This window comes from Leucopleurus acutus, assembly GCF_964270905.1.
Source record: "Leucopleurus acutus genome assembly, chromosome: 3".
Taxonomy (NCBI): domain Eukaryota; kingdom Metazoa; phylum Chordata; class Mammalia; order Artiodactyla; family Delphinidae; genus Leucopleurus; species Leucopleurus acutus.
Genome location: NC_139145.1, coordinates 13,023,331 through 13,129,898, shown reverse-complemented (window position 1 = coordinate 13,129,898; position 106,568 = coordinate 13,023,331). Strand labels below are relative to the sequence as shown.

At 48.5% G+C, this 106,568-nt stretch overlaps 4 protein-coding genes across 5 annotated transcripts; 1 reads left to right on the top strand and 3 right to left on the bottom strand.

Annotated features, from left to right (window-relative positions):
- Window positions 1–237: 237 nt before the first annotated feature.
- On the bottom strand, window positions 238–14,250 carry SLC35E1 (solute carrier family 35 member E1; the record flags this gene model as incomplete). Its single annotated transcript, XM_082834863.1, has 6 exons — window positions 238–622; window positions 1,102–1,347; window positions 9,897–10,022; window positions 11,050–11,187; window positions 13,354–13,424; window positions 13,827–14,250. 6 exons carry the CDS (start codon window positions 14,248–14,250, stop codon window positions 392–394), a joined length of 1,236 nt encoding a protein of 411 aa, XP_082690989.1. The 3' UTR covers window positions 238–391.
- A 3,348-nt stretch (window positions 14,251–17,598) lies between these two features.
- MED26 (mediator complex subunit 26) lies at window positions 17,599–55,822 on the bottom strand. The gene is made up of 3 exons (XM_082836547.1): window positions 55,511–55,822; window positions 19,962–20,036; window positions 17,599–19,301 (listed from the first exon to the last, which is right to left on the bottom strand). The coding sequence occupies exons 1-3, from the start codon at window positions 55,580–55,582 to the stop codon at window positions 17,649–17,651; spliced, it is 1,800 nt and encodes a 599-aa protein (XP_082692673.1). The 5' UTR covers window positions 55,583–55,822; the 3' UTR covers window positions 17,599–17,648.
- Window positions 55,823–71,164: 15,342 nt separating this feature from the next.
- SMIM7 (small integral membrane protein 7) lies at window positions 71,165–81,303 on the bottom strand (the record flags this gene model as incomplete). 2 transcript variants are annotated; one of them, XM_082836548.1, is made up of 5 exons in its annotated part: window positions 81,250–81,303; window positions 81,127–81,168; window positions 80,576–80,628; window positions 76,416–76,506; window positions 71,165–71,751 (listed from the first exon to the last, which is right to left on the bottom strand). In XM_082836548.1, the coding sequence occupies exons 1-5, from the start codon at window positions 81,273–81,275 to the stop codon at window positions 71,736–71,738; spliced, it is 228 nt and encodes a 75-aa protein (XP_082692674.1). In that variant the 5' UTR covers window positions 81,276–81,303. The 2 variants fall into 2 exon arrangements, with proteins under 2 accessions (XP_082692674.1, XP_082692675.1); XM_082836549.1 differs by lacking the exon at window positions 71,165–71,751 and having other exon boundaries at window positions 76,412–76,506.
- Window positions 81,304–82,375: 1,072 nt separating this feature from the next.
- Window positions 82,376–104,237, top strand: TMEM38A (transmembrane protein 38A). The gene is made up of 6 exons (XM_082835580.1): window positions 82,376–82,517; window positions 97,832–97,988; window positions 98,247–98,431; window positions 100,715–100,802; window positions 102,517–102,634; window positions 103,409–104,237. Exons 1-6 carry the CDS (start codon window positions 82,394–82,396, stop codon window positions 103,634–103,636), a joined length of 900 nt encoding a protein of 299 aa, XP_082691706.1. The 5' UTR covers window positions 82,376–82,393; the 3' UTR covers window positions 103,637–104,237.
- The last annotated feature ends 2,331 nt before the right edge of the window (window positions 104,238–106,568 follow it).

The window sequence follows — 106,568 nt, the reverse complement described above, 5'->3', positions numbered from 1 at the left end:
ACCTCTTGCCCACTCCGAGGTCTGTGTCCTTTCCAGAGAGGGTCCTGGCTGTTATCTGGAAAACAGAACAAGAACTCTGAAAAACATGACTTGGGAAGTAAGTCCACACAGAAAGGTAAAAGCCGGACGCGATTTCCATACGGCGACGCAGCCCTCAGAAGACAGACTCCAGGAAGAAAGGGCATGAAACACTGGAGCTCGGGAGCAGCGGTCCCCACTGCAGGGACGGCATCCTGCTGCCCCCAGGGGGCCGGGAACCCCAGGGTCTTCTGATGGTTCTGCACCATCCCCCCTTGGCCGGGTTGTACATTCACTGGTTGTCAGAAGTTTCTGGTACTGCTGGGGGGTAAGAGGGAGGATTGGCAGAACGTCCTGCCCCGGTCGCTAGACTCTACACGTCGTAACGGTTCAAAGTGTACGAGTTTGGGTAGCTCTGCCGGCTGTACTGGAAGTGATCTGTCAAGATGTTGTTGCGGCCGTACTGATAGTCCCCGTGCTGGGGGAAGAGAATGCCGTTGTGGGGCTTCTCCAGGGCGCTCCGATGATGCTCCTTACTGCTCAGGTCCCCCGTCGTGACGGGGAGGAGGTGCTTCCGGGCTTGCTGATTCGCGTCATACTTGGTCTGCGAGGTCAAGAGAGCAGTGAGACCACTGGCTCCTTGTCCAGGACACGCACAGAGGACAGAGGGGAGCTCGAGATTCACAGCCAAGCAGCCTTCAAGGCCAACACAAGTGTCATCCCTAGCGGGGCTGGGCATGGCCAGTGAACTGTTACTGGACCGGCCCTACCTGTCAGCCATCCCACAGCCTTACTTCGGAACAAACAATCTTCGCAAGGAGGGAGGGAAATTCCTGATAAAGCTTCAGTAGACCCGAGAGCCACACTGGACTGAGGCATGAGCCTGGGGTCATCTACGCAGGAAAAGGAAGCCCCGGGCAGAGGGGGCTGAGCCTAGACCATAAACCAGTCAGTGGCAAAGCTGGCAGCTGGAACCCGGGCCTCTTAGTTCCTGGTGAGGCCCCTTCCATTCCCCGCCCCGGCCAACCCTTGGTAGACTCCCTGGGCGTCCCGGGGAACAGCCTTCCCCCACCCCAGACTCACCTTGTTGTACAGAAAGACTCCCAGGATGGCCGTCATCATGCCCAGGACGTTGGTGCTGGTGACTGGGTTTCGCAGCATGATCAGGGACACTGTGATGACCATGATTCTCTTGGTGGCGTTGGCGACCGAGTAGCTCAGAGGGCTGATGAGGTTGAGGATGCTGAAGGCAATGACGTTCTGGGCAAAGTTACAGAAGCCGCTGACAGCCAGGAGCAGAAGCATCCAAGGCCACTGGGACACATAGGTCTACAGAGACGGGGGAGCGAGAACAGCACTGCGGTCACACGCTTGCCCTGGCAGGGGGGGTGACACACAGCGGCTTATCAGGGTCACACATTCGCTGGGGGACAGACCCAGGTGGGTCATCATGTGATACCAGGTGCTTTATCTATACAACCTCTGACCTTCACGACACTCTGCATGGAGCAACAATAATAATGATCACCACCCTTTCCTGCTGAGGAAGCGGAGGTTCGGGGGGCCATCAGCTACCCAAGGGGTGCAGAGTATGACACAAACCAAAGCCTTCCCTCATCCCTGTCCAGTGAGGGCCGGGGCTCTGGGTTAGCAGAGCGAGGTCTGCATTCTGGACATCACCTCAGTCTGTTTGGGCTGCTAAGACAAAATACCACAGGCTGAGGGTGCTTACAAACAACAGATGTTTATTTCTCACAGTTCTGGAGGCTGGAAGTTCAAGATCAAGGTGCCAGCAGATTCCGCATCTGGTGAGAGCCCTTTTCCTGGTTCAGGGTGGCACCTTCTCACTGGGCCCTCACATGGTGGAAGTGGTGAGGGAGCTCTCTGGGGTCTCTCATAAGGGCATGAATCCCATTCATGATGGCTCCACCCTCATGACCTAATCAGCTCCCAAAGGCCCCACCTCCTGACACCATCATGTTTGGGGCTTAGGTTTCAACATATGAATTTGGTGGGGGGGTGACAGACATTTAAACCATAGCAGACATGATGCATTGTATAAAATGGGGAGGTCCTGGGAAGGCAGCCTCTGGGTGTGTGAAGACCCCCCCCTCCCCGCCCAAGGCTGGGAGCCAGAGGCTCTGGGTCTGCCCCATTGCTGGGAACCCCCCGGGCAAGCTGCTCGACTTCTCTGTTTCCTTCATCTATGAAATGGGAAAGATTGACCCCTGATAAGTCCACACAACGCTGCTGCTATGAGGATCAAATGCAATCATGGCTTTGAAAGTGCTTTAAAACAATCCCAAGCCAAACAAACAGGAGGTGATGCTATCGTCAAAATTTTAGTTACCATTTGACCCTCACCAGAAGTAAGCTACCCTAATGAAGGGGGCCCAGAAGAAACCACAACTAGCAGACGTCGGGGCCACAGAACTCCTCAAAGAGCCTGGGCTGATCCCAGGCCAGTTCCCAGGCTGCTCTGGCCTTTGACAGAGGAGGATGCAGCTGGGTCCGCCCAGGACAGTGGTGTCTAGTGGCCCTGCCAGGATGGGAGCTGCAGCAATCTTAGGGCAGCGGCCTGATTCTATCTCTGCCACCCTCTGATAGGGAACGATCACGTAGTCCTCTTAAAGGTGAGGGAGATCTGAGTAGGCGACCTGCTCAGAATTGCCCAGAACGTTGCCCTAGTTGGGATAATAGCCTCTGTAAGGCATGTGAGCCCACCAGCATGCCTTCAGGGTGAGCTGGCCTGTTCTCCCAGCAATTCTTCCCCGAGGTGACCCATATGGACTTCCAAGCTATTTTTACAAGGCAGCCAGCTTGCAAAGATATCTATCTTGCAGGAAAGGAACCCAGGCAATCCAGCTTTTTAAAAGAACTGACATAACAATAAAGTCAAGTGTTTCTTCCTCCCGGTGGATAGTTCCATGTGTTTTCACACATATATTGACTCATGTAGCCAACACTGCAATCAGGATTCAGAACAGCTCCATCACCCCATAACACTCCCCAGGGCTTCTTTGTGCAAACCCCCTCCCCCAACCCAGGCAACCACTGCTATGTTCCTCATGATAGGTTCATCTTTTGGAGACTGTCCTATAAATGGAATGATACAGCATGGAACCTTCTCAGACAGGTTTCTTTCATTCAACATAATGCCTCTAACCGCCCCCCCAAGTTGTTGTAAGGGATGACAGTTGTTATTGCTGAGAAATGTTCTGCTGTACAAACATACCGAAGTTACCTTAACCATTCACCCGTTGAGTGACATTTGGGTTGTTTCCAATACTTTGTGATCATGAATAGAGTTGCTATAAACGTTCATGTACAGGCTTCTGTGTGAATGTGAGTTTCATTTCTAGAGTAAATACCCAGGAGTGAGACTGCTGGGACATATGGTCAGTGTATGTTTAACTTCAGAAGAAACTCCCAGATGTTTTCCAGAGTGGCTGCATGACTTTGCACTTGCTCCAACGATATATGAGAATTCCAGTTGTGGCCCAGCCTCGACAAACATGGTACTGCCAGTACTTTTCATTGTAGCCATCCTACTGGATACGAAGTAACATCTCATCTTGGTTTTAATTTGCTTTTCCCTAATGACTAATGATGTTGAACATATTTCACATGCCATCTGTACAGTCACGATGGTGAAGTTCAAGTCTTTTGCCCATTTTTAAACAAGTTGTTTTCCTACTATTGAATTTTGAGAGTTCTTCATATATCCTGAACATAAGTCCTCTGTCAGTATCTCATTGGCAAATATTTTTTCCCAGTCTGTAGCTTGTCTTTCTTTCACTTAATAGTGTATTGGAAAGCAAAAGTTTTTAATTTTGATGAAGCCCCCATTTACCAATTATTTTCTTTATGGACTTTGCTTTTGGTGTAATGTCTAAGAACTAATCCCAAGTCGTGAAGATTTTTCTTCTGTTTTCTTCTAAAGGTTATCATTTTTGCTCTTAAATTTAGGTCTAGAATACATTATGAATTAAATTTTGTATAATGTGTGAGGTTGAAGTCAAGCCTCAGTTTTTGCTTATGGATGTCCAATTGTTCCAACACCATTTGTTAAAGAAACTATCCTCTCTCCATTGAATTGCCTTTGAACCTGCATCAAAGATCAGTTACCCATATTTGTGAGTATAAGTTCAAACTGCCTATTCTGCTTCACTGATCGATGTCTCTCTCCACCAATATCCATACCTTTATACTAAGTCTTAAAATTATGTAATGTGATTCCTCCAACTTTATTCTTCTCTCTCAAACTTATTTGGCTATTCCAGTTCTCTTGCCAGTCAATGTATGTAAATTTTCCAATCAGCTTTTCTATATTAAAAATTTTTTAATATATATAGGTATATATCTATCTCCATGTATACACACACACACGCACAGATTAGTATCTCAACTTTTTTTTCATTTACACCTTTGACAAGGAGAAAAATTAAAATTTAAGTAGTGATTTATAGTTGAATTAATACTAAAAAATAAAATTTTGTTGGGTATAGAGAATTTTATTTTGTCCTTTCAAATCTGTATTTCTTTTTCTTGTCTTGTTGCCCTGGCTACGATGTCAAGTATGATGTGGAATATGCATGTTGAAAGTAAACATCTTTACCTTATTCCTGAACTTAGGGGGAAAAGCCTTCAATCTTTCATCATTATGATGTTAACTATATATGCCCTTGATCAAGTTGAGGTAGTTTCCTTCTATTTCTAGTTTGTTGACTTTTTAAAACTCATGACTGGATGTTGGACTTTGTCAAATGCCTTTTCTGCATCAGTTGGTATGAATACATGATTTTTGTTAGACTATTATAGTAGATTACACTGACTGATTTTCAAGTATTGAATTAGCTTTGCATTCTTGATTGAAATCCCACTTTTTCATAGTGTAGCATGGTTTTTATATATCACTGCATTTGATTTGTTCTAATACTTTGTTAAGAACTTTTGCCTCCGTGTTCATGAGGGATTTTGGTCTTTTTCTTGGTTTTGTTATGAGCCAAAAGTGTTCCTTTCCTTTTCTGTTTTCTGGAGGAGATTGCGTAGAACTGGTGTTTATTTTTCCTTAAGTGTTTGGTAGAAATTACCAGTAAAACCATCTGGGCCTGATGACTTCTTTTTAGAAGGTTTTAAACTATGAATTCAATTTCTTTAATAGCTCTGAGACTCAGGTTATCTTTTTCATCTTGAGTGGGTGCGTTTTGATAGTTTGTGGTTTATGAGGAACTGGTCTATTTCACCTATTGTTGAATTTATATGTATAGAGCTGTCAGTAGTATTCTTACGGTTTTAAGGTCTGTGAGTTCTGCAGTGCTATTCCCTCTTTCATTCCTCATATTTGTAGTGTCTTCTCTCTCTCTCTCTCGTTTTTGGTCAGTTTTGCTTAAGTTGAAAAAAATTTTTTTCTCCCTTGAGACTTCCTCTTTGGCCCAGGGATTATTTAGAAATGCACTGTTTAATTTCCAAGTGTTTGGAGATTTTTTCATTACCTTTCTGTCATTTACTTCCGATTTCATCATGATCAGAGAATATACTTTGCATGTTTCCAATCCTTTTGTTAAGGTTTGTTTTGTAACAAAGAATATGATCTTGGTGAATGTTCCACATGTACACTTGAAAGAATGACTATTCTGCTGCTGTTGGGTAGCGTATTCTAGAAATGTCAATGAGACATCCAGCTGGTTGACTGTGGCATTCAGTTCTTTATTCTTGCTGATTTTCTACAGTTCTGTTGATTTTGAAGATTCTATATTTGCTGGATATAATCTGTTGATAGTTCCTTAGTGTCAGTACTTTAAAAAAAATGTTATTCTACTTTTGGTTTTCATTGTTTCTGATGAGAAACCCGCAGTCATCCAAACTGCTGTTCTATAAATACTGCATCATTTTTCTCTGGCTGTTTTCAAAGATTTTTTCTTTGTCTTTTCATCTTTTTCTCTCTGTGGTTTCAACTGGATAATTTCTATTGATTTATCTTCAAGTTATGGACTTTCCTCTGTCACCTCCATTCTGCTTAGCCCATCCAGTGAGTGTTTAAGCTGTTCCTTCCATTCTGGAACTTCCATTCGGTTCTATCTATCTTCTGTTCTCCCCATTTGTTTCAAGAGCATTCTTGGAGCATGATTATATATCATTGCTTTAAAGTCTTTGTCCAATAATTCCAACATCTGGGTCATCCCAGTGTTGGCATCTGTCGATTATCTTTTCCTACAAGACTTGAAATTTTCCTGGTTCTTCATATGCCAAGTAATTTTGGATTATATCCTGGACAGTTAGAATATTATAAGACTGTAGGTCTTATTTAAGTCCCATGGGCAATGTCAATATTTGGTTTTAGCAGACTCAGTTGGGTTCAGGCTACAAGCTTGAGCAGCCTCCTGTGGGTTGTGGTTCCAATGTCAGTTCTGTTTTCAAAGCCTTTTCAGTGGTACACAGCTCTGTCCTGAGTGTGCTCTACCCAGTTGTCACTCTTGGTCCTGGGTAGTAGTCTATCCTGTCTTTGTATGCTGCTAGGATCAGATTCCCACGTGCGCAGCTCAGGAGTGGGCCCAGGATTTCATGTTTTATGAGGTCACTTTCTCTGGGTTCCTCCTCTCCATGTCTCCTTGGTACTTTATGGTTTCTGAGGGCTCCCTCTTTCAGTCCTCCAGTCAGAAAGTTGGAATTAATCACCCCATTCTGCTGTGTCTTTCCCACAACTGCACCTCCTTTCGGAGGCCAAGCAGTGGGAGGATGAAGGGAGAAAAAAAATGCAATGGGGCTAATCCCATCCTGTGACTGCAGAGGGAGGCTGCCCCCCTCAGCATCTCAGGTGCCCGTGGGACCTGCTGCCACCACTACCATGGGATTGCTGGGGGCCTGGGATGCGAGAGAACAAAGGAAACAGAGAAAGTGGGGGATTTCCTCTACTCTCTCTGAACATCAGGAATCTCCTTTCCCCGCCTGCAAGCCAGCACAGAGGGCTTTTGGCTCTCTTCTCCCCCAGTGCCCACTTCTGCATTTCTGGCTGCCTTGAGTCCAGGCTGGAGACACAGGAGGCAAAAGATAGGCAAACTCACAGATGGCTCAGTGGTACTTTGCAATCTGGCTTTTTCTACCAGCCTGCCTGCTCCCATTTACTTTCCAGTTTTCAAATACCTGTTCCACACATCCTGTCCAAACTTTAAAACTAGGCTTCCTGCTCCCAAGTCTGGTGATCCGTGCCTGGCTTCAGCTGAACTGTTGGCATCAGGGCTGGGCGTGTCTGGGAACTGCCCTCTGTAGCCTTTGCTTCTTGGTAACATGGCGAGTAGCAGGCCCCAGCTGATATTCTCCGACCTGAACCTCCTTCCTCCTACTATGGAGCGCCGCACTGGAACAGAGCTAACTCATCTGGCTGAGAGACACAGGGCAGAGAGGAGGAGCCCCGACAGGAACCCCGCCTTCAGGCGGCAGCACTGTGGACTACTGCATGCTCCTAGGGCTGCTGTTAAAACGCACAAGGTCCCCATCAAGGTAAAAAATAGATGGCCTCAATGAGAAAAACTAGAAGAAAACCGAAAAATATCCAAAATACAAGAGAAAAGCAAAGCAAAGAGAGCAGGCAAAAAAATAAGAGAGAGCAGAGCAAAGCCTAAGTATACCTGTGTGTGCACACACCCCAATGAGTTGCAACAGGACAGTGTAACAGAACTGAAGCCAAACCTATAGACAATACCATGCAGTCAGTAAAGGAACAAAAAAGACCTAGCAGGTCAGTATGGAGTGATCTTCAGGACACGTCATTGAGTGAAAAGAGCAAGGCACTCTTTTCTAAGTATCTAAAAAGCCACTTTTTGTGTAAGGAGGAGGTAGGTATGAACACACTTGGCCCTCAGTATCTGTGGGGCGTTGGTTCCAGGAGCCCCCAGTCTGAGGATGCTCAAAGTCTCTCATATAAAATGGCGTAGTACAATTTATAGTCGGCCCTCCGTATCTGTGGGTTTCATATCTGCAGATTCAACCAACCTCGGATGAAAATTTTGATCCTCGGTTGAATATGGGGACTCGAAACCCATGGATATGGAGGGCCGACCGTATATAGAAATTTGCTTATGTCTGCGAAAAGAAACACTGAGAGGGTAAACCAAGATCATAAAAATGGCTACTTCTGGGGGTCGGCAGTGGGGAGGCAACAGGGACTGAAGTTAGACTTCTTTGAATAAACCCTGTCATATCATTTGGGTTTGGAAATATAAAGGTTTGATATATTCGGTGAGGAAAAAAAATTGCCTAGAAATTGAAAACAAATGGAAGTAAAGGAACCCAAATGCACAAGAAGTTGGTGACAGAGGCACGCTGTGAAAACAATTATTTCAAGTGCCCTTAGAACACAGTATTCCAGTGGTACGTCTGTAACGAAACCTGTTTTAAGGACAGACAGAGCTGCCAAGCAATCTTTACTGTTTCTCTGTACGCTACCTGCAGTTGTCTGGTAGGGAGTCTCACTCTGAAGCAGTTATATGTGTGTACAGTAGAATCACGTATGAACAGTTTCCGCAGTATATTGCAAATGAGAAACGTTGTGAGAAACCAAGTGTACCAGGAAAGACACACACACGCAAAATCAAAGCAGTAATAAATGCTGCAATGTTAAACTGGACTTAGAATGAATCAGGATAAGCTCTCCCCTCCGCCACCAGATACGTCTTTCCTGGTTTTTTACTGCCAAGTCTTAAAAACAATGACAACCCAACGGCAGTGAGCACACGTGGCACTGAGATGGTATCTCTAAACACGAATCTCTCTCTGCTAAAAGCAACCCGGGTCCCTGAAGGAGTGGCTGATTGCAGGTCTGGGATGGGAGGCGCACAAGATGAGGGAGGACGTCCTGTGGGGCCAAAAGTTACCCAAGGCTGATATGTGCTATCAGAAGGGCAGGGAGCCAATAAGAAGGACTCCGTCAGCCCAGACAAGATACTCTGAATATTTAACAAAATAACACAAAATAATACAACTGACAAACACAAGTTCACAATGATACTGAAAAGTAAATAAATCAAAGAACCCTCCTTCACCCAAAAGAAACCCTCAACTCCCTGGTTAACACTCCCTGGTTTTCTTTACTTTGAAAACTGGTAACTAGAAGGAAAGAGAAGTAGTAAACTGCTTTTCGTGCACTGTACTTTCAGGTAACAGACTAGTTCCAGCCGATGATGGAAAGTTCTTCCCAGAAACATTACAGCTAATCAACATGGAAGGGAAGTTAGAACACAGAGCCACAGTTGCCTCACCTGGAAACCAGAGATAACCTCCACTACGTCCATAGGTGGTGGTAGGGATTAAAGATCAATGTCAAGAATCCAGTCAGACCTCATTAAGCCCTAATAAACACTGACTCCACCTAACTCGGGCCTGGAAGAACCTCCTTCTTATCACTGTCACCTGCATTAGTTTCTAGCACATTCTCTGGAGGCTGGTCCTGTAGGTGGTGGGAAGATGCTCTTTCCTGTGCCTAGAGAGCTATGGATACATCTGGTGCCAATGGAAGTACAGAGATGACACCAAGAAAGGACTCGAGCAGTGCAAGCACAGTTTCCAAAAGGCAAAGTGAGATCTGAACCAGACTGTCAAGATGGGAAGCTTGCTTGTGCTTGTTTTCTTCCTTGAATGCACTGGCACAAATGCAGCAGCTATCAGCAGCTAGGATCTAGCACGACAGAGAAGGAAATGCACAGGCAGCCTTCTTGCTCAACTGCAAGCGGTGTGAGTCATCAAAGGGCTGAGGGCTAAAAGGGCTGCCTGTCAGAGGCCTCAGATGCCCCAAAGTCAACACAGAGGCGTAACCCCCTGACAAAGGGCCTACTTTGGAACCAGTTAAGAAAAGGCCATGTTCTTGACACAGGCCAACTCACCAGGTCGCTGCTGACCAGGAAAGCCGAGAGGTCCACCAGGACCCACGTGGGGATCATAAAAAAGACGGCATGGCAGCCCAAGATGTTCAGCAGTCGGAGATGGTGGATCCTTGAATCTCTTAATACCTGAAGGGAGAAAACCTCTTTAAAGGCTGATCGAAACTATTAAGTGGCAAGAGGGGCTCCGCTTACCCAGGCCCCAAACATGGTGACTGTACATTAACTCTGACATCTGACCTTGACTGCCAAACCTGAAAGTGCACCTATGACGAGACACACAGCCCATGTCCAAAACAGGCACGATGTTTCGTACATGAAGGATGGAGAAAAGAAACAAAACAAAACAGAACAAAAACAAAAAACACCAACACTCAATGCTGGTGAAGCTACAGTAAAACAGGCACTCTGAAGTGGCACTGGTTAATGTCTAAATTGGCATAAAGTATATCAAGAGCCATAAACATCTCATACCCTCTGACCCAAGAACTGTGAACCAATCAAAAGGAAATAACTGAGAGACAGAAAAATGTTATGCACCAAGACGTTCATTACAATATTATTTATAGTGAATAGCTGGAAATAATCTGCGTCTGCAACAGGGAAACTGACTGCGTTACTTGTGACACCTGAAAAGATGTGATTATTACTGGAGTTAGGAGCAATAACTTTCAATGATATGGGAGCATGCAGTGTTGCAATAATAAATGAACGAAGCAGAATTTGTAAAGTATGTATAATATTACAACTCTAAAAACTGTGCAGGAAAAAACTCTAGCATTAATAGTAGTTCTCCTTAGGGGACAGCACTGCGACTTTCCTCAGTAAAGAGGAAACCCTGCAGCAGAGGGCAGGTCTCTCTTGATTCTTTGTCTCCAGCACCTACTGTGGTGCCTGGCACACAGTGGGTGCTCAATAAGTTTTCTGATTTCTTTTCATTGGGCTTTTCTCCATTTTTTCACATTGAATGTAGGCGAACTTTATAATAAAAAAAACAAAAAAGCTATTTAAAAACCAAACAAATAGAAAACCAGCAGAAGGGCAACAGGATTTGTTTTGTTCCAACACCAAAGAAATCCCTACTCGGCCACTTTTTTTTAGATGCCACCCGCACACCCCTGCAACACCAGGTGCACCCTGGATGGCACCCAAATACCTTTTTGGAGAAAATATTCTGAAGCGAGAAGCACAGTGTGGCAGCAAGGGCACTGACAAGCCCCCACATGTCGAAGGACAACTCCGTGACAGTGGCCAGCAGGACGCCGCTGATGATGGGGATGAGTGACAGGTACACCTGTGAGAGGAGGGCAGGAGGGGCTGATGGGCCAGGGTTGAGCTGGGCCACCCAACACAGATGACCAGAGGAAAGCCTCAGCTGCTGTCTTCCCTCCCCAAAAGGACACTGCCTACCCCTTTGAACAACGGTGTTAGCCACGACAGTGATGCTCTAGGGGGCGCTGGGGGGGGGGTGGTGGGACGCAGATGGTTCTCGGAGTACCTGAGGGCAGGGCTGTATCACTGTGGGTGGCCCCACCCCCTATACCATCACCCCGATTAAGAGCCACAAACCAGGGCTGGTCTCAATAGGATCTATCCAGCTGCTGCCACCAACACACCAAGGTCTGAAACTTCAATCGTCTGAAAGGCTGGCCGAGTCCCTCTTATTTTGGGCTCTTCCAACATGCAGTTATCCCTGGTAGGGACACTCCCCCGACACCTTCTCCAGCTGGAGACCTCCTTTCCCTTCAGGTGTCAGTTCACAAACACAAGAACTTTCCCTGACTCACCTCCCCCTAGACGCTGTCAGTTTCCTCTGCTGTGTGTTCCAGGGAATAGCGCTCTCCATTCACTATAAGCGCCCTTTACATTGTCTGCGTCCCTGCACTCGCTTAGGGCAGCTCCTTGTTCACTGCTCCTGGTGCCCAGCACACGGCAGGCAACCCCGTAACTGCTGGCCGAAAGAACGAGTAGCGAGTGCCATGATAGGGGGCCTTCCAGAAGGCTCAAGCTTTCCAGGGCCTAGGGCAAGGAATGGCTCTGGAACTCTGGTGGCTAAAATGGGATCCATTCCCCACACTTAGCTCTTCTTACTCCTGGCTCATCCTTCTACAAAGGATACTCTTAAAGCACTTGGGAGACTTTAGGAGGGGGTGGTGAGGCTTCCCACCCCACCAACGCCCACACACAGGGCTGAGGGAAGCCTCTGAATTCCAGAATTCCTGCTCCCCCCACTACTGGCTGTCGCCCTCGGGCTCTCCCTTTTGAAGTCCCATTTCTTCCCCTGAGATCAGGAATGATTACCCAGCTTATCCAAACAGGGTGGGGCCACACTTACTCTATCATTATCCTTAGTCTCCTGCCTAAGCCATTCCCCTGTCTTTCCTCTCTGTGTAAGGTTCTGGCTTCCTGCCCAAGCCAGGTACAATGTCCCTTACAACAGGAAACCTGATAAACACAATGTGATATGGAGAGATGCAGCCGCACACCTCTCAGGCAACTCCGACCTGGGGAGACAAGTCACACCTGACGTCACCCTGCGGGTGGGCTGCAGAGCGCGCCCAGATCTTGCAGGGAAAAAGACTGGCTGAAAGAAAACATCAGCCAGAGGTGGCCCCATTTCTATAAGCTGATCCAGGGCACCGCCGTTCTAAGTTACATAAAATACAGGATGCCAGAAACCGACCACATAGGAAAGAGGAGCTCTGTCCAGCATGAAATGGATTCCAGCTGGGACAACAGGAGTCCCACTTCCACTTAAGGACACAGGGAAAGGCTGTCTCTGGCTGACGCCACAGCTTCTCTCCCTCCAAGCCAGGAAATACCCAGGCCTGGCATCTTGAACAGACCCTGAATTGTGCCCGGAGCATCTTCCCTATGCAGCCCTGGGTTCTGGGTGTTGTTTTCACTTCCATTCCCAGACATTCACAATTCCTGGCTGTTTTTATTGTGAAGACTTTGCTGGGCTTTGCCAAAATCGGACTCCTCTGACTAGCATTTCACTTCTGACCCCAGAAGTCCCAACCTGACCGCTATCTCTTGCAAAGATGTGAAACTCTGTCAGAGTTCTGTTCCAGCAAGGAGTCGGATGTTCCAAGGATGTTCCAACCCTGACCCCACTGGAGGGGCATGGGGTGTCTGGTCAGGATGGGACCAAGTTATCCAAGTTGCCTACCAGCAACCCCAGGTAGGTAATCAAAACAGGAAGGAACTTGAGATGGATGGCAGCATCCTGAGATCACCCAACAGAGACAACTCAGGAACACACACCCCACACACCACTGCCCCCAGGGTGATTCCAGAACATTAGCAGCAAAAGAGCCACCAGAGGTCTCTAAGCTGACTTCCTTCCTTGACAGGAAGCCAGGCAGCCTGCAGGCCAGGAACCTGGACCACGTCACCAGCTGGGCAACAGCCGGAAAGCCCTTGGGGCCCCCACTGGCCCAGAGCCCTCCTGGGTTACCTTGGTGCTCTGTTTCTCCTTCATGATGATCCGGGACAGGAGGACCACCCAGATGGGCATGGTGGCCTTGACTGCAAAGAGAGGCAAGGGGCGTTCAGGGAGCTGTTCTAGTCCCAGAACCCACCCTGGGACTCTGTCCCAACTCCACTGGAGGGGCGGGAAGGCTTGGCAGCCCCTCAACCTGCTTCAGCTCTTCTATTTCTGTGGGCCTTCCCCCTAACCCAACAGTTCTGATCCGCCCTGCTCAGCTCCCAGCATTCTTCTCAGCCCCTTCCCTTCCCGAGACCCCTGTGCGTGTCCCTCTCTTGCTAAAAGCTTTTGGCGGCCTCCAGCGCCTTCCGGACATTAGCTGACTTCTCAGCCCGGCATTCCTGACCGTCGACTGCACCCCGGCCGGCGCGCTCCTACCCAAGAGCCGAAGCCCCAGGCGGCGTGCCCCGGCCGCCTTCCCCTAGGCCAGGTTTGGCACCCACCGGTGTGCGCGTAGGACACGGGCACCTTCCAGATGCTGACGTGCGCGGACACTGACGCGAAGTACTTGCCGAAGGCGAGCGGCAGCACGTAGCGCGGGTAGAAGCGCGGTGGCAGGAGCGGGCCCGGCGACTGATGCGGACCGGGCCCAGGGCCCGAGACTGGCGGCGCCGGGGGCACGCGCCAGGCGCGGAGCAGAGGCGGGAGCCCCGCGCACAACGCCAGGATGTGGCACAGCGACACGGTCACGGGGAACGGGAAGGCGCTCAGGATCACCTTGTTGACTACATTGCCGCCCGCGCTCAGCGCGTACCACAGCAGGCACAGCGCCGCCACCCGCGCGCCCTCGCGCGCCCCGCCGCTGCCGCCCGCGGCTCCTGGGCCCCCGGCGCCAGCGCCCACTCCCACCGCCGCCGCCACCGCCATCCTCCCCGAGAACCCACCCCTTCCCGCCTGTCCGACGGCCCGACGCCGGGCGGGGGTGGGGCCGGACGGCAGCGGGAGCGCCAGCCAACGCCGCTCCCCATTGGCTGCCACCTCTTGCGTCACTGACACGCGCCGGCAGACGCGCCCGCCACCACGTAGCGCGCGCAGGCCCCGCCCCCTCCGGAAGCCCACAGGGGGAGGGAGGGGCCTGTCCCGGAAGCGGAAGGAAGGAACGGGGACCGTAAAGCCACAAGGGCTCGTCAAGCGGTGGGGTGGCCCGGGGGACCGGGGACGGGGGCCCAGAGCACAAGCAGGAGGGGCGGGCGGGAGCGTTAGGCCCCGCCACGTCGGTGTCCGTGAGCGGGCGATCGAGTTCGTGGGTCAAACCTCGATGTCCGGGCTGCATCGGCGCCCCCCAGCCAGATTCCTGATGGCCGGCGGCGGACAACGAAGGTAAAAGACCAGACCTTTCGGGGAGAGAAACCGAATTGTAAAAACCTCTCCTTGGGCCAAATTCTTTTTGCAAACCGGGAGCGAACTCCCGTGGCTGGACTCCAACAGAGGGGCCAACCTCAGAGCGCCCCGGAGCACGTTCTGGGAACTCGATGTGCGCTGTGCGGTGAAACGAAGATGGTATTACCATCTTCGTTTCACCGACTGACGGACCGAAGCCCAGAGAAGGGAAGCGACGTGGCTTAGATTCTCCGGCCAATTTGGGAGCCGTGGTAATGGCAGCCTTCTCGGGCACCTGTCTCTAGGGGATCTGCAGGAGGGAGGGCCGTGATGCTGGCCCCGACTGCTGACGCCCAAGGACCGGCTGGGATAGAGCAGCCCCAAGCCGCAACGGAGGAAAACAAAACGGTGTTTTCAGCAAGATGATCTTATACTGAAGGACTTTGTTCGAAAAATCATGTACTTCCAACTTTTGGGGGGATAGGGAATGTTAAAATTTCCTTCTACTGTGTCCTTACTTGGCAAATTAAATAGTGACAGCCCAACTTGATCCCCAAATGTTGGTGGCAGGTCTTCGCTTAACCTTGTGTTCTCAAAGGCAGGCAATATTTGTACCCTAGGGCTGACCAGATACTCAGACACAGGACAGGTGGTCCCTGGAGGGGGTGGGGGGAGCAGTGACCTCCCTCAAAGCCTAGGCCTGAGAGAAGGACAGGCTCATGGGATGCCAACCTGCACCCTAATAGTTTCCAGCTGTGCCTGTGACCCTTTGTCACAAGAATAATGTCACCCTCAGGATACCCACATGTCAGCTGGCCATACTACAAAGTGAGAAAACAGGCACAGTGGACTTAGGAAACTAGTTACTCCACAGCACAAATGGTCCTGCTGACATGCTTTCCTTTTTTCCACCCTAAAGTCTGATGATTTAATTTAGTCCTCACAACTCTGGGGTAGCACTTGCAGCTCCCAAATGGGGACAGGTGCACAGCAGTAAAGTGATTAGCCCAGATCCATACAGATGGTAGACGGCAGGGGCAGAGTTCAACCTCACACTGCCCTTAAAGTTACTTCACCTACTTTTTCTAGGAGTGGGTGTGTCCTGCACCACGGCTATGTCACAATTCCCCACTGGCTCTGAAACTGTGGTTCTGGGTTGACTGAATGTTCCTGGACCCCATGGTTTGCCCTGTGGGGCTGCCCCTCTAAAGGGGTAGCTGCTTCCTTACCTGTGAAATTAAGTAGATATGGACAAGACCTATTCCAGAGTGAAAAAAACGAGAAAGCCGAAGCATACAGTTTCAGAGACAAGGGGGACGAATTAAAAGATTATCAAGGAAGTCAAGAAAGAAAAGTTATTTTTTAAAAAGTCAGCCCCAGCCAGACAGTAAGACAGCCCCAGGCCTGCATGGGGAGCTGGCAGCCTGGGGCTAGCTAGGGCCAAGGGCTAGGCTGCCAAACACAGCTTGGAGCCATGCCATTTAAGAACTACAAATATTTTAGGGGGTTAAGACAAGGTCAGTGAGACCTGGGTTGTGGAGCCGGCTTGGGAGGGCTTCTTTCTGGGGAAGATGAGGTCTGGATGGAGACAGATGTGGCCCCTTGTTCTGTCACCCAAAGCTAGCAGGTGACTCTAGAGATGGGAGAGGCATCTTGGCCCTGAGTGAATAAAAGGCAAGGTGAGGTCAGTCTCCATGCAGAAGGCTAATAGGCTGACTTTGTGACTTTGCCCTGCCCACCTCCCCATGGTCTGGCTAGCTGTGGGGCCTGAACCGTGGATATGGGGTCCAGGTCTTGGCTAATCCAGAATCCAGAAAGGGCTGATATGGCTGTAAAGGACCAAATTAAAAACAGTTCTCAGACTGGTTTGTGCAAATGTTTTTTTTTTTATTTCCACATTTATATCACAAGGTGTCCATTTACTGGACCAAATAGCAAAGTTGCTCCCTTCTGCGTCCTGAGAACACAGAAGTCTAGGTACTGTACATTCACTAAGGCTCCTTGTTTTTGCAAATTGCGTTTATGACAAATAACCATAAGGCAAACGAATCTAAAGGAATGGTTATGAGTGTTTCCAGCGTACAGACAGGTCTCTTCTCACCCAACAGTACAGCTTACACACCAGTAGCACCCACGGTTACTTTTGTGTTTTCTGGGGAGGAGACTCTAGAAAGGTGAACTTTTCTAGATATGTGCAGGAAGGGGAAAATGAAGAGGGAGGAACAAGGAACGTTATTCGTTTGATGGTCAGATGGAAGAGGGGGGTAAAATAAACTCCAGAAAACTTAAATTTTTGCAGCATTTCTTTAAAAATTGGGTTGTAACTGAAACCAGATACAAATGTGTGGACGCCCAGGGAGCATGGGTCAAACTGGCTGGCAAGCTGGCCTGCCTGATGCCAGCAGCTCGCTACAGCTGAGAAGCTTCTGGCACCATGATGGAAAAGCTGGCCAGGTGGGGTGCAAACAGAGGCCACAGCGTTGCCCACTGCCTCAAACACTCAGGGCCATGTTAAAAAACAGAAAATGCAGAGATGAGATGCGTGCTTCTGTTGCTGTGTTAAAGGTAACCTCTTCCACAGGTTTTCTGTGCCTGCCTGCAACTGAGGTCCCAGCTCACCGGGGGCTGGGAAGCGTCCACACCTCTTCCGGGGTGGGGGGCTAACGCTTTTTATAGCTGGTTTGCTATAGAGTTCTGAACTCACTTTGCTGGCCTTCCTTCCACGCGGTCCTTCCTTTGCAATTTTGTTAGTAAACTGGTAGCAGCATTTCACAAAAGAAGGAGAATTTTGAGGGAAGAGCACAGAGAGACCTAGAGACTCTCGTTCCCTCTCCCTCCCACCCCAGGCCGGACCTCCCCCCACCCTCCGGATTCCCAACCACTGGAGGCGCCGGGCTCTATGGCTGACTGCAAGGTGGGAATGCACTTAGAGCCCGACAGGCCAGTCAGTCCAAGCAGACATAAGGCAGAATGTTCAACCGCCCGTCGTCGCCGTGCGGGTCGAGCGATATGCACTGCGTCCAGTCATACCAGTTACCCTGTGTGTCATGACACCCGTTCACCCCCGGCCACTGATGGGCCTGGATCCTGTCCAGATCGTCCTGCGTGACCTCACGGCTTAGCCCTGGGAGGTCCGTGCGTGGGCTGTGAGGCACCAGCACGTGCGGCTTCCGGGCCCCGCGCCGAGTGCTCTCCTCCTGCTTCAGGTACTCGGACATGAAGTGGTGAGCGCCCGGGGTCTGTGCACCCGACGACGAGAGCAGGCTGCTCTGCTGGCTCAGGTAGGACTGGATGATCTCGTTGCGCGACAGCTCCTTCCAGTTCGTCTGTTCAAAAGGGCTCTGGAGGCTGGCCTTGGCCTCGGGCTTGTCCAGCTCTGTCCTCGGCTGCTCCGTGTGCACAGGGCTGTCGGCCCGCACTGGCTCTTTCTGGGTCAGAGGTTTGATCTGTCTCGTCATGGGGTCAAAGGTGAGCTTCCGCTCTTTTAACCGGACAGGCTTGACACCTGCCTCGGCCACCTGCCCGTCCAAGTTAACCGTGTAGTCACGAGGCCGGTACCTCTTCTTCTTTTTGCTGTCCGAGCCACCGGAGGAGGCAGCATCGCTGTCTGCCTTGGAGGAGTCCGGGGAGAAGCCTGCCCGGGGCAGGAGGGGCTCGGCCGGTGGCAGCCCTGCCTTGCAGCCCGACCCCGCGAGCCGCTGGTGGCCCTCAGGCTGCTCCAGCCAGCGCACCGGGCTCTCTGCGCTGGGCAGCAGCTCGAGCTGCCGCACGGGGGGCGTGGACGGCTGGGCCAGCGGAAGCGGTGACGGCACCTGTGTGGCATCGAGTGACTGGGGCCGAGGCGAGGGACTGGGCATGGAGCCCTTGTATGTGTATGGGCTCCGCTGCCGGGCAAAGGAGCCCTCGTGCCGTGAGTTCCGGGGACTGAAAGAGCAGCGAGGCGGCCCCTTGGGGTGGGGGGGACCTGGAGTCTCGTCCACCCTGTCCAGCTGCTGCAGCACCACAGCCTTCGTCTGCAAGCAGGGCCTGGGGGGCTTGCCCAGACCCGGGGAGCTGGTGTGTGGCCTCACGGCATTGACGGGGATCTTGCCACTGTGCTTGTCATTCTCGCTGTGCTCCAGGCGGCTGCCCTCAGGGCCCACGTGCCCGCTGCTGTCCAGGGGGCCGGGGAAGCTCTCAGGGCTCCCACTGATCCCATTGGTGGGGAGGGGGGACGAGTTGGCTACCAGGGAGTCGTGGCTCACTTTGGAGACCCTGGGAGGTGGCCCAGGGTGACCGAGGTCGCGCTGGTCCCCCCGGCGCTTGCGGCTGCCCAGCCTGTCCAGCCGCTGCCCGGGCAGCCTCTGGATGTCATTGCGGTTCTTCAGGTCATGGATGCTCTTGGGCGGGCCGCCCACCCCTGCCTCTGGCCGGCAGTTATGGGCGCCCCCGTTGGCCGAGCCGGGGGCACCCGCCAGCCCCCGCAGTGCAGCCTCATTCTGGTGCACGGGCTCGATGAGCTTCTGCCAGCTCCGCAGCAGCTTCTTGGCCCGCTTGGCGAGCTCCTCGTTCTTCGTCTTCTTGCGGACGTCGTTGATGAGCTTCCCAAGTCGGGTTTCCTACAGCCAGAGAGAGACGATGACACACTTTTAGGACAGGGGCACCCCATGAAAAGGGAGCTGAGACAGAAATGGGGGGAAGGGCCCCATGTCTCTGAAATGACCCCACTGGCCCCTAAACCACTGGCCTCCCAGACACAAAACCTACGAGGATTTTGGGTCCCTTGTGACATTTAAATTCTCAACTCCCAAGTCCTCAGACCTTATGGTCCCAGAGACGGCAGTCTCAGAAGCATCATCTCACAGGCTCCCAACTCCTGGAGGCTGTGGACGGACCATTTAAGGCTACTGCAAAGCATCCTGGGGGAGCACGTTGTGGCAAAGGCAACAGCAAACAGAGGGCCCTGAGCCAGCGTCACTCACTGGAACCTCTGCTGGGCATGCACCCCAGGGTGTGCAGGGCCTCCTGCAGAGAAAGGGGCCCCAGACTAAAGCCACCCATTTCCTGCAGTGCCTGTGGGAAGACGGTACTCTTGGAGCATGTGCTGTGGGCTGGCACAGTGCAGGCCAGGAGGGCATGCCCCCCTCACTCCTCTTAAGGACCCACTGGGCCAGTGAGCAAAGTCTCTGAGGCTCCAAGAAGCCAGGAAAGACCTGGGTTGGGGCAGCCCAGGCCCGGCCCTCACTGCCCTCCCTAGTGTTCAGGCCAGAAATGCTCACCTCCAGTGCCTCTTTGGTAATGGGGTATTTCTCCAGGCTGGAGATGACTTCCTGCACCGCCACCATGTTCCGGATCTGCAAAACAAGAGCTACTGGTCAGACCCCAGGCACTTCTCCCCATGCCAGCCTGCTCCAGAATGCTCCCTTTCCCGAGAGCCAGTGGAGCCAGCATCACCAAAGCCCCCACCTCGTGCAGCCTCCTACCTGCTCCCAGGGGCCAGCATGGCACCCAGTGCATACCCTCCAGTCTGCCTCCTCTAGTGCATGGTGACCAGTTTACCATGAGCCTGTCTATGGACACGCCCACCTGTCCAAGTGGCTGTCACACAACTGAGATTCACTGTGTTTATGAAACAAGATTCCCCTTCATATGGGAGATGCACTCAAATCTGCCATCTGATGGGAGGTTGAAAGATTTATCAAATAAAGTGCACCAAGTTGAAAAGAGCCATACATAATAATCTAATCAATTTAGTTAAATTAATGAGATCTCCAGAGTTCATCTAAAGACACCACAAGGAGAGCAAAAGTCAAAGTGGGAGAAGACCAATGCCACAGGGCCCCGAGGTTCCATCTGGAGCATACAGAGAACTTGGGCCAGGAGACACGAATAGGAACTGGACAAAACAGGAGATCGTGCAGCAGTGCTCAACTCTCTTAGTCATCAGCAGATGCAGACCGAACCCACCAGTGGCTGCTACACTGCATACACACCTGACTGGTGGAAATGGGGTTTGACAATACCAGGTAGTTCTGGGGTGCAGCCAACTCTGGGGAGCGATGGGGCTGTGTCTAGTCAAATCAAACACGTGCATATCTCATGACCAAGCAATTCTATCCCTCACACGATACTTGCTACGAGCCAGGCCCTGTTCTACCAAGGTCTGTTTCCACATAGCACTACCTTGTTGAATTATCACAACCTCAAGGGGAAGGTACTATTATTACCATCACATTTAATGAATGGGGATGGCACAGAAAGGTGTGGGTCATGTGGTCATATGTTATAACGACACCAATGTCTTCCAGGAGTTGAAGGAACAGACTGAGAAATTCAAGAGCACTAGAAATGAGCTTCAGTGCATTAACAAGGTGAAGTTCAAACCACGAAGGATGAAAAGTCACAGAAAATACATATTGTTGATTCCAATTACACCAAGCATCACAGCACACTCAAAAATTAACTCAAAATGAATCCCAGACCTAAATGTGAAAGCAAAAACTCTAAGGCTTCTAGAATAAACAGGAGAATACCTTTTCAACCTTGGGATAGACAAAGATTTCTTAGGAGCCCCAAAGCACTAATATCCAAGAAAAATACAAACTGGGCAGTGAGGAGGCCAGTCCCACAGGGACGAGGCCACCCTCTCCCTGTCCCCAGCCCTGGGATTCTGGCCCTGACAGGGTCCTGGGCTTGCCACATGGCCTGTCTCCACTCCAGTGACCTCACCCTGGTATATTTAGAGCCCTGGGTCCCCACAAACTTATGAACCAGCAATCCCCGCAGAGCGAGCCCAGTGGCACAGAGTGTCCTTGTCCTTGGGCAGACACTGTCCTGCTGCCAGACAGGAGGGGGGAGGCAGAACACCTGAGCAACCCTAGGGGCTGGCAGCAAGCTGGCACTGTAGACCCCACACAGCTGGAGACCCTCCTGGAAGCTGCACAGGGGCGGGGATGCGGTAAGGCTTGCGGGCCCCACTGTCACAGCTGAGCAGCTCCTGCACTCGGGCGGGTGTGCAAGAGAGGCTTTCGGCTTTGAGGAGGCTCTCAGGCTCTCGGCCCCGTGGAAAGTGCTACGTCCTCTGCCTTCTTCTTTCTGCCCCTGCTGCGTTGAAGTTCAGGACCCCTGAGGGCTCATCCCTGTGGCTCCACTCTGGCCCCCACTCTGGCCATGATGGCAAGGGCACTGAGCACTGTGTGGGGAGCATCACCTGGCATTCTGGAGGCAGTCAGGCCCTTGGGACCAGGAAGTGGACCAAGCCCTGCCCTGACCACACCAAACAGGCAGGAGTCCTGGTGTCTATGCAGTGCCAGGTTGGGCCTCCGGCCTCAGACACAGCAGACAGTGACACCCCGGCAGCCTGTGGCCCTTGCCTCCCACCCTCGATGAGAGGACCCTGTGCATAGCAGGGACGCCAAGGCTCAGATATAGATAGCCAAGGGGAGGCTCCCATCCAGGCTCCAGGCCTATAAAAAGTCCAGCACAGGACCCGTGGGGCAGGGAGATGGGTGTCAGGTACCAGGCAGGCCAGGGGTACCTGTGGTGAGGGCAGCATCTGAGCAGGGCCTCCCAGGGTGGACAGGAGAAGCCCCAACACCTCAGGAGATGGTGAAATGGCACCAAAGCCCTGGAGAGGGGAGAGGGGTCCAGAGCAAAGACAGTGGCATAAGTCAGGAGGCCAGGAGGAAGAACAGACCCAGGGGAAGTAAGCTGGCTACACAACCTGCCTTCCATTAACTTCAGCCACTGTGGGAGCTAAACTGCTCCCACTACCCCAACAGGCCACCCTGTTGCTAGGTCCTTCCTGGCACCCATCTGTCTGAAAATACACTCACTCACGATCACAGCAGAGACCATGCCATTACTGTGTGGGGAGGAAGCCTCTGAGCTACTCCCAGGCACTGCTCTCAAAGAGGGCTTTGGGGCAGCTCTACAGGTCATAGTGCTCAAGGGTCACTCACACCCTCCTGCTGTCAGGAATAGCCTGGCACATGTGTGGCCCTTCTGTCCTTTGGATATCTCCCTTGGGATTCATTCCCAGGGAATGAAGTCAAACCAAAACTAATAAACAAAAAAACCACCTCTCAAAACTATATGCCAAACAGCTTTCCCCAAAAGGGCAGAATTCACACATGAGGGACATCTGAACACCTGCAGCCTCATCTTCTCATTAGGGCTCCTTCAACAGATACAGATTAATGTGAATTTCCTCAATAATTAGTGAAGCCAAATGTCACCTCCTTTCTACTAATGCTGACTTCCCATGTGAACTGCTCACTGTCCCAGCCCACTTACTTTCATTATTTGACTGGCCTCTTTATTGCAAGTAAATACCATCCCAGGGTGGTGATGTCTGCCCCTGTGCACACAAGTGCCTAAATGTGCTCAGGGCTGGCGCTGCAGAGGGAGGTGTCAGGAGCGGGGAGGGCTACTCTGGAAGGGCAGGGCGCAGGTGAGGTGGGCTAGGCAGCAGGGGAGCACTCAGAGCAGAGCAAAGGCAGGGCAGGAAGTCAGTGGGCAGCCCAGGGTGTGGCCCAGGTGAACACAGTCAGCTGGTGACCACTGGTGGAACTGACTCTGTCACTACTGTGCCGAGTGCTTGCGGATCCTAGACTGGAGATTCATGAGGGACAATCAGGTATCCACGGTCAGACAGGAAAGCGAACGAACAACCATCCCAGGCAGAAAGGAGGTGAAGCAGCCAGTGTCTCCACATGGAACACATGGACACCCCCTAAACTGGCCTCCTCCAGGCCGGCTCAGGGAGAGGAGAGAAAGAACCCTCCTCAAACTGTCCTCACTCACACCTCAGGGACGCCCAGGGGCACACGCTGGGAGGCGGGGAGGGAACGCTCCTCACCACTGACCCAGTTCCCAGGGTTCTTATGCAGACCTCCCACCACGTGAGAACCAAGGGCAGGCGGGGAAGCAGCAAGGCCTACCTTCTAGTGAGCCCCTCATCACTTGCTAAGTCACTACTCCAGCCAGCCTAACCCACGACATTTGCTGCTCAACCCACGGGAGGAAGGAAGGGGCGCTGGACATGCACAGGTGACAGGACCAAGGCAGGACAGCAGCCCTCAGAAGCAGCCTGGGTAAAAGTGTGGACTACACAGTGCAGGATGCCACCACTCCCACATCACATGTCTGAAAACTGTTCTGTGAACTGGTTCAGTGGTCTGAACCTGGATCCACGTGCAGAGGTGGGGACGGCTCAGGGGGGACAGACCCACCACTGACCAGCCTCCTCCTCGTGGTAAGTCAGGGGATAGGCCCAGGCCCTGAGTAATTACCACCCTGTGGGGGATTTCCAGCCCTGATGTGAAACAAGGAACTGAGACTTCTTTGGAGTCCGCAAGGCCCCTTGCTCACTGCTCCCTTTTCTCCAGGCATCAAGGGCTCCTGCTCTACCCGAAATCCCCAATCTCTCACTAATTAAGCTGGACCTGTGCAGCCCTGGTGGCAAAGAGGAAACCCTGTACTCCCCAAGTCCAAGCACTGGTGAGACTCAAGGGCAGTAAGCCAGGGCAGGCCCACCCAGCCTGACTCTTCACAGGACCACTACTTGTTGGGTTCCTCCAGGGGCCAAGGTCTCTAGCTTTTCTCCCTTGAAACTCTACTTTACAGATAAGAAAAAACTGAGGGTCCAGGAAGGTAAAAGAGGTCCAGTGCTCACCACGCAGCTAGAAGGCAGTGGAGTGTGGCTTTATGCTAGCCTGGCACAGGGTCTGCCCAACACACACGGCCCAGCTGGTGCTTTACTAGGTAGGGTGAGGGAGGGCACCCAGACACTACCAGGCTGGTGATGCTGGCATCCCACCCACATACTCTCCCCGACTTGCCACAGCAGGGAAATGCACAGGTTACAAGAGTTCCACACAGGGCTGGCTTCATGCCCAGCAGCACCTATGGATGGCCAGGCTGCCTCTGTCTACCCCCAGGGTGCACTGGAGCCAGAGAGGTCCCCACGCCCACCCACAACATCAGGAGCTTGAGCCCACCCTCAACGCTTGCCCTAAGCTGCAGGACACTTGGTAAACGACAATGGCACTGGAGCCTCTCCCTGCCAGGCCCTGGAAGGAAATGGCACACACCGAGGATGGACTCACCCCGCCTGTCTAGCCAGGCCCTGACCACACTGTGGCCCTGCATCTATGCAGCACAGCCCACACCAACTCCTTCAGTGGGCTCAAAGCCCGCCGGGTCAGCAGCAAAAACTAGTTCGCTTTAAAACCAACCATGTGTAAGTCACTTTTTTTTCTTTTTCTTTTTAAAGCAGAATAGTCTAGACTAGAATTTACAAAACCCACTTAGCTCGAAAGGCTTTGGAAGTGTTCATCAGCAAGCAAGCTGTCCTTCCAAACCAAAACACGACACAGATGGCACCCAGAAGCAAGCAAACCTCGAGCCTTTCAGTGTGCTGAGCATTGTAAGGCCATCCTTGGCTGAGTCACTGTGCCCTGCAAGCCACACAGTGGGCGTCAGTCGTGTCCACGCGGATGAAAGAGGCTTTGCCAGGCGAGTGCGTGTCTGTGATTTGGTTCCAGTCTCACTCTTTTCAGCCACAGCAAGTCTTCCCGCTTCTGATGAACTCCACATGTTCCCAAGGTGGGTGCTATTCTGTGACTCTAACTGCTTCTACTGCAAGTCAGTGCAAGAGGCGGTGCCTGCATCTCCCAGAGAGCCTGGCGGTGACCAGCCCGTGTCCCACCCCATCTCCCTGAGCGAGGAAAAGAAGTCAATGTGCCTTGATTCTACCTCTCCGGTCGGAAGGTGCAGCCTCCTGGCCCTGTTCTGCCTTGCCTGGTACCACAGTCAGGCAGGAGCCAGGGGAACCTCCCTCAGGCAGGTGTCATGCCAGCGCCCTGCCTGGCAAAGGCGCCTTCCTCTGCCAGGACCCCATGGGAATCTCGCACTCACAAGGGTGAAGTTTCTCTCATTCACGGCGTCTGAGAGGAAGAACGACACTGGGGCAGGGGCTGTGTCTCAGCCGCAGCCACCAAGCTCACCACTTGCAAAAGCACAAAAGCACTTCCTCATCGGTGGGGCCCATCTGCTCCCCAGGAGCATCCACAGCTGGAGGATGGCCACTGCCTGCGTGGCCCTGACTGTTGTACACTCACAGCCCGCAGAGCGCCCATGGCCAGAGCAGCCGATTGCAGCTGCAACTTGGCCCAGAGGCAGCAGGCAGAGCACTGCTTGCACCTAATGAGCAGCCCAGGAAGAGGAAGCCCAGGGCCCAGGACAGCAGCCATGAGCGGCTACCATCCGTGGGACCTCTCCGAGAGGCTTGCAGAGGTGAGAAAGGGCCCTCTCCACAGTGCTGTTCCTCTCTCTCAACTGTCCCAGCAGCTCTTCCCAACAAAACTACAAACTTAAATGCTCTTGAACTCTGAATCAGGTCAACATACAATTCTTGTTGTAATTCAGCCCTTTCTGAGAGCACAAGAGCTCTCAACATGTCATCTGGGAGCTGGTTCATTCCTACACTGATACAACTGGATAGTCAGAAAGCCAAGCAGAGCGTTTTCTATCTGCATCCATGCTCGCAGAAGGGTCCAGGTGGCAGTGCATCTGATGACAGCACGCTGGGTGAGGTTTCCTCCCTCTCAGCCGTGCTCTCGTGGGAACAGCCAGTAAGAATACTAGCTGCGCAAGACGAAACACCCGACGCCCAGGGGAGGGGCACACACAGTGCTCGGCCCACACACACATAGAATACAGGCGATCCAAAACTAGAACAAACCAGCTTTTTAGGAAGTGATGGGGCCAACCTCCAAGAGAATGCTAAGTGAAACAGCGAGGTGACAGCAGTGCACTCTTGTGCTGCCGGTGAAAAACGCCTGGTGCTGGGGCTGGGCAGAGAAGCAGCCGGGCCAGACCTGGCTTCCAATGCTGGTCCAACTAATAAGACTTAAAGCAAGACCAGCCACCAACCTGAGCCCAGCTCTCCCTCTGGCAGCCGGAAAGCCTGGGCGGAATGTTGGGAAAACCACAGACTGTGTTTGTAGATCCTCAATGGCACACTGACCACCATCCTGGGAGACTGTGCCCACAGTGGTCAGGCCAGGAGAGGGTCCTGTGCACTGTCCGCCAGGCCGCTCTGGGGTTTCTAAGATCCCTTCAGGCAGCACAGTGCCTAGTGTGGCGCCAAAAGTCTGCCAGTCTGCTCCTGGGCTGCTATAGGATCCTGAGAACAGGGGATATCCTAGAATTTCCCTCAACAAGTCACCAAATGCAGGCCTGGAGGATGCAGGAAGGGCTGGTTATGGCCCAGTCCTGAGGCATATGTAGAAATGGCCAGTGGCAAGGACAGAAGTAACAGGTGAGGCACCACAACTGAGGCTCAGCTGAGCGGCCAGGAGCACCAAAGTGGCGATATCAAGCAGGCTCCTTTAGGACATGAGAAGGACTATGGAGAAGAGAACCAAGGACATACCCCTTCTCAGAGGGCCTCAAGCCCAGAACTAGTCCCAGAACCTAAGGCTGCCAAGCCTAGATGGGTAAAAGTGACCACACCCACAACCGACGACCAGGACTCCCGTGGTAAGCAGTAAGAGTGTGCTACAGACACGTGACTGACTCGCAGGGTCTGGTGGCCCTCACTTTCCTGGGCACTCCACACGGGGTCACCAATGTCTGTTCTGAGCTGGGTGGATGTGAAAAGAGTAACAGGAACTGCCAGAGCCTGGGTGGGGGCCACACTGGTTAAGTCATTTGGTGAGTCACAGGGTTAAGTACGGAGGAGCCCATGTCACCTTCCACAGAACAGGAATCTGTGAGATCCGCAAACTCACCAGGCCCTAAAGGTAATTGAGGGAGGGTATGCCTGTCCTACATGACACAGCAACCATCAGGCAGGACATGGTCTAATGGGCTGCGTGAACTCCATATTACATGCTCCAGGGCAAAAAGCACCAGAGAAGACTGTACACAGGAGTTGAGCAGAGAGCTCTGAGCCCACCCACCTATTCCCTCAGCCACTAAGTGGGAAGATGACAGAAGCTTCCTACAGGCTCCTGGGAGGGGGACAAGAGATACACACATGAACACCCAGGACAGGGCCTGGCTGGCACACAGTAAGCGCTCAAGAAAGGGGGTCACCACAGAGCCTGTCATGGGACTTGAGAGGGATCAGGTTCAAGGCCACCTCTTTCCCCCACCTGCTGCCCTGGGCTCTGTGTGGAGCTAGAAGAACAGCAGTGGGCATGGGGACTTTCTCAGTGGGCATTCCTGCAACAGGGGCCACCGTGGAGAAGACCAAGGACATTGTCACATGGAACAGGAAGGTAAGTCTGTGCACTGTATCAAACATCATGTAAGGATGAACACTCATACCCCAGGACCCAGCAATTCCACTCTGGGGTAGGGACCAACAGAAATGTGAGCATGCATGTGCTGAGAATGGTCAGAGCAGCCATATTCAGAACAGCCCCATCTGAAAACCACCCACGTGGCCACCAACAGTATAATGGATGACTAAATCATGGTCTAGCCATTCAACGTCGAATGAACACATTACTGCTACTCACAACATCAAAGATAAATCTCAAAACAGGCTGAGTGAAAAAGCCAGATACAAAAGAATACATTCTGTACTGGACTGGAAGCTCAAAAGCAGGCAAGACTTGTCCATGGTGACGGAAGTCAGGGAAGTTGGGGGTGCAGAGACACTAGGAGAGGGAACAAGAATGGCTTCTGGGGAGAAGCTCTATTCCATGACCTGGGTAGGGGTTTCTGGGGTATGTTCACTTCATAAACGTTCACTGAGATGTAATACTTACAACTTGTGTACTTTTCTGGATATATGCTACACTTTAATGAAAAATTGGTCTTAGAGGCCACCCCATCCTAGAAACAGATGCCAGCACTACTGGGGTTGAAAAGGAGGGAGAGGTGTTGGCGAGCCAGCCCCTCACCCCCCACTTGGCAGCAGAGACCCTCTCAAGGTCTGAGAACTACCGCACCAGGAGCCCAGGCTACCTATGAGATACCCAGTGTGTGCGACGCTTCACAGCTCACAGAGAAAGGTGTCCACACGCTCCTATCCTGGGCAGAGGCCAGTCTGAGGAAAACAAGGGCGCTCTTTAGGTTCCATGGAAGGAGCACCGAGCAGGTCAGAGTCCCCAGGAAGGAGCAAGCTCTAAAGTTACTGGAGAGAGGCAGGCAGGCAGGCAGCAACCACTGCCTGGGCATTACTAGCCAGCATCCTGGGTGGGTGGGCAGGCGGGCCTCTGTCTCCTACCACACAGTGGTTCTCTCCTGAGACCACAGACTTCCAAAGTAGGTGTTATGCCACTTCCACAATGAGGAAGCCAGGGTGCCCATCACACACCTGGCCACAGTTTCATTACTAACCTAACCTGCTAATCCTGTGCAGTTAGCCCATACCTGCCTCCACACAACAGGCCATCAGCAAGTCGTATTGGTGACAAGGGCAGAAACAGCTGGCTCAAGGGAGAACAGTGGAACAATTTGGATGAGGAAAATTCTGCATGCCTACACCAGGAATGAAGATAGCAAAGAAAGACTAGATATTAAAGTGGGGGAGGCAGATAACATTCAAAACTCAACTTAATCTGCCATATTAAGAGGCCAAAAATGAAAAGCCTTATGATCATTTCAATAGATGTAGAAAAAACATTTGACAAAATTAAACATCCATTCCTGATGAAAACTCTCAGTTGGCTAGGAGTGGAAGAGAACTTCCTCAGCTTGATAATACCCACGGCTAACATCATATGTGATGGTGAAGGGCTGAATGTTTTCCCCCAGAAACAGGTACAAAACAAGGACATGTGCTCACCACTTCTATTCAGTCTCATCAGGAGATTCCAGCTAGTGCAATAAGGCAAGGAAAAGAGATAAAGAAAGGGAGGGAGGGAGGGAGGGAGGAACAAAAACCATCCAGTTTGGAAAGGGGGAAGTAAAACTGTCTTTATTCACAAATAACAGAACAGTCTATATGGAAAATCTTATAGAATCTACAAAATAAGAATAAGTGAGTTTAGCAAGGTGGCAGGATATAAGTTCAATATAAAATTCCACTGTATTTCTATATGCAAGCAACAAACATTCAGAAACTGAAAATTTAAAAACCAATTCCATTTACAATAGCAATTAAAACTATGAAGAAAATAGATAGCTAGTGGGAAGTAGCTGCATAGCACAGGGAGACCAGCTCAGTGCTTTGTGTCTACCTAGAGGGGTGGAACAGGGAGGATGGGAGGGAGGCTCAAGAGGGAGGAGATATGGGGATATATGTATATGTATGGCTGATTCACTTTGTTATACAGCAGAAACTAACACACCATTGTAAAGCAATTATACTCCAATAAAGATGTTAAAAAAAAAACAACTATGAAGAACTTACAGATAAATTTGACAAAAGATGTAAGACCTCAACACTGAAAAGTACCAAACATGGCTGAGGGACACTACGAGACGCCTCAATTAATGGAAAGATATACCAAGTTAATAGCATGGAAGAGTCAATATTGTTAAGATGTCAGTTCTCCCCCAAACTGATCTATAGATTCAATGCAATCCCAATCAGAATTCCAGCAGGGTCTTTGGGAGAAATTGACAAGTTGATTCTAAAATGTATATGGAAACGCAAAGGTCCTAGAATAGCTAACAAACTTTGAAAAAAAGAAAATCAGAAGCCCCCATTATCTGATTTTTAAGACATTATATAGTCAAGACAGTGTGGTATTGGAGCAAAAACAAACAAACAGATCAATGGAACAGAGTAGAGTCCATTTAACAGGTCCACACATACACAGGCAGCTGATTCTTAACAATAGTGGTAAGGCAATTCAGAAGTGAACGAATAATCTTTCAACAAATAGTGCTGGAATAACTGGACAGCCATAGGCAAAAAACAACAACACTGAAACAAAACATCAAATCCTTGACCTCTATCTCATAAGACATACAAAAATTAACACAAAATGGATCATAAACCTAAATATAAGAGTTAAAACTACATAATATACAGAAGAAAACACAGGAGGAAAATCTTAGTGACCTTGGGTTTAAAAGGCAAAGACTTTAGTAATATGAAACAAAAAGTACAAACTATAGAGAAAACAAACTGGATTTCATCAAAATTGAAAATCTTTGCCCTTCAAAAGATGACACTGTTATGAAAATGAAAAGGCAAGCCACCACTGGGAGAAAATATACATGAATCATATATCTAAGAAAGGACTTGTCTCTAGAATATATAAAAATCTCTTTCAATTCAATAATTAGGCAAAGAACCCAAGGGGGAAAAAAATGCTCAGCACTATTAGCCATCAGGGAAATTCAAATTTAAAACACCATGAGATACCACTACATACCTATTAAAATAGCTAAAATTAAAAAAGATTGACCACATGGAGTGCTCATCAAAATGTGGGACAACTGAAACTCTCATACACTGCTGGTGGGGTGGGAGTATAACATGGTATAATCACCTTGGAAGACATTTTGACAGATTATTAAGCAACCCAAAAGTCCATCAACACAAGAATGGATAAACAAATTGTAGTATATCCATAAAATTAAATGTTAGCAACAGAAAAGAATGAACTATTCATATATATACAACATGCATGAATCTCAAAATAAATATTAATGAAAGAAGAGCCCAGACACCACCCTGCCAAAAAAGTACATACTGCATGATTTCACAAAATTCTAGAAAAGGCAAATTAATCTACAGTGACAGTAAATCAGCAGTTGCCTGGGGATGGGGGTGGGCTGAAGGGAAGATTACAATGGGACAAGAAAAAACTTTTGGAAATATCTATTACCATGACTGTGATGATGGCTTCTCAGGTGTATTTACAGATCAAAATATATCTAATTGTACACTTTAAGTGTGCACAGTTTATTGTATGTCAATTATACCGCAGAGTTGTAAAGCAACTATGGAGGCAGATGACAGATGCGACAGGTCCTAGAAAAAGGAGGAGGGGTGGGAGGCAAAGAGGAGGAACACTTCTTTGTTGGAGGTTAGGCATCAGATGCCCCTCCTGGGCTCAGCCCTCCCTGGGGAGGAAGGTCAGACAGAAAGTTCCTTCCCCCCTCATGAAGATGAAATGAAGAAGGCTGTCATGCCTGGGCCTCCCAGGGGTATCATAAGGACTGCATGACAAAGGCACGTGTGTATAACGCACTCCTAAAAGCAGCAGGCATCAATCCATAAATATATTTTCTTCCTGGACATTCTGCTTGCCCCTACAACACCTGTGCATCAACAGACTGCACATCCTAACTGTGGGCTTGGAAAAGGTGACTCCTGGCTTTCCTTCAGAAAACGCACTATGGCTGGAGCTGGGTGACAGTGTCTTATAGGTTGTGAAATGAAAGGCTCACTAGCCGCCGAGGACTGAACTTCAGGACATGTGCCCTCCTCAGCCTGCCTGTGGGGTTTTGTCATACTTCAACTGGAAACCCAGGAGAGGGAGCCAACTTCCCATGCTCACATGGGAAAGGCCAGTGGCCACAAATATCTACAGAAAGTCTTAGGCAAACAGCAGTCTGTTCTCCCCTCAAACAGTTGGTGTGAGCGATAACCTGTCTCCATCCTCCTGACATGAAAACAGCCTCAAAGCATCTGACAGCTTCTTTTCCCCCCTCACTCTTCATGGTTTTCTGCAATGTATTAAGCTTCTGTGACTGAAAGTGTCTGAAATCCTGACTTCCCTCAAGACAGCTGAGCTAGACCCTTACTACTCTCAAGTGTGAGTGAATGGATGAATGAATGAATGAAGGACGGATAGATAAATGAAGCCCCATCTTACTGTCCTTGGTTGCTGGGCACCATGTTTACTCCAATATTATAAACATCTCAGGGGTCTCCCTCTGCAGCAAGTCAGGATGTGCAGTCACCAAGTAAGTATCTCGAGAGCAAACAGGCCTTGTCCAGTTTCCAGCTGTCATCTGTACTGGCCACCCCACAAGGCTCATGGGAACAGGGAGGTGACTCTCAGCGCTCCTCACACAACCCCCATGGAAGACAAGGCCAAGGGTACCATGGCTGGGTGGCCGGCAGAGGGAAAGCTGAGGCAAGGGCAGGAGAAGGCTGTGACCAGGGTGGCACAGGCTCTGATACTGCTCCAGGCAAACACGTTTGCTCAGCAGGGCCCAATGGCTTTGGAGAGAGTCTCCCATTTTCAACACAGTTGTCCTAGACGTCACCACAACCACAAATACGTTCTCCAAATTACCTTCTTGGCCACCCTGAAATGATTCCGATGGGTTACATAAAGCAGGAGCAAGGAAAGCCAGGTGAGAATTTTGTGGAGGCAACATTAAAGCAATGGGGGGAACCAAACATCACAATCCACCATGGTAATTCAGTGACAGCATGATCCACAAGCAGCGGCACTGCATGGCATGGCGGATGAGTGGAAGTTTGCTGGTAGAAGGTGATGGAGGACCACCACGGCTCCCGAGGTCACTTGCTACCAAAAGCCAAACCAGCCGCTTCCTCCCAACCTTCCTTGCTGGGGACCCTGGGAAAGCATGACACCCAACAGCAGCCCCCGCTGGGCTGGCGTGGACCCCCATCGGCACTGCTTGCCTCACCCCAAACCACCTGCATCCCACAGGGCAAGGGGTGGCAAAATGGATCCTGAGGACAAGAGCCTGCCCCATGGCTAAATGTCACAGGACAGCCCTGCAGCGAGACACGAGGTCCCGGTCATCAAAAGTCCAAGGCAAGGCGGGACCCCAGCTGGGTTCCAGGAGAAGCACCATAGCAGCTTTCCCTTGCTTTAAACATACCAGGCAGAGAATACTGAGGAGCACTGGGAACACAGAGGATTTCCATTTTTACTGTATTTCCTTCGGTGTATCATTTTCTAACATTACTTTCTCACTATTTTAAACCTATTTTTTGAAACTTTTTTAAAGGTCTGTTTTTGCCCCTTTTCATAATCACCATACAGGTAGATACCAAACACGACTGACCATGGCAACTAGGTGAGGAAACAGAGCACAAGTTTTTACTAAAACCTACATTAACATTAAAAAGGAAATTAAAAAGGAGCTCTACCTCACCCCTACCTGTCACTGCACCAAAACTGCTCTGACCAGGCAACTTTTCACCAAAGCCAAGGACCTGTCAGCCCTGCCTCGTCTCATCTCTCGGACCCTGAGCAAATCCTGACATCCCTCCACACGCTCACCTTCTTCCTCTTGGAGCTCTTCAAGGCACAACCCGAGACCCTTTCCTTCTCTCACTCCACTTCTCCACTGCCTGAGCAGTCCCACCCCCAGGCAGCTCCACATCTGCATCTGGGGCCCAGGTGCCACCTCTGGACCCACCTGGCGGCACTTCTGCATCTCAAAGGCACTGAGGGTGTCTAGGTACCACTGGCTGACTCCATCCCTCCCCACCCTCAGAGGTGGGGCAGGACCCTCGGAGCAGGCAAGCCCCCTTTTCCCTCACCTCCAAATAAACACATTCACACTAGCCCAGTTAGGCATGTCTTCTTTGGACCCTGATTTCAACCCCAAAATGGTGGACCTGAGCCCACCTCCTGGCCAACTTGTGACGGGCACTTTGTCTGAGTGTGCCCACATCCGGTCCCGTAACTTTTTATGCAGACTGACCATGTCTGACCTAACACAGTGCTGACCGGGCTCACGGATAGGGACCTGAGGCTTCATGGTGCCCAAGTTCTTCACCCTAAATATCTCGAGTTCTCCTCTGCCCACTTTGGTCTTCCTTTTCTCTGAGAGTATCTTCTAGGCCACTACCTTTGTCACTCTTGAAACACAACAGCCCCAGGAGGCAGATGACAACATCATGGCTCAGGTCTGACCCCAGAGGCCAAGCTCTGCAGGACTGTCTCCCCTGAGCCCCTCAAGCCCCCCGAGCCCCCACCAGCCTAAGCCATGGTCACGTTTCTCTGGCTGACCTTCCTGCTCTTGTCCAGAGCCTGCAACAATTATGTAGTTGAAATTGCATCACAGATACTGCTTTTTTTTTCGTTGAACACTTCTTCCTGTTGTTACATAATCTTCATAATGATCTTGTTTAACAGCCAAACGTCCCATTAATGCATCATTTCCTTGACCTTCTCCAACTGCTGGGCATCCCATTTCCTTCCGGGTTCCCCTACTGCAACCAATCTTGCAATGATCATCTTCACACGTACGACTTCCTTCTCTCATTTTTCCCTCAGAAATAAATTCTCAGGTGTTAAACTCTGTCTTAAGGGTCCAAATACTTTTATGGCAACTGGTTCTGCCTCAGCTATTTTTCACTCCCACCTTACACTATGCAATGACCCCATCACGAAGGGGAGGAAGAAAGCAGGGTTGCATCCGATGTACCCTGCACAGGGTCGAATCTGATGTACCCTGCACAGGGTCCCCAAGAGGCGGGCCCACCTGTCTGGCAAACTGCCCTCAAATGTCGGAGCTGTTATCCTGCCCTTGTCATCTATCCCTTGACTCCACCAGCAGGGAAGGGAGAGAGAACCCAGTGCACACAACCCTCCAGGACCGGCACTGAGACCACTCTGCTCACAACTGCTGACCACTTCCTTGCACAGAAATGGGAGAGAACTGGGCCCCCTGCCTGCTGGCTCTAACTCAGAGGCTGTTGGGAAGACAGGCAAGGATTAATGCGACTGTCACTCTACCTGGGGAGGGCTCTAACAGCCCTGCAGGGACACAATGGCACAGGGTTGGGGGTAGGGGGTGTGGATAGGAGCAAATATGGCATTAGCCTTGCTGAAACCTAGAGCAATTTTTACAGCCCAGTGGTGAGGTTACCAAGAGTGACTCTGAGATCTGCAAGGAGAACACAGCCAGAAGACAGAGCTGCCGTTTCCAAGGAGAAGGGCACCCTGCACACACTGAGAGGGAATGGCTGTCTCCAACATCAGGAAAACCTTGGATGCAGGAGCCAAAATCATTCAGACTGCACACTGAAACTGCCGCAGCCAACAAAGACAAGACACCAGAGTTCATTCACCAGCTATGTATTTACCAGGAAAATAAAAATGTATACGTGCTGAGGAGGAACTCAGGGAGCAGAGGGAGCTGGAGGGACTTACATTCAGGGTGGGGAAGGCAGGCAACAGACAAGCAAACAGGACAAGGTGACTGTACTGAAAGCTATGAAGAAAATAACCAATGTGACATGCTAGAGGAAGGCTTCCTCCAGAGCCTGGGCCAGGAGGGGTGGTCGCCTCAGCTTGGAGCCCCAGAGAGAACCTGGGGCAGCAAAGGGTCTGGAGCAGACTTCTGGCCCCACCCCACCTTCAGAACAGCTGGCTCATCGTGTACTCATAAGGGGCTCCAAGCATGGCCTCCATGACACTCGAGCCAAGAGAACCATCCCAGCAGCCAGCTGCAAAGGCACTGATGCCATCTTGGACAAGGAGCCTGTGGCCTGCAGCCCAGATCCAAGCAGGACAGGGGTAGGGACTCTGCCCAAGAGTGTGCTGGAGCCAGCTCACACCAGCCCATGAGAGCCTGTGGTGAAGCTTTCAGGAATCTTGGGAGCCAGATGTTAAACACAGCCATTGTTAAAAATGCAATGGTAAGGTTGGGACTGACCACCTGAAGGCTGCTGTGGGCAGCTAGTTATCTCCTGCCTGGCAGCATTCTAAATTTTCTAGAAAAGTCACATAACTGGGTTTTTATAGAAAACCTCCATTTGTATTTCTGTAGCTAATTCCAGTTTTAAAAACACTGTAGTAAGAAACGACACAAATTCCTGAGCTCTACCCAGCTCACAAACACCTCTATTTATACCTCAGGGTCAGGTACATGGTAGACACTAATAGCATTAAAACTGCACAAGCAGACCCATGTGCCAGGTGCTGTTCTAGACGTATGAAGTGTATTAACTCATTTAATCTTCAAAACAACCTCGGGAGATAGGTATTATTACTTCCCCCGTTTTCTGTATAAGGGCAGTGACACTCCAAGATGTTAGGTAACTTGCCCAAGGCCGCACAGATAATAAGGCACGGAGCCAGGATCAGGTCCAGGCAGTCTGGCTCCAGAGTTGGTGCTTGTAAGCTTTATGTTTAGTTCCTGAAAAAACAAAGGCACCAACATGCATAAGCAGACATAGTACCCAAGGAGCAGGAATGACTTATATTTCATTTGACGAAGATTCTGGTTGAAATAAATATCACTTGAGATGTTCCTCTGAGCAGCAAGGATGGACACTACCTCTGCCTTACTTCTACTGCCATATTCCTGAGGTCTGGGGTGACCTCTGTCCTAGTTAACTCGGCGTCCTATCCATTTTAGCGTGTGTCCTGGATTTTTCATCTTTTAAACAAAGTTTTAGAATTTTATTAAAAATAGTTTTTAAATGGAATTTTTATTGCTTTTTAATAAACCATTTGTGGTCAAAAATTGTTTAATGTAATTTACTTTTAGCACTCTCTTTTACTTCTCAAGGGCATCTTCATTTGGAGATATATGTATTTTTTAATTGATGTATAGTTGATTTAAAATGTTGTGTTAGTTTTAGGTATACAGCAAAGTGATTCAGTGTTTTTTATATATATATATATATATATAAAATGGCTGAGAAATTTACATATCATATGATATCACTTACATGTGGAATCTAAAAAAAAAATTATGCAAATGAACTTATTTACAAAACAGAAAGAGACTCACAGACATAGAAAACAAACTTATGGTCACCAAAGGGGAAAGGGGAGGAGGGATAAACTAGGAGTTTGGGATTAATATAAACACACTACTATACATAAAATAGGTAAACAACAAGGACCTACTGTATAGCACAGGGAACTATACTCGATATCTTGTAATAACCTATAATGGAAAAGAATCTGAAAACGGATATATATATATATACATATATATATATAACTGAACCACTTTGCTGTACACTTGAAACTAATACATTGTAAATTAACTATACTTCAATTTTTTAAAAAAGTATAACAGATTTTTTAACTTAAAGAAAATGCAATGACAGAAACTGTATACAATAAGTTATACTGAAAACAAAGGTGATGAGATACTCAAAACTCATCACTTCCTACTTATTTTCTCACATTTACTATTTTATCTAGGTTTCTGAGTTTATTCATTACTACTATATCTTCATGGTGAAAATGGTGTACTACTGAGGCATCTCTTCCCAACTCCATATTTGGTGACAGACATGTTAGTAGCTTGAAATCAGACATAGTGGAAGTATTTATACCATGGAAATTGGCAAACACTACAAATCAGGGCTTGATTTATTGTCGAGTTGGTGGCCTCTGTAGAGTCCTGGGCTGTATCCAGCTCAATGCCTGTTTTTGTAAAGAGTTTTAAAATTTCATTTTATGTATTTTTTATTGAGGTGGAATTCACATAACATAAAATCAACTATGTGAATATAAAGTTTTACTGGAATACAGCCACATTCATTTACAAATTGTCTATGGCTGCTTCTGTGCTATGCATAAAGGCAGAGTTGTGACAGAGACTGTATGGTCTATAAAGCTGAAAATATTTACTATCTGGCACTTTACAGAAATAGTTCACCAACCCCTGGGGTTTAGACTTAAGAAAATGTTGATTATGCAGATTAAACTTAAAAGTGTGTCATGCCTGTAGCTGTTACATTAGGAATGCACAAACGATGAGGAAATATTCTTCCAGTAATTGAGAACTCTCTTCTGATTCGCTAAGACATTACTTGACTCATTAACATAAAAATTATCAGTCAACATTCATGTCAGGACTACACTCATATGCTGATTATAGATACAAAAAGTTCAGCAAAAAACAAGGAAAGCAGTCTGTGAGAATCAACTGACTACATCAAATTGACAATAAAGTGTTGTGTTTCATTATTATTTGTAAATTGTCTGCTACCTATCCTTTCTCTATCAGTATAATTTATAAATTATGTGTGTATAGGCATACTTTTTTTTTTCCTGGAGAGCCAGCTGTCAAACATTTATGGGCACACCACTAGAGTAAATTAGAGTTCTTCATTACTTCAAAGTGCTTGAAATAAAGTTTGAATGAAACTAAAATCCATTTGCATTACTGTAATTCAACATTACATATAAGTGAAAAGAGGAAAGAACCTGGATTCTTTAGATACCAACTATTGTAAATTACGGTTTACTAAAAAAATGGTTCTAAGTTTTATCATCTCTGCATGCAAACTGAATTTCTCCATGGTGATTATCAATGTCAAGCAAAAACAAACAAAAAAGCCCACCTAACATAAAAAAGTTATGTTCATGGACACAGTGCTCCCTTTTATGAAAATCAATAATGTTACTTGGAAAGTAAACATAAGTTCAATATTTAATACATTCCCTAACACTTTACTTTTCTCATAACTATACTGAAGAAATGTACTGCTCCTCCCCCCACTCCCACTTCTAGTTTCCCAGTGCCCTGCCTGGACGCCCTATTTCCTATGTGTGCCATGAACACACGTAGTCTGGAGGCAGGCAGTGTGACAGCAGGGAGGGGATGGGGCTCTTTACAGAAGCCTGAAGGAATCTGAGGTCACAGATCTGGGGAGCAGACGTGCACAGTCATGAATGAGGGAGACAGAAGTATAAACTGAGATGAGAAAGGAAAGAAGGGTCCAAGTCACATAGCACCTGTAGATCATGACAATAAGGAGAGGGGATGTCTATTCTAATCACATGGGATCTTAAGTGAATGACGTGATCTGATATTGGTTTGGAAGGGGCAAGAGGGAAGTGTTCCAAGAGGGTGATGGCCAGGCTTGGACAAGAGATGGAGAAAAGATGATGAAGGGAGAATATACATTTTGGTAGTAGAGCCACCAGGACTTACAGATAGACTGGACATACTAAACTGGAGAAAAGCAGGGAGCACAGATGATGCTGGGGCTTTAACAGGGCCACAGTTATGGCCGCACTGACTGCAATAAAAACTCAAGAGTCCTGCACAGGACTTCCCTGGTGGCGCAGTGGTTAAGAATCTGCCTGCCAATGCAGGGAACACGGGTTCGAGCCCTGGTCTGGGAAGATGTCACATGACGTGGAGCAACTAAGCTTGTGCACCCCAACTACTGAGCCTGTGCTCTAGACAGGCGAGCCACAACTACTGAGCCCACGTGCCATAACTACTGAAGCCCACGCACCTAGAGACTGTGCTCCGCAACAGGAGAAGCCACCGCGATGAGAAGCCCGAGCACCACAACGAAGAGTAGCCCTTGCTTGCTGCAACTAGAGAAAGCCGCATGCAGCAACAAAGACCCAACGCAGCCATTAATTAATTAATTAGAATAAAATAAATAAATAAAATTTTAAAAAGAGTCCTGCACATCTTCTCTGTCCTGGGAGGCTGGACCCCAGTGCTCTGAGAGCATGAAAAATATGACTGGGGGACTTGACTGGGGTAAAGAGTTGCACACCTCTGCTCTGAATCTCCCAGAAAGGCATGAGAGAGGAAATAATCCTCTCCTCTCCACTGGCTGCAGTACACAGTGGCCCCATGATCCACTCCACATCTGATTGCTCTCAATAGTTCGAGTGCTCTTCAGGCTAAATCAATCTACTTTTATTTTCATTTTTTTACTGTTTAATTGAAAAAACAGTGGAGCACAGGAAAAACAAAAACCGTTCCTATTGCCCCAATACAAATGCTTCCCATTTTACCCCAAGTTCTAGTTTTTGTGCCTTTTCTAGTTGTGCAAGGCTGACAAAAAATGCTCCTTTTCTTCATCATGGCAAGGCTTGTCCATTTTTCTTCAGAGCCTGCAGGATCATTCTTCACAGTTTTACTCCACTTGACTCTGTAGATACACCATGTTTCCTAAGCCTCTCCCACGCCATTTAATGATATTAAAAATTATTATTACATAAATATATTCATTAACATTGTTATTAAAAATGACCATGTATCTGTAAATAAATTTCCAAGAGTAAAATGATCTGATCAAAGGACGTGACCATGGCTATGCCTCCTGCCACGTAAATATTTTCCAAAAGGGTGAAGTATGAAGTTGCTCCTGGGTCCTGGAGCAAGGTGCTGTGGGATGAGGTGGGTAGAGTGGCAGATGCTCTAGGAGATATAAAATAGCAAAAGGACAGTTTAACGCCATCTTGATTACCTGCCAACATTTTTCCCCCACATATTTGAATATGAGGTATATTTTCTGATTATTAATCACATCAACATTTCTCTGTCTGGTGACGTCTCTGGGAGCTTGTGATTGTTAGTTCTGAGTAAGTTCTCCATACCAAAAGAACACTGCTTCCTAAAGGCGATTTCGCGCACACACACAAATCTGTATTTTGATCCCTCCCCTCCCCAGTCTGCAACCACAATACAGAGGGATTCGGAGAAGTTCAGGCAGGCTGTAAACCTGGTTGCGAGTTCCAACCCAAGCACCTCTTCCGAAGTGTGCCTTTCCTTCTACAACTGTGGGATTTTGTTCTACAACCAATTTCTTCCTGCTTCCCCCTAGGGAGCTTTCAGAAATGTGCAAAATTATGCAATGTTGTCTGGTAATTGCTCACACTAAAAGGAAGACTATCTTTGGCAAAAAATACCATCTGTGAAAACCACAGTTAAATATCTACAAACTCATCCAGGGGAGTAACTGCCTCCGCCCCCAACCCCCAAGAAAAGCAGGGAGGGGACTTATATGTGTTCAGTCTCTACGATGAACCCAGCAACTTCCCTTCAGGCATTATTTAACCCTTCAGTAGGGTAGAGCTTGTCTTCGCTTTATAGAGGACAGCAAGTCTGACAGATTGTCAGCAATATTTGATGTGATTTGTCCAAGGACAAACATCTCAGAAACAGAGCTATATAGATTTGAACTCCAAAACCCTTGCATATGAAATACTTTTCTTCCTCCCTCCCTCCTTTCTTTCCTTCCTTCCTTCCTTCCTCCCTCCCTCTCTCCCTCCCTCCCTTTCTTTCTGGCCATCCGTTTGTCTTTTTCATTTGGGGGGAGGCCCAGAGGATTTCGCATTCACCAACCTGTACTTAAGAAATGAGAAGAAGGGCTTCCCTGGTGGCGTGGTAGTTGAGAGTCCGCCTGCCGATGCAGGGGACATGGGTTCGTGCCCCGGTCCGGGAGGATCCCGCGTGCCGCGGGGCGGCTGGGCCCGTGGGCCATGGCCGCTGAGCCTGCGTGTCCGGAGCCTGTGCTCCGCAACGGGAGAGGCCGCAGCAGTGAGAGGCCCACGTACCGCAAAAAAATAAAAATTAAAAAAAAATTAAAAAAAAAAAAGAAATGAGAAGAAGCCTTTCTTCTCCATGAGACAAGACCTCGTGAATGGAGCTGACATGGCTCAGGGGGCCCAGAGATATCAGAGAAACCAGGCTGTGTGACAGGGGAGGGGTCAAGACTTGAGGGTCGCTGGGAGGGGACAGGGGCCGTACTCTGTACCCCCATGCTACCCAACTCCCCATGTGGAAAAACACAGCACAGGCCCCAGCTCTTACCCAAAGCACAAGCGATGAGGCCCTGGAAGCACGCTGTCCAATTCAGGTAGGCATTAAAATTAAATAGAAATTTTAAAGTGAATTCCTTGGTGTACCACCCACGCATTAGGTGCTCACTAGCCACATGTGGCTGTGGCTACCATACAGAACAGTGCAGACAGAGACCATCTCCATCAGCAGCAGTGCTCAGCCAGGAAGGAAAGAGTTCAGCAGGGATTTTCGCAGTCCCCTCTCCTCCCTGCACTGGGCACAGTGTTGCCTCCTAAGAAAAGTAAAGGCTCTGAGGTCAGCTGTGCGGTGGCCAGCTACTTACCCTGGCTAAACCTTAGACTCATCTATTAAATGGTATAATACCTGGCACGGAATGAGCATATGATGAGTTGCTCCTGTCCCCCTGCTTCTGTTATGGTCCAAAGATAAAGTCCTTACAAAGAGATAACCCTTATAAAGATGATGCCAAAAGACACTGAACACTTGATTTGTTAAGTAGGGTTGCTCATTAGATTGAATGAGATCCAGTCCCTCCATGCTGAACTCCACCTTCAGGTCTATTACCCACTAATAGGATTAAAATCCACTCTCTGCTCCTTCCAGCTGCAAGGCCTCAGGTAAGGACAACCCCCCTCACTCTTTTCCTCATCTTTAACAGAGAAACAGTATCAGCTCCCTCACCTAGGTGACTAAACCAAGCCAGACACTGCACCAGGCACCTAACATGCTCAGCCCCTTAGGATGACACCACTAGGTGATGGCACCAAGAGCCACATATCACAGATAAAGACACTGAGGCCCGGAGACACTAAGTGATTCACCCCGAGGCCACTCAGGTGGAAGCAACCAAGTAGGACCTGGAGCTGCTGCTCTCACAGAACAGCTGGGGTTCAGAGTTCAGAACCTTCTTTTAGGGGGACTCCAGGCCTGGGGGACTCTTTTAGGGGGAGTCCAGGTCTGGCCCGAAGGAGGGAGGAGGCATGTGCACACCAGAGAGGGGGGCTAGGCAAGTGCTGCAAAACCTGTAGCTGCCCACCTCCCCCGCTTCCTGAGTCCTGTCTCCAGCCCCTAGAATCTCGACTCCCTAAAACTGAGTGACACACACAGGACAGGCTCAATGCCTGAGTGCTGATCATGCCACTATGGCTCCAAGGGAACTGACGCACCACAGGAGGACTCCAAAGACCTGAGGTCTGGAGAGGGCCAAGCAGTCATCACAGGAGGGGGGCATCCTCCAGGGAACCAGCCATCCCAACCCCAATACTAGAAAGCCAAGCAGCTGCCCTGCCCAGTCCCCACCAAACCTGAACTCTTTCTTACCCCAAACCCAGCTTGGTCCTCCCAGGTTAGGCACTGCTTGCACTTACCCACAGCTTGAAATCAGAGATGGATCCACAATAAACTGGTCATTGGCCCTAACAGAATGAACTATGCATCAGCAAAAGAATGGGGTGGGGCGGACACAGGCATGTCAGACAAGTTAAAGGTGGGCAAGATCAGACCAGGATGCCAGAACAGTCAGAAGACAGTGCTCCTGGGACAGCTGGCACTGGGCTTGTTGGGAAAGGCATGCTGGACCTGGAGCCCAGAGAGGCAGGTAGGAAGGGAAGGAAGGAGGGAGAATAGAGGGAGGGCAGGCCACCCAGGTGGGGGTGTAACAGTGGGTCAGGAGCTGATGAGCAGCTGAGTGCGGCTGCAGCAGGGGAGGAGAGAGGATGCCTGAGCCAGAGGTTATAGGGCATAATGTGCTCAGCTGACTCTCCTGGTTACAAGTGACAGAAAAGCCAGTTCAAATGGGCTTCATCAAGAAAAGAAGCCATTGACTCACCTAGGGCCAGCTGGGCCCAGGCAACTTATTCCTCCCCATCCCTCTGGGCCAGTCTCACTCCTGAGCAGGCTGTCCCTAGGCAGCAGACCCTAGCAGCAACCTGCTCACATCCTTCCCCATTCAACTCTCCTCCAACTATCCCAGCAGAGCACTAAAACTTTCAGATGGCCACAGGTCCATCCCTGAACCAATCACTGGCCAGGAAGACGCAGCCCCATGATTGGCTAGACCCCAATCACTAAGCATCCCACGGGCATGGACCAGAGGGAGGGAGGAGGAAGTAGGGGATGGGAGCTGGGTGAGCTGCCCACCACCAAGTTTGTTTGCTACCATGCACACATCAACATCCAAGATGCTTCAGGCCAGGGACCACATCCTACTCTCAACAGCTTTCCTAAGCAGTGTATGTACATCCTCCTGAGAAAATTAAGGCTACAAACCTAACCTCTTCCAAAGCTACATGGTGAACAGCAGTCAAGATTCCAACTCAGTTCTGCTCAACTCTAAAGCCCAAGTTTTCCACCCAGAGAAAGACTGTCTTCTTCACTATGTCACCTACAGAGCTCACATGTTACCCAGTCAGCCACATGGCCCCAACAGAGGGGGTTAAACATCCCAGTCTGTTTTTGGACACTCACTCTGGGGCCGGCACAGAGGCAAGACCAGGACACAGGAGACTGGCTGGGAAGCAGCTACATCTCCCTAGTGATCCTGCTTGTAGGAATGGGGCAACCAAGGGAGGTGGCCAGCTGAGCAGTGGATTGTGGCACCACCAACCAAAAGCACAGCATGCCGAGGGCAGCAGGCAGCTGGACTGCAAGGGCCCATGCACTGCTGGAAGCCATGGTGAGAATACCTGGGGAAAGTCTTAAAGGCCAGACAGGGGTCCCCAAAGCAAAGCCAAAATACTCAAGGGGAAGGAGGCACCGTGGGCATGAGGTTTGAAGAGAGCGGAAAGGCCAATGCAGTAAGGTACAGGGAGCCAGGGGACAATGGGAACTGCTCAGTGTTAGGCCTCAGGCTTGCTTTGTTCCCAAGGAGATGCATTCAGCACTGACCCTGAGGCAGGCCACTGAGGACAGCATGATGACCCAGGGAGACAGCCTGGAGTGACAAGCATAAGGGCATCCTCATGCACAACGTTGTTGGCTCATCTTACAAAGCAGATGATGCCACTTCCTATTTCCCCAACTTGAGGGAGCCCACCACCAACAGTACAGAAAACCATGCCCACTGTATTGACACAGGAGCATCATCCCCAGGGCAACACGCAGATTCCTGCTCCCCTAACTCTGAGTGGGGCTGATAAGCAGGTTCACCAGAAACCCTGACAGTCCCCACCTACCCGCCCCAGACCTCACTGTTTTTGTCCTGCCACATGGGAGGGCTACAGCAGTCTAGGGACACCTACAGCTTCTGTCTGCACAACAGACCCTGCTTCTTCTGCAAGCTCCTCCCTGACTTCTTGAGGGCACTGCCATTTTCTTACAAAGCCCCCTTCACCCCACCCCCAAGCCAAGCTGGAGTGATTCTCCAGGAGTTTTCAAACTGGAAGCAAGTCAGTGAATCCATTTTTGATTATGTCCTAGCTTTCAAGAGTTCAAATCCCAGAGCTGCTACATTTCCCGCCATGTGGAAGAAGTCTGTCCACAAGACATACAGACACACACAATGCTGAGGACAAAAAAAAAGAACAGTTTCCCTCTCAGTTCTCCCACTCCAATTTCAATCCCAAACAGTATTTTGACTCAGTGGTGAGAGGAGAAAGGTTACAAGCGAATGCAGGATGAGCTCACAACACCTGGGAGGGTGATACTTTTGCCCTTTGGTGAGAAGTGAGGCTCCTGCACTCAGTGGAAACTTTGGCCTGTTGACCAACCTTCAAAGGGAGAACTTTAAATGCTTAAGAATAAGAAGCTCCTTTAAAATAGAAGTGAAAGTGAAATAACCATTCACAAACCTCCTCGCTCCCAGACACGCCTAAAATGTAACATGTGGCCCACATCTGCCACTGCCAGGCTGCCAGCATCCAGCAAAGGGGGAGCAGACATCACCAATTTCGGGTGCTTGCCTAGAGCCCCTCAGATTGGAAGGGAAAAATGGAGGGACACGAAAGATCACCTGACCCAATGCATTTCAGTTAACCTAAGGGAAAGAAATGCAGGTACCAGTTTCTGGTAAGCGGGGAGGTGGGGGGGGTGGGGGGGCGGGGGGAGGACAACAATGACGACGACGGGATGGGGGGTACAGACAAGAGGAAATGGGCAAGACAATCAGCTCGGACCAGACCTCCGAGTAATCAGCCATACCTCTGAGCCCGAGAGAACAGAAGTCTGGAGAACTCGGCTCCTGCCTGGGTCACAGGCACGGTCTCCTTCTACCCAGGCTCATCCAGGCAGTTACTGCAGCATCAGGAAAGGTGATGGGGACAGGAGAATCAGCAGTGCTATGGTGAGGCTCTCCTGGACTCCTAAAGGGCTCCTTAGCCCAGGACAGGGTCAGAAGCTGCAACCTAGCACCTGCACTAAGACAAGGTACCCAAGTGAGACTACAGGCAAATCAGAGTCTGCAGTTCAACCAGGAGTGGGTACTTAGAACCCTGGCTGTGATCTGACGCCATCCAAACAATCCCGTTGCTTACGCCAGACCTCATATTTCAGTTACATCCATTCTGTCATCTGGACCCAAGTCTCCCAGGCCTAGCATGACACCCACCTATTTGAAGGCGCCCAACTATTTGAAGGCGCTATCATATCAAAGAGGTGACTAAACCAGCACTCACTCAGGGATCACCGCCAGCCCACTCCCCATCCCATTCTCCCATTAACACGACCTAATATTTCTTGGGGGCACCCCCTCCACTCTGGGTCAGTCTGGGTGGAACTAACACCATGCCAAGATTCAGGGGTGAACCAACGAACACAGCCTGCTATTTCAATCAAAGTCCAGAGAAGGCACCGGGAAATGTCTGCTGGGCCTTCTGGGTAAGAGGTGACTTCTCTTTCTGCCCCTGGATAATGGTCAGTGAGGGTGAATCCCAAAGCTGCAGGGGCTGGGGAGAAGACACCCACTATGCAAAGGCAACACAACAAAAAGCAAAACAGAGAGAGGGAGTAAAGCCAGGTCGTCACCTGAGAAGAGACCCATTTCTGGGCCTTTAAGTAACACAAGCCAATGAGCCCCTCTGCGTTTAAGCTCCTGTCATGAGTGCAGTGCCACCCTCCCTCTGGAGAAAAGGGGTTAAAAGAATTAGTAAAGGTGCTCTGCCTGCAACTATCTAACTGAACACTTGAAGGAAACAATGTGAAACAATGAGCAGAAAGGGTAAACTCTTCCTAGTTTATATACCTACACGTCAGTGTCACTCACCCCCCCACCCTCGCAGCTCTAAAAAGCTAGCTTGCCAACTATTTGCCTGGCACAGATGCAAGGTGCACCAAGGGGTAAAAAAAAGTTGGGAAGTGTTTACTGGAAGTGGCTTTCAGGAGAACTGGCTTCAAGAAGGAGGACACAGGTAGCTATCTTGGGGATCACCCAGGGGAAAGCGGACGTGGCCACCACCCCACGATCCAACCCAAGCTAGGCCAGGGACCTGATGGAAAGAGGGGTCAAGAGAGCTAAGGTGGAATAGGGGAGGCGGGAATATCCAAGTAAGGCATCGAGGGGACAAGGAGAACCAGCCCCCAGGTGTGTGCAAGCAGAGCTGCAGCCAGCTTGGGGGGCCAGGTGCCATGCGGAGCCAAATCTGACCAGACCGTGGGTAAGGGAAGGAGCTGAAGGTACAAGCAGGACAGCGGGGCCACCGGCAACTGGAGGAGGGCTGCCAGGCCACCAATGGCCTCTCGGTGTGAGCCATGGTCACGTGCAGCTGAGTTCTCCGTCAGTAACTCACCTGACTGCTGACGTTTGCACCACAGAACCCCCCATCACAGAGCCAAGGCCAGCCACCTACAAAATCACTTTGTGCACACAGTGGACAAGTGACTAGAGTCTCCACAGCAGCCATGAGGCTGACCCACCACAGGGTGTGGCCTGGAGAAAGCATCACCCATTTTTTGGCCCTTGACGAATGAAACTCAGGAGACGGGGGTGTCCAGGAAGGGTTTGATTTGTCACATGACAAAAAAAGGACACAGGATCCCAAGGTAGCATTTGAACAGTGTCTCCAGGGATCACAGACAGCCAGGGAATCTAAGATCAAGAGCCACCTTCTCTGTCAGGGGTGAAAAATGCAGCCAAGAAACAAAAAGGAAAAAACACTTCACACCTTATCCTCAGCCAGCTCAAGAGAAAGCAGAAAGTATTTCAGGTACAACTTTCCTCTGGGACAAGCATAAAAACGTTGCACAGATGAATCCAGCATAAGGATCCAAATCCAGGCAGGAGAGTGGAATGTCTGCCTTGTAATCCACTGCCCTCTCTCGAGTGACATGGGAGGCAGCAGCAGGTGGCTAAGGACTGGGTGGGTAGGTTCCAACCCTAGTGTCATCCCTTCTAGCTGTGTGTCCACTGAACCTCAGTTTCTGCACTGGTACCTGCCTCCCAGGGTTGCTGTACAGATTAAAGGTGAAAAGTGCTGGCACCTCATACCTGCTCAGTAAGCGCTGACAGCCAATTCTGAAGACCAGCCCTTTTCACGGAAGATCAACAAGCATCTGAGCACCCACTTGCTGAAGAAGTTCTGGATACCTGGGGAGTAACTCATGCTCTGCCAGCAAGGAGCTTGCAATCCCATAGAAAACGTGTTCAACAAGACCTATACTCAGCAGGAATGTAGGATTTTTAAGTTATGTACAGTGCCAGAAGGAGACTGTCTTTGATTAAAGCAGGAAAGGTTTCTGGAAAAGGGAGAGCAGTAGGGACAACAGGAGGCCCCAACCAGAGGCAGTACAAAGGGTTCGATCCTAGGTGTCACACACATACAAGTAAAGTCGGCTTCCAGGTTTAAGGAGATGCTGTTCTGACAACAAGCTATAACTTCATTTCAAAACATTACTGGATTAGGAGTAGCTTCTGTCCTTGAGTTTTCTCCAAAAACAAAAACAAGAAAACAGCTACTCAAAGTACACCTGCCATTATGTGGAAGTTCCTGAATGTTTCTGATCATAAAAATGGACCCTAACACCCAAAAAGGTTAGGACCCACTAGGCTAGAAGATTTTAAGGGGGGAAAGGTGGTAGGATGTGGGAAGGAAATAGAAATGCAAAACTTAATGTTTAAAAACACTTCACATTTAAGGTTAACCTCAGAAGATGCACTGGAGTTCAACTTTCATGCTGGGCACTGCTTATGTAGGAGGTGGGACACTGTTGTTAAGCCCATCGGCTTCTGAGACAACCAGCACTGGGTTTGGGCCCAGAGCTTTCCCATATCCACCTCTGTGACACTGGACAGATCACTTAACCTCTGCTCTCCCCTAAAATGAAGATGGAGCATCCACTTGCAAGAGTGGTTCAGAGAACCACCAAGGATGCAAAGCACTCTACACAATACCTGGCCTATAGTAAGTGCTCAGTAAACAGCAGCTCTTCATTTTACAGCCTCCAATGGATGAATCCAGGAAACTCTGTTGCAGTCCCAGGAGCACTGGAAGGCTTTTAACCCCACCTGCCTGGAAGTGGCACATCACCTGACACAACTCTTCTTTTTAGCAGCCTCCATATACAATCACAGAACCTCCAGGAACTCACAGGTCAAGAATCTGAGGGCCCAGTCCTGTCTGCACGCCCACCTGGCATGGTGGCCCTGGACTCTTGAGCCAGCTCTGACGATAATCAAGAGCTCCCCTGAGTGCAACAGCACCTACCTCCCAGGAACTCCTGCCTTCCAAGTCCTAGGTTTGCCTCCGGAAGCGACACAGAGCCTACCCAACTCCAGTACTGGAAACGAGCCCCAGGCCCTTCACAGAGCCTGACACCTGCCCCCTTCCCATCCCATTGCTGAGAGGGCAAACTGTTCAAGGATTTGCTACCAACTCCTCCAAACTCTCCATTCCCCTCAGGTCAGAGACAAACCAAGAACTGACTTCCTTTTCCTTCTGAAAACTCAAATGATGGAAAAAAATGATGATTCTAGAAAGCCATTTCATGCTCTTAAGAATTCTGAACTATCTTCAAATAAGACACATGAACTGTTCCACTTGGATCTAAGAGCTGTAGCCCTGTAAGGCTGCCGCACCCCAGACTATCCGTGTGCACGCTCTATGCCTGCTCCAGGTCCCTGGAGGGTTGCAGCTGGGCACCCCCAGGTCTGCACTCTCCATATCCAGCACCATAAATGCTTGCTAGAAATGTTTATTCAACTGCTGAGCCACCTTTTCCAGTTTTACCATATTTCTCCATAAACAGTGTGCATCAGTTGGTGATTGAAATGTAAGTGTAGGGCTTCCCTGTAGGCGCAGTGGTTGAGAGCCCGCCTGATGATGCAGGGGACACGGGTTCGTGCTCCGGTCCGGGAAGATCCCACATGCCGTGGAGCAGCTAGGCCCATGAGCCATGGCCGCTGAGCCTGCGCGTCCGGAGCCTGTGCTCCGCAACGGGAGAGGCCACAAAAGTGAGAGGCCCGCGTACCACAAAAAAAAAAAAAAAAGGAAAGAAAGAAAGAAATGTAAGCGTACTGCCTCCCAAGACCTGGAATTCATTCAGGGAGTACTTTTAAACACAGCATGCGGAATATTGGTAGGCCCTCCTTATTCAGGAAATGCTCTCCAGTTCATGGAATCCCTGTGTCAATACTTGTTCAGCGCTACTCATGTGCCTGGAGAGTGAAAAGGAGCAGTTTGAGAAGGGGCTCTGAGCATGGGCACTCACAAGGCTGGACTGAAAATGCGCTGCCTACGCAGCCGGCCACTGAGCCACAAACTCAGTCACCCAATCTGACAACCAGCTAGTGGGCCCCACAGGGACCAGGCGGACTCAGGCCAGAGCCACCACCAGGAATAAAAAGGAAAAGCACAACTTCTACTGAGAGACACAGCCCCCAGCTTCCAGAAGGTGGTTTACAGTGGGGGGGGGGGGGGGGCAGAAGACCCCCTGAGGCAGTCACCTAGAGGTTGGGCTGGGTTAAATCAGTTCTGGATGAACCAGAACTCCGTCTGAGAAGACACTCACATGGACACCAAAACTGAGGCAAAGTAAATACTGCTCTCCTCCTTCACCTAACTCCACGCTTGGCACCCCTGAGGGCATGTCCTGCCACACGAAGCTACATCATGAGCCCGGGTGACCATGGTGCCTGTTTATATCTGTATCAGGACAAAAACCCCTTCCCATAAGCTGATCTTGGACTGTCCTCCTAGGCCTCTGTGACCTCCAGCCAGGACAACATACCCTGACAAGAACCGCCTCTGAGGACCTCCATGAAGACCGAATGTAAAGTCCACCTTCTTCTGAGGGAGAGAGTGAATCACAACAAGGTCTTACACCTGCTTCACAACCAACACTGTTACCTGCCTACTTCCCAAAGTCATAAAATGCCACACTGCTGTCCTCACACGTCCTGGCCACGACGTAAAGGAGCAAAGACAGGAAGGTTACTGAATGTGGGCAACCAGTGTGATCAGGAAGAGTCCACATGCTTAGATTTCATATCTTCTAATATACTAATGAGAATCAGAACTAATAGTCTTCCATTTTAGAACTTATAAGATTCCTCTTTTCTGCAGGATCAATGGCATTTTAAATTAACATCAAAAGTGCTGTAATCTTGAAGCAGAGAAGGAAGCTGGAACACAAGACTCATGAAAAGTTCCACATCAGCTAGCAGTTGCCACACCACAGTGTGGTCTGGCCCAGGATTCTGTGTCCCTGACAGAAACCTTAAGATGTTTCCGGGACAGGCTGTCTAATGTCATCAACCTGTAAGATCTATCACAGGTAAATCGAACCCAAGTTGTAATCTCATATAAACTTGTGTGGGAGAGAAGAGACTCCCACATCTTTTCTTACCAGCTCAAGGACGCTGCCTTCTTGGCCTCTTCTGAAGCTGCCTCTCCATGTTTGAGAGCAGTATGGTGGCGTTTAACGTTGGAAGCACTATCGCTTAATGACTTTGGCTAAGTCCCTCCCTAACTTTAGGGCAGTCACCTCACATTAAGTCAGTAGGAAACAAAGGCATCTTGTCCTCTCCTGGCCATGGGAGACACTCACTAAACAGTACTGTCATGATGTCTGCTTCTGCACCTGCAGAAAGGGGAGACTGGCTACTCACTCCACCTCCCTTTATAGGCTGTTGGGAGAAAGCAGGATACTCTGCTGCACAAAGTCAGGTAAAGCATACATCTCTGTAGAAGTGTGTTGGTGTCTGTTATTCAGAAAATTCACACAATGTACCGTGCATTAAAAGAAAAAACTTCTAGAACAACAATTCATGTTAGCCTCTGCTGCGCCTTCCAGAATCTGAACCTGGATCTGGAAGGAGCTTTTGGGGCAAATACACCAGTTCCCAATCCCACTTTGCAGATGAGGAACCTGCAGTCCAGTGAAGCTAAGTGGTATCTTAACCTTCAAATTCCTAGGTGGGAAAATTATCCTTCCCATGTCTCTCTCTGCAGAGGCCCCTTGTTCACCTCCCCTTGGCACCTGAAGTCTGCAGAACAGTGAAGAAGAAAAGTAGTTCCTGAGGTTTCCTGCTGGACAGCCCAAGAAGGAGTCTAGGGTTCAGTCAGTTTAACCAGCACTTAGAAAGTACACCTAAGGCTTCTGCTCTAGACAGAGAAGACAAAGCCCAAACTCTGGAGAAACAATGTGTCCGATACAAACGGGAACCTAATCATTTGCTGATGAGATTATGCTTGGGTGGACTGACTCTGATTTCTGGGCAGGAGTAAGACAGTCCTCAACTTTATCCATAACAAAACAAGATTAAGATGGAACAAAGGCAGAGTGCACTTAAGAAAGATTTTCAACGCTCTGGGCTGCCATACACAAGAAGAGTAAGGCTTCGACTGTTCTGAAAAACCATTAGTTGCTTTTTGAAAAGGAATGTACAGAATTTACTTTATTACTGAGTTGAGAGAAATTATTAACGCAGAGCCTGATGCTATAGATATTCAAATACTCCAGAGGCTAGAATATAGAGCAAAGAAACAACTTTCCTCTTAAGAACTCCTTTGTCAGGGAGATGGTCAGAAAGTGTTACTTTGTTATTTCCCTAAGTTTTCAGATACCTGTGGATATTAGGTCAGCTGCCTGACATTGAGTTTTCAAGCAAAAGCTAAGTTTGTTAGCATACTTGCATGCCCATAAAGGTAAGCATTACATGACACAATTCTCTGTCGCTTCTCTCAGAAGAGGTTTAATTTTAGTGTTGGCTCTTCAACACTGTCCCCATTTTTATTTTCCAGGAGCACCTTAAATATGTGTCAACTAACTATACAGAAGTGGAGTTCCTACTTGGGCAAGGCAGAAGAGAAGAACAGCTGTGTGCTGGCACCGCCTGGTTGGAGCCACCTAGCTCTCACCTGAGCCCAGGTCAATCAAGAGAAACTGCAGAAATAAGGTCACACCATCTCTGCCAGCAACCTATCCCTCCACGGCTCTGAGTTTCTATATGGGGTTTGCTCCAAGCCACACGCCTGTCAAACGGCTTATAACAATACTCAGGGATGTCACTGACAACAGCAGCATTTAAAGGTGGCACTTTCTCCCCATTCATATTCAGAGACAATTTCCCAATTTCATCCACCACACTTATATTAGTAGGACTCTACACACACCTATCACAAGAGTCCACCCAAATAAGCCACGTGAAATGTGCATTCCATGACACGTAACACAACCGTGGGCTTGGCCTCTCTTCCTCCTGTACTCCTAGGAACCCTTTAGATTAGGGCCTTACACAACACTGGAACCCCTGAGGTCACTGCCCCACCTAATCTACAACATGGTGACTGCCCGTTAAAGCGCCTCCTGATCCCACAGCTTTCCTAGGTGGCGTTAAGGATCAGTGCTAATATCTCAGCAACCTTTCAGACTCCCGGGAAGGCAAACAAGCACATGGAATTCAAGAAATTACACTCTGACTGATGCAAAAGTCACCAAGGCTATATATTTCAAGTTACTTGTTTTATCCTCTAATATTTCAGTCTTGGGAATTGCTGCAGCACCCGTTTCTGCAAAAATTCTGCAAGGTTTTTATATAGCTTGTGCCTACTCCACCCCCAAAGTCATAACAAAAATGTATACAATATTTCTTAAAGACAATTACCACCAAGTCTATCTTAATGGGGTCTGAAGACCAGGAATGACAGAATTACTTATGATACAGAAATCAGAGTCTTACAAAAATAACTATTTCTGCCAGAATTGTACAATCCAACATGAATTATTCCCAAAATGCTAGGCTAAAGCCTACTGCTAAAAGTAATCAGCCAAACTCATGTAAAGGAAAAGCAAAAGCCCCCATAGTGACAGAAACGTAAGTTACCTAGCCAAGCCCAAGATGGTTTATTTCTTCCATCCCCAGCACATTAAAAAGTGGTTTCAATGGCCACTTCTTGGTCTCCCAGGAAATGCAGGGGCTCACTTCATACCTGGATGCTACTACATCTTCCCATTGCTCCACTGCTCCTGCCACAGGGGGAAATGACCCCTATGGCCGTAAACCACTCATAAAAAATATGAGAACACGATGAGTCTTTCCCTACACACACGGAGGGGGCAGGGGAGATCCCTCCACAAACAGTAGCCTCCGTGGAGGAGCACCTGAGAAAGCGACACCCTGGGGTTAACCCTGATGGTCTAGGTCACAAACCAACAGGCTAGGACCCCAGGTAGGGCGTAGACACCCGACGGAGGGCTCTGGGTGGAATGGGAGAGCAAACAATCACCTTTAATTCACTACCAAAAAGCAGGGCTCTGGCTTGGTCTGAGACGTAATGAGTACTTAGGCCCAGAAAGGTAACAGAAAGAATCCCACTCTCCACAAGATCATCTTCCGTCGGCAGGGACCCCAAGAGAGACCCGGCAAAGGCATGTCCACTCTCAGAACCAAAAGGGACTCTCCGAGTGCCCTGGGCAGCCGGCTAGGTGCAAAGCAGGCCAGGGGGGTTCCCTCCGAAGCCAGGAAGGTGCTTCCAGACGGGAGGAAAGAGAAAGAGGACTTCCCTGATCACCCAGAAGACCAAGACACCGCCGGCACCGGCTCCCCGAGTCATACCCCGGACACCAGTTGCTCCACAGCCTTCCCCCCTCCCCTCCCCCCCGCCGGGAGGGCTTCCCGGGGGTCGCGGGTCCCCCGGGAAGGGCGAGGCGGGGGAGCTCCGTCAGGAGCAGCAAGGGTCGTAGAGCTGGAGCGGGAGAGGAGAAAAAGCTCTGATCTCAGCTCCCATCTGCTCCCTCCGCCCAGGCCGCACGAAAGCCTCGGCCTCACGTACCGAGCGCCGCCGGGCTGCCCGACCAGCCCCCGGCCCGGGCCTGGGGGGCGAAAGGCCGGGATGGCAGCGGCCCTCGGGGGCAGGTGGGTGGCCGGTGGGTCCCCCGGAGCCCTGCGGGGGAGGGGCACTATGGAGGGGGAGGGTCCCGGGCCCACGCGGCCTCCACCTCAGCCCGTGCGGTGAACACTTACGTTGCTCTGGGGGTCGATGGCCTGCAGCAGCCGGTCCCTGATCTGCTGCGGAGACGGCGGAGCCGCTGTCATTGCCTGGGCGAGGCGGGGGGGAGCGGCCGGGCCAGCGGGCGGGCGGGCTGAGGCGGCGGACGGGGGTCACTCACTCGCCGGCCTCCGGGAGCGGAGCCTCATGTTCCCCGCGGCACCGGGGGAAGTGGGGGCGCGCGGGGTGGCGGAGAGGGGAGCCGGGGCCGGGGCTCAGGCCCGGGGCGCCGCCGCCACCAGAGGAGGAGGAGGAGCCGCCGGAGCCGTCGCCGCTGCTGCCGCCGCTTCGAGAACCAAACTCCAGTGAGCAGCCCCCGCGCGGAGCACTCTGGGTAACCCGCGCCGCACGCAGCGTCGGCACCACACTGAGGAGGTTGGGAGATGGGGCGGTCTGAGACGCCAAACTTGGGCGGGGCCACACGCGGGTCACGCCCCCTCGTTTCTTACGCATGCGCGCGCAGGCGCATTGTTCCCTCCCGGTCAAAGGTGACGTTGGGAGGCGGTTGGGCAGGGCAACGGCCACCGCCTGGAGGCCCCGCCCCCACCCAAACTGGGCGGGGGCCGAGGTTTCCGACGGAAACGGTCGATACGCGCCGAGTCCTTGAACCCGGGCGCTGTGGGTGGCCGCCTGAGGGCAGCGGGGCGGAGAGGACAGCGGAAGGACCCCTCCTAGGGCAGAAAAGCTTTCCCCATTCTGACGGAGGTGACGGGAGTCGCGGGTGGGAGGAGCTGCCAAGTTTTCTGAGCCCGGGGGTCCTCCTCAGCCTCTCATCTGCGTTCCTGTGGGTCAGTAGGCAGACGTCCACGTTGTAATTCCGTGCGCGGGTCAACTGAGGAGCCGAGGAACGCTGCCGCCCCCGCCCCTCCAGAGGTCGTGGATGCGAACCCGGGGTCGGCAGCGCCGAGGGCCAGGATCCCAAAAGCATGAGACTGCAAAGTGCCTCACGGAGGAGCCGCTACCCCAAGCTGGGAAAGCCCCAAACCATGAGCTGACACCAACGTTGCAAACCTGTGTCCACGCCAGGGTTTCTCAACCTGGGCACCAGTTACATTTGGGGCCGGATCACTGTTGTTGCAGGGCCTGTCCTGTGCATTGCAGGATGTTCAGCAGCATCCCTGGTTTCTACCCACTAGATGCCAGTAGCACCCTTTCCCCGCTGGGGACGACCAAAAATGTCTCCTGTCACTGCCAGAGGTCTCCTGGTTGGCAGAACCGACCCCTGTTGAGAATCACTCGTTTAAAAGACCCTTCTACCCTGCTTTGCGTGGAGATGCTGGAAAATTGAAGCCCTCATTCTCTGAATCTCCTTTATAAAGGAGGAAACTGAGGCCCAAGGTCACCCAGAGTTATAGGTCAAACCCAGAATTGTTAAATGTCAAGTCTAAGGGCTTCCCCCCCCGCCCCCTCACTGCCTTCTTTCATTGCTGTCTCCTCTCTCTCTGGAAGCTCTGTTAAATATACGGTTATGCGAAGGGGTAGAAAGGCAGGCTGAGTGGATTATTAGCCGCAGCCTCGGAAGAAATAACTTTTTTCGTTGTTACAGGAAGGCCTAGATTTAAAACAGAGGCAGCTGATGAGAACCACATGTGCGCCTTGGATCTGTGCTACACCTGTTAGTCTTGCATTTGTCATGCTTCTGGGAAGCATTTTTATTTGCAAAAACGGCGGCTTCCGCACGTGGTTGTGGTTGCCTGCTTCTGCACGTGTGAAAAGTTTTACATCACACTTGTAGGAGGCAATAAATACCGGCAAAAGACTTCTCTTATTTACTCACTCTCCCTCCTAGAATGAGGTGCCTTGTGTACACGGTCCCGGTTGGAAACCAGCCCACTTGGAGATATTCTTTATCTCACTTCAGACAAGCAAAATAAACAAGCACTCCCCCAAGGATATTCCTGTCCTGCCTCCCTTTTTAATTTCTGACTCAGATATACAATATATTATTTTTTAAATCAAGGGTTACTTAGAAACAAGCAATTTGTTTCCCATGGGTCAGGTTACTTAAGAAAGATCTGGAAAGCACTCCATTTACCTACTCTTTTTAAACTAAGAAGAAACATTAAGATGACTGTGAGCTCCACGAGGGCACTGATTCCGTGTCCCCAGTAGATAGAGGAGTGCTTATTAAATATATGTGAAATAAGTGAATGAATGTCTCATCCAAACACATGGCAGCTGTATACACACTCCCAGAGGTACTTATGCAGTTCAGTTCCACAGATCTGGCACACAGTGGGGGCTCAATAAATATTTAATAAATGAAGTACTTCATTAGATATAAATACACATGAGGATGCACATGGGCACACACAGATTCTGTATATAGTATATGTAGTATTATTCCACATTTAACGTATATACAAAGGGTGCTTATAAAGATTAAATCAGATAGCCACTAAATGGGAGTCTTGAAAATGTTAGCAGTTCTCTTAGGTCCAGGGTAGATAATGCAGTTCACCTAGCAGACTTTTTGCTTTGAGGAAGAGATACTTGAAATGGCAAAGTTGGGGCTCGAAGTAAATCCTCTTGCTATAATGGTTCTTCCCTGGAAATATGTCCCTAAAATTATTTAGATCGCACCAGCCCCACTGTCCTGAGAGGACAAGATCTTTTGTGCTTGGAATGCCTCACCTCTTAGCAAGGTGGCCCCCAAAGAGGAAGGGAGAGGAAGTGGCTCTGACCCCTGACTTGCTCTTGCCACGGGAAGTGCCCAGCATCCTCAGCCAAGCTTGGCAGGTTGGGAGTGGACTCCTCCTCCTATCCGGACAAGCAACAGCATCACAATAGGAGGCCATGAGCTGGCCAGCTCCCACACCTGCAGCGGACCAGTGTTCAACAGTGACAGCAGGTGGTGGCGAGGAGCAACAGCAGGCATACCTGGGCAGACACACCTGAAGTGAAAAGCAGCTGTGCCCCTTTCGACACATAACCCCTGGAGTTGGGCAACTTAAAGGAGAAGTTGTTACTGGACTTATCCCAATAAGGTATGTGAAGACTCCAATGATTAATAGGAAAATGTGTGCAAACCCACCACCCGACTTGGACCCATATGTTTGCTCTGAGTTTAACGGTCTGGTGGGAATTTTTAAAAAACACTCTTGCGTATTAACTCCTTCAGCCACATCAATGATCTCAGAAGCACCTAGAGATGGGTTTCAGAGTTCTGCGTGGCTTTGCAGCAAGTCCTGTTCCAAAGTGAAGCCAGTTTCAACTGGTTCTGAATAGCCCCTGATATGTCAATGCTTTTAGGAAGGGTTTCAAAGATAGGCGAGAGAACTCAATTTTTATCATGTCTCCAAGTGTGGGGATACAAACATGCACAAAGCCTGCTCCTGGGGAGCTAGTTTTGAAGCCAAGACCTGAAAACAGGTTAGGGGCTCATTAATACAATACCATAGTTGTACTGTCCAAGCAAAGTGTTGCAGAAGCACAAAGAGGGGAATTCTGGAGTACAGAGAAAAATGACTGACATGGAGGCAGCATTTCAACGGAGAGCGTTTCCATACATTGACACCCTCTGACTCGGCATTTCACAATTTCTAGAAATGTATCTGGAGGAAGCAATCAGATGCAGACAAATGTGTCTGTACAAGGAAGATCACAGCAGCATCATTTCTAAGGGCAAAAGACTGGAAGCTACCTATGTGTCCAGTAATCGGGGGGTATATAAATAAACTGGGAGTCAGTTCATGAAAATGGGATGGTTACGGACTAGGAGGAACCATAGGATTCTGTAATTCCATTTGGGTGGTGGTCTTGTCTTATGTAGGCAACATATAGAAATTCACCAAGCTGTATGTCACTATAGATTAAACTTCAAAAATAAATAAAAGAATATAGAGCTGGCTAGCTAGATAACCTAGCCATTATAAACCAGCATTGAATAATACAGGAAAATGCTCCCAATATTAAATGCTAAAATGCAACATATAAACTATATATCTTACAATCTTAATTTTAGTTGCATTAAAATATATATACATAATTCATAGAAAAAAATAGTGTAAGAAACCAAAACATTTATCTCTGACAGGTGATTTTTATTCTGACACTTTTGCCTGAAGTTCCACATTTTCTAGAACGAATATGTGATGCCTCCTGAGCACTCGTCCAGTGCTGGTGTTATTCTGACCTCTAGTAGCCTCTAATTCTCACCTTCTGACTGAGGTACTGCTAATTTGAAGTATAATCATAATCTCCAAAATCCTGAAGATGGGTTTGCTATCAGGCTGACTGATGGTTGTCAATCTAAGTCCTAACAGTTTGTGTTTTCTCTACGGCCCCAATTTTGTATAATTTTTAGTAATCAAGAGAATAACGACTGGGAGTAATATTGAGTACCTATTATGTGTCAAGTTCCACTGAGGGCTTCACATGAGGGCCCTGATGAAGCCCTCTGGACAGTCAGACGCTTGCATCAGCTCCTCCCCTTGACTCTGTGTGGGGTCTGCAACTCACTTTGGCCTAGAGGATGCGGTAGAAGCCACACTCTGCCGGATCCAGAGTGAACCTCTAAGAAGGCCTGGCAGTTACCACACAGCTCAGCAATTCCACTCCTGCGAATCACCCCAAGAAAACTGAAAACATACACTGACACAGACTTGTACAGGTAAATGTCCATAGCAGCTCTATCCTTAATAGGTGCAACGTGCAAAGGCCAAAAACCCATCAACTGGTGACTGGATAAACGAAGTGTACATCTATACACTGGAATATTACTCAACCATAAAAGGGAGTGAAGTGCCAACACATGCCACAATGTGGATGAACCTTGAAAACATCATGCTGAGTGAAGGAAGGCAGACACAAAAGACCACATCTTGTATGCTCCCATTTATATGAAATGTCCAGAATAGGCAAATCCATAGAGACAGAAAGTAGATTGATGGTTGCCAGGGCTGGGAGAGAATTTGCAGTGGTTGCTAATGGGTGCAGGGTTTCTTTTTGGAGTCATAAAAATGTTCTGGAATTAGACTGTAGTGATGGTTGCCTCTGTAAATATACCAAAAACCACTGAATCATCCAATTTCAATAGGTGACCTGTATGTGAATTATATCTCAATAAAGCTGTTAAAAACAAGAGGAGGCAGTAGCCTGGCAGTGTCCATCTGCCTTCGTAGTCCTGAGAGCACCAAGCTACCATGTCAGAATCTGGTGACCGTACTGGAGGGGCACGTGGCAAGAGAGAGCGGCCTGGGGCCTCCATGGAGAATAAGGAACCAGGAGACACAGAATGCTGTGCCCCACATGTCTAACCCCATCAGCTGGGCCACCCGGGCTGAGGCGCCAAGATACATGAGTCGAGAAGCCTCCTTGGAGCTCAGAGACAGCCTCACCGTGCTGGTCCAATTTCCTGCCCACTGAACTGTAACTAAATATAGATGTTTTAAGCCACTTAGTATTGGGGTCACTTGTTACACAGTGCTAGCGGACACATAGTTGCTACTGCAATCCTCAAATGACACACAAGGAGGAGCCTGAGGCTGAAGAATGAGGAGACTTGCCCATAGCCACTTAGCCCACAACGATGCAGCTGGGATTCCAGGCTGGATCTTTCTGATCCAAACCTTGCTCTCTGGTCTTTACCACTACTCAGCTCTGGCACCCCGCCTGCCTCATATTTGTCATTTGCCATGTGTCTCTTGTGTTCCCTCCTCCGCCCCAATCTTCTTGCCTGCTGACCATTTCTCTCTCTCATCTACTGAACGCACACATCCAGGCAGCTCTTTTTTTTTTTAAGCTTTAATTATCTTCTTTATTATGCTAACCTTCAGTACAGCGTAAAGGATAATCATATATAAAAACAACACAGTACACATAATTTTAACACACACACAGACACACACACGAAGGAAAAAAAAGATTAATCTCTCTTTTTTTTTTTTTTTTGCAGTACGTGGGCCTCTCACTGTTGTGGCCTCTCCCGTTGTGGAGCACAGCCTCCGGACACGCAGGCTCAGCGGCCATGGCTCACGGGCCCAGCCGCTCCACGGCATGTGGGATCTTCCCGGACCAGGGCACGAACCCGTGTCCCCTGCATCGGCAGGCGGACTCTCAACCACTGCGCCACCAGGGAAGCCCTAATCTCTCTTTTATTTCCACTTTTCTACTGCCATCTAGTCTTTTTCTAGGAGCTTTAGGTATGCTTGTATCAATCTCTTTTCAATTTATATTTAATTCTTCAGAAGACAGACCAGGTAACATACTTTGGAGATTATAAAATCAATTTTGTCTGTCTTTTTGGTTTGTAGTCATAAAATTATTCTTTTTGCTTTATTTCTTTTTAAAAAGAAGACCTCAAAAATCTTGCTAAGACTCACAGATATAGAGAACAAACTAGTGGTTAGCAGTGGGGGGTGCGGGCAATATAGGGGTGAGGGAGTGGGTGGTACAAACTACTGGGTGTGAGATAGGCTACAAGGATGTATTGTACAACACAGGGAATATAGCTAATAATTTTGTAAATGGAAGTAACCTTTAAAAACTGTATAAAATTTTTTTAAAATCTTGCTAAAATAGTGTGTAACGTATCTGAAGTGCTCAAATAACCTAATCACGATTGGAATGATCTAATCATTTGTTAGACTGGATCAGAAGCTATTCTTCTGTTTACTGCAGTTTTATGTTCTCTCAATTACTCTCATGAAGCAAAGAAACAGTCACTCTACTAATTCTCTAGTTAATTTTTTATTTTATTTTATTTTAGTTTAGTTTATTTGTCTACAGAAGTAAAATAAGAAGTTCAGTGAAGGAACTGCAGGATAAATGATAAATTTGTCATAGCTTTTATCCGTGATTGGCTCTTTCTGACACAGGGTTTGAATCTTCTTGTCCCCTGCTCTAAAAATTTAGTAGTCTCCTAGTTCATCTTGCCTAAGTCCTTGGCCTTTTGAGGTCCTCTTGTCACACACCACACATGTCACACATTGATACACGCCATACACATGCGTTGCCCATGTTCCTGCTCAGCCTTATTTCTCACCATCCCTAAGTGGGTTTTCTCCACTACTGTCTGTCACACTGGTCACCTAATTCTCCAACTGGGTGACTTGGATCCTCAGAGGACCTGGCCAAAGTCATGTGGCTGGATTGGGGGCAGGATGATGACTATGGTCCAGAGCTTGGGGTTCCCAGACTCACAGGGAAACACATGAACCAAATCAGGTACAAGCCATTTCCCTAAAGAGCAGACGAAGGCCAAGGGGTTGATGTCGAAAACCAAATGAGGAGACTGTGATGAGGGTGGAGCAGATGGAGGCAGACAGAAGCCACGATGAAAGACCCCAAACTGGCCAATGGAACTTCTCAGAAACACACACACAAACACACATGCACAAGATCAAGCTATTTATCAAAATTCCTTCTGGCCTTTCCTGAACCTTCCATGTGCTCTCCAGGGTCACTGAGGCCCACAGACTCCCAAGTGAGAGTACAATTTTGATGCAAAGTGGTCAGACATGGGAACCACCCATCCCCCATCCAGGTAACTAGAGTTTACTTGCCTTAAAGCAGAGCTGGATTATTGTATCAAATGGCTTGGACAAGATTCTCTTATCTTAGTGCAGTTTCAGGAGGAGAGGTCAGGAGACATGAGCAAGCAGATTCTATTCAAAGGGCCTGACCCATGCAAGCCTATCCAATTTGAGAGCCCACTTACCCTGAGAACATCCTGAGCTCTGCCTACCTCCCAGGCTCAGGGAGGTGCAGAAAAGGGTGGAGGTTCTAGAAGCTCTGTTTGCATCTTTTTCCTTTTTAGCCTCAAAATGCAGTGTTGGTTTCCCTCAGGTTTCCTGGATGCTCGGATGTTTACTTCTTTGTGTTTTTTTTTTTTTCTTTCCTGATTACATGAGTAGTAGATATTTGCAAAGTGTAGACAATTAGTCAAGTAGAGCAAAGTATGAAAAAAGATTGAAAAACTGCTCCCTGATGGAAATCTCTGCACTGGTCTACTTTTGTGTGTGTGTGAAATTTTCCATGAGAAGGTTAAAGACAAAAAAAGGAAAAGAAACCACTCAGCCAGGCCTGTGCGTTTGCTTGGTTTTGTGTGTGGCAAATGCGAGTCATGTAGTTTGGAGATGGTGTTGTCTGCAAAGCCAAAAATATTTACTGTCTGGCAGAATAACACCCCCTGCCCCAGCCCCCAAAGATAGCCCCATCCTAATCCTCAGAACCCGTAAATAAACTGTGTTAGATGGCAAGGGAGAGTTAAGGTTGCAGATGGAAGGAAGGTTGCTACTCTGCTGACCTTAAGATGGAGAGATGTTCCTGAATTATCCTGGTGGGCCCAGTGTAACCACAGGGGTCTTAAATGGGGAAGAGGGAAGGAGAAGTGTCAGAATCAGAGAGACTGCATCATGAGAGAGAGTCGACCAGCCATTGCTGGCTTGGACAATGGAGGAAGGGGACCACAAACCAAGGATGTGGGCAGCCTCTAAAAGCTGGAAAAGGCAGGGAAACGGATTCTCCCCTACAGCCTCTAGAAGGAACCAGCTCTGCCAACACCTTGATTTTAGCCCATTGAGACCCGTTTTGGACTTCTGACCTTCAGAACTGTAAGATAATAAATGTATTGTTTTAAGCCATGAAGTCTAGGGCCATTTGTCACAGCAGCCACAGGAAACTCATACAGGCCCCTGACTAAAAAAGCTTACCACCCTCTCTTTCAGATGCAGAGCTGCCCAATTAGAGCTTTCTGCCATGAAATACATGTGACATGTAGCTACTTGTGACTGGGGGACTGGGTTTTTCATTTTAACTCATTGAGATGGAAACTGAAATAGCCACAGGTGGCTAGTGGCTACTGAACAGATAGCAGAGGCCCTTGCTACTCAGAGTGTGGTCCAGAGACCAGCTACACAGGCCTCCCCTGGGAGCTGGTTAGAAACACAGAATCACAGTCTGAGCCCCCAGCCTGCTAAGTCGAACCCACACTTCGCCACGAGCCCCAGGGGATTCATGGGGACATCAGAGTCTGAGACACTGTGGTGGAAGCCACCATTCACTTCCACGCAAATAACTGACCATGGAACAACGGGAGGCAAAGCCCATTCTTAGCAGTTCTCAGGGTCGGATTTCCTAGACCACATGGAGTTTTTTGTTTTTTTAATTTTTAATGCTTCAAAGCATACTATTAGCCAAGTAGATAAACTAACAGCTATTGAATATCTACTACAGCCCAGACCCTTGACCATCTATTATGGACTGAACTGTGCCCTCCTCCAAATTCATACGTTGAAGCTGCAACTCCCAATTCAACTGTATGTGGAGACAGAACCTTTAAAGAGGTAACTAAGTTTAAATGAGGTCATAAGCGTGGGCTCCTGATCCAATATGGCTGGTGTCCTTACGAGAAGAGAGACCCCTGGGCTTCCCTGGTGGCACAGTGGTTGAGAATCTGCCTGCCAATGCACGGGACACGGGTTCAATCCCTGGTCCAGGAAGATCCCACATGCCGTGGATCAACTAAGCCCGTGTGCCACAACTACTGAGCCTGCACTCTAGAGCCCACGAGCCACAACTACTGAGCCCGCGTGCCACAACTACTGAAGCCCACATGCCTAGAGCCTGTGGTCCACAACAAGAGAAGCCACCACAATGACAAGCCTGTGCACCACAACGAAGAGTAGCTGTCACTCGACGCAACTAGAAAAAGCCCGTGCGCAGCAACGAAGACCCAACGCAGGCAAAAATAAATAAATAAAACAAAATTTTAAAAATTAAAAAAAAAAAAAAGGAAGTGATCCCAGGGATGCACACAGAGGAAAGGCCATGTGAGGACACAGCAAGAAGGTGGTAATCTGCAAGCTGAGGAAAGAAGCCTCACCAGGAACCAACCCTACTGACACCCTGATTTTGGACTTGCAGCCTCCAGAAACCATGAGAAAAGAAATGTCTTTTGTTTAAGTCACCCAGTCTGTGACATTTTGTTATGGCAGCCCGAGCAGACTAAAACACCATCTCATTTAAGCCTCACAAAACCCTGCTGAGAATGTCTTTTAATAAATGTACTGACCCTGATGAAAAGACCACCACTTTTTGAGTGCCTGCCCCACATCAGGCAGGTTATAGACACATGTCAAGGCTGTCTCTGTATCATAGACAAGGATATGGAGGCACAAACAAGCCAAGATGCTGCCCCATGTCACACTCTGTAAGTGACAGATACCAGGTCTGAGGCAGACCTCCATCTTGCTTTCCGCCACAACCCTCTTTTCCACTTTTTTCCCTGATTCACATAATAAACTCTAATTAGATGCACCCAAGCTTTACTCCCCCTAAAATAATTTCTACAAACTCCCCAAGCACAGTCTCTCTCTCTCTCTCTCTCTCTCTCTATGTATGTGTGTGTGTGTGTGTATACACACACACACACACGCACACACACACACACACATATCCTTGTGGCCCATATGTACCACTAACAGCCACAGTAATGCAAACTAAACACAGATGAATATGATCCAGCCATAAGATGTCTTTTTTTTTTAATTGTCTAGTCCAGGGGTTGGCAATCTTTCCACGAAAAGTCAGCCAGTCAACACGTTCACAGTTTTGTGGGTGAGACGGTCTCTGTCCCAAGGACTCAAGTCTGTCCTTGCAGCTTGAAAGCAGCCACTGATGATACACAAACAAATGGGTGTGACAGAGTTCCCATAAAACTGTATGGACAAAGAAACGTGAATTTCCTTCCATTTTCATCTTGATTTGTTTTTCAACCATTTAAAAACATACCATTCTGCCTTCCGAGTCATGAAGAGACAGGTGGTGGGCAGTAAAAAGACAGGCGGGGAGCCAGATGTGGGCAGCAGCTTGCTAATCCCTGGTCTAATCCAAAACCACCCAACTGGCCAAAAAGAAAGCCACAGAGCCAGACGATGACGAGCCCTTGCCATTTTCTTACTGAAAAATGTAGACTTTGAATTTCCAATTTGCTACAGATCCCTTTGCCCAATTTCTTATCCAGGCACACCTGTTATTACCAAACTCATTTCTAGGAACTCTCAAGTGCCAGAAAGGGCCTTGAACGGGATAAAGTGCCTTCCTCTGCATAATGAAAATCAAGGGAATGGTGAAAACAAACCCCCAAGTAGAATTTACATCTCTCTTTTTTTTTTTAATAGCATGCCTTTTTTTTTTTTTTTTGCGGTACGCAGGCCTCTCACTGTTGTGGCCTCTCCCGTCGTGGAGCACAGGCTCCGGACGCGCAGGCTCAGCGGCCATGGTTCACGGGCCTAGCCGCTCCGCGGCGTGTGGGATCTTCCGGGACCGGGGCACGAACCCGTGTCCCCTGCATCGGCAGGCGGACTTTCAACCACTGCGCCACCAGGGAAGCCCAATAGCATGCCTTTTGCTTTATACACAAACAGCACTTGGCTTTCATCAACGCGGGAAAACATCAGGTTTTCCTGATGGTTTGTCAAATATTTCATAATCTCAAATTTGGTTAAGAAGGAGATAATAAAAACGGTTGACACGAAAAGGAAATGCCTCATTGACTTTTCTAATCTAACCACTTCAGAGGAGAGCCAATCTCATTATCACATCTCTCACTGCTACTTAAGAGGAATCCCAGGGAGCCCGGAGAGATTTCTCCCCTAACTATCCAAAGAAGTAAAATTGGGTTTGCTCTGTTAACCACATCACTTGAAAATGGCCAGCTCCATTTTCAGCAAGTTTGTACATGTCTTTATTAAAATCCAGACCACAAGGCATGCAGACTATTTCACCTGAATGGCTTTGGGAGGAAGGGGCACCTTGAGACTCTCCATCATCCCTTCGCTCAGGGGTCGGCGAATTTGTTCTGTAAATGGGCCAGACTGCCAGTACTTTCAGCTATGTGGGCCAGTCTCTGTCGCGACTCTACCACCGTAGCAGGAAAGCAGCCAAAGCAACCGTACAGAGCACATACCCAAAGGGGTGTGGCTGGGTACCGATAAAACAAGCAGTGGGCCAGACTTGGCTGGCAGGCCATAGTTTCCGAGTTCTGCTCTAGAGCATCTGGAACTGAAGTGCAACGAGAAACCTAGAGAAAGGAGACGGGGTTCACTCCTCAACACGGCAAGCGTGGACTAAGCAAAAGGGGGTATATCCAATATGAACCCCAAAGTTTGCATCCAGGGCTTGTGCTGCAAATTTCTACTTTCTTTTTGTTCTCCACTTGCGGCTTCTCACCTTGGCAGCAACTCTATGTAACATTCTCCAGGATGAGCAATAGTGGGCATTTATTTATTACTTAGATGGTGGTTAAGATCCTTAACTACCAAGGCCAAGGTGGAAAGCCAGTTGGTGTGATGTTAACTGCTGTTGCTTGCATAAAGAAACAGTTATCTGGGTGGAGCTGAAAACCTCATCCTTACTCACAGATTAAGCAAAGTTAATCTACTTAAGTGGCTGGGACATCGCTCCTAGTCAGAGATGATAGGGACTTAGAACCAAGGTCTTTGAGATGTATGTACGTATGTATGTATGTATGTATGCATAAACATACATACATAGGAACGAATGAACATTAAGTAAATAAAGACAAAGAAGTAAGTTGTCAAAGATGTGTTTTTGGGGTCTGGGGGTTCTTAGCCTAAAGCTGTCACCGTGGATTTCTCTTTTTTTTTAAATGCAAGTTTCTTTAATAAGTTTAGTCATTTTACCATCCTTTCTTTTTTTTAAGGTGGACTGTTTTTTTTATATCAGTTTTTTTGAAATATAATTTACAATGTTGTGTTAGTTTCAAGTGTACCACAAAGTGATTCAGTAATACATAAATATATACTATATATAGATTTTTCAGATTCCTTTCCATTATAGGTTATTACAAGATATTGAGTATAGCTCTCTTTTTTTTTAAAGTGACCCCCAAAAGCCATTAGGGATGATACACTGAGATGTTCATTGCTGTGTTATTTATAATAGACAAACACTAGAGATAACTCAAGTCTCCATCAGCTGGGGACTAGTTAAATTAATTATGGTATGTCCTTACAATGGCTTATTTGCAATTCTTAAGAATGGTAAAAATACAGAAGTGTGCTCATATTATCAGGTGAGAAAAGCAGGCCAGAAGATACAAAGATACCATCTGGATAGAGAAAAGGTATCTACCATATCCAGTGCACATGCATAGAGAAAGAGCCAGAGGAATGTGTACCCAGAGTGATGCTCTCTGGGGAAAAGTGATTACAGGTGATTTTTTCCCTTACAGCAAAGCTGGACTTCATAATTTTTCTACAATGAACATGCATTGGTAGTAAGAAACTTTAAAACAAAATAAACAAAAGCCACTAAAGCTACAGTGGTAGTACATGACGATGTAGCCTTCCCGGGTACTCTGGGAAGTACCAGTGAGGGAAGCCAGCAAAGGTCACAACAATGGTGACCGCAGTGGCATTTATAACAGCGGATAAAGTACAAGTTCAAAGTACATATGAGAGGGCCAAGGTTAAAATGAGATTTATTGATGCTGCACGATAGTTAAAAATGAGACCCATGAAGCCTCTCTGGCAGCCCAGAAAATATGAAGGAAATGATGTCAAAATGAAAACAGCAGAGACTCACAGACATGGAAAAAAAAATTATGGTTACCAAAGGGGAAAGGAATAAATTAGGAGTTTGGGATTAACAGATACACACTACTATACATAAAATAGATAAACAACAAGGATCTACTGTATAGCACAGGGAACTACATTCAATACCTTGTAATAACCTATAATGGAAAAGAATAGGAAAAAGAATATATATATATATGTATAACAGAATCACTTTGCTGTACACCTGAAACATTGTAAATCAACTATATTTTAACTTAAAAAAAAAAAAAAGAAAACAGCAGAACCCAAACTGCCTTACCACTGTTGGAACTATGTCGAATATACCAATATGTATAAGAAAAATGCTAGAAAAGGAATGGGAAGACAGGAAAAGGTTTTCCATGCTGGAAATTGTTTCTAATTTTTTAAAATGATGTGATTGCTCCTTTAACTGTCTGTGTGTGGACTGCTTGAATGAATGTAGGCAAGAAGAGAGAAAATTCGGGCAGTGAGGACACCCATAGGTACTGAGTGCTTACTGGGCGCCACCCAGTCAAGCACCTGGCTCACCTTCAAGTTCACTGAACCTTTTAATAACACCAGTAGGTTTGACTTTCAGGCCCATTTTAAAGATGTGGAAACTGAGGCTTAGAGAGGAGAAATAACCAGCCAAGGCCCCATGAGCAAGAAGCAGAGATGGGATTTGAACCCACATCTAACTGACCCAGAACATGAGCACTTACAAGCTGTGGGACCCTAGGTACTCAAAATTCAAACTTGGGTAACCTTTGGTGTGGGTTCTTGAAAAGCCTCCTAAAGATACACACCCACGAGTTGCCACTTTAAAAATGTACAACAGCCTTTGATGTGCATCCCCCACGGCTCCACTGCTTATAAGAACTGAACAATGAGAAAATAGTTCTCTGGTGAAAAATACAACTATTGAAACAAAATCTCAATGACAGCATTCTCTCCTCCGAGCTCGATTCATCCCCACGACACACAAATGCCTCACCTCATTGAAACCTCAGCGCCGGTCTGAATAAGGCAGGGAGGTTTCCTCACATCATTCATATGGCTTGAGGACTGACCAGCCAAGATCTTGGCACGTCCGTTCCTGCTGACAAGAACACCGACCTGCGAGAAGCTCGATTCAGCAGCCCTGTTCCCTGCTACTTACAAACCACGGGGTGATACTCGGCCCAGATTTGACAAGGGAATAAATTACAGAAGCTATGAAGCAGAATGAATTAGCTGAGCAGCAAGACAAGTGTACTTGACCCTGGCCTAGCAAAATCCCACCATTGCCACTAACTCGTTCGATTCTTCCAGGTGCAGCCCAAAATTGTATTTGCCCAATTCCTGCCCAACATTTATTGAACAAAAACTGAAAAGGAGTATCTAACATTGCCTCTTTTCTGACTTTTTGACAGCCTCCACAATAAATGAATCCTAGGTGTTTCCCAAAGTGTAATTTGAAACAACTCAAATTGACAGTTAACTTCTACAGTAGAAATTAATACAACATTTTACATCAACTATATTCAATAATTAAAAAAAAAACCTGATGAAAGTATCAAAAATAAAAAAATTTACAAAGGACTTCTTGGTTAAAAAATGTATAAACAAAAGGTCCTTTTTAGAAATGAGCTTTATTTTCAATGCTCTTTAGTTCTAAGAGCCCGCATATTTATTCTTTCCTCCTACCAGGTTACCTGCAAGTTAGGATTTCAAAAACCACAACAAACAAATCAAACACCTGTAGGATCCAGGCACTGACCACCCAAGTGGTCATGTTGGCGATTAAACCAGGAATCCCTTTCAAAGAAGCTTCTATGCAAAATGCTGTATTTCCTCCAATGAGGCTTGTTTTTCAACCTTGAAATCATCCACTTGAAAAGCAGACCCCAAAACCCAAGCTTTCAGAACTGGGTCCCAATATCACCACATAAATCACTCTCATTCTAAAAACTATACAATTAATGGTCCCAAAAGTTACTTTAATAGAGGGCTTCAAGTCAAGGCAAAGTTTCTCATAAAACCGCCATCCGCCCTGCCAACTGCTCTGCACCTCTCTTCCACAGGAATCCATAACACTTCACCCTTCAAGTCCTGGGGACAACCTCAGCAGCATGGAGTGGCCAAGCAGAGCCCATTGGGATGGGGAAGGAATTTGGACACAGACCCAGCAACAATGAACTTGTTCATTCCTCACAAATGCAGTCCAATAAGAGGCTGCATCAAACTTAAAAGCCAACCTTTCTGCTTCAGATCCCTGGATACAAAAGATTTTTAAAAATCTGTATAATTTGAACCGAAAAAGGATGGTTATTAAAAATAAACCAATAAATACCCAGATGGGTGAAAGTTTGGTAGAAGAGGGATTCTGATCTGATTAAACAATCTAGATACCACAGCCCCTCACACAAACACGCTTCAAACTCTTTTAAGTAGACAGCATTTCAAGGCAGAGATCAAAGTGAAAATATCTTTGAAAAGAAAACAGTGACGTGGCTGGGAAACTGTTCATCTTGGTGAACATTTTTTCCACCCACCACAAGCTTGGACTTTCTGGGAAGGTCACCGGTTTTCTGGTCAGAAACATTCTTGAAGTCGTCAGGAATGGAGGAAGAGACACTCTGAGAAGGTGTGTTTCCGGTTCTGTACCTGGAGCTCAGGAGCCAAAGAGCCTGGAAAAGTCAGAGGGCAGAAACATCCATGAGGATGGGAAGCGGTTGCCTTGAAAACACTTTCAGGAAATATTTTCTGGTTACTATCACTAAGATCATTTTACATCATTTTCTGATTTTGTAAGTAACTCTGTTACACAACAATGTGAACACACTTACTGCTGCCAAACTGTACACTTAAAAAAAAAGTAACTCTTTTAAAAAGTATCTACTTGGTATGAATCTGTAACATTTTATTTTAGCCCATTCTCTATCACTGCAAATCAGTGGTGACTTTCATAAATAAAAAGACCTTTGAGTAAAAAAACGATTATTAGAGATAACTCTGTTAACTGAAGAAAATCTGGAATAGAAAAGGCCTAGAAACTGTATAAATGTTCATGAAGTTTGGGAATAGGTCATGATACAGGCCTACAGGGGAAAACCACAGAATTGTTAAAAAGATACACAGTTGGCCCTTGAACAACACAGGTTTAAACAGCGCCAGCCCACTTATACGTGGATTTTTTTCAATAGTAAATACTGCGGTACTACACAATCCAAGGTTGGTTGAATCTATGGAAGCAGGACTGCAGATACGGATGGCCAACTGTAAAGTTATACTCAGATTTTCGACTGTGAGGTGGGTCGGCACCCCTAACCCCTGTGTTGTTCAAGGCTCAATTGTATATGGGAACTCTCTGTGTTACCTTTGCAACATTTCTATACATCTAAACTCTTTCCAAAATAAAAAGGTTATTTGAAAAAATAATGACAGATGGGGCAAGAACAACTGGGTCACCACATGCAAAAGAATGAAGTTGGATCCCTACCTCACACCATATACGAAAATTAACTCAAAGTGGATCACAGACCTACTATTAAAACTATAAAATTTTAGAAGAAAACTTAGGTGTAAATCCTTATAATCTTGGGTTAGGCAATGACTTCTTAGCTGTAACACAAAAAGAACAAGCAACAGAAGAAATAGATACATTGGACTTAATCAAAATTGTAGGATTTTGCACTTCAAATGACACCATCAAAAAACTGAAAAGATGGGCTTCCCTGGTGGCGCAGTGGTTGAGGGTCCACCTGCCGATGCAGGGGACGCAGGTTTGTGCCCTGGCCCGGGAGGATCCAGCATGTTGCAGAGCGGCTGGGCCCGTGAGCCATGGCTGCTGAGCCTGCGCGTCCGGAGCCTGTGCTCCGCGACGGGAGAGGCCACAGCAGTGAGAAGCCCGTGTACCAGAAAAAAAACAAAAAAAAAACAAAAAAAAAAAACTGAAAAGACGATCCACTGAATGGGAGGAAATACTTGCAAATCATATATCTGATAAGGGACTGGTATCCAAAACATAAAAAGAACTACAATTCAGTAATAACCTAACTAAAAAATGGGCAAAGGATCTGAAGACATTTCACCAAAGAAGATATACAAATGGCCAATGAACACATGAAAGCTCAATGTCATTAACCATTGGGGAAATGCAAATCAAACTTCACATCCACTAGGATGGCTATAATCAAAAAAACTGACAATAGCAAGTATTGGCAAGGATGTGGGGAAACTGTACCCCTCATACCCTGCTGATGGGAATGAAAATTACTGCAGCTACTTTGGAAAATAGTCTGACAGTTCCACGAAAGGATAAATATAGTTACCATATGACCCAGCAATTCCACTCCTGGTTATATACCAGAGAACTGAAAACTTAAGTCTGCACAAAAACTTGTACACAGATGTTTATATCAGCATTATTCAAAATGGAAACACTGCAAATATCCATCAACTGATGAGCAGATAAACAAACTGTGGCATATCCATAGAATGGACTATTATTCAGCCACAGAAAGGAATGAAATACTGATAAACACTACAACATGGAAGAGTCTAGAAGACATTATGCTGAATGCAGGAGGCCAGACACAAAAAGCCATATACTGTATGATTCCATCAACATGAAATACCCAGAACAGGCAAATCCATAGACACAGAAAGGAGATCAATGGTTGCCCAAGGCTGCGTGAAGGAGGAATGGGAAGGAAATGCTTAATGGGTACTGGGTTTCCCTTTGGGGGGCATGAAAATATTCTAGAATTAGAGAGTAGTGACGGTTGCACAACCATATGAAAATACTACAAAATACTGAATTGTCAAGACTGACTTCCACTTTTTACTTATTAAAACCCTTTTCCATGGTTTGACACTCTCATTTTCTCCCTATCTTCTCCCGGCCCATACTTTTTTAATGAAGATTTCAACATATATAGAAGAGTTATAACAGTTCAGCAAACACCTACATACGCACCACCTGCAATTAATGCTTTGCTTTACTGTGTATCTATCCATTGATCCATCTACTTTATTTTTCATGTTTCAAAGTCGCAGATATCAGTGCCCTTGGTCTCTAAATGTTCAGACACCTCTCTCCCTGTATTTCAAGTTTTTTATGACTTTTTAAAATTTCCAATTGAGCTCAGCTCCAACAATACAGAAATGAGTACATGAATAGCAAACTATCCCTTAAGCCCACTAACTTCCTCAACAGTCACAGCACAGTCACCTCCGTGGACAGTCTGGAGTAGATCCTTCCAACTCTCTCACTGGAAGTTATTTCCCTCACACACCCACTCAGCACTTATTCAATGTTTACTACGTGCAAGTCACAACTGACACCAGAGTGTGCATACAGGTGACACCCGACCTTCTTTACTTTCAAACCATTCTCCTGTGTAGACAGAACCTTCAGGCACATTATCAGTGATGGTGTTTTGTCAGTTGGTCGTATGGGTGTCCTTCGAGTTACCTGACTCTTCTCCTATTCTTGGAGACTTAGGTGATTTCCAGTTTTTGATATCCTGAAAAAGCCAGTCACTGCCTCCCTGACAGAGCCCTTTCTGGAGAAAAGTTTCCCTCACTCACGGCATGTGCTGAAAGAGCTGGCCTAGGTCAGGGATCTGTAGGAAGCCACACAGTAAGTAGTTCAGGCTTTGTAAGCCTGTCAAAATGGTCCAACCTTGCCATTGCAGTGCAAAAGCAGTGACAGACATGGGCTCCATTCATGAAAACTTCATTCATGAAAATAGGCAGAGGCCCATGCCCATGGGCTGTGGTTTGCTGACCCCTGACCTAAGTGGCTGGAAGCAGGAACCCCCAATCCAAGTAGATCTGGGTGACACCTACATACTCCCAGAAATCAAAATCAGGACACTGGGCTACTGGCTAAGCTAGCCTTGGGCTGAGCTGGGAGGTCACAAAGCCTGAGGCTACCATCCTGGTCACAGGCCAGCAGGTAGAGCAGTAGAAGTAGCTAGTCAGGTAAGAGAGGACGATGAAGCCAACGGACAGAAAAGAACAAAATGATGATACCACACTGAGTTCTTCTCTGCCCCAGGACCTTTGCCAATGCTGCTTCTGGTGCTACTGTGCCTCTCTCCAGCTCTGCAAATGGCAGGCTTTCCTCTCGTTCTGTAGGTCTTGATTTGAATGGCATCTTCTCAGAGGACCTCTCCCTGACCCTCCTAAACTGGGAGCCCCCTTCCAATTCTCCATCTCACAACCGATTTTTCCCCCTATTTGCTTATTTTACATCCCTGTTATTCTGTGCATTCGCTGAAGGCAGGGACTATGGCTGTTTTCGTCTCAACTGTAATCTCAGAGCACAGCCCTCAAAAGACAGTTTTGAATAAATAAATGAATGAATGGATAGGTGGGAATCTAGAGAGACAAAGGCTGGAGGAGCCCCCCAACACTTCTACTTCCTGTGACAGCTAGTTATACTTCGTACACTCTTCTGCAAATTCCTTGATCTCTTCATGAGCCCTCTCTGTACCTAGGCAGGCCTCATCTGAGCTCCCAAAGAGGGTCTCTCTGGGCATACACTACAGCCCTCATTCTGGGCTCTAAAATACTCTCCAGCAGCACAGAAACCCCTCCTCCCCCGCTCTCCTAAGTCCTGGAATCATCCCCTCAAACAGCCACTGGGCTGGCAGAAGGACCGCACAGCAACCCCAAATTCAGCATCTCAAATCCTAACTTTTCACTCTCTTCCTCTTTAGGGGAAGCACATGGAGATGGGCACAGCCTGGCCCAGAACCCCAGATTCTCCTTGTTTTTTTTCCCTGAGTCTGTTTACTATGAGTCTCATAATTCACTAACAGCATGGTCTTGACACTGAAAGGAAAACCAATCCAACTGGATATTTTTAATCTAATGAGAAAATAAAATAGGCATAAAAAGCAGAAATAAAGCCTGAATGCACTCCTGCTGGCTTCCAGCAGGCTGGGAGCAAGACCCGGCAGCACGCTGGCCTTTCAAGACGTATTTTCCACTTTGGCCAACGCCAAGTATAGGCTAAGCACAATCAACAGAGCTGGCGAGAGGTGATGGAGCCATGGGCTCAGGGGAAGGCATCTCTTGGCAGCCTCTGCTGAGGCACCAGGCACAGCCAGGACTTGAAGAACGCCATGTTCCAATCGAAGCTCCAGCCTGGACTGCAGTGACATAGTTTAATTCCTTCAGACCCCAGTTTCCTCTCTAGTGTGGAGAGTTCTTACTTTGAAAGCAGAAAGCATGACACAAAAGTGCAGACTGGGAGGACAGAAAACGACCATCAGAGGTTCATTCTGGAGAGTGACCCTGAGGATAATGACAATGAAGGAGAGAGGTGGGCTGGACTTACACGATCATGCAGAACATCATGAAGACATTCCATAGGGCGATGAAGATTCGAAAATATCTGAGGCTCAGCAAGAACTCCCGGATGTTGTCACCTGGAAGGTCAGAAAGCATTTTCACAAGCAGTGCTAACATTTCTGTTGTCACGGCTGCAGTGTGCTTCTGCCCACCCCACACCCACTGCCCCCATGTTCCAATGGCAGCATGGCTTTTCATTTGGGCCGCCTCTGTTCCCCAGCCCTGAGCACTCAGGCTATAGCTGCCACTGACCAACCCCCTGAGAGGACCAAGCACTCAGCCTCTGATTGGCTCAGGGAAGGGCACGTGACCCCAGTCTGTCCAATGAGAGCCAGCCCTGGGACTTTTGCCCGAACTACCAGGAAAGAGGCACTTACTTTCTGCCAGGCTAGCTGGACTGCAAAGATGTAAGCCCAGTCCTCTAAGGCAGGGTGCAAACCATGGCCTGTAGGCCAAAGCTGGCCTCTGCCACCATTTCTGTATAGCCCATGAATGAAGAATGTTTTTTATACTTTTTAATGGTTAAAAAAAAAAAACCAACAAAGTATTTTGTGAGCCACAAAAATTACATGAAACTCAAATTTCAACAGCCATAAAGTTTTATTAAAATACAGCTATGCCCACTCATTTACATATTATCCATGACTACTTTCAACTTACAGAGGTGAACTGTTGCACCAGAGACTCTATGGCCCACAAAGCCTAAACTATTTATGATCTGGCCTTCTACAGAAAAATGTGCCAAGCCCTGCTCTAGGGTCATCTTTGTCAACACAAGCCAGCCTGATAGTAAAACCAATCAGGAGGAAAAGAGAGCTGGGGAGGGTCACAAGCTGGAGAGCCAGTTTAAGCCCTGAATCCACGTGTGCCCGAGGACCATTCTACGCGTCGATGTTTCAATTTGCTTTAACCACTTTGTGCTGGTTTTCAGAGTTTACAACTGAAAAAGCATACTAATTCAGGCAAGCAAAATGGGAGTTCTGCTTTGGTGACAACTAACTCTAGTCCCCTCTGATGCCAAGGAACAGAAACCACTCCAAGAAGAGGGAATTTGGTACGTTAAGACTCCAGAGGGACTTCGCTGGTGGCACAGTGGTTAAGAATCTGCCTGCCAATGCAGGAGACACGGGTTCGTGCCCTGGTCGGGGAAGATCCCACATGCCGTGGAGCAACTGAGCCCGTGTGCCACAAATACTGAGCCTGCACTCTAGAGCCCGCGAACCACAACTACTGAGCCCATGCACCTACAGCCCGTGTTCTGCAACAAGAGAAGCCACCACAATGAGAAGCCCACACACTGCAACGAAGAGTACCCACCCCCGCCACAACTAGAGAAAGCCTGGGTGCAGTAACGAAGACCCAACGCAGCAATTAATTAATTAAAAACAAAAAAAGACTCTAGAGACTCGGGTTCCAGGACCTTCCTCTGGGGTTTTGAGTTGATTGCCCAGCCTCTTGAAGCCTCCAGAATGAAATGAATGGATCCAGATTACATGATCTACAAGGGTGTTACCCAAAGTGTCACCCACAGACCAAAGCTGGAACACTGGGAAGCTCAGAAACTTCCACAGCAACCCAACATGACCGCCACCTGGCACTGCTGCACCGTCCAAGCGCATGAAGAGCACAAGGTGTTGCTCTACATGGTTTAGACAAGTCCAGTGTTGTCCAAGCCACGGGGTTAGCAACACGTAGCATAGCCTATATAAGTGTTGGCCCAGCACAGACTGCAAATGTCAGACAGATCCGTTCCCAGAATGTCTGCAAGGCACTGCTTGGCAAGGCCCTTCTCTGAGCCCAGGATCACAAAAATGGCCTCTCTTACCATGAACAAATGCTGACTAAAGGCTACTCATCCCACGGAGTAGCTGAGTGCAGGGGATACAGGAAGGAATGAGACACGTGCCCCTGCCTTAAGGAGCTCACAGGGAGGACAAATACCAATATAAAAGCAAGTAACCACACACCTGATTATTCACTAGGACAAGTGCCATGGGAGCTGTAATGAGGGAACCCCACCTGGCATGCATCGGGAGGCAGGTGGGGTCAGAAGAAGACTCACTGGGAAAGTGTGTGAACTCCAACCTTAAACGTGAGCTGGGAACTTCCCTGGTGGTGCAGTGATTAAGAATCTGCCTGCCAATGCAGGGGACACGGGTTTGATCCCTGGTCCAGGAAGATCCCACATGCCGTGGAGCAACTAAGCCCATGCGCCATGGCTACTGAGGCTGTGCTCTAGAGCCCACACGCCTAGAGCCCATGCTCCACAACAAGAGAAGCCACCGCATTGAGAAGCCCACACACTGCAACGAAGAGTAGTCCCGGCTTCCTGTAACTAGAGAGAGCCAGCGCACAGCAACGAAGACCCAACGCAGCCAAAAAAAATGTGGGCTGGAGTTTACTGACCTTCCACACAGGTGACCTGGGCCTACATATGCCCCAGTTTCCTCCTGTGTAAGTGGGGATGATGGGGGACTGGGAAGGCTGCAGCACGGTGCCTGATATATAGGACACTCTCAATAAATGAAGCCACTGTGATATTAGGGGTCAGCCAGGCAGAGGATGGAGAGAGAGGAGCATGATCTACAGGGGCAACTGCCAACACAGAGTCCTAGTTTGAAGGAGCCTAGCAGGGAGCCCCCAATCAGAGGGAAGCCACCGTTCTAACTATCCTTGTCACCAATGCTCCCGCCACTTTCGAGCCCACGTGGCCAATTTCCCACCTACCATAGCTCCAACTCAGATCTATAGATCACAGCCCCAGGGGCTGGAATAGTACCTTCCACGTAGTGGGTAAGCAACATATACAGCTGCTGAATGAATGCATGAATGAACAGAAGGACAGTCTAGTGATTGAGAGGACAACCTCTGAGGTCAGAAAAACCCAGGCTCAAATCCCAATGCTGTCACTGATTTGCTGTGTGGCCAAAAACAAGTTGAGCCACATCTCTGAGCCTGAGTTTCCTCATCTGTAAAATGGGAAAATGCTCCTTACCTTTTAGGAATGGAGGTGGAGTGAAACACCCATAGGAAGTACCTAACAAGGCAGCCACCACCTGGCAGGCCCCCAGTAAAGGGGAGCTGTCAGACTGCCTTCAGATTCGCTGCCCCTTAGGGTTCCTATAGTCCTCATGCAATGCTCCATCATAGCACCCACCACCTTGGCCGCAATGCCACCTCCTCAGAGGGCCTTCCCTCCACACAACCCCGCCAGAGCAGCAACCCCATTGCTATCCTCCCGACATCTTCTTCTTCACTGTGTGTTCCTTGTTTAGGGACTGTTTGTCCCACCCCATAGGAGTACAACCCAAAGGCAGGAATTACTTCTGTCTTGTTCCCTGCTGTGTCCCCAGCATCTAGCACAGTGGCTGGTACATAATAGGTGTTCAATAAATGTTTGGTGAATGAATGAATGAATGGATACAATAGTCACATACAGGTCCCATTAGACTCCAAATAGTCACATGTGTCAATTTAGCAGGAAGTATATATTCTAGGGCCTCCAGGGGCCAGTCATGTGAAATGATACAAAGAAAAGGGGGCGGGGGCTGGGATGAGGTAGAGGCCACAGGCCCGGTTTCAGTGAGGTCCTGCTTCTCAACTCCTATTCAACAGGTGTCAAAAGGTCGCTTGAACCCCAAGTTGTAGAATGTTCCAATTTTTCTTGAAAAATCATACATCTGAATCTTTATATGACATCTCCTGATTTATCTGAAAGCTAATCTAATTGAAAATTAAACAAACAGGTCTACAGCATTCTGGAAACAATAGGCTGTTCATTCATTCGCTCATTCATTCATTCATGCTGGAATGTTGGAACTGCAAGGACACAGATGAGCCAAAACAAGCTGGAGCCTCTTCTCTGGAGCTTAAGGTCAAGTGTGAGAGCTAGATATTAGCCAGATGACAGCATACATAAAAGAAAATTATAACTGTAAGAAGTGATATGAGTGCTGACCTACGCAGGGAGGTCTGGTAGGAGAAAGCAGTGGATGACAGAGGTGGGTAGAAGGAACAGCACAAACTCAGGCACGCGCGCGCGCACACACACACACACACACACACACACCCCTAAAAGAAAACTGGTGAAAAAGAACTGTCCTCTCTGAAATGTACCAATTCCAGAGTACAGAAAGGAGGCCTTACCTGTGCTGGGCTCCCTCGACTCCTCCCCAAAGCCTTGCGTGTCCTTCTTTTTCCTACAAACAGAAGCAGACAGCGACCACTTTCAATAGGACAAACAGACCACTTAGTCCCCGGGCCCTGATCCCCAGCTCAGAGGGGAGCTCTAGCCCTACCGTTGGTTTGCTGTGTGACCTCTTTTGCGCGGTTCACTGATGTTCCCTGGGCCACCCCTTGCCCAGCCAATCACAGCCATGCCTGCAGCCACCGACGGGGTGGAGAGAGTGGTTCGAGGCAGCCAGGTGCGGGGCTGCGGGTACAGATTAGGGCTAAGAGATTCTCGGGGGATGGGTCTGAGGCTCTCATGGGTGCGAGCAGAGGGATCCCGGGGAAACTGAGAGTCCGGAGTTCAAATCTCGACGGCGCGGAGAGTCACAAAAGGATGGACCCGGTTGGAGGCGGAACTTGGGGCTGGGACCTGGGGGCGGGGCCGGCGGCGTAGGCCGTGCTCACGCTCGCGAAGGCGGGGCTACGGGTCCCCCGGATGGAGCCACGGTCCAACGCGGCCTACTCACAGCTTAAAGTTGAGCACCGCCCCGGCGTTCATCAACAGCGTCCTGCAGAGGGAGAATGCGGTTACTTGGACCGCCCCCACCCTGTCGGGCCCTCACGTCCCATCCTCTGGTCCCCCTAATTACCCAAACAGCAGGATGTCCCCGATCATTGTTACTGCCGGAGCGTCCGTCCGAACAGGAAGCGGAAGCCTCGGGAAGGGAGGGGAGAGGAACACGAGCCGACCAATCTCGAAGCAGCTCTAGAGAGGGCTGGACCAATCAAAGACCAAGGCAGGCAGGGTCCCGCCTTCTGCAGGCCGAGCCCCCTAAAGAAAGAGCGAGCGCCGCTCCTTGCTAGGAAGGCCTGGGGAGGGTAACCAAGAAAGGGCGGGGCGGCATCATGACGTCACCCAGGGGCGGAGCCATCTGGGGGCAGGGTTGGGTAACGGATTGGAAGCCTTTCGCGCATGCGTGAGAGACCAGCCAGCCAGAGCACTAGCCTTCTGCTGGGCTGGGCTCTCGGATGCGGCTTCTAGAGAAACGATGCCCCCGATCACTGAAATGCATAGGGGAATGAGTCCTGATGCAGTGGGCTCTACCGGGCATGGACGCCCCGACTGTTGCATTCCAAAAGGGCCTCCTCCTGGGCCCCACGGAAGGCGGGATCCCCACTAGGCAGGCACTACCCGGGGCGGGGGTCCCGACTGAGCGGTTCCCTAGGAGGACGGGATTCCTTGCGCGGCACAGAAGTCATGATTTACAGAGGGCTGGGATCATGACAGCTCGATAGAGGACGGGGGTCCTGACCGAATGGACCCTATGGGGCACGGGAGTATGTGGTTCACAACTGATCTGGTCCCACGGGGGATGGAGGTCCGGATCCAAGGGCTCCACAGAAGACTTGGGTCCTGATCAGCCCCACAGGAACGCGGTCCTGATTGGTCCGTCCCGCCTGGGTGGGCTCCGTGAGGAACGGATCCCGCCCCCCTCCAAGGACAGATCCCCTGTCCAACTCACACTCCACGGGGACCCCGCACCCCGCCTGGCTGGGCTGAATGGGGTCGTGATGGCCCGAGGGACAGTGTGGGACATTGGACCGACCGGCCTCCATGGGACTGGAGGGTCCCACCACCCGCCCCAAGGCCAGCCAGCGGTCGCCCCTCCTCTCCCGCGGGGCAGGGTTGGGGGCGGCGCCTGGCGGGCGGGGGCGGGTCCAGTGGGGGGGGGGCGCAGTTGCAGGCGACTGGACTCACCGGGCCGGGGGCTGAGGTGGGACCCGGCGGGCGCCATGGAGCTGCTCTCGGCGCTGAGCCTGGGCGAGCTTGCGCTCAGCTTCTCGCGGGTGCCCCTCTTTCCTGTCTTCGACCTTAGCTACTTCATCGTCTCCATTCTCTACCTCAAGTATGAGCCAGGTGAGCCAGGGCCGGAGGCGGGAGAGGACTGGCATTCCGGGGCGAGGGACGGCGGTTTACCCAGGGGTCTGGAGAAGGGGAAAGGCCTGAATCGTGGGGGAACAGTCCCAGGGACCGGTTTGGGGAAACAGGCAGGTGCTGGGATCATGGGGTTCTCCCATACGGGGCCGGACAGAGGGGAGAGACAAGAGAGAGGGCAAGGAGAGAGGCTCCTGAGATTGTGGCGCTGGGGGAGGGGAAGCAGATGCAGCCTGGAGGAAAGGAAAGGAATGTGATTGCTCAGAGAAGAGGGAACAGGTGCTGGGGAGGATGCAGGGAGAGAAGGTCAGGGGTCCGAGCAGGGTACGGTCGCAGGAACTTGGGCGAGGGGCGTAGGTCGTGGTGAGGGCGCAGGCGGGTCGGCTCTGCTGGCCTGGCCAGACGTCCTAGCTGCCCGCAGCCGTGACCTCCCTCCTTGCCCTTGGAGCGGGGAGCCAGAACGGCAGCTGAGTGTCTATATAAGGGCCGGCAGTGCTGGGAGCTGTGATCAGGTTCAGAGAAAGTGACACCGGTGCCCCTTCCCCGCTGTGGCCCTGGGGCAACCTCCTCTCCCTTTCCCTGGGCCAAGGCTCTGCTGGATCTCGGAGCCCAGAGGGAATTCTTCCAGGTCTGGCCCGGATCCTTTTCACTTACTGAGCAGTACTGGCCCTAGGGCAGGATGATTTGGGGTCAGCCTCCTCCCACCAGCTCCAGACCCTCATGGAGAATCGCTGGGGGGAAAACCCAGTTTCTTGGATTGTTTTTTTTTTTTTGAACCATTTTTTTAAATGATGGTAAATGGCTTCCTTAGAATGCATTCTATTTTTATACAAGGTTCTGGGAGTGTTTCTTGTTCACCTCTTAGTATTTTAATAATTCTAGCACACCAGCAAACTAAATGGACAGTAGAATTTAGCTTTAGAAAAGACCAATCACCTGAAACTTTGTGATCTTTTCTCCCACTTAGATGTAAATTATCACTATATTCTCTGGAAGTAGCTTTTTTAAAGATGATAAAAATAGGTGCTTGTGTATATTTAAAAAAAAAAAAAAAGAAAGAAAAATGAACTGAAAAGCCCAAAGGAAAAAGGGGATAGTTACAGTTGACATGGTGGCCACCATTCCAGACCTCACTTCTCTGCATTTATACCCCTGTAGTTACGGATGTAAATGCACAGTCTTATGCAAATAAGATCATACTCTGCCTGGCAAGTGTTTTTGTTCCATTTTATTTTAGCTCGTCCACATGCCAGAGTCTATTTCTTTAAAGGCTCTTCTGAAAAGCAGTTACTTTGCAAAGCAAAATAAGCTTTGTATTATCTTAGCCTGAACATGGGGCTGTATTTCCTGTCTGCAGATGAATTCCTGGTGGCTCAGGCCAGTCCCCTGGGCAAGTACAGAACCTAGCACACATTGGGAAATCGAAAATTGTGAAGGGCAGCAGCCCAGTAGGGATGTAGGACACAAGTCTTGGAAGGAAAGAGGTCTCTGGGCTGGCTGGGAGCATGCAGAGGGGTTGGGATATTTCTGCTGGAGTCACAGAGTAAATCACCTGAACTTGAAGGACTGCAGCCTGAAGGTTCCTGAAAGCTGAAAGGTTTCAGTGGTTCTGAACCCCAGCAGCACATTAGAGGCTCCTGGGGGTTCTTAAACCCCCATCTCATCTCCACTCCAGACCAATAGAATCAGAATATCTGGGATAGGGCCCTGGCATGCTCGTGTTTTAAGCTCCCCTCCCCCAAGGATGCTATATGCTGTCAAGGTTGAGAACCCCCTGGTCTGATCAACATTCAACTCCCTCCTTTCATAACTGGGGAAATAGGAAATAGAGGCTAAGCTAATTTACATACACAATGAGCCTGTGGTCCCAGGGCTGGTAGATGACAGCCTTGGAATTCGAACCCCGGTCTGCTTGATCCCAAGAATCACTGCGATTGCTCTGGGGTACTTGCCTACCCTTAGAAAAGGGAGGCATTAGACTTAGCTGTTAGTCCCCCAGTTTGGTATTCCTGCTAAGCCTCTCTAAAAGTTTCTTCTCAGAATCTGTGTGCTGATTGCAGGACCAGTTACAGAATATGTGTGACCCCTTGTACAGAAATTAAGAATTTTGTGAACCTGAGAGCCAAGCTGGCTTTAAGGAATAATCTTCAAATTGGGAGTCAGTTCTGCTTCTCACAGTGAGTAAACACCAGGCTGGTTGCTTTGCTTACATGAGCTTCAGTTTGCTCATCTGTGAAATGGGTTCATTGGTAAAATAATCCTGGACTCCCTTTCCTGGCTATTGTGAAGATCTATTGAGAACTTTGTCAGTAGTCAGATCTAAGGCACTTGTGAGAGGTAGTAGAATTATTTGTAAGGCATGGGGCAATGTGTTTTCCAGGATGCAGGCATTTTCTGGGTCAGGCTTTTGTGAGAATCCTGAATGAGGATGAAGCACAAAGTGTGGTCCTCAGGTGAACAGCATCTGTGGCCCCTGGTTAAGAAATGCAGAATGCCAGGCTCCCCACCAAGACCTGCTAAAACAGACTCTGCATTTGAACAAGATCCCTGTAAGCATACTAATGTTTGAGAAATGATGGGCTAAAAGAGGCTGGAGTTCCTTAATAGGAAAGGGAGGGCCAGGTCTGGCTCACCTCTAGGACCCTTAGCTCTATGCAAGAAGAAAGAAAGAAGTCATGGATGCTGGCGGCATGATTGAAGGAATGAGTGAATGAATGATTAAATGACAATCCTGGCTACCTTAAGCCCTGACCCATGCAAAGAGCCTTCCAGACCAGTGGTTCTCAAGTATGGCTACACATTAGTCACCTGGGGAGCTTTTAAGACTCTTGTTGTCCAGGTAGCACCCCTTTATCATTAGAATCAGAATTGCAGGGGGTGGTACCATCATCAGTATTTTTTAAAGTTCCCCAGATGAGAACCAGCTCTGCACCAGTGTTTCCCAACCTCAACACTAATGACAGAGACAGATCATTATTCTCTGTGGCAGGGGCCGTCCTGTGAATTTCAGGATGTTTTGCAGCATCCCTGGCCTCAACCCACTAGATGCCATGAGCATACCCCAGCTGTGACAAACAAAAATGTCCCCAGGGAATTTCCTGGCGGTCCAGTTGTTGGGACTCCGCGCTCTCACTGCTGAGGGCCTGGGTTCAATCCCTGGTCGGGGAAATAAGGTCCCACAAGCCATGTGGTGGGGCCATAAAAAAAAGAAAAAAGGGAAAAAAAAAAGTCCCCAGGCATTGCTGGTGTCCCTGCGGGGGAACACACTTACCCCCACTTAAGACTCACTGATCTAGACTGAGTCTCAAACCCTAATGCTTCCAAGGGCCAGGCAGGTCATATATGGAAAACAATAAGACAGCCAGGTGAGGACCGTCCCCAGGTGAGATCCAGCCATGTGCATCTCTCCCTGATTGGGGCTAGAACCAGCAGAACTAATTTTTCAAGGGAAGCTAGAAATGTGATTTGTAGCTCCCTATGTTTATATGTTAGCTATTTGAACATGTCTTTTCTTTTTTAAAATTAATAGACAGTTTTTTAGAGCAGTTTAGATCCACAGCAAAGTTAAACTGAAAGTAGTTTCCATATACTTTGACTACCCACCCACACCAACCTCCCACACAGCCTCCACCACCATCAACATTCTGCACCAGAGTGGAAACATTTGCTATAGTCCATGAACAAACATTATTGTCAACACCATTATTGTCCTATTACCATTATTATCAGGTATTATCAACATCATTATCAACTAAACTCTGCAGTTGACATAAGGGTTCCTTTGTGTTGTACGTTTTATGGATTTTAACAAGCGTATAATGACATGTATCCATCATTGTAGTATCATGCAGAATAGTTTCACTACCCTGAAGCTCTGCCTATTCATGCCACCCCCCCCCCTTTTCCCTCCCCAAACCCCTGACAACCTCTGATCTTTTCACTGTCTTCATAGTTCTGCCTTTTCCAGAATGTCATAGAGTTGGAATCATACAGTATGTAGCCTTTTCAGACTGGCTTCTTTCACTTAGCAAGATACATTTAAAGCTCCCCTATGTCTTTTTGTGGCTTGGTAGCTCATTTCTTTTTAGTGCTGAATAATACTGCACGATACAGATGTTCCATGGTTTAAATATTCACCTATTGAAAGACATGTTGGTTGTAGTTTGAACATTTAAAAAACTACGGTGGGAGCCAAAGAGAACTGTTCCTTGATCTCTGGTTTGAACTATAAGCTTTTTGAGGGTTGGGGACTGCTCACCCTCCAGCCTTTTGAGGAGGGGCTACTATTCCATTTTACAGTGGGGGAAACTGAGGAAGAGAGCTGAGCACAGAGGCTTGGGAGAGGGTGACTTTCTTAGAGAAACTCTGTGAACACACTTCCTATGTTTGGACCTCACACTAAATAGCGCAGAATGGCAGCAGTGCTAAAAGTGCCCTGGGAAACCTTTTAGCACTTCCTGGCCATCCACAGACAGGACACCGACCCCCAGAGAGGGAATGTTGTGGAGCCCATCACAGGTCAGAACGAGGGTCCTGATAGGGGTTTCTTCCTTCCTCCTTAGGCAGACCTGATTTTTATAAGTCCATCCACTAAAATTTCCACCCACAGGTACTTTCCATTTCAGTTCAGTTCCAGAAATAACTCTCATATAATTGTTAAACACTAAGCAATTTCTTTTCATCTTCGCAGATGCCCTCTGAAATGAATGATAGCTCCGGGTGACCAACTCGCCCACATTCGCCCAAGACAAGCACCCAAAGTCCCAGAAACCCCTCAGCCCCAAGCAAACCAGGACAGTTGGTCACTCTAGACAGCATCCTCATTCTACACATGACTAAACTGAGGCCCAGGTAGGGGAGTGAGCCACCAAACTCACCCAGTGAGAGGGGAGTGCTTTGGTGGCAAACCTGGGATTGAAACCCACATTCTGCTGCTTCTGGGTGCTGCCCCAAGTACTGAGCAAGAGAAACCAAAAAGAAGCATGGCAAAGGGAAAAAGCCAGGGGGCAGTTTCTTGACCACTGCCTTGCTGTGGATCCTTGGGGCAGGACATCCCCACCAGCCTCAGTCTTCTCATCTGTAGCAATGGGTAGACTCATCCCGTCCTTCTAGGGTTGCTGGGAGGGTATTGATAATGAAAAGAAGCTCACAGACGTAGAAAACAAAATTGTGGTTGCCCAAGGGGAAGGGGGGCAGGGATAAAATAAGAGTATGGGAGTAACAGATATATACTACGGTATATAAAATAAACAACAAGGGTTTACTGTATAGCACAGGGAACTATATTCAATATCTTGTAATAACCTATAATGGAAAAGACTCTGGAAAAGTATACACAGACAACGTATAACTGAATCACTTTGCTGTACACCTGAAATTAACACAATATTGTAAATCAACGAAACTTCAATTTTTTATTTTATTTATTTATTTGGCCACACCACGCAGCTTGTGGGATCTTAGTTCCCCAACCAGGGATCGAACCCAGGCCCTTGGCAGTGAAAACACGGAGTCTAACCTCTGGACCACCAGGGAATTCCCTTCAATTTAAAAAAAATGCATAATGATGATAATACGCAGAGCATTGAATCATCAATATAACTTGGTGGAGGGAGTGCTTTCATTCTCCCTTTGACAACAGAGGAAACAGGCTGGCGGGGGAGAGGGGGTGAGGGGTGGTTATTTGCCCAAAGCCATGCCAGAGTGAACAGCAGAGCCAAAACCCAGGTGTGTGACTTTTCTACCAGGCCTCACTCATATTGAGGAGCCTACTTTGTTCCCGCAAAACCCAGGCTCCCATCCCCACCCCCACCCTCCCTGGCCTTATGGTCCCAGAGGGCACAAGAAAGACCCTGGAAAGAATTCAACCCCTGGGGGTTATTTTTAGTTGCAGAGGTATCCATTTCTGCAAAACATGGGTGCCTCACCTGACCCGGCCCCTGTAGGACCCACCAGCTGCTCTAAAGGATTAACTCTCAGCTGGCGGCGTTTTAAATAGATGCCCCAGAGGAGAAAAGAGAGCATTCGGCTTCATAATGGAGGAACTTGGTAGATGTTGAGACTCAGGATAACCTCGAGGGCGGGGAGAAGATGCGCTTTGGGCTTGTGACTCCAGGGTGAGACTGAGGAGGGAAAATTTGATTCCAACCTCTATTAGGAGTTGGGCAAAGAAGGGATTAGGGTTCCCACCTGACAGAAGGAAAGAACTGGGGAAAGAAAACAATGATTTGTCCAAGAACACGTGGTTAGTCAATGGGGGTGGTAAAGAGAAAGGGAAGAATGTTGCTGACTTACTCTGAAACAACTTTGATGAGACGTGTTTCCTGATTATAAAATGTATATGCAAGAAAGTGGATAAATAACTTGCAATCTGTTCCTATGATGGAATACTATACAGCAGTGAAAATGAATATTACCCTTGAAAATATTGTGCTCGGTGCAAGAAGCTAGATGCCAACGGCCATGTCTTATGATCCCACCTATATGTAATGTATAAGTTCAAGAACATTTTTATCACTTCCAAAGGAAGCCCTCTCCCTATTAGCAGTCACTCCCCATTCCCCCCTCCCCCAGTCCCTGGCAACCATTAATCTGCTTTCTGTCTCTATGGATTTGCCTGTCCTGGACATTTCATAACAATGGGATCATACGTTATGTGGCCTTTTGTCTTTGGCATCTTTCACTTAGCATGTTTTTGAGGTTCATCATGTTGTAGCATGTATCAGAACTTCATTCCTCTTTAAGGCTGACTTGTATTCCATTGTGTGGATGGACCGCATTTAGTTTATCCATTCATCTGTTGATGGACATTTGGGTTATTTCCACATTTTGGCAACTGTGACTAGTGCTGCTGTGAACATGAGCATGAGTCTTCCAGAACCTAGTGATGGGTTCTCGTGCATAGGGCAGCATGGTACCATGCTGCCTACCCTAGGCTATGAGACCTCCTGTTCCTGGACCCCCATCCACAGCCATCAGAGAGGGGGCAGGCAGTGAGGGGCCCATGAGGGGGCTTGGTACAGACTGTGGAGCCTAGTGTGATGAGGCGGGAGAGCACCCCAAGTCCTTCTTGCTTATCAGCTTTAAGGGCACCCTTGTTTTTTTGCAGTTATGGTGATTAAATATTTCAAACATACAGAATAACTATCCCCACTGACACCTCCGTACTCTCTCCGTACACAGACTTACCAGATGTGAATGTAGATTTGCTTCAGATCTGGGTTTTCTTGTTGTGTTTTTAAAGAAATAGTGGCAGGCAGAGCTAACCCCATCTGTTCCTCTCCCTCCCTCTCTAGATGTGACCACTGCCCTAAAGGCAGCCTATATTCTTCCCATGCCTGTATGTATACCTTTACCACTGTTTATGTATCTATGAACTGCATGGAGCATTTTGTGTTGTTTTACATATATACATAAAATATACATAAACATAATCATTTTGCAATCTAACCTTTTGACTCAGCAGTAACGTTATGGGATTTATCCATGTTGATACATCTAGAGCAGGGGTTCTCAGCCAGAAGGGAATTTGTTCTCAGGGGATACTTGGTAATATCTGGAGACATTTTTGGTTGTCACAACCAGGGTGGGGGTGGGCTACTAGCCTCCAATGAGTGGAGGCCAAGGATGCTGCTTGACATGCTGCAGTGCACAGGATGGCCCCCACTGCAGCAGAGAATGATTCTGCCCCATACATCAGCAGTGCTGAGGGTGAGGAGCCCGGATCTAATTCATTTTTATATATCTCCTCTGTGATATTCCATTTTGTGTGACTCTACTCCCTCACTAAGAAACAGTAGACTCCACTTTTCTCCTGTTGTAACAGTATGGCAGTGAAATCCCCCTCCCCATGTCTCTTTGCCCACATGCACTAGTTTCTTTTGAGCAAACAGCGAGGAGCAGAATTGCTGGGGCACAGGCGACTCACAGCTTCTGGCTTCCTCAGTATTGTCAGATTGCCTCCAAGCGGGTTATGCCTGTTGACCCTCCCAACTGTGTGTGTACAAGGGAAACCTGGGCTTTTTCCCTCTGGAGGAGGGGCAGATAGTCCCCTCCCCACTTCTCTGTGAGGTTGACAGATTTGAGAAGAAGGCAGCTCCCTCTATGGAGTACAGTAGACTTCATGTTTCTTTCCCCAACACGGATTTAGAACATTGGACATCAAACCCAGGAAAGACGCTTGGATGCCATGTTGAAAGGTGTGGGGTCTGTGTGGCCCTGGCTTGGTCACTTGCTTTGCTGGATATCCAGCCCATGCCGACCTGACCAGTATATCTGGCATTGAGTGCCCCTTAGCTCTTAGGTTTCCTCTCTCCTCCCCCTTCCACCTTCTCCCATGCTCTCCCTTTGCCTGGATCATCTTCACCCCTCCACCCCCATCCTCTAGGAAATCCCTGCTCATTGTTCAGATCTCAGCTTCAGTGCCACTTCCTAAATGAAGTCGGACCTCCTCAGCTGGGACAGTTCCCCAATTAAACCCTTCAAAGCACCATGTGTCTCTCCCTTATGAGGTTTAACCTTCATTTGTGGGATTATTTAACCACGTTGCCTCTCTACCACACTATGGGCCCCACAAAGGTAATGCCTGAACCAGCTCTTGCTTATGGCTGCATCCCCAGTGCCTAGCAAGAGCCCAGCACATGGTCAGAGCTCAAAAATACTCACTGAATGCCTGGGTGATCTTGGGTAAGCCATTGACCTTGGGGAGACTCTGTTGCCTCATCTGTCAGATGCTATGTTAATTTCCTAGGGCTGCCATAACCAATGACCACAAACTAGAGGGCTTAGAACAACAGAAATTTATTCTCCACAGTTCTGAAGGCCAGAGTTCAAAGTCAAGGTGTCTGGTTCCCTCTGGAGGCTCTAGGGGAGGATGCTTCCATGCCTCTTTCCTGGTTTCTGGTGTCTTCCGGCAATCCTTGGCATTCCTTGGCTTCTACATACATTACTCCAGTCTTTGCTTCTGTCTTCATATCGCCATCTGTATGAATTTCCTTTGGCTGCCATAATGAAGTACCACAAACTGAGTGGCTTAAAACAGAAATGTATTGTCTCACAGTTCTGGAAGCTAGTGATGCAAAATCAAGGTGTCAGCAGGGCCATGTTCTCTCTGATGGTTCTAGGAAGGAATCTTTCTATGCCTCTTCCTAGCTTCTGGAGGTGGCTAGCATCCTTGGGTCCCATGGCTTGTAGATGCATCCCTATAGTCTCTACCTCCTTGTTTATTTGGGCTTCTTCCCTGTGATATGTCTCCTCTTGTAAGGAACACCAGACATTGGATTAAGGCCCACCTAATGACCTCATCTTAACTTAATTACATCTGCAAAGACCCTATTTCCAAATAAGGTCACATTCACAGATACCAAGGGTTAGGACTTAAACATATCTTCTTGTGAGTTCAACTTACAACACCTTCTTCTTTGTGTCTGTGTCTCCTTTTTTTGTCTTTTATAAGAACACTCTCATTGGATTCAGGACATACCCAGATGCTCCAGGATGATCTCATCTGGAGAGCCTTACCTTATTTGCATCTGCAAAGACCCTATTCCAAATGAGGTTTTGAAGGACATGAATTTGGGGGGGGGGGGTGTCCCTCCTATAACTCACTATAGGCAGGGATATTGATCCCTACATTACCTGTGGTTGAAAGCCTGGGCTCTGACGCTGAAGCCTTGAGGATGGTGTGAAGGTATGTAGTTGCCTGGGACACAATAGTAACTCAATTAAAAAAAAAAGAAGTAACTCAATAAATAAAGGGAGCAGGGGAAGTTGTTGTTATAATGTAACCAAAAGTGCCCAACACAACCTCAGTGCCTAGGAGTGTTCAGTCCACATTTGCTAGAATGTAACCTCCATGTGGACAGTTCTTTCACTAATAATTATTTATTGAGTAACTACCATGTATCAGGCACAGTGCCAAGCACATGGGGTCAGGGGAAGGGGGTGGTTCAGCAGCAGATAAGACTGATAAGGTCCCTGTACTCACGAAAGGATTAAGATCAAGTCAACTTGTTGAGTGTATCAATAGTATATACAGGTATTTATGTCAGTAGCTTCACACTTAGTACACAGCATAAAGAGGCCAAGTGTTCAGATTTGACAATTTAGAGACAAAAGGCATCCAATCTCTAGAAACAAAGAGAAACTTTCCCCCCAAACTCCCAAAACCTGAACTAATTATTTCTTTTGATTAGCCTTTTGACTAATAGATTACATATTGTAAGCTTGTCATCTCACATCCACACTGAGTAGAGTTTTCATTGGATTAAGGAAATTGTTTATTAAAGAGAGGCACTGGGGAATACTACTTGGCCATAAAAAAGAATGAAATAATGCCATTTTCAGCAACAGGGATGGACCTAGAGATTATCATACTAAGCGAAGTAAGTCAGAATGAGAAAGACAAATACCATGTGATATCACTTACATGTAGAATCTAAAATATGACACAAATGAACTTATCTACAAAACAGAAAAAGACAGATGTAGAGAACAGACTTGTGGTTGGCGGGGCGGGGGTGGGGGGTGGGGGAAGGGAAGGTGTGGGAGTTTGGAATTAACAGACGCAAACTGTTATATATAGGATGATAAACAGCAAGGTCCTACTGTATAGCATATATAGCACAGGGAAGTATATTCAATATCCTGTGATAAGCCATAATGGGAAAGAATATAAAAAATAATGTTTATATATGTATCACTGAATCACTTTGCTGTATAGCAGAAATTAACACAATATGGTAAATCAACTATATTTCAATAAAATAAAACTTAAAATAAAACTTAAAAAATAGAGTCATTGGTACCAGCTCTGGCTGTGAGAGCTAAGTAGCTGTGTCTTATGACTTAATTCTAAATTCATTCTCTGGAAAATGAAACTAGTGGGGGAGGGAAGGAATCAAGATGATGAAATAAGTTGTCACACCAGGAGACACCCAGGTTCCAACTCAGGGGTGTGGCTCTAGAAGATTAGGACAATAGTAGCATAAAGATAGAACCTAACTATCTCAAAAGATTCAAAAGAATTTGTCCATTTCTTCCTTTTGAATCTTTTGAGATAGTTAGGTTCTATCTTTATGCTACTATTGTCTTAAGATGCAGATCTACTAGAGAATGGACTTGAGGATATGGGGAGGGGGAAGGGTAAGCTGGGACAAAGTGAGAGAGTGGCATGGACACATACACACTACCAAACGTAAAATAGATAGCTAGTGGGAAGCAGCCGCATAGCACAGGGCGATCAGCTCGTGCTTCGTGACCACCTAGAGGGGTGGGATAGGGAGGGTGGGAGGGAGGGAGATGCAAGAGGGAAGAGATATGGGGACATATGTATATGTATAACTGATTCACTTTGTTATAAAGCAGAAACTGACACACCATTGTAAAGCAATTATACTCTAATAAAGATGTTTAAAAAAAGATACAAAAGACTTAAGTGTGTAGTATAAAGTGTATTTGACTAGTAGACATTAATCCTGTACCTCTAGTGTTTTTTGTAAATGTGTTTTTAAAGAACTAGACCCCCTGCCTTCATTTTAATTTGGGATCTTAAAATACAGTTTATCTTGAAAGAGTTTAAGACTCATAAGAAATTGCAAAAATGGGTTCTTTTTTTTTTTTTCCTGTGGCCATGCCACAGCTTGCAGGATCTTAATTCCCCAACCAGGGATTGAACCCCTGGCAGTGAAAGTGCTGAGTCCTAACCACTGGACCACCAGGGGAGTCCCAGAAGTTGCAAAAATGGAGCAAAGAGTTTTCAAGTCCCCTTCACCGAGCTTCCCCCAATGACAGCATCTTACCTAATGGTAGCTCATTATTTAAACATGAAAATTGGCGTCAGAATAATACCATTAACACCAACTACAGACTTTATTCAGCTGTTTTTACATGCACTTTAAAAAATATAGTCCTTTGAAATTTTATCACATGTGTAGATTGGAGTAACCACCACCACGATCAGGATTACAGAATAGTTCTGACACTCCAAAGAAACTCCCCTGTGATGCCCCTCTATAGTTAGATCTTCCTTTGAACCCTAACCCCTGGTAACCACTGATCTGCTCGCTGCCACTCATCACTATGGTTTTGTCACTTGGAGAATGTTATATAAATGGAATCATATGCAGTATGTAACCTTCTGAGATTGGCAGTTTTCCCTGAGCGTCACACCGTTGAGATCTGTCTGGGTTGTTTTGTGTATCCCTGGTTTGTTCCTTTTTCGTCACTGAGTAGTATTCCATGGTACAGATGTACCATGGTTTGTTTATCCATTCACCCATTGAAGCCATTTGGGTTGTTTACAAATAAAGCTGCTATGAATATTTGCATGCACGCCTGTGTGAATACCAGGTTCTCCTTTTCAAACAAAATCTTATGCCGAACTCTGAGATGAAGCAGTAAACGAAGTTGTGCTCTGGTTGAAACAGGGGAGGAAGACCCAGGACATACTTGCTTGGTTTCTCCTTTGCCCCTGCAAACCCTCACGGTTCCCAGGAACACAGTTTGAAAACCATTGCTCTTGGGAGCCCATCCTCTCAGACCATGGAGGTCTTGGGTTATCAAGGCTGCAGGATGTCAGGACGTGGGCCAGTTCATTCCCCTATCTCTGTGGTGCTCAACTTTGTTGCACAAAGGAATCACCTAGGAGCATTAAAAAAATCCACAAGCCCAGCCACATCCCACACCGACAAACCGAGACCCTCTGGGCTGGGAAGCAGGCATCAGGTGTTTGTAAAGTCCCCAGGTAACGGATGTACAGCCAAGTTGGAAACCGATGCACTGAGCCATCTTCCTTAGGTGTGGGGTCCCTATTTCTGTTTGCTAAGTTAGTCCAGTGTTTTGCATTTTCTTGCCTTGGGTTTATAAGAAGACTCAATTTAGTATCATTTATGAATGTTTATCCTCAGTTGCAGAAACTGTGAACTGTTCCATTTTTTTCTTTGTTATCCTTTTATTTTTTAACTGCTTTATGGAGATGTAATTCATACACCACCCAATTCACCCATTTAAATCCTCCCATTCACTGGTTTTTAGTATATTCACAGAATTGTGCAACTATCTCCTCCAAGCTGGATCCTCTAGCTTTTACCCTCCCATCTCCCCCATCCCCTCCAGCCCTAAGCAACAATTAATCTACTTTCTGGTTTTCTATGTGAAAAATTGAATAAAGTACCAAGACCAAAACTGGGGTGGAGTCCACCGAGTGGTGAGAGCCCAGAGTCGGGAGTGACAGGCTCAGTAGAGCAAGGAAGCCTTCCTGGAGGAAGTGGCATTTGTGCTTGGCCATTTTTGCTTGTGTCTTTGTTCTTTCCATGCTGCTAGCATGGGATGCCCTCTCTCCCTCCTCACCCTGTTAGTTTAATTCTGCCTTCAAGGACTCCATTATCCAGCTTTGCTCATTGCTTTTTCTACACCGTTCCTCACATGTGGGCATGCCCTGCACTGTCCCCATCGGTACCAACACCTGGTGACTTCCCTCTGCACTGATGGCTCTCCCCCAGCAAGATAGGGCTCCGGAGCTCTTCAGCTCCACCTTTCAAATTTCTTCTGTGCCTTCCTATCTGGGGCCAACCAAAGCTCTTTACTCAGCAAATGAACATTCTCCATAAGAGCACAACTTAACAACAGAAGGACAACCCAATTTTTTAAAAACTACACAAAAGACTTGAATAGACATTTCCCCAAAGAAGATATAGGAATGACCAATAAGCACATGAAAAAGTACTGAATATCACTGATCACTAGGGAAATGCAAATCAAAACCACAATGAGATATCACCTCATACCCATCAGCATAGCTATTCCTAAAAAACAGAAAACAACAAGTATTGCAGAGGAGGTGGAAAGGTTGGAACACTTGTGCATTACTGATGGGAATGTAAAATGGGGCAGTTGCTGTGGAAAACAGTATGGAAGTTTCTCAAAAAATTAAAAATGGAATTAACATTTGATCCAGCAATTCCACATCTGGAATATACCCAAAAGAATTGAAAGCAGGAACTCGTGCAGATGTTTGTATGTTCATGTTCTTAGCAGCACTATTCTCAATAACCAAAAGGTGTAAGCAACCCAAATGTCCATTGATGGATGAATGGATATGTAAAATGTGGTAGATCCATCCAATGGAATATTATTTAGCCTTAAAAAGGAGAAAATTCTGACACATCTTATGACATGGATGAACTTTGAGGACATTATGCTAAGTGAAAGAATCCAGACATAAAACAACAAATACTGTATGATGCCACTTACATGAGGTCTATAAAGTAGTCAAGTTCATAGAGACAGAAAGTAGAGTGGTAGGCGTCAGGGACTGGAACGAAGGAGGAATGGAGAGTTAGTGGTTTTTTGGCTGCGTTGGGTCTTCGTTGCTGCACGTGGGCTACCTCTAGTTGCAGCGTGCGGGGACTACTCTTTGTTTCAGTGCACGGGCTTCTCACTGCGGTGGCTTCCCTTGTTGCTGAGCACAGGCTCTAGGTGCACGGGCTTCAGTAGTTGTGGCGCACGGGCTCTAGAGCGCAGGCTCAGTAGTTGTGGCGCACGGGCTTACTTGCTCCATGGCATGTGGGATCTTCCCAGACCGGGGCTTGAACCTGTGTCCCCTGCATTGGCAGGCGGATTCTTAACCACTGCGCCACCAGGGAAGTCTGAGTCAGTGTTTAATGGGGACAGAGTTTCAGTTTTGCAAGGTGAAAAGCTCTGGAGATGGATGATGGGGATGGTTGCACAATAACATGAATGTTTAATGCCACGTTAGAGTGGTACATTTTATGTATATTTTACCACGCACACAAAAATTTTTTAAATAAGGAGAGACCAAAAGTACAGGTATAAGCTTATAGGGATCTTGGCATCAGCCCAAGGCAGGAGTAGCCGCGTCAAAGCTTTCCCGACTGCATGTTGTCCTGTCTCTTCAAGCTTCAGTCTCCTCATGGGGATAATAAGAGTGATCACATGGCTGCAGTTATCAATGAAGATTTAATGTCCTTCCTATAAATGCTAAACCCAGTGTCTGAGACCTGGGAATGCTTGCTAATGAGCTGGTGTTATCGTTATTGCCACCTCTCTGAGCTTGGAGGAAAGAGCCCCAGCCTGGTTCTGCCTTCTCTGTGTGTGACCTCAGACATGTGTGCACCCTCTCTGAGCCTTGGTTCTTCCTCTGAAATGGGCAAACTGCAAGGCATTGGGTGGGCACTCTCTGAGGGCAGCTGAATTAGGATGGGCTGAACAGAGGGCATAACGGGTGAAGCATGTCCCAGATGCCCTGGTGATGGTGGGGGATGCCCCCTGCCCCTCAGGAGCAGTCGAGCTGTCCCGGCGCCACCCCATGGCATCCTGGCTGTGTGCCATGCTGCATTGCTTCGGGAGTTACATCCTGGCTGATCTGCTCCTCGGGGAACCCCCGGTCGACTACTTCAGCAACAACTCCAGCATCCTGCTGGCCTCAGCAGTCTGGTAAGAATCACTGGTCTGGCGGGATGTGGGAGAGCAGAGCAGGCGGGCAGGGTGACCCTGCCACCTGGGATTGGGGAGGCGGGAGGTTGGAGGAACTAGAACCCACCAGCACAACCTCCACAGTGGTCCTGACCCACCACTTTCCACTGCCCAGCTGTCCTAAGCCCGGCAAGTGAGAGCGAGGGTCTGGACACAACCTCATCTCCGAGGGGCCCCAGGGTCTGTCTCCCCCTGAGGCTTGGCATTCTCTCCCCAAAGGTACTTGATTTTCTTCTGCCCCTTGGACCTCTTTTACAAGTGTGTCTGCTTCCTGCCGGTGAAACTCATCTTCGTGGCCATGAAGGAGGTGGTGAGAGTCCGCAAGATCGCCGTGGGCATCCATCACGCGCATCACCACTACCACCACGGGTGGTTCGTCATGATCGCCACTGGCTGGGTCAAAGGTAAACAGGACCATGATGAGAACAAGGGAAAAGCACCCCAGTTGAGAACACCTGTTCAGTGGGACATATCGGGCACCCCAGCTGGCACAGCCATTGCTCTGGGCTAAGGGATGTCAGGACAGCCTCCTCATCAGTAGACACCTTTAGGGTAAATGAGAAGATTCTTCCAGAAATTTAATGATCAAAGGTAAATAGGACAACGAAGCAATGACAGCTGGTGTCTCTAGAGCAGGATTTCTCAACTGTGGCCCTACTGACGTTTGGGGCTGGACCATTCTCTGTGGTGGAGGCCATCCTGTGCATCGTAGGATGTTGAGCAGCGTCCCTGGCCTCCACCCACTAGATGCCTGTAGCACCTACCAGTGTGACAACCTAAATTGTCTCGAGACATTGCCAAATGCCTCCTAGAGAGGAAATCATACCCCTGTAACTACAGAGGTTCTTACGCTTTGTGGACTACAGCCCTTTTATCAGCCCAGTAAAGCCTACAGACCCTTTTCTGTTTTTTAAATGCATAAAGTAAACTATATAGGAGAATAAAGGAAGCCTATTATTTTAAAGTAGTTATAAATTAAAAAAAATATGCTGTAGTAGCTTTATCCATCTTTACTAGTGATTAAATAGCAGACCTTACAGTGGCTCCTAGTAACTCTCAGACTTTTGAAGTGGTGTTGAGCACAAATGATATTTTGAAACCACCATCTGCAACAATGGGAATGTGAAAAGAAAAACATCCATGAATTCTGTTGGTGACAGAATCACAGACTTGCAAATCCTGCTGAGGTAACTGCCTCCCTTCATGATGGAAGGAAAGGCTGGATTTCAGTGAGGGATGTGACAATGAAGATGTAATTCTGTTTCCTGTCTGGGTTCATAGACTCCAGGTTAAGATCCCTGACCCAGGGCAAGTTTTGAGTTGAGGCCTTTGTGCATCTTTTCTCATTTGATCCTTAAGACTCTCCTTTAGGAGAAGGCTAACATCATCTCTTTTTACAGAGGAGGGAAATGAAATGACATGCCCAAGGTCACATGGCTATGGGGACACAGCTGGGTTTGACTCCCAGTCCTCTGAATTCAACATCCACTCTCCTAACAGCTTTGGAGCCCTCCTTTTTATCCTCCTCCATTTATGCTAAGAGGTAGACCAAGATAGACTTTGAGACAAAAAAATATTACTAAAAATATAGAGGGACAGTTTATAATGTTGGGTCACTCCACTAAGAAGATATAACCATTATAAACATATATGCACCTAAAAACAGAGCACCCAAATACATAAAGCAAAAGTAGAGGGAAGTTAAAGGAGAAATAGCTAATTCAACAGTAAGAGTTGCAGTGTTGGACCAAGGAGTAAAAGGAAGGCAGGGAAAGAAGGCTTGAGCAGGTGCTAAACGCCACTGGGCACCGAATCCCTGCTTCCTGCTCACCAGAGTGGGTACCCCCCAAATGCCTGGGTCTAGAATCATCCTCCATTGAGTCAGAGTATCCTCAGTACCACTGACATTTAGGGCTGGATCATGCTCTTTGGTGGGGGCTGTCCTGTGCATTATAAGGTGTTGAGAAGCATCCCTAGCTTCAACCCATTAGTTGCCAGTAGCAGCCCCCTCCCCAGTTGTGACAACCAAAAATGTCTACAGATACTGCCAAATGCCTCCTTGGGGGCAAAGTCATCCAAGATGCAAACCCCTGGTCCAGTGGTGCCTATCAGGCATCCCAGTTAGCACAACCACTCCTGGAGTGGGCGTCCAAGCCTCTTTAGCCAATACATTTGGGGTAAATGGGAAGATTCTTCTAGAAATTTAACCAGAAATCTTGACATGGGTCTCATTCTCTCTCCAGGAAGCCTGTACTACAGAGCAAATTCCCCAGGGGTATGACATGCCTTCCAGAGGGCAAGTGGCTTGAAAAAGGTTGAAAGCTCAGAACCCAGAGAGAAGAGAGGCTGGGGGTGGGGAGCCCTCTGGAAGCCTCATGCACAGCTCAGGGTCCTGGATTGGGAGCATCAGGGCAGACAACCCAGATTTGTCCAAGACATACCTTGCAGGTGGGATATGACCTCGATTACTTCATGCTGGTTTTGCTCCAAATGTGCTGTGTGACCCTCAGCAAGACTGTCCCCTCTCTGGGCCTCAATTCCCCCACCTGCAACTGATGATCATACACCCCAGGCTCAGTATCCCTCTGGAGGAGACTCCAGAAGCAAAGAAGCTGCTTCCTTGGGAATTCAGCCAAGAACAGGGAGCTGGAGGTGGCGGGCTTGTTTAGAAGTACCCTGTCCCATAGGCTCTGGTGTCGCCCTCATGTCCAACTTTGAGCAGCTGCTCCGAGGGGTCTGGAAGCCAGAGACCAACGAGATTCTGCACATGTCCTTGTGAGTATCCCATCCTCCCTATTCCCTGGGCCTGACCCTGGGTTGGATACTTCTGGTAACTTGGAAGTCTCAGCCCCTGATTCTCCTTTCAGAAGCTTCCAGAGACCATGGCTGGGGGACCCCGGAGGTAGAGCCCTAACACTACCTAGGGGACAGGGGCAGGCAACGTTGCAGGGTGATGAGACACTTGATTTGGGTTTTGAAGAGTGAATAAGAGTTTTCTGGCAAAGAGGGAGCTTCTGGACAGAGGCCAGCACCTCTGCCAACTCTCAAGTCAGAAAAGAGCAACGATTCTGCCTGGTTCTGCAGGGTCAGGGTACAGATTGTGGGTGGGAAGTGAGGGATTCAGGATGTAGAACACAGCGTGGGTGAGGAGTGTGGCTGGGGCTAAGTGGGGAACATTGGGCAGGGCCAGATGGCAACATACAGGACTCAACCCAGGACCCCACAGGGCGTTTAGCCTAATACATTTTTAAAAGACCTAAAGGTTCAAGCTAGTTAAATTTTCTCCCAATCTACAATAACGCTGTTGCCATTAAAATATGACAACATTAAAAGGCTCACCCATATGCCAATGAAAACTAGCTTCCATTTCATATGTTGGAAAACATAACTTTATCTCACTTTATGCCCATGAGAGGTCTGTTCCCACACTCAGTTCATGGACAGGGAAATGGGGGCTCAGACCGTTGTGTCCCTTGCTACTAAGACGGCAAGTGGCTTCCCCTCTCAGATTCTATTTCTGCCTCATCAGCTGAGTGTGAAGCCTCCATCACACACATAACCCTCTGACTCTGGCTCCTGGTGCATGCTTTGGCAATATCAGGTCGAATTATCATCATTAAGTACGTGCCGTGAGCGACAGACTTCAGAAACAGAAGTCACTGATCTGTCTTCCGCAACAAGTCAAAATATCGGAAGCCTATTCTTCAAGGAAGAAAAGGAAAATTAAGAAGAACTGTGTGCTGTAATCTCACCTTCTGGGGGAGTGCACTGTTCAGAAATCCCCAAGACCACCCTCAGGTCTGACAATTTGCTAGAAGGACCCATAGCACTTGGCCAAGCCATTATACTTAGGATTATAGTTTATTACAGATTAAAACTGGCAAAGGTAAAGACATGTGGGGCAGCATCCAGGGAGAGACTAGGCGCAAGCTTCAAACTGTCCTCTCTCAGTGGAACTGTGTGGACAGCACCTGTTTCTCCCAGCATCCATGTGTGACGGTATGCGTTGAAGACTGCCAACCAGTAGTGCTCCCCTGAGCCTTGGTGTTCAGGGGCTTTACTGGGGCTTGGTCACACAGACATAGCTGACTGCCTGCATGGCTGACCTCAGTCTCCAGTCCCTCCAGAGGTTCAGCTGATACCATGTGGCCCAAGACCCCACCCTAAATCACACCATTACCATCTGGTATGACCCAAAATCCCCAGGTAAACAAAGACACTCGTATCAGGCAGGACATTCCCAGGGCTTAATGGATACCTTCCAGGAGCAGGGAAAAGGAGAGACCTCTTTTGGGGCCAAGGTAGCTCTTTACTGTACAGGGAGATCCCCCGTCATCCATGTCACATGGGCACCTTCCCACCATGCACTCTGGAGAAGCTGGGATGGGTGCTGGGACCAGCAGGGGTGGGCAGAGAAGGGGGCCTGGGACAGTGGTACAGGGGCCTGAGCCATGCAGAACCTCCCAGTAACCACAGCTACCTCCTCCAGCCCCACCAAGGCCAGCCTGTACGGAGCCATCCTCTTTACCCTCCAGCAGACCCGCTGGCTCCCAGTGTCCAAAGCCAGCCTCATCTTCATCTTCACCATGTTCATGGTATCCTGTAAGGTAAGCCTTCCTGTCCTGACGCCGACCCAAACCTCCCAGGCTGAGGTTAGGGAGCTTAGACTCATGGCCTTGAGTGTCTGGGGAAAGGACAGCCCTAAGGTCAAGGGGTGGGGAGCTTGTCAGTAGGTTCATGCATGGGAGAAGGGTATGAGATTAGTGTCCAGCAGGTGGGGATGGCGGTGAGCAGAACAAGGTCTTCCAGGCAGAGGGCCCAGCAGGGGCAAAGGCCAAGATGGGGGCAGGAGTGTACGGAGTCTGTTTGAGTATCAGGGCCTTGTGCCTCGGGCATGGAGAGCGGGCTGGACCAGGAAGGTGCTGGTCTGACCCTCAGGCCTTGAGTTAGGGTCACCCCCTACCGAGGAAAGGTTTTCTGGGGCCCTGCACTCTTCCCTCCCTGTGGAGCTGAGGGACTTCGCTGCTGGTTCCCCGGGAAGGGACCACAGGCCGTCGCATAGGGAAAGGGAGTGAGCGACCCCAGGCCAAACACAGCTCCCCTCTGAGCCCAGGTGTGTGTGTGGGATACTCCTGGGGAAAAGGTGACCAACTGTCTTGGTGTGCCTGGGTTTTTAGCACTAAAATCTCGCCTCCCAGAAAACCCAGGACACTTGGTCACCTTCTTAGGGGTGCATGCAGCCAGAAGGCTGGGTCTGGGCTACCTCTGCCCTTCACCTGGCTGACCTTCTCCCTTTTTCCCCCCCAACCCCCCACTTTGCTTCTGCCTCATCCTCCCTCTGGCTCTGCTGCCTCTCCTGTCCCTCTGCCACACCACCTCAGGTGTTCCTGATGGCCACTCACTCCCACAGTTCCCCTTTTGATGTTCTGGAAGGCTACATCTGCCCTGTGCTGTTTGGGTCGGCCTGGGGGAGCGACCATCACCATGACAACCACGGTGGATCCCAGGGCGGCAGTGGGCCCGGCCCCTCGCACTCAGCCCTGCCCACCAAGTCCAAGGAGGAGCTGAGTGAGGGCTCCAGGAAGAAAAAAACCAAGAAGGCAGATTAGAGGGCAGCCCTGGGGGCATTCAGGGCACCAAGGAGAGGACCCAGACCCAGGACCTGGGCTCAGTTCTCCCCTCTCCAGGCCTCTACTTCACCATCTACAAATTGGAGCCATTAGCCCCCCCTCCAGGGCTGATGCGGGGGTTAAATGAGATATGGGGGTGAAGGGCATTTGTAGGAATGGGGAGGTCCCTTTCTCTTTCTGCCAGGTCCCCATAGAGTTACAGCTTTTGTGGTGGGGGGAGTTCACAGAATCCCAGCAGCAGCTCCAGCCGGAAACCCTGGCCGTTATGTTCTTGGTTCTATTATTTCCTCTAAAATTACACCTTGACTCCGAAAGAATTTCAAGCCATGTTGAGGCTCATTCATTTAACGGACGTTATACTAAGTGTCTGCTGTAAGGTAGCTGCTGTGATTTCCACGTCTCTTCTTGCCGACTTCTCCTGGGCATCCCTGGGCAAGTTGCCTCCTGCTCTGAGCCTCGCGTGCCCCATCTATATAGTGGCTCCTCACCCCATTCTGTATGCAGGGGCTGATGTGAGGCTGGACGTGAACCAGATTTCTAAGCTCAGAAGCACAATGCAGTTAGGAGGGGAGGCCTTGGTGGATGTTCATTGTGTGTAAAAATGGCTTTGCATTTTAGATCTTTTGTGTTTGTGGACTGGAGAACCCCACAAGTTACTTGGCACAAAGGAGGCCTTCAGGAGACATGTCTAAGCCAGACTTGAGAGCATGGAGGGTGGGGAAGGCTTGTTCTGATCCTTGGCTTCAGGTTGTTCCTAAACCAAAGAAATGCAGCTGGCTGGTCAGGGGTTCCAAGATCTGGCTCTGTCCAGGGGCTCCAAGAACTCACTGTTGGACTTGGGAAGCTCCATGAGACCTCCCTCATGCTGTCATCCTTCATTGCCGCTCACTGAGTCATTCAACAAACACATGCCTACTGTGTGCCAAACCTTGTGCTGCTGCTAGACAGGCTGGGAACTTGATTCAGGGTGTGCGAGGGGGATGGGAGCTGAGCACCCCTCCTGGCCATCTTCATCTCAGCCTAGGTCACCAGGACATCTGGGTTGGGCATGGCCAGTCTCAGATGGGGTTGGGGCCCGGACCAGGCCAGCTTGGGGCTGCCCTTTGTACACGGATGCTGAGAGCATGCTCAGGGCATCAGCCTGCAGCTGTGTCAGAGTGGTGTGGGATTGTTGGGGTTCCAGGTGTTGCCCAGCTATTGGGAAAGTGCCTTGATCTGGTGATGCCTTGGAGCTAGGTGGGTCCTGAGGCTGTAGGGCCCCCAGATTCCTCCTTCTGCATGTCCATCAAGGCTCAGAGTGAAGGGTCAGCAAATAAATTTGTTGTGAAAGAACCCTGATGGCTTGTCTGATTCATTCTTGCTCTTTTGGCCTCACGGCACAATGGGAGTCCTGCGAACTTAGAGACGCATGGAGTTTCCAGGAGAATGAGGCTCATGGGCAGCCCTTGCTCACCAGTGGGAGATAGAGGCAGTGGGTGAAGTCTGCGGGGCTTGGAGTTAAGCAGAAATGGGTTTGATCCTCACTCTGCCATTGACAGGTCATGGGGCTTCCCCTTCTCTAAGCCTGTTTGCTTCTTGGGAAAAAGAGGATGATGATTATCACTGCCCTTCAAAGACTGGTGGGAGGATTAATGGGAGTGGTTGGGATTTGCAGCTAAGAGTCTGTGCAAAACCCTGTTAAAGAATGAAAGTCAAGCCACAGACTGGGAGAAAAATCTTTGAAAAGCACACATCTGATAAAGGGATTGTATCCTGCGTATGTAAGGAATTCTCAAGACTCAATAATAAGAAAACAGCTCAACTTAAAAAGGAGCAAAGGATTTGAGTGGACACTTTGTCATAGAGAATATACAGATGGTATAGAAATAAGCACATGAAAGATGCTCAACATCCTTGGCCATTGGGGAAACGAGTCGGAAGACACCACTTCACGCCCACTAGGAGAGCTAAGAGTAAAGAGACTGACCATACTAAGTGCTGGTGAGGATGTGGAGCAAATGGAAATCTCATACATGGCAGGTGGGAATGGAAAACAGTGCAACCACGTTGGAAGACAGTTCAGCAGTTTCTTAAAAAGTTAAACAAAAGTTAAGACAGTTTGGCAGCTTAAAAAGTTTTGTATGACCCAGACATTCCACTCAGGTATTTATGTGCCCAAGAGAAATGAAAATATGTGTCCACACAAAGACATGGACACGGGGCTTCCCTGGTGGTGCAGTGGTTGAGAGTCCGCCTGCCGATGCAGGGGACACGGGTTCATGCCCCGATCCAGGAAGATCCCACATGCCGCGGAGCGGCTGGGCCCGTGAGCCATGGCCGCTGAGCCTGCGCGTCCGGAGCCTGTGCTCCGCAGCAGGAGAGGCCACAACAGTGAGAGGCCCGCGTACCGAAAAGAAAAAAAAAAAAAAGGTGAATGGGAACTTCCCTGGTGGTCCAGTGGTTAAGACTCCATGCTTCCAATGCAGGGGGCTGGGATTTGATCCCTGGTCAGGGAACTAATATCCTGCATGCTATGCGGTGCGGCCAAAAAAATAAAAAATTTGAATGAATAGTACTCAGCAATAAGAAGGAACAAACTATAACATGAATGAGCCTCAAATGCATCATGATGGTGAAAAGAGCCATACAAAATGTATGCATATGGGATGATGCCATTCATATAAAATTCTAGAAAAGGCAAATTCACCTGTAATAACATCTGATCAGTGGGTGTTCGGGGAGAGAGACGAGACAGGTGCTGGGGTAGAAGGGATGGCAAAGAAGCAGAAGAAAACTTTGGGTGATGGATGTCTTCACCCTCCTGATTGTGGTGATGGTTTCACGGGTCTATATACATGTCACAACTTATCAAATTGTATAGTTTAAATCTGTGCAGTTTATTGTATGTCAATAGTATTTCAATAAAGCTGTA

Excerpts from the sequence above, each read along its gene's own strand:
- MED26 (XM_082836547.1), bottom strand. The coding sequence starts at position 55,582 with ATGACAGCGGCTCCGCCGTCTCCGCAGCAGATCAGGGACCGGCTGCTG. Across the intron at positions 20,037-55,510 it reads CCATCGACCCCCAGAGCAAC|ATCCGGAACATGGTGGCGGT; the intron begins GTAAGTGTTCAC and ends CTTGTTTTGCAG. Across the intron at positions 19,302-19,961 it reads TTACCAAAGAGGCACTGGAG|GAAACCCGACTTGGGAAGCT; the intron begins GTGAGCATTTCT and ends CTCTGGCTGTAG.
- TMEM38A (XM_082835580.1), top strand. The coding sequence starts at position 82,394 with ATGGAGCTGCTCTCGGCGCTGAGCCTGGGCGAGCTTGCGCTCAGCTTC. Across the intron at positions 100,803-102,516 it reads GAGATTCTGCACATGTCCTT|CCCCACCAAGGCCAGCCTGT; the intron begins GTGAGTATCCCA and ends TACCTCCTCCAG. Across the intron at positions 102,635-103,408 it reads TGTTCATGGTATCCTGTAAG|GTGTTCCTGATGGCCACTCA; the intron begins GTAAGCCTTCCT and ends ACACCACCTCAG.